Raw genomic sequence first — 143,455 nt, 5'->3', positions numbered from 1 at the left:
GTGAAATGCTGTCTGGCAGGGTTGTATCCAACAGCAGGGGAGGAGCTTCCATTGCCTCTTCATCTTCACCATCACTTGGTGTTACCCGCGTCTTAATTTTTGCTAATAATGGGAGTCAACTGGAAACTCATAGTGAGATTTAATTTGTATTTCCTTAATTGCCAACAAGACGGATCATCTTTTCGTAGGTGCCCCTTATGCTTCATTTGAGAAATGTCTTTTTATGGATTTTGCTCATTTTTCTGTTGAATTTGTGTTTTTTTCTTCCTGCTTCATGGCTGTTTATATGTCCCTGATCCTAATTCCGTGTCTGTCATCTATCTATATGGCAGGTTTCCTCTCCTAATTAGTGATCATCTTTTCAAACCTTTATTTATGGTGGCTTTTGGTGCACAAACATTTTTAATGTTAAGATGGTCGAATTTGTCAATTATTTCCTTCATGGCTTATACTTTTTGTGTTTTGTTGAAGAAAACCTTTCCTACTTCGAAATAATAATGACATTTTCCTATATTTTATTCTAGAAGTTTTAAACTCCCCCCCCCACTTTGAAGCCATGAATCCACCTGGGATTTATTTATATGTTTGGTAGGAGGTGAGGATCTAATTTGATTTTTTCCATTTAGGTTATTGATTCATTGACTAGCCTGTCCCTTTCATACTGATTTGCAATGCCACCTCGGCGAGTATAAAGTGTCCATGTTCGTGCGGGAATATAAATTTTCTGTATATGTTTCTAGGTCAGCCATTCTGTCCCATTGATCTGTGTTTCTGTCCGTGCACCCATACCACACTATCTTAATTGCACTGGCTGTAAATGAAGTCTTAATACCTGCCAGGGCAAACTCTACTAACTTCGAAATTATCTTGGCTCTTCTTGCTCCTCCGTATGTATTTTTAGAATCTATTTGTCAAGTACAGTGAAAAACCTTTTGGAGATTTGGGTTGGAATTGAATTGAACTTAGAAATTAATTTGGGGGAAACTGATAAAGTTGAACCTTACCATTTATGAACATAGCTTTCTCCCCATTACTGCGGCTTTCTCTAATGCTTTTTAATCAAGTCTGACTGGTTGCTACATAAAGATCTTGTAAAGTTTTTGTTAGATTTATTTTTTGTTGACTTATTTTTGTTGCTGTTATAAACGGAATTTTTTTAAAGGACTTTTTCTAGCTCAGTGATGCTAGGACATAGAAATGCATTTTATTTTTGCTTATTGATCTTCTATGCAATAATCGTGGCCAAACTCTTAGTTCTAATAATTTTTCTGTAGCTTCTCTTGGGGTTTTCTATGTAGATAATTTTATTTCTTCCTGTTCAATCTTTATTTCATTTCTTTTTCTTTCATTACTGTGTGGCTAAAACCTCCAACTGAATATTGAATAAAGTTATTCTCTACTGATGCAATTTCTTTTCAGGTTATAGCCATAAAAAGTCTATTTGGATTCTCAATTTCCTTTTTCTTTCTTTGTCTTTTATTTTACACATTTTCTGTAATTGGCATGCATTATGCTCATTTTTCCTTTTATTTTCTTCAGAAAAAAATTCAAGCCTCTAGAAAAGTTAAAAGAACAGAATGGCGAGTACTCATGCACCTTTCACCTAGATTCACCAGCTGTTAACATTTTGTCACATAGGTTCCACCTCTATGAATATAAATACACACACACACACACACACACACACACACACTTCCTCTTTACCAAACCATTCAAAAGTAAGCTGCAAACATCAAGGTATTCACTCCAAACACTTCTGCATGCATATCCCGAGAATAAGACTTTTTCTATACAACCTCATCATTATTACCACACCCAAGAACATCGGTATGAATTTAATAATTTCATCCAACATACAGTTCAGACTCCAAAGTCTCCAATTATCCCCAAAACCTATTATATGATTTTTTAAAACATCTGGAATTCAATCAGATTCCACCCGCCAGATTTGGCTATTATGACTCTTTTGCCTCCCCTAGTCTAGAAGAGTTTTTCCTGTCCTTCTCTTCATTCTTGATTTGGCTTCTTTCAGTGATCAGCATATGAGCTTCACCCATCCTGTTGTATGTAGCAAGAGTTCATTTTTCCTTATTGGCGTGTAATGTTCTATGGTGCATGGGTCCTCCACAATCTATTTACCCATGTTAATGGTGGGCATTTGGGTGGCTTCCAGTATTTTGTTCTTAGTAACAGTATGGTTAATAATATCCTGGTGCATGTTTCTCGGTGAACAGATACATATACCCAGGAAGGGAATTTCTTATTTCTAATATACCTATTCTTTAATTGCCAGGCACTTAGCAGTCTTTTCGTTAGTTGTCTTTGTTGTTGACTGCTAGCTCAATTCTACAGTTAGCAGAGAATGTACTCTGAATGCTTCCAAGCTTTTGAATGCTTTTAGGCTTTTAAAATTGAGCAGCTTATGTGAAACTTTGGTAAATATTCCATGTGCACTTGGAAAGTGTGTGGCTTTGGTCATTGTCAGCTTCAGTATTCTCTATATATTAACTGGATCCAAGTTTGTTAAGGGTATTTTCCAGATCTTCTATATTCTTAAGGTTTTTTATCTAACTGTTCTATCAGCAGCTGAGCAAGGTACAACAGAGCTTCCTGCTATGATTGTGGATTTGTCTCTTTCTTTTGAGTTCTGTCAGTTTGTGCTTTCTACCTTTTAAAGTTATGATAATGGGGACATGCAGATTTAGGACTGTGATATCTTGCTGGTCTGTGTACCCTTTTATCCTATATAATGTCCCTCTCTCTGGTAGCACTTCTTGTAAGGTATATTTTGTCTGACATATAGACTTTGATGAATCAGTTTTCATCTGGTTCCAATTTGCATGTTGTATCATTTTCAATTATTTTCCATTTAAACTCTCTGTGTCCTTATGTTGAAGGTATATTATGGTTCACACACTCCCTTCTGGAGTTTTGGCTCCATGTGGGGTCTCTAATATGACTTCTTTGCTAGATTCCAGGCTGTTTTTGGGCATCTTCTGGCCTCTTAAAACCCAGGCTCTAGCCACCACGGATGAAAAGATATCTTTTTTAAAAATCATTTTAATGGAATTTTTAAGCCGTTTTATTGAGGTGTAATTGACAAACAAAAGTTGTGCATGATTCATGTACTTACAACTTGATGAGTTTGGAAAAAAATATATATCCATGAAAACGTCACCATAGTCTATGCCATAAATAATCCATCACCTCCCCAAGTTTCCTCCCACCCTCTTTATTAACTTTTTTGTGTGTGTGTGTGATAAGAACACAACAAAAGGTCTACTCTCTTGGCCAATTTTTAAATGTATAATACAACATTGTTAACTACAGAAACATGCTGTGTAGGAGATCTCTAAAACTTGCTCATCTTGTATAACTGAAACTTTGTACCGTTTGATTATTCGCACTCCATGTCCCCCTTCCCTAGCCCCTAGCAACCATCATCTACTGCCCGCTTCTATGAGTTTGACTTTTTAAGATTCTTCATATGAGTGGTGTTGTGTAGTTTTTGTCCTTCCGTGGCTTATTTCACTCAGCATAATGTCTTCTAGATTCATCCATATTGTCATAAATGGCAGAACGCCCCTCTTTTTCAGGTCTGAATAATATTCCATTGTATGTATATACCACATTTTCTTTACTTATTCATCTGCCTACAGACACTTTATGTTGATTCCATGCCTTGGCTATTGCGAATAATGCTGCGGGGAATACGGAGTGCAGATAGCTCTCTGAGATCCTGATTTCAGTTCTTATGAGTACCTACCCAGAGTGGCAATGCTGAATCATATGATAGTTCTATTTTTCAGTTTTTGAGGAAACTTTGAGCAAACACTGACTCCAGCATTTGCTTCCCCTCTGGTTAGCATGTTCTGGTAGTTTCTGCCCTCTGGGCGTTTCCCTGACTTTACTGCCAGCTCAATCATGCTTTAAAAAATGTTTTACTTATACTCTCTCAAGCACTTTTAGATCTCTGTGTACCGAGAAAGGGTTTTTTTTGGATACTTGTTCCAGAACATTTCTGAAAATGGAAGTCTCTTCTTCCTCTCGTCCCCAGTGGGTTATTTGTCATCTTCTTAACAATTGGTAGGAAATCTCTACAAATTACTCTTTTATCTAGCATATATATTATAGATTTGTCCTCCCAAGCATTGTCTTTGTCTTTCAACTTTGTTTGTGGTATCAGTATTTATAGAGAAAAATCATATACTTATAAAATTAAATCTGTCTGTCTTTTCCTTATGGTTCCTGGGTATCCATACTTTACCAAATAAGGTATTATCCACACCTACACTTCATTTAATTTTTAAAAATTTTAGATTGTTAAGTTTTTAATCCATGTGGAATTTATTATCGTAGGCAGTGGACAGAAAGGATCTAACTTTATTCAAAACAGGTGCAGAATCAATTAGGTTGGCATCATTTAGTAAATAAACAACTCGGCCCAGTGAGCTGAAATGTCACCTTAATTATGCATTATGTGCTCACATACCCTTGGGTCTATTTTTGGACTCTCAATTTTGAGCCAGTGATATATTTGTGTACTTTGGTGCCAAAATCAGACTTATTTTTGTGGTAGTACCTTTAGACCTAAGTTCTATTATTTCCTAGGGCTAATTCCTCCTTACTATTATTTTTCAAAATTTTTTTTGGCACTCTTGAATATTTATTCTTCCATCTGAATTTTTTTTTTAAAGATTTTATTTATTTGAGAGAGAGAATGAGAGAGAGAGAGAGAGCATGAGAGGGGGAGGGTCAGAGGGAAAAGCAGACTCCCTGCCGAGCAGGGAGCCTGATGCGGGACTCGATTCCGGGACTCCAGGATCATGACCTGAGCCAAAGGCAGTCGCTTAACCAACTGAGCCACCCAGGCGCCCCCCTTCCATCTGAATTTTTAAATTACTTTTCCTGTTCCAAAGAACTATTATATTGTTCTATTTTTGCATTATATTTTTATACTAATTTGAGAGGCATTTTTCTTTCCATGCCTTCCTTTCGACTTTTTTGGTATGCTCATCTCATTCAGTTGCAGAATTTATATGCCCCATCCATGCAACATGCTGACTCTTCTGTACACAGTCCTCATGTAATTCTCTCCATAATCTCCGTGGAGGGATTACCGATATCCCCATTTTAGGTGAAGAGGCAGAAGGACAGAGAAATGAAGCAATGCACCCAAGATCACTAGTTACTCATGCGCAGGGGTTTCAGGCCCCAGATTTTGGATAACGTGCTCACAAGGCCGTGCGGGCATCTGAGAATTTGTCTCCAGTGACTTTGAATTTATTCTCAGGCTCACATTTTCTGGTTCAAAGGCTTGGGTTTTTAAGCAAGTAACTGTCAAAAATCCACTTTGGGGACAATAAAAGATCTGCTTGGCCACAGCTCTTGGGACATAGATTTCATGTCAAAGCCTGGACAGGCTGTCGGCTGGGGCCCAGTGTTCATTTATTTTTTCCCCTCGTTCAGCCAGCAGCTGTGAGGGTGTTGTACCCAGCACCAGCAAGTGTCAGTCTTCATAGGTCACTGTGGCGGGCACTGTGGGAGATCAGAGAAGAGGAACCCGGCTTTGGCTCCAGGAACTTACCATGTGGTTGAGGAGCTACGGACACAAGGGAGAGGCAAAGATTTAAATCACAGACCAAAACGTCCAACCCTGGACCAGCCTCCGCAGTTCCTGCTGAGTCCTCACGTCTAATGCCCGGAAGGTATAACTCCCCCAACCACCCGATTCTGCAAAGCCATCATGATTTTCCATTTGTTTCACGTCTAATTAAGTATTCCCTGTGAATGAAGGAATGAACAAAATCAACGACACAGAAAGCCAAGAGACACAAGCGAAGAAAGCGGTCTAGTTCACACATCGGCATAAAACAGTGCTCGCAGTTGGAAAAAAGAAGCCCAATTAGGAACACGCCCAGCTGAGATCAACTCTGTAAAAGCATCTTTGAAATAAAGAGGGGTCTTTTAGAACAATGTTCTTATGAAATGAAAGGAAGTGACTTTCTAGGGCACTGGGCAGAAACAAAGGCAGTTCTTTCTCTCCTTCCCCCGTCCAGACTCCTGCCTGAGAAGGGGACTTGGGGGGCCGGGATGCCAGGAGCGGACCTGGGACATGTGGGCTGGATTTTGCTCTCCCCCAAGCTGGGTTGAGTGTCTCCTGCCGCCTGCTGGAGGGCTCTGCTCTGGGCTCTGCACCGATGTTTATTCTGGTTTTCAACTGGCCCGTGTATCTTAGAATGACTTCATTTCAAACTGAGATTGTATCTCCTAATTCAGGACTCCTGTTTTTCAAAACTATGATGTTTAAAGTTTAACTGGAATTTAGGGATCATTTCATTCATTGTTTCCCAAAGTAATTTGTCAAAGTTTATATTCCTCAAGATCTTAATTTATGTTCCACAAAAAAAAAAGGAGAGTATTGTTCTGAGGTCAAGAAAGCTTGGAAACACTGGATTAAAGAAACCAAAGCAGTTCCTTTACTGTGGGGCTTTTTTAGGGCTCCTAACACCCTCATGTGTGCTTGAATTGCAAAGAGGGGCCCCCATCAGAATTTCCTTAAGTGACCCTGGACCTTTTTTTCCCTAAGTTGCATCATCTTCTTGGGACATAGTGTTCCACAGACCCCAGTGCAGGAAACTCTGATCTAATCCAATCCTCCCATTTTACAGATGAAAGATCTGAGCCTCAGAGCAGCAGATGACTTGCTCAAAGTTCCCTGTTAACCGGGGGCTGATTCTGGAATCCTGACCCTGAATCTGGAGCTCTTCCAATTAAATAGCCCATTCTTTCTGAGCCAGGGTGGATTGAAAGGCATCCACCATAACATCTGGGTTAGATATGAAATAAATTCTGGCTTTGCAGAAGAGGGCAGTTCAGAGAAGAATGGGGGGATGCGCTAGGCTGGATGGTGCAGGTCAAGGCTGGGGGCTCACCTGGGCTCCATGTCCCCTCCCCCACCCGCAAGAACCCTCTGTGACTGTGATGTGGGCCTGGAACTTACTCTCCACGGCTCATTCTTAGGGCCCACTGCCCAGTGGACCTCGGACGATGGACAACCCTTTCTTTGGTCTTAACAGGCTTAATACCCCGTGGCGGAGCTCAAGCCTGACTTCCTGAAGCAGCATTTCTATCTTCTACTTCTTGTGCAGTGAGGGCTCCTTCTTCTGTTTCCCTACTTACTGCAGAGGGATCACCTTTTATTAACACTGAGGAAGAATGGAGACATAGATCAGGTGGGGAAAAAAAAAAAAAAAGCTGAGGCTCAGTCCCAGCAAAGACTGGGTCTGGTTTTTCTCTCTGTTTTTCTAAGTCAGTTATTTGGTGTAGAGAGATTGGAACTCTGAAATCTAGACCAGCCCTCTTCTAGGGAATGGGCTGCACAGGATAGGGGTCGAACAGAGACTGGGGGCTTCCGCCCATGAGCCTAGCTAGCGGAGAGCGTCGGGCTAAAACCCCAAACAGGATGATTCAGTAGCCACGATTGGATTCTTTAGAGAGTTTGGGACCCATGCATGGAACAAAGTCCCCTGTTCATACATGAACCTTGTTTGTCAGTAGCCTTTGGGTCTCAGGTATCTTTGGATCCAGCTGTTCCTTTGTGTTGGGGCTGATCTGGCAGGCAGTGCTGAGCCTCTGAGAACCTCCCATCAGATGCTCTAGCAAAGCCGCCGAAGGGAGGCTCACTGGGAGAGAATCTTCAGGTTCCAGGTTGGGCCCAGCCCGAGGCTGACGGAACCGTGGCTCTGGAGGTGGGTCTCGCCAGTGGGTGGCGCTGTGAGCCGTCGAGGAAGGTGGACCAGTGAGCTCTCTGCCCTGGCATCCCCCACCCAGCGGTTGTGAGGCTCCCCGGGGATACTGCCCATGCAAGCGTTTTGTAAATGGCACAGCTCCCTACACGAGAGCCTCACGATTACCCGCATTGACCTGTGTACCCTGCATGCTCATTCCTGGGGCTCTCGGGTCCCACAGGAAAGGGACATTCTTCTGGGCCTCCTGTAAGACCCCTTGCTCCAGTTCTTGTTCAGTGTCTGCTTTGGCTTCTAAAAAAATGGCCAAGGTCACAGAGGGGGCTCGCACACCTCCGCTGTCCTGGGTTTCTTCTTTTGCACCTGTTCTACTTCTACATTTTATTTACATGCCTATTTTTAAATGTCCTGTTTTTAAAATGCTTAATTTTTACACAATACAATCGTTGAAAAAAAAAAGACAAAAGAGAAAAGTTATATAAACACGCCCATGGGCTTGTCAAAGTGAGAGAACCCAGGGGACCCAACCCCAAGACTGGCTTACCCAGTTGTCCCTTGAGATACTGAACAGCCTTAGGGGTGGGTAGGGTTGCATAAGAAAAATAGGAAGAACACTTTGTTGATGGTCATAAATTTAGAGTATGCAATACTTCTTGGAATTCAATGTTAGTAATATTGAGTTGACGCAAGAGTTAGCAAATTTACTTAACTTGGCCATAGTTTTAAAACAGATATGCTTTTGTTTCAAAGTCGTATCTTTCCTCTAAAAGACATGAACCAGTTGTGTCAACAGGGATGCATACGATAAAGGAAAATTCTTTTAAGTTCTCAGTTCAGTTATTGGAAAGCTTTTTTTGGATGGTAAAATAAATATAACAACATCTGTCATCTTAGCCATTTTAAAAGTAGACAGTACATTAAGTACATTCACAATGTTGTGCAGCCTTCACAACTACCTAGTTCAGAACTTTCTCTTTTCCCTAAAAGGATATCCCATAACTATTAGGCAGTCACTCCTGCCTCCCATCCTCCTGACCCAGCACCTGATACCCACTAATCTCCTCTCTGTCTCTATGGATTTTCCTACTTCTGGACACTTCATATAAGTGGAATTATAAAATATGTGGCCTTTTGTATTTGCTTCTTTCACTGAGCATCATGTTTTTGGGGTTCATGTTGTAGTATGGATTAGTACTTCATTCCTTTTTATGGCTGAATAATTTTCCTTTGTTTGAATATCCTACATTTTTATTCATTCATCAGCTGATGGCTGTTTGGGTGGTTCCTACTTTTTGTTATTCTAAATAGTGCTGCCATTAAATTTGTGTACAGATTTTGTTCGAACACCTGTTATCAACTCTTCTGGGTATATACCTAGGAGTGGGATGCTGGGTCATATGGTCATTCTATGTTCAACTTTTTGAGGAGTTGTTACACTGCTTTCCACAGGCCACACCATTTTATAATCCAACCAGCCATGTATGAGGGTTCCAATTTCTTCACATCCTCTCTGATACTTATTATTTTCTGTTTTGTTGATTTTAGCCACCCTAGTGGGTCTAAAGTGGTATCTCGTTGTGGTTTTGATTTGCATTTCCTGAATGACAAATGACTCAGCATCTTTTCATGGGCTTGTTGGCCTTTTGCCTATCTTCTTGGCGAAGTGTCTATTCAAGTCTTGTGTTCATTTTTAACTTGGGTTCTTTTTTTAATGAGTTGTAAGAGTTCTTAACATATTCTGGATGCTAGACTCTCTCGTCAGGATTTGTAAAGATTTTCCCATTCAGGGAATCATCTTTTCACTCTCTTGATAGGATCCTTTGATGCACAGAAGTTCTTAATTTTGACAAGGTCCAATTTAGACTTTTTTTCCCCTTTCTTTGCTTGTGATCTGGGTGTCATATCTAAGAAACCATTGTAAAGTCAAAAGTTATGAAGACTTACTCCTATGTTTTCTTCCAAGAGTTTTTATAGTTTTAGCTCTTATACTTAGGTTTGACCTATTTTGAGCTCATTTCTGTATGTGATATGAAGAGTTCAACTTCATTGCATCACATGTGGATATCAGTTGTCCTAACACCATTTGTTGAAGAGATTACTCTTTCCTGCATTGAATTGTCTTGGCATTTTCCTTGGGGAAATCAGCTTACCTTATATAGTTTGTTTCTAGCTCTCACTTCTGTTCCATGAATCTGTATGTATGTCCTATGTCAGTACCACACTGCTTGGGTTATTGTAGCTTTGTAGTAAGTTTTGAAATCAAGAAGCATAAGTCTTTCAACTTGGTTCTTTTTCAAAATTGACTATTTGGGGGCCCTTGCAATTCTGTATGAATTTTAAGATAAGTTTTTCCATTTCTGCCAAAAAGGCACCTGGGATGTTGATAGAGATCGCATTGAATCTGTAGGTCACTTGGGATTATTCCCATCTTAACAATATTAAGTCTTCCAATCCATGAACGCAGGATTTCTTTCCATGTATTTAAATCTCCTTTAATATATTTCAACAATTTTTTTCAGTGTGAAAAATAGAAGACAAGGAAATCTTTCTAACTCATGACCTGAGGCCAATATTATCCTGATAGCAAAGCCAGACAAAGACATCACAAGGAAAGAAACTATAGATCAATATCCCTCATGAGTATAGTTGCAAAAATCCTCAACAAAATAGCAAATCAAATCCAATAGCATATCAAAGGGACTATCCACCATGACCAAATGAGATTTATCCTAACACTTCAAGGATGGTTCAATATACACAAATCAGTGTAATACACTCCATTAATAGACTGAAGGAAAAAGACACATGGGTTAATGTCCAAAAGCATCTGATAAAATCCAACACAACTGTCCTAATAAAAACACTCAACAACTAGGAATGGAATTGCTCAACCTGGGAAAGGGCACTTATGACAAGCCCACAGCTAACATCATACTCAATGGTGAAAGACTGAAAGCTTTTCCCTTAGGATCAGGGATAAGACAGGGATGCCTGCTCTCACCACTGCTATTTAATAATGTACTAAAAATTCTAGCCAGAGCAAGTAGGCAAGAAAACGTAATAAAAGGCATCCAAGTCAGAGAAAGAAGTGAAAGTATCTGTATTCCTTTGGCAGGGGGTTTGTTAATAGCAAGTGTTCTCTTCTAATTTTCTGCTTTTGTACTTGGAAAAAACTCTAGGTTGACAGTCTCTCTGGGCACTATTTTTTTTAAAGATTTATTTATTTATTTTAGAGAGAGAGGGCACGGTGGGGAGGTGCAGAGGGAGAGGGAGAGAGAGAATCTCAAGCGGACTCCACGCCCAGCGCAGAGCCCAATGCGGGGCTTGATCTCACAACCCTGTGACCATGACCAGAGCCGAAATCAAGAGTCAGATGCTTAACCGACTGAGCCAGCCAGGTGCCCCTTTCTGGGCACTTCTAAGATACTATTTTACTGTCTTCTGATTTCTGTCAGGATTGTAGTGAGATTGGATGTCAATCTAATTGTCTTTCTTGTGTAACCATCTTCTTTTCTCCCCAGTTGCTTTAAGAAGTTACCTTTGTGTTGGGTGTTCTGCAAGTTCATTGCCACAGATCTAAGGGTCACTTGTGCTTCTCAACTTTAAAAGGAAATAATTACATTGGGGCAAGTGGGTAGTAAAGAGAACTACACAGGCTTTCTGAACCCATGGCACAATTGGAAAGATTTGCTAAAATTATACTGACTTCTTAACTAAAGATTCTCCCTTCAGTCAGGTGAGCAGCCTCCTTGGAAATCAAGCCCAGATCTGCCGAGGTTGGTCTCAGTAGGAATAGGGTCCCAGAAGCTGGTTGGTCAGGAGAACGGGGTGTGAACTTTCCTCTCTGTTGGTCAGTTTTGTGCAGAGCTGGGGAATAGTGAGTACGTGTGCTCCCACACAGGGTGACTGCCCATTTCCGTCAGCCCAGGGGCAAGGACACCATATTGACAGTGCTACATGCATGGCACTTCTGGCAAGGACCTCAGCCACTAGTGATTTTGGGGGGTTTCTAGGGGTAGAGATAGGGTCACACAACAGTCATGAAATATCACTCTTCTGATGTTACTTCCTGTCCTCAAATTGGTTCTGGGAATGCAGGTGCTTTATGGGCTCAAGAACTAAGCCTCTCTGCTAGCACAGAGGCCTCCCCATAGGCTGTCTGCACTTTGGAGCCAGCCCTTCTGCTTCATTTCCATCCCAGACACAGGCAGGTCTAGCTCAGAGCTCAAGTCTTTCTGCTGTCCTAGAACTGAACCAGTCACCCCCAAAGTGCCTCCACCACCCAGTATTCTTCATTCTGGTAGTGGCGGGAATAACAATAGGCACCCATTAGCACCACCTGTGTATCCACAGAGCACCGAGTCCCTATGGGGTATTTCCTATTATGATACCCATTTGACAGATGAGAACACTGAGGCTCCTGAGCAGTCACATGGCCCTTCAGGGTTAGAACCAGTGTAGCTGTCCTTTCTCCTTGTACTTTACCATGGTAGAGTGAGGATCCCAGATTCACGTCCACTGGCCTTTCCTGGCCTCCCTCAGCCTCCCCAACCTCATCAGGCCCAGGCCATTCTTTTATCTTTTCTTCCTTCAACCAGAGGTACCCCTGATGCTTGTACACACCCCCACCCGGTTCAGCCACAGAACTGACTCTTGGGGGTGAAACCAGTCTCCTTTCTCTTCAGTGAAAAACTACTTTGACCTTTAAACCTGATGCCCATCATTGCCTGATGAGGCCAAATGGCTCTGGTCTGAGACCAAACAAGATGGTGACGCGTCAGGTGGGTCATTTGTTTGCTGGACGTTTCTCTCCCTCCTGCGCAGTGGGTTGTTTTGTAACTTGCTCTCCTCAGCCTCTGACCAGTGGTCACCTCGAGACTGATTTTAGTGAAGCAAACTACAGACTTTGCAATAGTTGGTGGTTTCTGAAAAGAGCTTGTTTAGAACAGAGAGAATTTGGGGAAATCTCAAGGCCCAAACAAGTTTGGTCAGGTTAGAAAATGCAGTGTGGCAAGTCGAGCCACGAGCCCTAGAGGCCTGCGGGGAAAGGGTGACCCGCCTTTCTACACCCAGCTTTCTGCTCTCCTGTTGGACAAGTCTCCACGGTTCAACCCCAGACACAACATTTAGATGCACAACAGTCATAGCTCCTGTCAACTGAGCGTTCACAGTGTCCCTGGCTCTGTGTGGAGCACGTTACGTGCCTTCGTTATTTGGTTGTAGTGGGGTGAACGGTGGCTCCTGAAAGACGTGTCCATGTCCTAGTCTCTGGAACCTGTGAATATGACCGAATTTGGAAGAGGACTTTGCAGATGTAATTAAGCAAAGAATCTCAAGATTGTGCTGGATTATTCAGGTGGCCCCTGTGTCCGATGTCAAGAGTCCTTATAAAAGACACCCAGAGGAGAGATGTGAAGCAGCCCATGTGAAGAGAGGGGCAGAGCCTGGAGTGATGCAGCCACAAGCCAAGGAGCCCCTACAGCCACCAGGGGCTGGAAGAGGCAAGGAAGTCTTCTCTTTTAGAGCCTTCAAATGGAGCATGGCCCTGCTGACACCTTGATTTTGGATTTCTGGCCTCCAGAACGGTGAGAACATTTCTTGTTGTAAGCCACCCAGCTTGAGGCAATTTGTTATAGCAGCCCTGGGAAACTAATGAGCTCCTCGATGGCCCTGGCACGTAGGGACTATATCATTGTCCATTTCATAGATGAGGAAACTGAGGCACAGAGCTCAGGTAACTTGTCCGGGGTCCCAAAGACAGGAAAGAGGCAGCACCAAGATGAAAAACCAGGCAGGATGACCGCGGGGACCAAGCTGCCAGCAGCTGTCGGCACTGCCTCCTGTTCTACTAGAATGTGCTAGAATGTGCCTGCGGTAGATCAGCATTCTACCCCCAATTGGCGGATGGAAAAAATGAGGCAAGCATGGAGGAATTATCGGGGGAACAAAACTTGTACGGCACACTCAAATTCCCAAGCAGCACCGGTGTTCATTATTTTGTTTCGTGGTCACAGCCCGCTGGAGAAGCAGCTGTATGAGGCCCATCCTCCAGATGCAAACACTGAAATGGTAGCTCTTGGAGGGGAGGGACTGTTCGCTATTGCTACCCCGAGTTAGCCCCCAACCTGGCTGAGAGTAGCTCTGGGAGGTGGGCTGGGACCCAAGCCTCGGTTTTCTAAGTCCGAGTGCTGTGTTTCTGTCCTGCAGAACCAAAACGAAGCTCTGGTGTGCAGATCATAAAAGAGAAGGGGTGGAAGGCAGGAGACACGGTGAGCATTGGAGAAGGGGGCAGCTTCGGGACGATGGGGCTGTGCTTTGAAGGCTGGAAGCGCTTAGACAGGTGGAGATGGGGCAGAAGAGATGAACCGGCGCCGGGTGTGGTGTAGCAAGGGCCTGGGGGACAGAAAGGAGGCCCGGAGCCAGGCTGGGGAAGGAGACCCAGCTCTGCTCCACCGCCTCCCTTCTCCCGAAGCCAGCCTCCCCCCCACCCCATTAACAACCTTGCCGACCTGAGCCATCAAAGACATGCCCTGCCTTCTTCATCCATCAAAGGTCAGATGGGAACTCTGCAACGTAGAGCTGTTACTGGGGTGGGCTCATCCTAGTGTGCACAGTTTTATACATTTGCCGGCCATCTGACTTTCTAGGCTTCAAGGTCGCCAGTGTTCACGGGCAGCCTTCCTCTGGTTCTCAGGAGTCTGTTCTTTTTGGTCGGAGAACTCTGTGTTCTTGTGAGCACTGTTTTTGAAAGGGGCCAATTGCTGACATGTTTTGGAAATCCTTTCCTGGACTTTAATAATCTCTTTCTAGAAAAGCTCTTCCTTTCTATTGTTTAACTTCTGCCTTCCTCCCTGCCTCCCTGTGCAGAGCTGACAGTGAAGGGATGCTTTCCTGAGTTGCAGGGGGAGGAGAAGACGGTGGGAACTGCTCCGCCAAGAGACAGGATCTCAGGGGTTCTAGTCTTCGTTCTGTCTCTGTTTGGGATAGTCAGGATGAGACTGGGTGCTGGAGTCAGACAGACCCTGGTTCAAATCCCAGCAAGGCTCCTTCTGGGCTGTGGGGTCTTGGCCAAGTGGCTTAACCTCTCTGAGGCTACAAAATGGGAATAATAACAGTACTCAAGCCATAGATCTGTGGTGGCGATGCAGTGAGACAGTGGACCCGACAGTGTTTGGCACCTAGTGAATGTTCAGTACAAGGTCATTACAGTATCGCTGGCTGGATCCTTACCTCTCCTTCCTTCTCCAGCTTCACCCAGCCACACTGCTGGGCCAGCACCAGTCCAACCCTCTTCCTCTTGTGGGTCCTTATTCCCGGAATTCTTGTCCCTTGGATCCTTCAAAGCCTGGCTGCTTTTCATCTTGGGGGTGGGGTGGGGAGGAAAATGTTACTTCTGCACAGTGCTTGCTCCCGACCCCCTGTCTGTACCCCCCTTCCCCACAGTCGCTGGTAATGTAGTTGGTCCCATCACTTCTCACGGTCCCTGTGCCGCACTGGACTGCAAGCTCCGTGCAGGCAGGGACCATGCCTTTCTGCCCTCAATGCCTCTCCACCGCCCAGGCCTGTGACCGAGGAGTAACAGCTGTGCCAGTGAATATTCAATTATTTGTTGGCTTAACGATGACCGATGTCTGATCCTAGTGAAGGAACCAGACCCCTATGAAATTGTTTTTTTCTATTAGAAAAACGAGGATGTTGGAATAAGAGACTGAAACATATTCTTCCCCAGTTTCCCCTTGGAACCGGGGAGAAAAGGCAGTGAGCTGCTTCAGAAACATGGCCTCTTGCTGCCCTCTAGCGGTCAGGATCGTGAATGTCACCTCATCACTTCCCCTGGTCTGTTTTCCAGTTCCACCCAGAACTGGTAAAAAGCAGCCCACTCTAGCAGAATAAAACTTCAGAAAGGAAAAGAAGTATCCTTGAGTGCTCTGCTAGTCTGTTCTTGCGTGTATCCAACGGCCAAAGAAAAGGGGCCACGTTTTCTTCATCAGGGGACATGCGGTGCTCAGCCCTGGAGCGTGAGAGGAGGTGAGACATGACAGGGAGGGCGGGGTGTGGCACTGGGGCTCCCATCTCCTCTTGGGTGAACCCCAGCATGGTTCGTCCCTCTCAGGCTTAATAACTTCACCTTGCACTTGTAGGATTAAATAATGTAAAGTGCTTGGCTTGTGGTAGGTGCTCAGTAAGAGCTGGTGCCGTCTTGGGCCTTGCTCTATTTTGTGTGAATGAAGTGCACTCACATACGTAAAGGAAAATGTCACGTCCCAGCAGAAAGAGAGCCGTAAGTGGTGTGCAGATGCATAGGAAGTATCCTGGGGACAATCCAGGACTTGTCCCAAAGCTTCAGGATCTAGATTCATTAGCCTTGACACACACTAGCTGTGTCTCACCACTCTGGACCTCAGCTTTGTCATCTGTCAAAAGGAAAGTTGGGTAATAGAATCATCTAGAAGGCACTCAGCTTCCAGTAGCTGAAAACCTACCAAAAATGACTTAGCCCAGCGACTAAACCTGGCTTCCCACCCATTGTTTGTGCAGCCCGTGACCTAAGAATATCTCTACAGTTTAAACAGTTGGAAAAAATCCAAAAAAGAAGTATTTCATGGCATTTGAAAACGATGTGAAATTCAGATTTCAGTTTAATCAAGTTCTATCGAAACCCAGCCATACTCCCTCATTTATGTATTGCTTATATCTGCTTTCATACTACCATGGCAAGTTCAAGTAGTTGGCTTGAAAAGCTGAAAATATTTACTATCTGGCCATTTATAGGAAAAAAAAAATGTCCCACTCCTGGGACGCCTGGGTGGCTCAGTCGGTTAAGTCATTGCCTGCCACTCAGGTCGTGATCCCAGGGTCCTGGGATCGAGTCCCACAACAGGCTCCCTGCTCAGCGGGGAGTCTGCTTCTCCTTCTGCCTGCCGCTCGCCCTGCTTGTGCTCTCTCTCTCTCTGAGACAAGTAAATAAAGAAAAAATCTTTTTAAAAAAATGTCCCACTCGGGGTGCCTGGGTGGCTCAGTCGTTAAGCATCTGCCTTCAGCTCAGGTCATGATCCCAGGGTCCTGGGATCGAGCCCCGCATCGGGCTCCCTGCTCCGCGGGAAGCCTGCTTCTCCCTCTCCTACTCCCCCTGCTTGTGTTTCCTCTCTCGCTGTGTCTCTCTCTGTCAAATAAATAAATAAAATCTTTTAAAAAAAAAAAAATGTCCCACTCCTGTTGTAACCAATAAAGGTATTTAATTATCTCACATAAGGAACTCAAACTGACAGGGCTCCGGGTCTACATCCCTGCAGTTGTCTTGTCCTTTCCTCCTGGTCACCAGATAGCAGCTTCGGGTCCACGAGTTACACTTTACATTCAATACCCAATACCGAAAGGCGTGGGGAGAAAAGGCTTTCTCCCGCTCTGGCGCCTTCAACCGGGAAAACTACACATTCCCTAGAGGCCTGACAGGAGGCTTCCCTGGTCCCATTGGCCAGGGCTCGGTCACATGGCAAGCTCTGGACCAATCACTGGGAAGGATCAAACTGCCTCAGCCCAATGGGGCTGCAAAGGACTCACCTGTCCTGAGAAGTGGGGACCAGGGCCATTTACACAAACAAAGCCAGCGTTCTGGTCGCGGGGAAAAAAAGGGGGCAAAAGGGCATTGTGCCTGCCCAAATCACGAAGACACCTTGCGCTGCTAGCCTCCCCGGTAGATGCACGATCCTTTCTAGAACTTACATGTGAACGCTCTTTGTTGAGTTGAATCCACTCTTGTTTGATCTTTCCTTCCCTTAAGTTTTGCTTGGTTTGAGGCACGGCCATGAATGAGGGTTCTCAACGAAAGTCCTCACTTGAGGCCCCACCTCTGCCTCCTGGTATGAGAAAGCCGAGGAGTAAGCGGGAGGCGGGAGGATTTCCCAGGGCGCTGTCACCGCCGAGCCTGCCCTTGGCCGAATCCGAAACAGATGAAGCGTTCACCAGGATGGTTGGACTGACGTCCCGCCTGGCCTCTGAGAGGAGGGGCAAACTCTTGAGCTGTTTTTATAGAAATGCACCCTCAATGCCCCTACAGTTCTCTAGGGCTGGTAGAAAAGGAAGCAAAGCTTCAAGTATCAAAGGGGAACCATGGGAAGGCGAATCGAGAAGCAATTTCACAAGGATTTCAATCTGAAATCATAGCCTCCTTGTTGTTAGAATGATAAGGAGTCGCAGTTACAGACACAAAGGAAAACATCAAAGAAATGGAAGGGAAGCCAAAAGAACTCACAGGGCAAATAAAAATTGGGTCAGAGGTTTCAAGAGAGGAGCAAAGTCTTAAGGCACATCCTCTATCCGGGAGGCAGATGGTGGCTGAGAGAGAAAATTCAGGAAAGATGGTGAGCTACAATGGTCCTGAGAAGGAGGAATGTCCTTGAACTCTGACCCCTTCTTGATTTGGGGGTGCTTTTTAAACATTCAGTCCCTGGGAACTCTTATGTGCTAAGGGAAAACAATGAAATAATTCAAGGTTTCCTCAAACAGGAGAAGTGGGGCTCCTTCCTAACCATCAGGATTCAAAGAGAATCAAAAGACACAATTCCTCTGCACCTCAGTTCCTTCATCTGGAAAATGGAAATGTTAATGCACACGTGGCTGACTTGGCACCAATCCGATTCCCTTCCGGACTGCCTTCTGTCCTGCGGCAGCTGGAAAGCTGGGAACCCAGTTCCTCAGACTCCTTTGCAGCTGGGATGTAGGCCCGTGGCCTGTTGCCCACCAATCCATTGTGTTCGCGTGGGACTCAGATGTAGAAATGAGTAGGGGAAGAAGGCGGCCACAGGCTGGGAAAGGGAACTTTCTGAAAAGCACAGAGGCAGAGGTGTGGGGTCTTCCCAGAAAATGGAGGAATTTTGCACATTCGGGCTCAAACACCAAGGGTGGTAATTGGCAGGTGTCAGCAGCAGAGGGCTTTCTGTGAAAACAGTGAGTTGGAGCGTTTGGGGGCTCTGTTGACCCGAGGGGTGTCCAGTATTGTTCCGGGTCTGAGTAGCATTCGAGCTTGGCTCTTTGGTCATCTCGGAAGGTCTCTAAGGTACCTAATAAGTAAACTTGAATAGATGCCTTTCGGTGTGAATTTGCTAATGTGGATTCTGTTGCCTCAACTAAGGACCTGGGCCTAAACCACAAGCAAAATGTTAGATCAATGCCTGGCACCTGGCAAATTCTTACCACATGTTAGCTAACATCCTGTACTATTTGAATATTCTATGAAGAGAATGATGTGTCTGCTCTTGTTCAGCAGCACACGTTTTACTTTTATTTTTTTAAAAGATTCTTATTTGTCTATTTGACAGAGAGGGAGAGAGAGAGCACAAGCAGGGGGAACGGCAGGTAGAGGGAGAGGGAGAAGCAGGCTCCCCACTGAGCAGGGAGCCCGATGTGGGGCTCAATCCCAGGACCTTGAGATCATGACCCTAACCGAAATCATACATTTAACCGACTGAGCCACCCAGGCGCCCCATGAATCCTCATTTTATAGATGGGGAAACCAAGGTTCACAAAGGTGAGGTAACATGCCCAAGGTCTCATAGCTGATGGGTGGCAAAGCCAGGATTTGAACTCGGGCCGTCTGATTTCAGAGTCTAGGCATATCACCCACCTATTCCACCTATGGTGAGGGAAAGCAGGGGCAGAGAGCCACCTCGCTTTTCTTCTTTTCAGTGCCTTTAAATGTAAAGGCACTTAGCAAAGTGCTGGCACATAGTAATTGCTCAGTAAGTCCCAATAAATTATTTTTATGGATACCCAGGAACCAGGTGGGCTATGGCCTGCCTGAGCTTCTGTGCTCTGCAGGAGGCAGAAGATGCATGTTTGGGGAAAAAATTGATTTATATCAGATGCCAAGCAGTCAGAAATAACCGGCAAGAGGGGAGAGACCAGACAGAATGTGTAAGTCTCTCTGTTTCTCTTCACTTGTCACACTATTATAGTTAAAGAGGGAAAACTTAGCAAGAAAAAGAGCATACGTCTGCCCACATTTTTCTAGATTTACATTTTTTTCACTTATTGGAAAAGAAAAAAAAAAAGGACCAAATGTTAAAGACATGAAAAAAAATCAAAAGGCAAGAAATATAGAGGGGGGAGGGAATCAGACTGGCAGCTATGTGGAAACTAGAAAATGCAAATGACATGGAGCTGGTTTCAATTATCTGAAACCCCTGTGCTGGAATTGATTATTGCTGTTGGGAGGAGAAACTGGGATGAGAGAAATCTGCAGAGTGTCATCCTCAAAACTTTGTGTGGGGGGTGGGATTTAATGCCCAACACAAAGTGAGCCCGTGGGGCGGGCTGGAAGGTGGACACAACATGGGAACCCCCTTGAGAAGAGAGGCTAGCGAGCCTTGGAGCCTCCAGAGGAGATGTCCCTGCAGTAACATAGATTCACCTCTAGGGGGCGATCGACTCCCCACCCCCACACCTCGAAGTCGCGGCTGCGGTGGGGGGCGGGCAGCATGGAAGATTGAGGGGCACTGGGCTGGACCCCCAGGGGGTAGGCAGAACAGATACGCAAACCCCACAGGCGGGACCGTTCAGGTTGCCCCAGCAGGGTTCTCTCTGCTCAGCAGGGCCTGGAGTGAGACCGGCTGAAGTCAAAACCAAGCCATGAAAGAGTAACAGCACCAAAAGAAAAGTGGCCAGTTGGGCCAGAATTTGACACACTTCGAGTCAGGAACCCCAGAAGGGAGTTTTTGATCAGTAATCGTTGCCCATGAAAATTGCTTTTCTGGAGATGACAGGCCCATTAAGGAGGGAATGGAGATGATGCCCTAAATCAGGGGTCCGTAAAACTTCTCTGGAAAGGGACAACTGGTAAATATTTTAGGCTTTGCAGGCGGTTGGGCTCTGTCGCAACTGCGTTGATAGGGCGTGAAAGTAGCCACAGACAATGGGTAAGCTCATGAGCACGTCTGTGTTCCAGTAAAATTTTATTTATGGACATTAAAATGTAAAGTTCACTGTTAAAAGAATGAAAAGAAAAGCTACCGACTGGGAGAAAATATTGGTAAACTACATCCAGTGAAGGAACTGGTACCCCAAATATATAAAGAGTTCTCAAAACTCAACATTAAGAAAACAAGCAACCCTGTTTAAAAAATGAGAATGAGATCTGGACAAACACCCCACCAAAGAAGAGGTACAGAAGGCAGGTAAGCATATGAAAAGTTGGACAACATCCCAAGCCATTAGGGGATTGCAAATAAAAACAGCAAGGAGATACTATTATGGAACCTGGACTGGATCGTCTGACAGAAAAACCAAGCGGCACCCAGAGATCTTGGAGGATAGGAGGTTTAATACCAGCGGGCTCAGAGGAGAGTGGTCTCCAAAGGTCTGAGCCACGAGCACAAAGGGAGTAATTTATACACTTCTACTTCCACATACTTGGCACTTTTGGCGCGTGCGCGAAGCGGGGCAGGGAGAAGAACCCGGAAGAGGCCCGGGGCAAGGACTGGGACTCTCTCGCTGGCTCGGTCGGCCATCTTAGGACACAGATTTTCCTTATCATTCCCCCCTTCGATGCCCCTTTAAACACCTAGTTTAGAGAGCATCATTTTTATCTTCTAAGGGGCGATAGTGAGTAAGGAGTAACTGGAGTCTGATTTTAGCAATTTGAGTAGTGATAAACCTAGTAAGGGCATTAAGAATACAAGGACCAAATGCTACTATGAGGAGAAGCAATAGGAGGGGGCTGACGAGGGGGGTGAACCAAGGGAACCATTGTGAGAGGGTATCCCACCAAGTTGTCTGCTGGAGTGTTTCCCACGGGCGATGTACTCGTTCCTGTAATTGGGTCAGAGTTTCTTGGACCACCCCCGACTCATTAGCATAGAAACAACATTCCTCCTGTAAGAAGAGGCAGAGCCCCCCCTGCACGGCCATAGGTCAAGCCTGCACCTGTTTTGGAGGACCACTGAGGTCAGTGAATCGAGTTGGTGCTGCAGGGCCAGAGCCAACTGAATGAGGGTGGAAAAGTCCACCATGAGTTGTTGAGTTAACCCCTGGTACTGAACCTGGGACATCCCGACTCCAGTGGCGCCGAGGGCAACACCTGATGCGGCCAGCAGGCTCACGATAGGAGGGATGGCCACGGGGGAGCGTCAAGGGCGGCTAGGACATCTCCATATGAGTGGGGCATCGCTCCCAGGGAGGACTGAAAGATCAGGTAAGAGACTGACAAGTGTGCATGATTGATGACGTGGGGTGATGCTGATGTATACACCTTGATCACAAGCCAGAAAAGAGTTGTTTGGTGCACAGACCCGACTGTGGCCCGTGATGGGAGAGGAAGAGTTGCCATACAGCGGTACCAGAGCCAGGAAGTGATAATCTGAGGTCCCCAGTGCCGAGGTGGGAGGTGACACCGTAGATTGGTTGGGACGACCCCTAGGTTTTGGACAGGACCGGGCTTCATACAGATCCAGCAGTCAGACGCTAGGGGTGGATTTGAGTGGTTAAGCGTTTGGTGGGAGGCATTAATCATACCTAACAGTTACACTATAGATGCTTGCTGCATGTGCATGGGGGACTCAGGGATGCGCCAAGGCGAGTTATTTTCTGTCTGACTCCATGGGTTAACTGAAAGGCTTAGAGTGAACGTGGACTTAATCATAAATTTGGCCATGGGGTCAGTCCCTATAGGGTGATATTGGCCCAGCAGGAGAATGATTCCTGTAGCCCATGATGTGGCATTGGGTTCTAAGACTGAGAGGGTGAGCGGTATACAGTGATTGTTAGGGCAAGAGGTTGGGGCGGCCTTGCACGACAAGGAAATCCGGCTGTCACTGCGCTGTTTGAGGCGCCACCTGGTGGACATCGTTCCATTCCTGGCCAAGTCGCCACCCAGGACTCGCAGCCCCAGGCTTGCGAGCAGAACTGAGGGCAGGTGTTTGGCTGTTGAGGCATGGGGGCCCCCACAGATGTAGATATGTACCAGCTGGTAACCAGAGTGAGGGCCATGGTAGGTTCCCAGGAGGTATCAAGAAGCTGGCATCCGTCAAAATGGAGGTCAGCCTTTGGTGTGTGTCCATCCCAGGTGGAAGAAGTCAGTGGGGGCACTGGTGTGGGATTGAGGGGGATAAACTGCAAAGTCCATTTGCCAGTAATGGTGATACGAGAGTTTGCCCCCCTTGCCTGGCCGGGCAAGCTAGAGGCAGTGAGGAGGAACAGCACACCAGGCAGCAGAAGACCAGGACTGACTGGGGCCAGGAAAGCCATGGTGAAATCCACTCAGGAGCAGACAGCAGAGGGCCAGTGAAAGTGGGGTCTATGACCTTAGGTAGAGGGAGCCATCATGGCTAACCCATCAGCAGATGAAGCCCATGGACAAGTAAGTGCAGGAATACACCCTAGGGACACCCAGTAAGCAATGACAGTAGTAAGCCTCTGGGGGAAAGTCCAGCCAGGACGGGCAACAGTGGAGTCCAACTCCCAAGATGAGGGAAATCACGCCAATGAGAGCCAGGGACCACGGGGAGTAGGTGTCCATCAGTCGGTGAGGTCTCGTCGAAGGTGAAACCGGAGCGGGTTCGTGAGGTCTGGCTGGACTCTCCACTGGCATGGCTTCTCATCCAAATGATGAGCTTTCTTCACTCTGGAGTGGTGGACCCACGGGGGACACCTGAGACCTTGAGGGCAGTAGGGGCGGTTAGAACAACAGTGTAGGGCCCTGTCCACTGCAGTTTGAGGGGGTCTTTCTTCCAATCTTTAACCCAAACTGAGTCCCCTGTCTGGAAGGAGTGTACCTGAGACCCTAAGGAGATTGGGGCCCTCTCAATGGTGTACTTTTGTAATTTATTTAGGGTGGCCCCCAGGGCCTGAAGCTGCTCCTTTATCCCTTTATCTCCAACCTGATGCAAGTTTCCTGGAAGGCTTCCCAAGCACGGGGGAGGCCGTCCATATATTAATTGGAATGGGGGAAACTTGATGTCCTGGGCATGCAGCAAGCACACAGGAGAGCTAGGGGTAGCAGATCCGGCCATGGGAGGTTAGTCTCCTGACAAAACTTTGTTAAGTTTTCCTTGAGGGTGCGATTCATTCACTCTACTTTCCCTGAACTTTGGGGCTGGTAAGCGGTGTGGAGTCTCCAGGTGATGTTGAGAGATTTGGTCAAGACCTATACAATGTCTGCTTAGGCAGAGGGTCCATTGTCACTATGGATTGTTAATGGCAGGCCAAACCGGGGCATGATCTCCCACAAGAGGACTTTAGGGCTACTTCCCGGCTTTGCTCCGTCCTGGTCGGGAAGGCTTCAACCCACCCAGTAATAGTAAGCACCCAGTGCATACTATTACCAGGAGATATCTGAATCCCCTGCTCGGCTGCACATCTGTGAAGTCTACCTCTAGATCTTTGAAGGGGCTTGCTCCCATCCTCTGGACACCTGGGGACGGGGGGGGGGGGGTGGGGTGTGGGGTGCAGACCGAGCATTATTTTTAGCACATGTTATGCATGGTTCACTCGTTGCTCGGCATAGTGCCGGCAGCTGACTGATGTGATAGTGCTTCGTGAGAAGGGCTCTAATGCAGTTTTTCCCAGCTGAGTCAGTTGGCGGTATTCCTTGACTAGATGCCCTCCAGTTGCTGTTGGAACAAAGATGCGCCCATCTGGCATCATCCACCATCCCTTTTCAGTCAGGGTGGCTCCCTCAGCCATGGCCCATTCCTTTTCCTTTTTAGTGTAACTGGGCAGAGAGACTTCTTCCAAGGGTGTTAGGGCCATGGTGAGGGAAGGGGCTCTGTCCATGTCCTCGCTGGCTGCGGTCTTGGCTGCCTTATCAGCCAGATGATTTCCCCACGTTATGGGATCATCTCCTTTCTGGTGTCCCTTACAGTGCAGGATTGCTACTTCCTTTGGAAACCAGACGGCTTCGAGGAGTCTCAGTATCTCCTCCTTGTTCTTGATAGCTTTTCCTGCTGCGGTTAGGAGGCCCCTTTCCTTGTAGAGGGCTCCATATACATGTACAGTAGCGAAGGCATACCGAGAGTCAGTGTAGACGTTGACTTGTTTGCCTTCACCAAGGGTGAGGGCTCAGACTAAGGCATATAACTCAGCCCGTTGAGCTGACCATCCAGCTGGTAATGGCTTAGCTTCTAGGACTTCAGGGGTTGTGGTTACTGCATAACCCGCTTTCCGGGCACCCTCTTGTAGATAACTGCTGCCACCGCTGAACAGCGTGAGCTCTGGATTCTTTATGGCTTGATCCCGCAGATCTGGACGGCTCACGTAGACTTCATCAGTCACCTTGGAGCAGTCATGGTCTGGTTCCCCTTCTTCCGTGAGGAGAAAGTTGCTGGATTTAATGTCCTTACTATTTCGAGGGTGACACGCGGGTTTTCGCAGAGGAGCCCTTGGTATTGTGCTAGCCGAGAGTTGAAAAGGAAGCGGGGTCCCTGTGCATTCATGAGGGACACAACTGCATGAGGGACCTTGACATTAAGTTCTTGCCCCAGGGTAAGTTTGTCCGCCTCATTGGTAGGACTGTGGCTGCCAGCACCCTGAGGCACGGCGGCCATGCCGCTGTTACGGGGTCCAGCTTCTTTGACAGGTAAGCAACTGACCATTGCCAGGGTCCAACAGTCTGGGTGAGTACCCCAAGCACTATTTTTTCCTTTTCATGCACGAAGAGATTGAAGGGTTTTTCTACATCTGGTAGGTCCAGGGCTGGACCCTGCCCCAGGGCGGTCTTTATCTCTGTGAAAGCAGCTTCTGCTTCCTCAATCCAGGCAGGGGGTTCTCAATCTGGTCCCCCTAAGAGATCATAAAGGGGTCTTGCTATTGCCAAGAACCCAGGGATCCAGATGTGGCAGAATCCTGCAGCCCCCAGGAGTTCTCGTAGGCCCCTTTTTGTCTGGGTCTGTGGCAGGGAGATGACGACCCTTTTCCTCTCTGGCCCTAGTTCTCGTTTCCCTTGGGTGAGGAGGAAACCAAGGTATCGGACTCTTGTTGGCAGATTTGTGCCTTCTTCCATGAGACTCGGTATCCTGAGTCTGACAGGAACTGTAGGAGGGCCTTTGTGCCTTTTGTGCAGTCTTCTTGTGTGTCACTGGCGAGAAGGAGGTCATCCACATACTGGAGGAGGGTGCATCATGTGGCCTTTCTTGGGAAGCTGACGAGGTCTGCGGCCAGTGCTTCCCCGAAGAGGGTTGGTGAGTTTTTAAACCCCTGCGGGAGGCGCGTCCAAGTCAGTTGCATCTGGTGCTCTGGATCAGGTTCAGACCATTCAAAGGCAAACAGTGGTGGGCTCTGGGGAGCTAAGCAGAAGCAGAAGAAGTCATCCTTCAAATCTAGGCAAGTGAACCATCTGGCTGATCTTGGGATTTGGCCGAGGAGAATGTATGGATTCAGGACTACTGGCTGCAGAGAGATGGTCACCTTGTTGATGGCCCACAGGTCTTGAACTGGTCAGTATCCCCCTCCTGGCTTCTTGACTGGCAGGAGTGGGGTATTCCGAGCTGACTGGCACTCAACTAGAATACCTGCTTCTTTGAGTTTGGTCAGGTGTTCTCGGATGCCAATCTTAGCTTCTTGTGGAAGGGGGTATTGGCTTTGCGTCTGAGGTTGGGCTCCTGGGATCAGTTCAACAATGATAGGGGCCCGATTCTGGGCTAGTCCAGGTGAGTTGTTTTCAGCCCATACTGAAGGGAAGGCAAGTCTGAACTCTGGCGGGCTGCTCGGTTGGGCCTGGGCACAGAATAGCCTCCATTCTTCTTCCCTTGGCATGGTAATTGCTTGTATTAGGGACCCCATCTCCTCTTGCCTTGGGTTCAACTGGAGGCTAGGGTGTCCAGTGGGCTCAAAGTTGATTTGAGCCCTAAGCTTGGCGAGTATGTCTCGGCCCAGAAGAGGGATGGGGCAATCAGGCAGATAAAGGAATTCATGTTGGACCTTATGGCCCCCGAGTTCGCACTGGTGAGCCTGGCAAAAGGGTTGTTGTATCGCCCGCGTCCCAGTGGCCCCGAGGATGGTCGCAATCCTTTTGCTGAAGGGTGCCACTGGGGAGGTGACAACAGAGTGCTCGGCCCCGGTATCAACCATAAAAATCACTGATTGGCCCCCCACCTTCATTTTGACCATGGGCTCATGGGGGCCAAGGAGGAAAGAGCCCGGTCCCCCTGTCTGAGTCCATTCCCACAAGGCCTATGAGGTCCTCCTCTCGGGGTTCTTCCCTGTAGCGGCTGGGCTTTTGAGCCTTTCCCCGGTTGGGACATTCGTTTTTCCAATGCCCTTTCTCTTTACAGTAGGCACATTGATCCCTTGCCAAGGGGGTTCTGGGCTTCCCCCCTTTCAGTGGTCGGGGTCTCCCCACCTTTGTGTTGTCCTTTTCTTTCAGGGTGGTGGCCAGGAGGATGACTTTCTTTTTCATTTTTTTGTCGGCTTCCCATTTGGCCGTGACCTCCCTGTTCATGTAGACCTTATTGGCAATCTCTATTAGTTGGGTGATGTTCATCCTGGCAAAACCCTCTAGTTTCTGAAGTTTTTTCTGATGTCTGCGGCGGCCTGAGCCACGAAGGAGGTGTTTACCATCTGTTGGCCTTCCTGTGCCTCGGAGTCAAATGGAGTGTGTATCTGTAGGCTTCACGTAGTCTTGCGTAGTAGTCCCTGGGGGAACCCCCTGGTCGTTGAGTGACCGAGGATACCTTAGTCATGTTCATGGGTTTCTTAGCTCCTGCCTGGATTCACCAGAGGAGGGCCTCCTGGTACCAGAGGATGTGGGCCTATCCCTCGGTTGTGGTGAAGTCCCATGCTGGGCGCTCTTTGGGTGCAGCCATATTAGCCCAGGCAGCAGGGTCGATGACTCCCGCTGGCTCGTGCTCTTCCAGGTACTGCTGTGCACCTTTCATTATTCTCCTCCTTTCCTCTGTGTTAAACAGGGTGCGGAGTAACTGTTGGCAGTCTTCCCAGGTGGCTGATGAGTCTGGAAGAGGGATTCTATGAGGTCTACCATGGCCTGTGGTTTCTCAGAGTAGGATGGGGTGTTATGTTTCCAGTTGAGGAGGTTGGTAGCAGAGAAGGGCTGATAATACATCATGGAACGGCCAGGTTGGACCGTCCCGTCTTCATCCTGCCTCTCGGGTTCCCGCGTCTCTTGTACTGGCATTTGAAGGGTGCTTGTGCCCGGACTGGGGCACAGCCTGGCCGCTGGTCCTGGAGAAAGTGGATCTTTTGGACCTGGGGGCGCCAGTGGATCCTCTGGGCCTGGGGGCACCAGTGAAACCAATGGCAGCGGAGTGTCTGGAGCTGAAGGGCCAGGTGTAGATGGTCTTGGGGGTATGTACAGTGGGGGCAGGTTTGGTTCATCCTCGGGATCTCCGACTAGGATCTGTGGAGACTGGTGCTTTTGTTGATTTTCTTTAGGTCACTTGGATGAAGCAATTAAGACCCTGGCCTATCCCTGCCTATCGCAAGCAAATTGTACCCAGAGGGGAAGGGTCTGAGCAATTCCTAGCCAGGAGTCAATGTACGGAAACTGGTCAGGGTGTCCTGGTTCTCCTGTTATGACTCGCCATACTCGACGAATCATTGGGACATCCAGTGTCCCTTCTGAAGGCCACCCGACATCAAAGGTGGGCCATTCCAATTCACATAGGGTTCTCAACTTGCCAGGGTTCATCCTGACTCCATAGTCTCCCGAAAACCCCTTCTTGAAATTTTTGATCGTGGTCTCTAGAACCATAGGTTTACTCTGCCCTGACCCCATGGTGATGTCCCCGTGTGTGGTAGCGCAGAGACAGACAAAGGGGGGTGCCTCCTGAGGTGAGGAGACCAATCAGATGCCTGTCTGGCTGTGTCCCGAAGGAGCTTAGGTGAGGCTTAGCCGTAGCGGTCTCAGCATTGTGACTTACAATCAGAAACTATTCCAATACCACCATAGACTATATGCCGTTCATCACAGCATCGCAGACAGGACCGCTCAGACTCCGTAAGCTTCTGGGGACCTTAAGGGTGCCCGCCTGTGGAGTCACAGAATCAGTCCACTTGAGCAAGCCAGGTCGGACTGCACATTCACTCATGCGTTCACACTCCAGAAGTTATTACATTCCCTCCCTGGGAATCCCTACCTGTGAGACCTCTAAGAGGTCTCTGGGAGTGATCAGGCTCCCCTTCCACCCCAATGGGGGTGAGCCTGTCTGGGTCCGGGGGCCCCAGGCCTTACCGGAATCCGACGTCAGGACCAGGTCCTCACCTGCCAAGTCTCCTCTAGTCCAGCAGGTACAGCGGAGCGGGGCCAGCCTGAGGCGACCGGGGCAGGAGACTGCCCAAAATTAGGCAGGGCGTGCCTTCTCCATTACGATCCCTCATTCCGTCACCGCCCCAAACCGGTGGCAACAATGGGCCAGCGCAGTTGGGTTTCCTGGGCAGGGAACCAAATGTTACAGAACCTGGACTGGATCGCCTGATGGAAGAACCAAGCGGCACCCAGAGATCTTGGAGGATCGGAGGTTTATTTAACGCCGGCAGGCTCAGAGGAGAGTGGTCTCCAAAGGTCTGAGCCCCGAGCACAAACAAAGGGGGCAATTTATACACTTCTACTTCCGCATACTGGGCTCTCTTGGCCCGTGCGCGAAGCGGGGCAGGGAGAAGGACCTGGACTGGTGCGCACGGGAAGCAGAGCAGAGAGAAGAACCTGGAAGAGCCCCAGGGCAAGGACTGGGACTCTCTCGCTGGCTTGGTCGACCATCTTAGGACACAGATTTTCCTTATCAATAGCACCACACACCTATTGGATGGCTAAAATCCAAACCACTGACAACACCACGTGCTGGTGAGGATGTGGAGCCACAGGAACTCTCATTCTTTGCAAAATGAGAGGGGGGTGGGGATGCAAAATGGCACAGCCACTTTGGAAGACGTTTTGGCAGTTTCTAACAAAACCAAACATACTTTTACCGTCCAGTCCAGTAATTGTGCTCCTTGGTATTTACCCAAATGAGTTGAAAATGTATGTCCACATGAAATCTGCGCACAGATGTTTCTAGCAGCCTTATTCATCATTGCCAAAATTTGGAAACAGCCAAGATGTCCTTCAATAGGTGAGTGGATAAATAAGCTGTGGTCCATCCAGACAATAGACTCTTATATAGCTCCAAAAAGAGATGGGCTAACAAGCCATGGAAAGACATGGAGGAAACTTACATGCATATTACTAAGCCAATCTGAAGGGGTTACATACTATCCAATTCCAGCTACATGATATTCTAGGAAAGGCAAAACTATGGAGATAGTAAAAAGATCAGTGGATGCGGGGATTTGAGGGGAAGGAGAGAGAAGTGAATAAGGGGAGGCTATGCTCACATGCAGAGGATTTGTAGGGCAATGAAAATATGCTGTGTGATACGATAATGGTGGATCTATGTCATTATACATTTGTCCAAACCCCTAGAATGTATACCACCAAGAGTGAACCCTAATGATAAACTCTAGTTGATAATAGTGTATCAATATTGACTCATCCATTGTAACAAATGTACCCCATTAACCCAAGCTAATAATAATAGGAAAAACGAGTAGTGGAGGTAAGGAGGTGTGCAGAAATTCTATATGTTTTGTGCAATTTTCCTTTAAACTTAAAATTGATCTAGGGGCGCCTGGGTGGCTCAATTGGTTAAGCATCTACCTTCAGCTCAGGTCATGATCCCAGGACCCTGGGATCGAGCCCTGCATTGAATTGGGCTCCTTGCTCAGGAGAGAACCTGCTTCTCCTGTTCCCTCTTCCTGTCACTCCCCCTGATTGTGCTCTCTCTCTCTCTCTTGCTATCTCTCTCTCTGTCAAATAAATAAATAAAATCTTAGAGAAAAAAAAAACTGATCCAAAGAAGATAGTCTATTTAAAAACAAAGAAAAATTTCATTTCATGTAATGTTCATGTGTCAAAAAATATTCTTTTGATTGTTTTCCAACCATTGAAAAGGTTAAGACTCATTTTTAGCTTGTGGACCATACAGAGATAGGCAGCAGGTGGATTTGGCCCACAGGAGGTATTTTGCCAACCTCTACCCTATGCAATCATATCGGTAAAGATAAATCTCCTCTGAGAACCTGGGGAGAGGTGGAGGGCAAGGGAGGGAGCCGCTCCTTAACAGCCCACTTTATGCATGTTCCCCTCCATAGTCATTCCCAATGCATAGGCTGGGCGTCGGTCCCCTACATGACGGTAGTGCTGACTCAGAGCGACCACAGAGGCCCGCAGTAGACCAGGCATGAGGAGAGATTCTGGAGCCAGTGTGCCTGGGTCTCCTCTCCAGCTCTGCCACTTGCTGGCTCTGTGGCCTCCTGCTGGTGATTTCACCTCTCCGTGTGGTATTTCCACATCCGTAGAACACAGATGACAGTGATAAATCTATTACACAGCATTATTGTGAAGAACAGATAGTCTATGCACTGTCTAGTTAATCTCTAGCCCCTGGCACAGTTCCTGGCACATAATTGCTGCTCAAATATTTTTGGGAGGGAAGGAGAAAGGAAGAGAAGAAATAGTATATGTCAGCTCTTTCTAGGGTGCTGTGTAACAATCAGCCCAAAACTCAGTGATTTAAAATTATAATCCTTTATTCTCATGCTCAAGGTCAGCAGGTCAGTTGCCACCTGCCTGGCTGGGCTGGGCAGAACCCTTGGCTCCAGGCACCAGTTTATCCAGGCTGCGGGTTGGGTTCAGATCTGCTTGATATGTCCCTCAACTTCCTTGGGCCAGTGGCTATTTGGTGCAGGTTGTCTACTCTATGTGTCCTTCCCTGGTGCCCACATTGAAGGAGTGGTGGTGACCTGGTGCATGTCTTTGTAGCAATCCCTGAGCATAAGAAGACAGGGCCAATGTCCAAGCACAGTTCAAGGGCGTAGTCATGTCATGTCTGCTAATTACTGTCATGTCCTATCCGTTGACCACCGCAAGTCAGGTGGCCAGGCCCAATTCATTTTGCCCTGTAGGTAATAGAGAGCCGTGATCTCATATTCTAGAGCTGATATTGTCTGTGTCCCCTGTGGGCTCGGAGTTCCTATGGTTCAGGGACTGTCTTTTACCTGGGGCCCTGCTGTGTGGAGGTTTCCTTAGACCAGGTCCAGGAGGCCAGAGTCAGACACCAAGGTGCTCGACTTCTTGTGGCAGAAGGAAAAACAGACTCAGATTTGGCTGAGCCAGTGTCCAGCTGGCTCTTCTGGAACTTGTACCAAGCAAGAAGGAGGATATGGCTTTCTAAGCCAGAAAAGAAAGCTACGGGCAGGGCAGGAAGGATCAGATGAGGGAGGACAGAGGGCCACAGCAAAACACCACGGGGCAGTGGACACAGCCCCTTGAACACTGAATGTCCACCGAAGTACGTCCTTCTACAGCCTGCTGCCCTGTATGGGCCACAGGCAGACTTTCCAATTTATTTGTCCTTTAGAATAACTTTTCTAGAATGTTCAGATTTCAAAAGCAACACCTATTTTCTGTTTTTTTTTTTTTTTAAAGATTTTATTTATTTATTTGAGAGAGAGAATGAGACAGAGAGAGAGAGCATGAGAGATGGGAGGATCAGAGGGAGAAGCAGACTCCCTGCTGAGCAGGGAGTCCGATGCGGGACTCGATCCCTGGACTACAGGATCATGACCTGAGCCGAAGGCAGTCGCTTAACCAACTGAGCCACCCAGGCGCCCCAGCAACACCTATTTTCTGGAGAAAAGTTAGAAAATGCGGGCAAGCTAAAGCAAAGCAAAGAAAAATTCACCCATGATCCTACCACCCAAAGATAACAGACTCTTTTTACTCGCTCAATATCCATCTGGCCTTTTCCCTGAGAGTACCATATATTCACATATTCATTTGCAAAAATTGAATCATACACTATAGCCCCACTATAACCTTTTCTGTCCTCATGTGGCAATATATAATTAATGTCCTTCCATATCAATAATCTATAATCTCATTCGTAATGGCTATATTGCGCGGACATACCTGTGCCCTAATTTAGCAACATTTACTATTGAACATTTAGGCTGCTTCTCAATTTTCATTATTCTAAACAACTGTGATGAGCGTCCTTTTGGCTAAATATTTACCCACATCTTCATTTACTTACCTGCATTATATGTTTAAAGGTGGAGTTACCTCATTAAAAGATATGCCCATTTTTAAGGCTTTGATGTACATTGTTTAACCAACCCCAAGAAAAGTAGTAGTGGGGCACCTGGGTGGCTCAGCTGGTTAAGCGACTGCCTTTGGCTCAGGTCATGATCCCAGCGTCCTGGGATCGAGCCCCGCATCGGGCTCCCTGCTCTGCAGGAAGCCTGCTTCTCCCTCTCCTACTCCCCCTGCTTGTGTTCCCTCTCTCACTGTGTCTCTCTCTGTCAGATAAGTAAATAAAATCTTTAAAAAAAAAAAAAAAGAAAAGTAGTAGTAAATTATACCTCAGGGATGGATATTTAAGGGTACCCGGCTTATCTTTATACACAGTGTCTGGAACAAAGCTTTGCCCATAGCAGGAGCTTAATTAATATGCATGGATTGTAATTTGAGCATAATAAATCCAGACTCTCCCAAGCACACGATCTGCACTTTTGCTGCTCTCTTGTTAGCTCTCAGAGACAGAGCAAAGATTTACTCATAAGAATGAGAGAAAGGTCAGGGATCACGAAAAGGAAGAGGGACCATATCTCAGGGGAGTGGCCATTTAGTAACAGCAGCTCTTTCACTGAAGTTCAGCTGTTAATGGTCCAGTTCTGAACACATCTATTCCGATATAAATTAGAGTCTAAATTATTTAAAACAGCCCAATGGAACTATGCTGGGCAAAAATCATGTACATAGAAGTACCAGGGCTCAGAGGTTAAATACCATGCAGTAAGGAATTATGGCAATATCCAGACTCAGAATAAACCTGATAGAATTACTACTCAAGAATACATACTCTCTCTTCAGTATCCAATGTAACCAGCTGGTGGAAAGCCCTTCATAGAAGTGTGGGTGCAAAGATAAAGGAGCACTTAGATACAATCTGAGCTCACCCTCTAAGCTTTGATTTCTATTTTTTTTTTTTTACAAATCCTCAGACCAGAGGGCCTGGTTCATTTTGACAGAAAAAGATAATCATAGAAAAACAGAAGGAGGTTTGGTTCAGCCTTATAATGGTTTCTATGTTAAGCCTCACAAATGAAAGTCATATTAAACTGGATTTATACAGCCCTGACATCAAAGACAGGAGAATGAAAGAGGAAAATGTATTAAAACATGCAAAAATAATCTTTCTATAAAGCCTGACATTTATGAACATAACTCAGAAAAATACCTTAAAATTAATCTGTGGATTAAAGCAATCTGAAATGTATGGGAAGAATACAAGGATGAAGGGGGCGGGGAACGAACCAAATGAAATGTATTGACATTCTAAAGTCTCTTTTCATTTGACGACAAATACTTTCAAAGAACACAAGGCTCTCTGTTATTAACAATTCATTTTTCTTTACAAGCTACATTCAAATTTGATCATACACAATAATATGAAAAATCCTCTTCAGGATTACCTGCACAAAATTGCAGAGAAAAAAACATAAGATTGTATGACAATTTCAAAGCCAAATTACAAATGTGTGCACCCAGCAGCAGATAAAAATGAGGGAGAAGAAAGGAATGATTAAGTTTTCAATTTCCCCACAAGGACTTGGTGTTAATTTCAATTCACTTACATGCTGCTTTGAAGAGGATTATTAATGAGAAAAAAATAACCTGATGGTTTGATGATAGGAAGGTTGTGGGAAATTATTTCCCAGAGAGATTGTCACTTAGGAGCTGGGTGAGTTTCCCAGTCACTCAGAGCCTCAGTTTCTCATCTGAAAACTGAGAAATGACCATGACACCTGCCCAGGAGGATTAATGTGAGGATTTCAGTACATGATGAAATGTGAGTGCAGGGCACATTGTAGGGATTCCCCAAAAAACAGCGATTTTTATCGACATGAGCATGGCAAAATTTTATTCTCAAAGTGCCTGTAATAAAGATCGTCAATAAGCCTAACATAATCTACTTTTCTAGACTTTGTCTTTCCTTTTAATCCTTTCACATCTACATGCAACCAGTAATAAGTTCTGCTCAATGTGTTCTGAGACGGAAGGCATCCACAAATAACGAGAATTTTTATGGAGCATTTACTATGCGTCAGGTGCACTATATGATCTTAAACAGTCTCCACAACAATCCTGTTGAGTAGGTACTATTATTCATCTTAGTTTGACAATGAAAAAAAATTGAACCTAGAGGAGTTCAGCAATTTTCCAAATTACTGGAAGTGGCAAGGGGGTTAAGAGTATGGGCTCTGGAGCCGGGCTGCCTCAACTTCCCCACTGAGGGAAATTAGGATGGGTGGTGAGCCATATCCTATATGTGTATATTTATATATGGTGTGTGTGTGTGTGAGAGAGAGAGAAAGAGAGAGAGAGAGAGAGATTTTATTTTAAAGACCTGGCTCATGTGATTGTGGGGGCAAGAAAATGCAAAATTTGCAGGGTTGGCTGGCAGGCTGGAAATTCCAAAAGTAGTCAGTGTTTCAGTGTTGAGTCCAAAGGCAATCTGGAGACAGAATTCCTTCCTCTTTGGGGACCTCAGTCTTTTCTCTTAAGGCATTCATTTGATTAGATAAGACCATCCACCTTATGGAGGGTGATTGTCTTACTCAGTCTGTTGACTTAAATGGTTATCATATCTAAATGGTTATCATATCTAAAAAATATACCTTCACAGCAACATCTAGACTGGTGTTTGACCAAGCACTACAGCTAAGCCAAGTTCGTATAGAAAATGAAAACCACGGGTGGTGAGAATATTACCTCCCTCATAAGATTTTGGAAGGAGTGAATGAGACAGTGTAGGCACAGTACTTGGTATGCCTCAAGTACTCAGTATCTTTAGTTACTCTGGACAGAGCCTGGTATGGAAGAAGCAGTCCATAGTCGTAAGTTATTGTTATTAAGTGATGGAACTATATCGGAACCTAGGTCATTTGCCTCCAGAGCTCATTGCCAACCTCTCAACCTGTTTTGTCCAATATGATAGCCACCAGACAGATAGGGCTACTAACCACTTGTAACGTAGCTAGTGTGACTAAAATTTAAATTAAAAACGAAAGCAGGGAAAGTTTTTAAATATTGAAATGACCTAGATTCCAGGATATGTTGGGTTAAACAAAATATGCCAGCAAAACTAATTTCACCTGTTCCTGTTTACTTTTCTTAAATGCGGCTTCTAGAAAAATTTAAATGACACATGTGGCTTGCATTATATTTTCAATGGACCTGTGCTTTCCCAGCAACACATGGGCCTCTCCCGTGTTCATAAGACCTGCACAGGACAGGGCAAGCAGAACAAACACTACATCAGTGCATCTTAATTTCAGTGAGGCTGCCCAAATTCTTTCTTAAAAAATCTTAACAGTAGCCCCAACCACAAAGGGAAAAAAAAAAATCGGACGTTATTTCAGTTAAGATCTTTTCGTTCATTAAAAGACACTGTTCAGAGAGTAAAAAGGCAAACCACAGATTTGGAAAAGATAGTTGCAATGAATACACCGGACAAAAGAATGTTATTATGTTGTTGTAGTTCCAGGATTTATAACAAATTCCTGCAAATCAATATGAAAAAGTCATAGAACCCAAGAGGAAAATGTGTAAAAGATCTGAACAGGTATTTTAAAAAGCAGATGTCCGGATGAGCAATTAACACATGGAATGCAAATTTGAACATAATGGCTAAAGTGAAAGTGACAGGAAACACCAAATGAGGACAAAGATGTGGCACTGAAATTTTCATGTGCCGCCGCCGAGGGGGGATAAATTAGGACAATCATGTTGGAGAATTTTTTTTTAATCTCTTTTCTAATTTTCCTACTAAGAGCAAGCATGCTTCTCTCTCCCCCATCAGGAAAAAAAAAAAAAAAAGGCAGTAAAATTGATCTTTAACTTAAAAAGTCAGCATTTCAAAATATATAAAATAATGAGACAGAGAGAAGAGGGCCCAGGGCTCTGCCACATTGGAAGGAATTGTCAGCAGTTAATTGAGCCACAGGGAGACTTTTGAGAGCAGGATCATAAACATGGTGAGCTTCAGAAATGACAAAACACAGTGCCTGATCTGTTTAAAGCAGGCCCCGTGGGCTCCCTGCAAACTGCGGGGCATTCTTTGAGGCCAGGAACCAGAGGGGCCCTGCCAGGGGCTTTGGAGAAAGCAGGGGTTTCCTGGGGGCAGGGGGGGTTACTTTCACATCAAATCATGAAATAATTCTCTTTGAAAAAATGTGTAACAAATGCCCCACAGAATTAGATAGATCACTGAAAATTGAAATTTGCAAAGCTTTGCTCAGGCCTTTGATATCATGTTCTACCTTAAATCTCAGAGTTAAGAGTTATTCTTGCCAGGCTTCTGTTTTTGAAGTTCCTCAGCATGTTAAGCAGTGCATGGGACCCCGCTGTAGCTCTTGATCAGGGAAATGGAGAAATGATTGTCGTTAACACAAAACTCAGGGCACTGGGATCAGCTTTCTGTCTGCCTGCAAAGCCAGCTCCTTCCAAGCTCCTCTATCCCGTGGTTCTGCTCTCTGCTGAGGTGCAAGTCCAGGGAGTTTGATCCTAGGGTCCACGGACCCCCTCATGTGTTTGTGGAAGGAATTCAGGGCTTCTGTGAACTTGGATGGAGAAAAACGTATTTATGTTCACCAACCTCTAATCAAAATTTTAGCACTTCATTTTGAAAAGTAGCAACAAACCACAGTAATATTACCAGTCCCTATTGTCATTGATAGAGGTCAGGTATTTTCCTATCATAGTTGTTGCAGATATGTTGAAATAAAGTCTATGCTCGTGCTCATTCAAAATTGGTTCTTAAACCCACTGCTAGAACTTGTTTTATAAAGCCTTAATAAAGAAGCATACATATTACTATATTATAATTTAAAAAGTATTTTGATAATAGTATTTCAATATAACTGTAATCTTATGTATCACAAGCATTTACAAATATTATTCTGAGGTGCCCATAGGCTTCACGAGAATGCCAAAGGGGTCCCCAGCACGACAGCGATTAAGAACCCCCAGCAGGACAAGAAGAGGTGGGATTGCTTAGGGCAGGGGGAACCAAGTCGAAGGAACAACACAGGACAAAGGGGCTGGGCTTTGATTCTGGCATAGGCATAGTTGGATATGGCAAGGAGGGGCCCAGCCTGAGTGCCAGGCAAACCAGAGAGGTCCAGAATAGCCTAGTAGGGCGCCCACTCTTGGCAGTACTAGAAAGCACAATCAAGGGATTGTGCCCCACCCTTTAGAGAACCTGGGGTCACTCTTTGAAGCTCTGACTTGGATTTTGGTCAGATCCAAAAACCATTTGGTTTAATCCTGCCTCCATCACTCACTTTGGACAACTTACCTAATCATGAACCTCGGTGTCTCCACCTGTAAAATAGTGATAATGTTTGCCCAAACATTTTGTTAAATAATTTACTTGTAAATATAATGTTGAACAAAGAAAGCAAGTTACAGGATGATAGATATTCCATTTATGAAAAATGTTGTGATGCAAAACAATGTTATATGATGTTTATAGGTAAAGACTTATGTAGTCAAGTAGAAAATCATGCATGAGAATGATAAATACCAAATTCAATTTCCTAGTGCTTACATCTGGGGAACGGAGGGAAATAGGTTTGGGAGGTGTACAGGTGAGGGGGAAAAAAAATCAGAAACAAATAAAAGATTTGATGAAGCTCAGTAGTGGGTTCTTTTTAAAGCTTTATTTAAGTGACCTATAATAAGCTGAACATATAAAAATACACAACTTGGTAAGTTTTCATATATGTGTATACGCATGAAACCATCACAATTAAGATAACGATCATATCTGCCACCCCCAAGTTCCACATACCCTTGTGTGATCTCTTCATCCTGCCTTTCCCTATCCCCTACTCTGAGATGATCATTGATCTGTCACTATTGATTACCTTGAGTTCTCTAGAATTTTATATAATTGGAATCATACAGTATACTTTTTCTTTCTCATTTGGGTTCTTTCACTCAGCATAATTATTTTGAGATCCATTCATGTTGGCAGATATATTCATATTTCATTCCTTTTTATTACTGAGTATATCCCATCATATGGATACTCTAAAATTGGTATATCCATTCCCTTATTATTTATCATTTAGGTCACTTCCAGTTTGGGGCTATTAAAATAAACCTGCTGTGAACATTTGTGTGCAAGTCTTTGGGTGGACATACACTTTCATTTTTCTTGGGGGAATGGAAAGGCTAGCTGTATGTTTGCTTTTCAAGAAACTGCCAAAATATGTCCCATTTTGTACCATTCCCATCAGCAATGAGAGTTCTAATTATTCCACATGCTTTCCAGCACTTGGTATGGTCAGTCTTCTTAATTTTAGCCATTCGAGTCGGTGTGTGGTCCTAGCTCACTGTGGTTTTAATTTACATTTTCCTAATGAATCAAGATATTGAGCATCTTTTCATGCACTTATTTGTCATCCATGTATCTTCTTTGGTGAAGTAGCTGTTCAAATATTTGCCCATTTTTTATTCACTTACTAGTGAGTTGCAAACTTTTAAAAATCTATTTTAGATAGAAGTCTTCTGTCAGATACATGTTCTGCAACCATTGTCTCCCAGTCAGTGGCTTGATTTCTCATTTTCTGAATGGGGCTTTCCGAAGAGCAAAAAATATAAATGAATTCCAATTTATTGATTTTTTCCCATTTTTCATAGTTTTTCTGAACTACTTACCAAACTCAAACATACTAAAATCTTCTTTTGTGCTTTCTTCTATAAGTTTTATAGTTTAAGCCCTTCTATTTAGGTTTATGATTCATTTTGAATTGTTTTGTATATGGTTGAGGTAAGGGTCAATGTTCTTTTCTCTTTCTTTTTTGCACATGGTTGTCTAATTATTCCAGCATCTTTTGTTAAACATTATACCCTCTCCCTTTGAAATGCTTTGTAATATTTATCAATTTACTAAATATATGTGGGTCTATTTCTAGATTCACTATTCTTTCCATTCATATGTTTGCATATATTTATGAAAATACTGTGCTGTCTTGATTAGTAAAGCTCTATAATGTGCCCAACAAGGCCATAGTCTTATGCTTGTTTTATATATAATGTCCAGGGTTTTTAGTTGTACTTTGTGGGAGAACAAAGGGAAAGTATATCTACTCCATCTTCTTGGAAGCAGAAGTCCTGATGCATTTTTAAAAGCTGGCCACTGGTTCCACTTTCACAAAAAAAGTTTTCCTGTGAAATAAGGGCAGCTTCCCAATGTCCTTCAAAAGAAATGGAAAACACGTTTGCAGGAGGAGACAAGAGGATCAGCAAAGTTTAGACCATCCCAGTCCACCTGCTGAGACATTATACCAGGGGCCAAAAGCTACTGCTAGAAATGCAAGATAGCAGGATGAGAATACTGGTGATTTCATCCCCTGCTGATATAGACCTAACTGTCTGGGGTCTAAATGGCTAAAATCTGCTCGTTCTTCTCTGCCTTCCCCTCAACTCCAACAACCATGCACATCTCCACTGTCCACAAACCTTTCAGACTCGATTCTCTTCTTTCAATGATTTCACCTCCTTTTCCCAGGCAGAATACATATAATGAACGTAGGTACCTCAACTTCCAGCACCAAACTTCCACTACCAACAGCTGCTGTGGCCATTTTGTGTGAATAAGAAAGAAGCACCCTTTCCTCAAAGCTCTTTACTATCATCTGCCCCCAAACAGTCATGGTTACTATTCAAAACTAGGATGACACTGCAGTCAATAGTGCTCCCTGGATTTGTGAAATGCACAACCTACTCAACATCAGAGATCCTAATGACTCTACCTGTGCCCCCCCCCCCCATGCTGTGTTCTTCCTCTTCATAAACTATTCTTGGGCATGGGTCCATATGGTCATGAGCTGATCAACATTAAAAATCCCTGCTCCTTCTCGTCAATATCTAAACAAACTTATGTTTCTCCAGTCTTTAAAAAAATAGTAATAACGTCTTCCTTCCAGTAGCCTTCTCATTTCCTCACAGGCAATTTCTTGGAAGATTTGTCTATGCTCATTTGTCTCCATTTTCTCACCACCACCCTCCCCTGCTCCTCAACTCACTCCAAGCTGGCCTCCTCCTACCATTCAATGAACCTGCTCTAGCTGATGGCAATGCCTGTTTGGCCTGGCATTTGTCTTCGCCTCCCTAATTTCTCAAGAAAACTGATCCAGTTTACAACCCGAAGTGCTCTTCCCTTGCCTTCTGCAATGCTATATTCTCCTGGTTTTTCTCCTAAGGCTACCTGCTCCTCCTCCCCCTCTGCAAGTAGAGGAGCTCTTGGGGTCCGTCCTGGGCCTCTTTCCCAAATGGTATTCTCTCCACCAGGCAATATCCTCCATGCTCCTCTCCATTCTCATCCCCATCCACGAATCCAAGGCACAGACTTTCATTCGAGATCCAAACAGGCACATCCCACGGCCTGCTAAGCTTCTCCATTCGAGGGTCCCGCAGGCTCAACATGTCTAAACCCACACTATTTCGCCAAATCTGCTTCTCCTGTGTTCCCTTCCATTATGTGGTTCCCTACCACTCACCCTGCTGTCAGCCTAGAAGCCTGGGGGTCACCCAACTCTGCATATTTCACACACCCAATCCACCACCGCCTGCTTCCCAACTCTCTCTCCATCCCTCCCTCCTCCATGCACCATGCCGAGGCCCTAACCCAAGTAACCAAAGTCGAACAAGCCTCCGAAGATGCCCGAGACCAGCTGCGCCCACGTACTAAGTGCTTCGTGCTCCGGAGGCCTCCTGCTTCCGTGTCCATCGCTAGGTTTGAACACTCAGGAGGGAAAGCGCCAGGTCGGTCCTGTTCACTGACTTCTGGCGCACCCTCAGTGCCAGGCACCAGTTAGATCGGTAAATACTCGTTAGAACGACAGAACGACAGAAGGACAGTGAAAGACCGGGTTCACCCTCTCTGCTGGGCGGCTGGAGCTCGGAGCCCTGGGGGCCGCACTCCCCATCCGCCACACACAACATGGCGGCGACTTAGACCTACGTCCCACTTCCGTTTCCTGTACGTCACTTCCTCTCCGGTTGCCCCGGAGCCCTTTGGAAGCTAAGAATACGGGGAGCCTCTGTTCTTTTCCCTTCCAAATTCTTGCTTCTGCTGCAGCACAGTCTGACCGAACAGTTTCGAGGCTCTGCCGCCAGCGGCTTGTTGGTGACAGGGGGACCGCAGGGAGGGCCTTCTGGGGTGTGTGCGGGGGGTGGGGTCTGGGGGAGCGAGAGACGGAGTGGGGGGAGGGGGCTGGGAGGTAGGTCAAGAAAGTTTACGTTGCAAACCCACCCCCAAACCGGTTATTATTGGAAGTGGCGATGGAGTGGACAGAGACGATGCTTAACAGCTAGGACTTCATCGCCATAAAATGTGTGCGCGGAGGGCCTCAGCAGCCAGAAAACCATTCCTTCTCCTTTAAGATTTCTGTATTAAGTGGGCCCAGTCACCACCTACACCTGCTGTTTGGTAACCTTTCCTCCTGTGTCTGGGGTCATGTCCAGCATGAGAAAGAAACTTGTTGGTTTTCATTAGTGGCAGGCACCATTCTTCACATTTCTCACCCTTTATTGAAAGGGCAGTGAAAACCCAAGTGCAGGAAGCACTTTTTTTTTTTTTTAAAGATTTTATTTATTTATTTGACAGAGAGAGAGACAGCGAGAGAGGGAACACAAGCAGGGGGAGTGGGAGAGGGAGAAGCAGGCTTCCCGTGGAGCAGGGAGCCCGATGCCGGGCTCGATCCCAGGACCCCGGGACCACGACCTGAGCTGAAGGGAGACACTTAACGACTGAACCACCCAGGCGCCCCAGCAGGAAGCACTTTTAAAGGTCTGAAAAGGTTACAGGAGACCAGAGCCATTGACTTTTATCTATTTATTTATTTATTTATTTATTTATTTATTTTTGAGAAGGAGAGAGAATCTCAAGCAGGCTCCACACCCAGTGCAGAGCCTGACAAGGGGTTCCATCTCAGGAACCCAAGATCATGACCTGAGCCTAAATCAAGTCAAATGTTTAACCGACTGAGCCACCCAGATGCCCTGACTTTTATTTTTTAAACAAAGATCTCTTTTATTTGAAGAAACTTAAGGATTTTGGCATCCTAGGATGTGCTGTGAGATTGAAAGCAGTAGAATTTTTGCCATAGAGGGCGCCTGGGTGGCTCAGTCGGTTAAGCGACTGCCTTCGGCTCAGGTCATGATCCCAGGGTCCTGGGATCGAGTCCCACATCGGGCTCCCTGCTCTGCGGGGAGCCTGCTTCTCCCTCTCCCACTCCCCCTGCTTGTGTTCCCTCTCTCGCTGTGTCTCTCTCTGTCAAATAAATAAATAAAATCTTTAAAAAAAAAAAAAAAGAATTTTTGCCATAGATCAGAAGAGAGATGGTCACCAAATGAGTGTCCCCTGACATGCCGACAAAGTGAGCACAGTCAAGATCTTCTTCAGCAACCACCTTGGCTTTGCAACAAGCTTCAGAGTTCACCTTTCTTCAACCCAGTCCTCACATCTCCACATTCAGTTTTGCTTAGTTGTTCATGTTTCTGGCCTGATCAGTTTTTGTTTTTGTTTCTGGCAGGTGCCGTGGAAGCCCCCAGGTAGCTGAGAAGTTGATGGAATCTTCTTACTGGTCCAACTTTCACTATTGCTTGTGTTGGAGTGTGAGGTAAAAATGTCTACTCACATTTCTCAAGTGCACTGTTTACTTAACAGCACGCTGCAACTTGACTTCTGAAAGTCAAGAGAAACAGGTTTGCACAATTGTTGTGTATGACATAGAAAGGATATGTCATCTGATAACAGGAACATAGCTTTTATGCTAATAAAATGCTTTTAAAATTAGTGTGCGGTTTTTGGTAATTAGCATATAATTTTAGTTATCAGTTGGTTCATGACAGACTAATTAGGTGCCCCCCCCCCCGAGTCATTTATCTAAATGACTGCTCTGCTAAATTGTATTTGTGGGCATTGATCAGAGCTAATGGGAAAAAGAGATTAAGATGAAAATCATGGGATTAAATTTTTAATTAGTTTGCCCCCTGAACAGTTGTTTGGTGTGACACAGTGATTGATTGGCTACTTATGCCCACCCACCCTACTACCAAACTTCTGAACAGAAGAGTGTTTTACAAAAGACTGAATATTTTATTCAGTTATCTTTCTCTTTATTTCTGCTTAACAAGGAGTTGAAAAGGAAGGCAATGTGTGGGGATCTCATAGTCCTTTGTCTGGTGGTACATATAAAGTATGAGATGAGGGCTTCGGTCAGTTCATTAATAAATATCTCAGACTTAAAAAAATAAATAAATAAATAAATAAATAAATATCTCAGACTTAATATGTCTAAAATAAAGCTATTTCCCAGCCCCAACCCCTTCTGCTCCCAGGGTTCTTATCTTGACCAGTGGCACCACCACGTATCCACGTGTTCAAGGCGCAAACCCAGGAGCAGTCTTGATTCCCTCTTTCTCTCATTCCCTACAGCTTGTCCATCAACAATTTCTATCAACTTTTCTTCCAAAACATATCCAGAATCCACCCACCATTCTCATCTCCACCACCTTAACCCAAACACCATCGTCCTTTACCTGGTGAACTGCAGCACCCTCTGATTCTGGTCTCCCTGTTTCTAATCTCATGACCCATTTCTACCCACGCCCCCCACACACACCATCCAGTCCATTCTCCACATGACAGCCAAAATGGTTGCTTAAAACATAGGTTAGATTCTATCACTTCTCTCTCTGGAACCACCCAGCATCTTTTCACACTAGTTACCATGCCCTAGAAGCCCCTGCATGATCTCGATTCATCTGGGACCACTCCCTACCCCTCCACTCGCTATGACCCAGCACAGTGTCTCTCTCTTCATCTGCCAAGTTTGGACCTGTCTATGGGCCCTTGCACTAGTTCTCTCCCCTTTGCCTGGAACTCTCTTCCTCCAGGTGTTTGTAGGGCTGGATCTCTCTTGTGTAGACCTAAGCTTAAAGGTGACCTCCTCTAATAGGCCCTTTCTTTACCACTTAAGCAACAGTGGCCTCCTATTACTCCTATTACACCATCCTAATTTGCTTTCACCACGACACTCCTCATTATTGCTGATTTCTTGTGTCTTTGTTTACTGATTATCTCCCCCTACTCCTGTATGAACTCCATGAAAGCAAAGCTCTTGTCTTGTGTGTAACTGTATCTTCAGAGCCCCATGAGTCTCCAATGCATGAATGAATGAATACACGAATGAATGGATTTCGTTGGCACCAAGATGATTACCATCTCATCTCAGGTACACTGAAGGAAGGCTGAGAAGGGTCAGGGGACCAAACAGCACGTAGAATGGACCTTAAAACATGAGACTTGGGCAAGGATGCAGAATGGAGAGAGGCAGGAGAAATGTTTGGGGTGGGAGGCGAAGGGACAGTGAAGGTAAATGGAAATGATATCGTGCAACTCTATAGATACATCCTAGAAATCCTAACCCTTGGGGGGCCTGGGTAGCTCAGTCGGTGGCACGAGCCAAGCTACTCATGCTGTTTGACAAGGTCCAAGTATGGGGGACGATCCTGAAAACAGGAGACTCCACAGCTGGCTCCCGCTATTCTCTCTCATTTTGTTTATGGCAATCTTTATAATTGTGGGAATACTTCTGGGCTGGCTCCTGTTATTCTTTTTCATTTTATTTATGGCAATCTTTATAATTGTGGGAATATTTCTGGGGTCTCATGATAAAGTGACTACTCATCTTAGTTACGCCTATCTAAGCAATCATAATGAAATTAATTCCACGAAGAATTAGTTTCTATAGAACAAAATAACAAGACGGTCACGCTCTGCCTAGCACCTTTCTCTTTGCGTACTGTTTTTTAGTTTTAGCGAAAGCCAATAAGCAGAAACCAATAAAGGTCATGTTAATCATTACAAAGGAAAAATGAAAGAAGGCTATGGCTGTAATCCAGAAAATGATCTAAGTTTTGGAAAAACAAAAATATCCTAACATATAAGTAAAGTTCCTCCAAGGCTGTCAGGAGGAGATGCTTGCACCCTGACCCTGTGTCTGTGTCTCCTCATTCGCCGACGCCGTCCTTTCCTACGAGAGACCCACCCTGGCTGGAGCTGGACTCCAGCAAGTCGGTTAAGTTTCCAGCTCTTGGTTTCAGCTCAGGTTGTGATTTCAGGGTCGTGAGATCGAGCCCTGCGTTGGGCTCTGTGCTGAACGTGGAGTCTACTTGAAATTCTCTCTCCCTTTTCTTCTGCCCCTCCTGCTTGTATGCTCTCTCTCTCTCTCTCTCAAATAAATAAATAAATAAATAAATCTTTAAAAAGAAAAAGAAATCCTAATGCTTGCACAAGTATACACCAGCATCCACATACACACAGTCTGGCTGAAGAACAGTGGCTCTCTATGTTTGCTCTGTCCCTGAGTCTTACAGAACACATTTCCCGGGTAGACATGCTTGGGCTTCAGTGTCAGAAGAGTGTGATTCAGAAGTCTAGGTGGGGCCCACGTGTCTGCTGCTGGGTAATCCTTGTAGGCTGGTCTCATTCTTGGTCAGGACCATAAGGCTGGGTAAATACTAGCAGCTTGGAGAAGACAGCATGGCATCCTGCAGTGGTTCTGTTAAATCACCCAGTGGGGTGAGCCTGAACCCCAGTTTCCTTCAAATATAAAGTGAAAGCCTTACTTGGACTCCTGTGTAACTTTAAGACTCAAACTTAACTGAGACTGGGTATGTGGGATCCCCTCCTCCCTGAGGAGCAAGGGGCCTATTTTTTACCTTGAACCTTGAACCTAAGGCCTACATCCCAATTTGGCAATTCCGCTTAAATGCCACATTTTGTCTAAAAAGCACTTTACCATATTATGCCACCCAATATTTATGTTGCTAGCCAGTGAAAATGTCAGGAGCACATTCTGCTGTGAAACTGTGCTGAGCGGGCTCAGACCTATTCTCTCACTCTAGGTTAAATTTCAGGGGCTGGGGTTGAAGGAGAAAAAGTGACTGTACCATTGGTGCCCAAGCTTAAAAAGATGGGGGGAAATGGAGCTTAGACTTTAATCCTCTCATAAATCTTCCTCACCCCCAATTGGTCAGTAAAATTCCTGGGATCGGCCTCCTCTTTTCCATGTACCCCTCGGCTGGCGCTTTTGTTAATCCTTTTCCCCCTTTGAGGCTGCCTTTGACTTTTTAATTTTTTTTATTTTTTATTTTTTTTATTTTTTAAAGATTTTATTTATTTGACAGAGAGAGACACAGCGAGAGAGGGAACACAAGCAGGGGAGTGGGAGAGGGAGAAGCAGGCTTCCTGCTGAGCAGGGAGCCCGATGTGGGGCTCGATCCCAGGACCCTGGGACCATGACCTGAGCCGAAGGCAGACGCTTAACAAGTGAGCCACCCAGGCGCCCCGCCTTTGACTTTTTTAAAAACTGAAACGCAGGCTTTGTTGAGATCCATGCAGGGCCCCATGTTGCACATAGATTTCATGGCCCCTAGTCTCCTCCAATCTGTGATAGCTCCTCATTATTTCCTTGTCCTTCACGACCTTGTCACTTTTAAAGAGGTCTGGTCAGCTATTTTGTAGACTGTCCTTTGATTTGGATTAGTCTGCTGTGTCCTCATGATTAGACTAAGGTTTTGAGGTTTCCACAAGGAAATCACACAAGTGATGCGTCCTCTTCAGGGTACTGTATCAGATACCCTAGGGAATGCTGGTATGTTTTGTTTCTGGTGGTGTTAATCCTCACCACCTGGTCACGGTGGTGACTGTCAGGCTTTTCACTGTAAAATGGAGAATTCCAGTTGTAATTCCTATATATTTGGGGGGAGATGTTGGGCGATTCCCTTGGCATTACTTGTAACGAGATGTTCCTTCTAGGTGTACGTTGGGATGGAGGTGAGGGCAGGCGGTGCGTTTTGTTGAGCGTGTGTGCCAAGTCTAGATCGGAACTTGCCATGATTATGCTGCATGAAGTCAGAGCTAAAGAAGCCTGTGCCCCTGTGCAAAAGAGCTGTGGCTGCATCTCAATACACAGAAAGGAAAATGCGGTATGACCTGTTCCTATTGTGTTTGGGGGCGGTGTATGTTGTTAATTAAACAGAGTCCTTTTCATCCATGGGTTCGTTCAGCAAATGTTTAGTATAGTTAGTAATAGTTAGTAATTAGTAAATATTAAATTAGTAAAGAGTGATTTAGTATAGTTAGTAATAAAGGCTAACGTTTTTCAAGTGTCTGCAATTTTCCAGGCACTGTACTAGGCTCTGCCTTTCTTATCTCGGTTCAAACTCGCAACTCTTTAGAGTAGGTGGTATTGCCAGCTTTATAGGTAAGGATCCAGAGGTTTGAGGAAGCAACTTGCTCGAAGGCTACTGGGCCTTGAACCCAGGGCTGTCTAACTCAAAATTGTGTGCTCTTTCCCTGGCACCAAGCTTGCTGCCTTCCAACGTGCCAAGCGCTGTGATCAGTGCTGAGGATACAGAGTGTAAGATCCACGTTGGGGAAGAGCTCGTACTGTCTAGCACAGGAGGCCCCTGGGAGAGGCACGGAAGGCCTGGGGAAGAACCTTCACTCAGGGTGGGAGGGTGTCACCCTTTTGTTCCGCGTGGCAGTTCCTCAGCCTTGAGGACCACCAAGCTGGCTTTTCTCAGGGCTTTACTGAGTCAGGGTGGATTTGCCAGGTGGCCTTCAGCTACAGATAGTTAACCAGAGAAAGGAGTTAATGCGGCTGGCTTGCTTGCTCTGCTTTTCGTTGGCCATTATTCGTCTCAGCCAGCCTATGAAGTGGTTATATTATGTCCACGTAGCTCGTGAGGAAACCAAGGCTCAACAGGGCTAAAGAAGACGCCCCATGTCTCCAGCCAATAAGTGGCTGAACTGGAGTCTGATCCCAGATCCGACTGATTCCACAGTGTATTCCTGGTCTTCAGTACCCTTTGCTATCCCAGGGAGTACAGATTCCAGCATCCTCACCACTCATGGGACTATGTACCTGTTGTCTTCTTATTTGTACAAAGGATGATCATGTTTATGTCATGCCTGATGGACGCTGACGGCAGTTCGTTTGTCGCAAGTGTTGTGAGTTTTTTTTTTTCCCCTCAAACCAAAAGATCTTTGTGCAGCTTTTGCTTTTTTTAACCACCTCCTCCCACAGTCAATCCATGTCAACAGAAGGAAACTGGAAAGTGATGATTCTGAATCATTTGCGACATATAAAATGCTCCCGTATAAATAAGCATGCTTCCCTAAGAGAGATGGCATATGGCAAGTCAAGTCTCTCTGTTCCCTGGCTTTTGATGAGAGAGTTCAGTGCCTCCTGGAGTCAGGGCTTCACAAATAGCATCTGATGCTGCTGCTAATAGTCTGTGGCCTTCGTGTCACAGGGCATTTGCCGAACTGTCCAGCGAAGGAGGGGACGGAAAAGGTCTGTCATTCCCCTGCTTCTTCCATTTTGGCATCTCCCCAGCTCTACATCATTGTTCTTTCTATTGCTTGTTGGTTTTGAAAATGTAAAGACAAAGCAACGCTGTATTCAGTGCTTAAAAAGGAAAAGGCAAACTGATAATTAGCAGGCCTGGGGAGTAGGACGGGGAGACCACCTGGCAGTCCGGTTTAGTAAAGTTACTCCATTTTGTCCCTGCCATATATGACTGAGGTTCATTGATGACCTTGATTTTGCTACTGTTGTTCAGAGGCAGTGAGAACGACCAAAAAGTGGGATTAGCAGTGGCTGTGAAGAAGAGTGGGCATAAGGAATTGGAAGATGTGCTTGTTTGTCCTATCATAGTTTGGACTATGCCAGACCCTGAGGCAAGGACTCATGTGGGAGTTACAGGAACCAATGATCGGGAATTAGGGAGAATGAACTGGAAAGGGGAAAAAGCCAACAAAGGATGTGTTAATGAAGCTAGATGCTACTGTAGGGACTGGAGCTTAATAATCCAACTGGTGAAGCCTGGGGAAACAATGCTGTAGAGCACATGTCAGAATTATCCAGCGTTCCCCCATTCCACTCAGGGGAGAGAGCTGGGGTATTTACACACCAGCTTCTCAGGGCCAGTGATTGAGGGCTGCCCCCATGAGGTGTGCCGGGCACACTGGTGGTTTCTGTAGCTTGGGAGGCTGTTCTCAGGCAAAGAGATGCAAATGGTGGCCATTGGAAGTCATCCAGTGTGCACTGATGTAGTAAGACCAGGCTGGTACAGACAGCATCTGTCATGTGCCCTTAAAACAAAACAAAATACCCACTCCTCCTCTGGGGTCCCCCATATCATTAAATAGCACCACCACTTACTCGGTTTCTCATGCCCAAGACCTTGGAATTTTCCTTGACACTTCTTCTTTTTCTTTTTGCTCCTGCCTCACATTCAGGCTATCTCCAAATCCTGTGAACCCCATTTTCAAAATATGTCTTTAATCTCACTACTTCTCATCATCTTCACCATCATCTTTCAGTGAATTTCTGCAGTAGCATCCTAGCCCAAATTCTACCACAGGGTAGACAGAGTCATGTTTTTAAACCTCAGTCAGGTCATCTTACTCCCCATCTCAAAACCATCCAGTGGCCCCTTATTCTTAGAATAAACTCCGAAGTCCTTACCATGTCCTAACAGGCCCTGGGTGATCTGGCTGCTGTCCACGTCCCTGACTTCAGTTTCCATCCAATCTCCTTGTTCACAAGGGCTCCAGCCGCATTGGTTTTCTTGTTGCCCTCCTGCCTCAGGGCCTTTGCACTTGTTCTTTCAACATAGAACACTACTGTAGATACCCACGTCACTTAGTCCATTAGATATCCATGTCACTGAGTCAGCAAAAACAGTCGGGTTTTTGCTCAAATAATCACCTCTTTAGGGAGGACTTCTTGTAATACTCTATCTAGAAAAGAGCCTTTTGTCACTCTCTTTCCTTAGTCTGTTCTATTTCCTTTTTCCACAGCAGGGATCATGACCTGGCAGATTGTAGTTTGTGTTTCTATTTGTTGCCTCTTCCTGCACTAGAATGTAAGTACCCTCAGTGGGAGGACTTTGATTCGCTGTATGACCCCTAACTTCTAGAATAGCACTGACACATAGTAGGTGTTCAATAAATATCTGTTGACTGAATGGATTAGTAACTGTTTGCTGGTCCTGCCGAGCGCAGCCATCAGTCAAGAACTTTCAGGACAGACAGCAGAAATTGCAGACTTCAGTTCGACAACCGCGTGGCTGAATCTCTTCCCAGAGCTGCCTCTCATGAGGAACACATGCTCTTAGTAGAATCATTGAAGGTCCTGGGCTCCTTCCAATATGTTCTTTCTTGACGTCCGTTGCAAATTGCAACTTGTTCGTTTTTCTTTTTGTTGGCCTTTCTGAGAACAGTAGCGGGGACATCAAGGTAAGCAGTGTGCTACAAGTCATATATGATGATGGGGATAAAGTGTAGTATCATTTTTTAATAAACTGGAATGTGAAGTCAGTCATCTCCCCTAGTGCCTGGCGCATAGTAGGTGCACACTGCGTGTTGAGCAAACTGACAGTGTCATCTTTTTGATGTTATTAGCTTTGTGTGTGAGTTGTCCTGCCAAAGGTATTGCATTCTGTGGCCCACACTCTTAAAGACACCAAAGAGTGAGGAGAGTTTCTCCATTACTCTCCCTTCCCCACCAACCCGGACAACCCTTAGCCTTATCCACACCTGTCCCTTCTCATACGTACCATCCCATCGTCCTAAAAATAGTCAGGAGAGTCAGCTCTCTCTTCTGTGTGTGGTTTAAGACGATTTAATTTACTCCATTATAAAAGTTACATATATATAAAGTAATGCAGGCTGATTTTTTTTTAATTTTTTTATTGTTATGTTAATCCCCATACATTACATCATTAGTTTTGGATATAGTGTTCCATGATTCATTGTTTGTGCATAACACCCAGTGCTCCATGCAGAACGTGCCCTCCTCAATACCCATCACCAGGCTAACCCATCCTCCCAACCCCCTCCCCTCTAGAACCCTCAGTTTGTTTTTCAGAGTCCATCGTCTCTCATGGTTCGTCTACCCCTCTGATTTCCCCCTCTTCATTCTTCCCCTCCTGCTACATTCTTCTTCTTCTTTTTTTCTTTCTTAACATATATTGCATTATTTGTTTCAGAGGTACAGATCTGAGATTCAACAGTCTTGCACAATTCACAGTGCTTACCAGAGCACATACCCTCCCCGGTGTACATCACCCAGTCACCCCATCCCTCCCACCCCACCCCCCACTCCAGCAACCCTCAGTTTGTTTCCTGAGATTAAGAATTCCTCATATCAGTGAGGTCATATGATACATGTCTTTCTCTGTTTGACTTATTTCGCTCAGCATAATACCCTCCAGTTCCATCCACGTCGTTGCAAATGGCAAGATCTCATTCCTTTTGATGGCTGCATAATATTCCATTGTGTATATATACCACATCTTCTTTATCCATTCATCTGTTGATGGACATCTTGGCTCTTTCCACAGTTTGGCTATTGTGGACATTGCAATGCAGGCTGATTTTAGCAAACGTATAAACTACAGAAAAGTAAGAAAGATAAAGAAGGAAAAAAACCACATGACTCTACCACCTGGAGAGAGCACTGTTAATATGTTGGTGTATTTATTTCCAGTGTTTTCTATGTGTATTTTTACATAATTTAATAGACAATTTTAAGTCTCTTTTTACTTAACATCATAAGTAAATATTCTTAAGTTAGTGTTCTTAATATCCAACACTTTGTAAATATCTTCTTTAGTAGTTGTGTGCTAGTCCATTTCCCTGTTGTAGAACACTTAGCTTGTTTTCTTTTTTTTTTTAAAGATTTTATTTATTTATTTGACAGAGAGAGAGAGAGACAGCGAGAGAGGGAACACAAGTAGGGGGAGTGGGAGAGGGAGAAGCAGGCTTCCTGCGGAGCAGGGAGCCCGATGCGGGGCTCGATCCCAGGACCCTGGGATCATGACCTGAGCCGAAGGCAGACGCTTAACGACTGAGCCACCCAGGCGCCCCCACTTAGCTTGTTTCCTGTTTCCCAAAACTATAAGTAATGCCAGGATAAATATCCTTTACCTGTATCTCTACTGACATCACTAGATTTCTTTAGAATAGAGTCCCAGAAATGGAATGACTAGTTCTAAAAGATACAAACTCTTAATACACTTTGTGAGATTTCATTTTGATTTCTAAAACTGTTGGGATGTGACTTCCATAAAGGAGCCCTAGAAAAGCTGATTGCCTCGAAGAATTTACTTCCAGTTTTGAAATGTTTCAGACCCAGAGAGTTTTAGCATTCAGCTTAAATGAGCACAGACATCTTTTGTAGCCTGTCTCCACTTTAGGCCTCCTCCCTCCCTAATAAAATGCGGCAATGGCATTATAAAAATCCTTCTTTGGTAAACAACGTATGTTTGTGTTCTCGAGGATTAAGTTGTTCCGGCAGGTATTGGGTTTATGCCTAGGATTATACGTAGTACTTTTCATGCCTATTTATGACGCCTTAAGGGTTTAGTGATGCTTTCTGGTTTTTTTGTTGCCAAAAGGAAGTCCAGATTTCATGGCAGTGACCTGCATTTACAAATCCGAGTCCTGCCTGAAAGGCCAGAACTGGACCTTCACCGGCACTGCTCCTTGGGCACATTATATGGATAAGGAGTTCTCTTTCCAAGACTGGGCCAGCCTGGAAACGGCCTAGTCAAATTTAGACAGTTTATAAATGGAGGGAAACCATGACACTCATCATAGAAATGAGCGGTCAGGCATAATATATTATCAGAACATCCAGGAGATAAAATATCCAGGAGAGTCAAGGTTGTAGGATGGTTTGGAAACTTATGGCACACTCATACTACATAATCTCATGTACGCAATGTTATTAAAAAGAATGAGTCTGACACCTCTGTATTGACATGAAAACATGCCCATGCTATTTTGTTAATTCTAAGTAGCAAGTATGGTTTGATCCCACATTTGTAAAAAAAAAGGCAAAAATTGGGTTCAGGGGAATCTTTAATATCTACCAAAAGAAATATATGTAAGGACACACATCAGGCTGTCGGTAACTGTGACACTCAGGAGTGTGGAACTGAGTTAGAGAGGAATGAGGAAGACTTGGCTTTATATAATTCTATAGAGCCCCATGCTACAATGAGCATGTGTTACTTTTATAACTTAAACAAGGAGGAAAACTAGTAAAGAAGAGTACCGGAGACAGGACTAGAATGAGGAATGAGGCCAAGGAACTCCTTTATGGGTAGGCCCCATGCAGGCTGGGGTCTCCGTCTTGGCAAGGCTGGTGCATGCTCCACAGGAAGGCCCAACTTTCTAGAAGAGGGGGGCCGAGCTGGCATGTCCCTTCCCTGGCAGCAGTTAGAAAAATCTCATGTGTTAGTGTTCACCTCAGTGTCACCCTAGGAAAAGCTTCTGGAAAAAAATAATTGGAATGATCCGGACAGAGTCAGGAGTTGCTATCCTTCCTCTGAGGGCTTGAGAGAGGGTGACCAAGAGGGGAGAGAAGAACATCCTTTAAAAGCCCCAGAATGGAAGAGATTGATTGGGCCTCGAACCAGAGTGCACTTCCTGGCCATCTGTGAGGCCGGCAGGCCAGGCCTGGAGCTGGGCTCTTACTGCCCTTCTTCCCCAGGGAGTGAGCGCTGAGGTGCGTGTCTTTGAAGAGTGATGGCTCCGAAGCTCCCTGGCTCCCAAACATGATTTATTTTACATCCTATTTGTGAATTAGGGTGTGTTTACCGTGAAAGGGTGATTTAGACGGTGACGGGTCTGCTGGATATATAAAGGGATAATTGAATCTCAGAGTCTATTAAAGACTGTTGTCTTACATCTTGTGGGATGACATTTTATTACAAGGGCCCACTTGGCTCTCGCATCCAGTTTCTTCTCTTCCCTTCCTCCCTTTCTTCATTATCTTTCAAAAATTAGATTTTCTCCTTGCCCCATCAGAAGTCACAAAAACGCCCCCGAGGAGAGTCAGGCTGTCTGAGAGGAGTCCCCGGGGGACGTGGCAGTTCAGTGGGGGCTCTGGAGTCGGCCACTGACCTTGAATCTAAGCCTCAATTTCCTTACCTGTCAAATGCGACAGCGGTTTCTTAGTTGTCACGAGGACACCAGGGGTCGCTTAGCCCAGTGCCCGGCACTTGAGGGGAGTGCCCGTCAGCTGTTCTAGTGAGAACTTTTGTCACCCCCGCTTCTGCCAGAGACTTGCTCCGTTTCCTCAGGCAGACCAGTTCATTTCCTGCCCCCCCCCCCCCCAGCCCGTTCCTCCTCTGGCCGTGGAACGCCTGACAGTTAACAGCTCCAGCAAAGCCCACAAAAAGCAACAAAAGCAGCTGAACGGCAGTAAAAATAATCAAAGTCACCCACCCCAGTTCCTCAGTAGAAGCATCACGTGATCTCATGGGGGCCACTCTCCCCCAGGAAGTGGGGCTTTTCTCTCCAAAGAGCTTGGCATCTGCGCCTCGGGGCCGCTCGAACTGGCCTCGTTCTGCGGTCCCATGTGCCAGCGACCTGTGCCCACGCTCTTCTGAAGCTGGCTGGGGGCCCTGGCACAGCCCCGCCACACGGCCCGCCAACTCGAAAGGTCCTTTCTTTGGAACAAATATCATCGTACGCGTTGCCATCAAAAAATGAAAGCCTTCACAGTGGCACGGCATCCAGCTTCCGTCTGGGGCCTTTCGGAACAATTTCGTGACCAGAGAATGGCAGGAGACAAAAGGTTTTTCTATCTGATCTGCTCCCCAGGCTGGCGTCGGGATGTGGGGGCCTGTTTTCCTTTTGCCCTAGTACCACTCAGATTGTTATCACCGTGTTGTCTCTCTCTTTGAGCAGGACAAGGCAGGCAGGCAGGCAGAGGGATATATTTCAACTGCCCTCGACTCTGTTTATAATCACAAACATGAAAGGAAGGGAAAGAGATTGAGTTTATAGGGCCGGTTCTTTGTGTAGTCTAATTTATCTCTCCCAGGCAGCAGTGGGCTGAGCGGGTTTCCTTTTTGTTTCCGATGGGGGAAACTGAAATATGAATCTATGTTGATGACAGAATAAAGGAATTGAAAGAGGCATAAATCTTATCTTCTTCGCAACCCTGGAAGATCAGCTTCTTGTGAAGAAGGGGATTATACTTCTGTAATTAACTGCTTTGCAGCTCCTGGTGGTGGCTCCGAGCTGAATAATAGCACCCAGCAAAGTTGGAAGAAAGGCAGGCAGGCGGGAGCAGCGGCTGATTGTGAACCACGGTCCCAGGGCCCAGCTCTCAGAGAGTCATGCCAGGAGACATTTGTCCCCGTCCATCAACATTCGCTGCAGAGAGAATAGGATTCCGGAACAAACAGCTCACGGAGACCTGTTCCTCTGTGGGCCAGTAGCTGCCAGATGCCTTTAAGGCCCAAGCCGGGTCTTACACTCCTTTGTGGTCCAGCCCCAGGCTTGCTACCCGTTAGATGCTTGTTGGAGGTGACTGCCACTTACCAGCCATGCCTGGAAAAGTTGCCTAATTTCTCTGATCTTCACTGTGACCATCCACAAAATGGGCAGGGTGGGGACTCTTGTAGAATTCTTGCAAGGAAGAAATTAGATCATGAATATAGACAAATGACTTATCATAGTGCCTGGCACATGGCAGGTGATCAATAAATGATAGCTATTATTATTACATTGTGGAATACAAATCGATTGCAAATTCGGACATTGTAAAAGTCAGCACTTATGAGGCTCACCACTCACAGGTACGTACATACACACGAGTACATCCATGTCCAAGCGTCCCATAGGCAGTCTTCTTCCCCCCGTTTCATGGGTGACAAAACAGTCTCAGAGTGGAACAGCGACCTGCTCCAAGTAAGGGGCAGACATGCAGACTGGAGGCCAGGTCTTCTTTTCTTGCCCCTCCCCCCCATCCCTGGCCTCTCAGAGCCAGGCTCACCCCTGCTCATCCTGCTTCTCTCCTGCGGTCCCTCACCCGCCAGACCTCACCGCCCCAGGGTCAAACCTCCAGGCCACCTTTGCTTGCTCTTCTCCTCTCTGCCGCTTGCTGGCATCACTGAGTCCCAGAGATTCTTCTCAGATGTTCCTAGAATGTCTCCCTTCTCAATCCCGCTGCCACTCACACTGGCCCAGACAAGCAGGCTTCCAACAGCAAGGGGCTCTCACGCGGTGTCTCCATCGCTCCACCCCAGGGCCAGATGAGCCGTCCCAGTCCCCCCCTTGCCTGTCCTTCCCCGCTGGGGAGCAGGCCACACCCCGCTGTGCGTCAGATCAGCCACATGTGCCCTCCCCGGCATTTCTTCAGCTGATCCGCCAGAACTTGTCTCTTCCTACTCCTGGTCAGAACCCCCTCCTCCAGCTGAGCCTGCCTCAGTGTCCCTCAAGCACCACCCTGTAGCCACTCTGAGGGCTCAGTGTGTTCAATCCTTCATAAAGACACAGATGTCTGACGTAGGCTGCCCCATCCATGCACAAGCTTGGCAGAGCCGTGGGGCAGAGGGATCATCTATGCATCCGCCCACCCATTCCACAGATGGAGCAACCTGCAGCTCGGAGAAGTTTCAGAACCAAGTCTCACACTTAACTCTTCTGATTTAGGATTCAGTGCTCCTCCGTCAGACCCATAGGCCCCACCACCCTCAGTGATGACTAGTGGCCCTGGCCAGGGGACGGGGGGCAGGCAGTGTGGTTAGTACTCGGCCTGCACGTGGGCCCCGGACTAACTCACCAGAGGGTCAGCCTGAAGCCCTGTTGAGGGCAAACGCCTGAGTTAGACACTGGGGGCAGACGTGTGGTGGGCAGAGGCTGGGTTTCGGGGAAAGCTGGAGATTGAGATTTAGGGGATCATCATGGAAATCAGCACCCGTACGGCAGGTGAAAATGGGACTAGATACCAGTCCAAGCAATGTGCTGTGGAAACATAGCAATTAACTGATAAGAGATGGGATCCGGGAGGGCTTCAGGGAGGAAGTGGCCAGCGCCCTGGGTTGAAGCACCACAAGATGGCACTCAGGGGCAAGGCATTCTAGGTGGAGGGAGCAGCATGGACAGGAGCAGGGAGGCCAGACGACCTGGGGTGGGCATGGAGAACAGCACAGCTAGCAGCAAAGGAACCTTCCACAAGCAGAGACCTGGATTCAAGTTCTGACTCTGCCTCCGTTCTGACTCAGGATTTGGGCAACTCACCACCTTTCTGGATCTTAGTATTCTTTTAAGTGAAATGGGCATAAGGACATTACATGTTTCCTGGGGTTATTGTAAGGATAAACCAAAATACTCACCAAAAACAAGGCCTGGCGCATGGTAGGTGCTCAGCGAAAGGTCCAGTATGGCTGGAACTTAGGTACTGTTGAACCACAGGGACCAGCAGAGGCTTGGGTGAGGCTGTGCGTTTTCTTTTGCCTTCCAGTGGGCTCTTTCTCCTCCTTGCAGGACCTCACCAGCTGGCCTGGGAGGGCTGCTTGCCCATTCGTGGTTGCCAGGATGCTGGCCGTTCCCCGGTCCAGAACGATCCTCTGGTGCTGTCATCATCCTTGAGCCCTTTCCAGCCTGAACACCTCTGGCGCGAGTGTGCCAGGTCTGGTAAGGTTCGCTGGCAGCGTTTGGGAGCCAGATCTGTATTTAGGTAGAAGCAGACACCGACAACAGTTGCTGGCTTCTCTGCCTTGGTAAACACGCAGCGAGCCTGGTGCTTTGGGCTTCGGGAGGGAGCAGGGAACACAAGATAGGCGCTGCTCACTGCAGCTTGGGGGGTGAGGGCAGGCTCTTTGTTCCGGGCATGTGCCAGCCTGCTCAGGCTGCGGGCATGAGGGATGGACAGAGTTAGAGGCCCTCCTCTTCCTCTGGGCTTCTCGGTCTTTGAGGACTCTAGGTACTTTTGCCATGTAGTGTGTGGGACTTTGGGTCAAGTTTTCAACCTCTCTGGCCAGCGGTCAACAAAGGCAATTCCTGGCATGTCCCTGGATGCCATTCCTCCTTCGTGAGTGCTTGACAAAGTTACCCATGCATCAGAGTCACTTGGGTGGGGGCTAATTAAAAATTCAGATTCCCAGGCCCGGCCCCAGACTCACTGAGGCAGAGCCCAGGAATCTGCACTTTAACAAACGGCCCAGGTGATTCTGGTACGGGTATCCCAGGAACCACATCTAGAAAACCACTATCCGCTTTCCAGTGGGTTCCCTGGGAAACCAGAGAAAGAGGTGGTCAGAATGAGGGGGTTGATGGATGAGGCCAGCATGCTTCTCCTCTTCACATGCACATCTGCATTTATGCTTTTTGACTTTGGCTTGGAAATATGTTCTTAGATGTATGTCTCCTTAGATGCCATCCCTGTTCAATGACATTGAATGCCATCCCTGTTCTACGCCATCCCCTAGAGTTAGCTCATTTGCCATCCATCCACCCATCATCCGTCCATCCATCATCCATCCACTTACCCATCCATCCATCCATCCACCTACCCATCCATCTATCCATCCATCTACTCATCATTCATCCACTCATCTATTCACCATCCACTCATCCATCCATCTGTCCGCCCTCGTTTTCTATGTACCTACTGTGGCTGGTCTTTGGAGACACAAGGAGGAATGAGGGCTGGTTTTCCTGGCCAGAATTCCCCATCTGGACAAGGAGACAGTCAAGTCATCGTAATATAGGAGGATTCAGTGATTGATATCTCAAGTAGATACAGTGATGGCACAAGGTAAAAATGATAGACTGTACTGGCATGGAGAGAAAGTCAAAGAAGTCCTCATAAGACAGCAATTTGTGAGTGGGTCATGAAGGGGGAGTAGGAGTTTGCCTGATGGAGAGGGTGAGTGTGAGGGTATATAGGAAGGTAGGTGAGTCCTGTGATGAAATCCCTTCCCATCCACTGTGAGAAGTCTCTCCTCAGTCCCCACGGAGCCCCTGTTGTGATGCTGATCTGCAGCCGTAACCTCTAAACTGGGCCCCATATCCTGGCATTTCTGGGTGAACAGGAGCCCCTCTCTAGTGTGTGTGTTGCAGGCTCATGATGGTTGTCTCTTACACAGTAAAGTTATTATGGAACTGACAGGTGAACAGCCATCCAGATCGAGAGACACGGGATGCTTCAAGAGCCTGGGGTCAGGTAATCGTTCTGCCTGCAAGTCACTCTGTAACTGTGGACAGGTCTCTGACCCTCCGTGTTCCCATCCCCAAGATGGAAGATTGGCTTCTAGCTCCGCCAGCTTCCTGTCTGGAGCACGGTCCTGGCTGCCATACACGTGTTATCGACGACTTTTCTCTCCACCCCAAGCCCATCTGTTGGAGCACATGAGCAGCACAACATCTCAGAGGTTCGGTGGATTTGCTTTGAGCCCCCAGCATACCACCTGCAGCCCAAAGCGGCGTTTTGCAGGGAAAAAGCAAGGTGGACGCGAGCCTGAAGGTGGCGCTGTGGCTCCAGTCGTGGCTCTGTTCTCCAGAGCAGGACGGTTCTCCGAGGATCCGCGGAAACCGGGCAGGGCTGATGGCAGGTTTTGCTCCATCTTGGGGCCCTCACAGTTCAGCAAGCCCTGCTTATTTGCAGAAAGCAGCCAGGCCTTACCACTAGGGCCTCCCCGCCTCCTGGGCCCCTTCACACATCTTCAGAGCTGTGTCCCTTTGGGTCTTCCCTGGGCGAGAGGAGGAGGAAGCCAGCCTGTTGTGAGTGGCACGTAGGTGGAGCAGGGCTCTGTGCCTGGGTTTCCCGGGAGCCTGGTTTTCTGGTGCTCATTGCAGGCAGAGGGCCCTTGGCCTGGAGCTGCCAGTTGAGTCTGGGCCATGATGTGCCGCGATGATGTGTTGGGTCACAGCCTGCTTGACCCCCTCACCGTGGACCCCATACTTGGGTGATTGACTTGATATTTTGAAAATACTCCATACTCATCCTGCTGCCTTCTCTCCATTTCTTTGGGTTCAGTCCTTAGCTGAGCCATCTAATAAAGAACCCCGGGGGAGAGAATGATAGGGGGCAAGAAGAAGGAAAGAGGAAAGTGCTGACATTTATTAAGTGCCTACTGGGTACCAAGCATTTCCACAAGAACTAGAACAGGAATTTGTACCCTTTCTTTCCACGGCATACCCCGTTCCTTCCCCCAGAATCACAGAGGAACCCAGCCATGGAAACCAAACACCTGGGCAGCTGCTGTGAGGGGGTTGGGGTGGGGCGCCGGGGCGCCTGAGTCTTCCCGTTCCGCCCCCTTCCCTCCCCCTCCAGCAGCCCCTTTGCGGCCATCACAAAACCTGGATCGAAAGCACTGTTTCATTCATCTGTATATACCTCTTAGAGGAAATATTATTTCCACTTTTCGGATGTAAAAGCTGAAGGCCAGTGAGGTGAGGTGGCTTGCCAGGATCACATGATTAAGAAATGGCTGAGAGCCAGGCTGCGGACGCAGGAGTGTCCGACCCCAAAGCCCCCAACTCCATCTGGGAGACCGTGGGTGCTCTGCTTCCTAAGGAGGGGCAGGAAGGGGCCGTGGCTCCTGGGAGGGCCAGGCCAGTTACACGTGAACACAGTTGGTACTTGGATGTCTGGTAAACTGCCTGCAACGAAGGAACCTGGATAGGACAGGAGAACCATGGAAGATGGGAAACACATGGGGTGTAGGTTCAGTGCCACCAGGGAAATGATCCTTCAGCCCCCCGGGCAGGCTCCAGCTTGGCTGACTTCAGAAGACACCAGCCAGCCATGTGCTAGAGATTCAGCAAGCTTTCCAGGCCCTGATTAGGCTTCTTTTTGTTCCAGGGTCTGAGTCTGGAATATCTGAACTGGGTCTCAGTTCCTGCTCTGCTGGTGGAGGAAAAACTGTGTAAGAGCAGCTCCTGAAAGGCAAGATGCTTTAAAAAGAAAAAAAAAAAAAAAAAGGAAGCCATGTATTTGCTTGGAATTTGTTTTTGCTTGCTCAGGATCTTGTAGCAAGAATAGATTGGGAGTCAGAAATCCTTGGGTCCAAAGGTCACATCTACTGGTTCAACCTGACTACTTTGAGTCTCAGTTGCCTCTTTGTAAAATGGCATCACAAACAGGCCCTATGTCACCAGGCTGCTGTAAGGATTAAATGAGCTCTTGTGTGAAGCACCAAGCTTGGGGTGTGCAAAGCAAACAGTGATTCTCTCCCTGCTCTCTTTGAATTTATGGTATGTGCTAAATGGATGTGCTTCCAAGGGGCACTTAAGGGATGGGTTATCACTTCTCATTGCAGTCAACTGGCTGAAACACTCACTTTTTCATCTTGATATGTGAGATGTGACATTCTGATCCTCTGAATTGTAAACTTAGAATCTCAGAGAGCTCAGGATGGCTGAATCCAACTCCATCATTTTAGAGATGGGGACAGTGACTTGCCCAAGGTCACACATTGGGCCGGTGGCAGAGCTGGGGCGAGAACCCAGGTCTGCTGACTCCCAGCCCACTGCTTTGTCATCCCAGGTGAGAAGGAGCCATGGGAAGGAAAGACCACAGGGACACTGCCTTGATCCAACCTCGCCATGATTCCAACATCTGAGAGGAGGATAGAGTGAAGGTTTCGCCCAAGGAGGCCCACTCTGCTCCGTGAACCCCATCCTGTGGGGGTCACATGTTGGGGGTGGATGGGGCCTCCGTGACAGGACTGAGATCTCAGGAGCTGGGACCAGTCCTGCCATTGCCGAGTCAGAGGAGGAGCCCGGTCCTACTGCAGGGATCAAGGGGTAAGGCGATAGCCCAGCTTGGCGTTGGTTGCTGCTTCTTACCAGCTGTGTGACCCGAGCAGGGAATGGCGCTCCCTGAACCTGTTACCTTATCTGAGAACCAAGAAGAATCTAAGTGTGTACCTCATAGGTTATGGTAAAGATTAAATAAGTTAATATAATCATAATAATAATGGCCAACATTAACCCACATGTACCATGTGCCAGCTTGGGTTGTAAACTCTTTATATGTATTTGCTCATTAATCTTCATACCCCTTGTATTTTGCTGCTGGGGAAACAGAGGCTCAGAATGGTGACGCAGAAGCCGGGACACAAAATCAGAGAGGACAGTGCCAGGTTTGAACCGAGTAGACTGGCTTTGGTATCCTGTGCCGACCACTCTGCCCTTGGGCCTCTCAATTTAGGCAAAACTCGGTGCTCTAAAAATGCCCAGCCCCCTACCCCTTTCCCTTACCTTCCTCACCTATGCCCTTTTGTCCCAAAGTGTGCATTCCAGAAACTGTGTGCTGTCATTTCCCGGATACCGGAAGTCCACACAAAGAGTTTACAACCCAGCCTGGCACATAGGTTCACATAGATTCACCTTAAATTATTTTTCTTCTCAGTTTTGTTGTCTTTGTTTTTTATTTTATTTTATTTTATTTTATTTTATTTTATTTTATTTTGTTGTTGTTCCTTAATCAAAAGTACAACTGAGGGCGCCTGGGTGGCTCAGTTGGTTAAGCAACTGCCTTCAGCTCAGGTCATGGTCCCGGAGTCCCGGGATCGAGTCCCGCATCGGGCTCCCGGCGCAGCGGGGAGCCTGCTTCTCCCTCTGACCCTCTCCCCTCTCAAGCTGTTTCTCTCTCACTCTCTCAAATAAATAAATAAATAAAATCTTTAAAAAAAAAAAAAAGTACAACTGAATTGCCAGCAAGGCAGAGGTCTCGATTCCCGGGCTCACGGGCACCAGGCAGCCCTGCACACACAGTGAAGCCCCCGGTGCCAGTGAACGAAGGGCCCCAGTTGCCGGCTTCTCATCGTCCGTGTGTGCGCGTTAAGCCCCCAGCCCACGGGCCAGCTTCCTGAATACAACTGACCAATTTGGGAGAAAATACGCCGCCTTGTTTCTGGGTTTCTGGCAACATTCATTCAAGTTCCTGGTTACTATAGAGACCTTGTCAACACGTCCAAATATGCTTCTTGGTACAGAAACTTGTCTTCTCACCGGTTTTCACAGAGTCCCAAAGAACAGAGGGTCTCAGGAAGCAGCAGGAAAGGCTCACCCGCTGCGTCTTCCTGAGCCCCGACTGGCCCCCCAAGGCTCTGGGCCCACAGAGGGAAAAAGAGGGAGCAGAGAAGGTGACTGAGCAGGACCGCGCCGCACAACAAATCAAGGTGCATCAGCACGATGGAAAATCCAGCCACAGTGTTCAAATGTCCAAACTTATTTCTCCTTCTAGGGGCCTGAAGGAAAGGCTGTCTGCCCTTGGGGTGTGGATGCCCTCCTGTTATGGCTGGAAGGGCAAGGTCAGGTTCAGCGGACGCGCTGCTGAGGTCGGGTCTCAGGCCCTGCTTCGGAGACTCCAGGGCGGTGTCTGCAGTATGTTTCCACGGACGCTCGGCAGAGCCCCCAAGCTGCCCCTTGTCCTCCCCATCTCTGCCCGCGGACACCCTGCCCAGGCCTTAGGAGCCCTCTGCAATGCCACCATTTCCGGAGAGACTTAGAACCAAGTCCCCCTCCCTCCCTCGTCCCTCTTGTTATCATCTCATTTCTTACCCGCTTCCACCCGGCATTATGGCTGCTTACACACCGGCCTTCATTCCAGAGATACTCATCGAGCTCTAATTATGTAGCAGGCCCAGAGCGAGTCACCAGCAATGAGAAAGATACAATCCTTGTTCTCACATAAAGAGCTCACACGCTCACAGTCTAACAGAGACGGACGAGTCAACACATAATTAAAACAGTGCGGAGGAATGTACAGACTGCCTGGGTGCTGAGGGGCTAGGGGTCGGGGGGCATCCGGGAAGACTTGCCAGAGGTAATAATGTTTGGCTTGTATCTTAAAGGGTGAGTTCCCCAGAAGCGCATGGGGATGGGGAAGAGGGAGCAGTCTAGGGTGGTGGAATAGCATGGGCACGTCCAGCGACATTTGAAAAAAGTCACCAGATAGACACCCCTACTGAAGGTGTTTGAACTGGATCGCAGTGTGCCACGTCTCCCTGGGGTGTTTGTGCTTCAAGGAGAAATCCAGGAGAAGGACACAAAAGGTGGGATTCCGGGGTTGTCGGAGAGATTTGGCAAGAGGCTGTCTCCGGGCCCTGAGAACACGCTTGCTGGGGGTGGTGGGCAAGCCGGCTGGGGCTTCTCCTCTGGTGTCCTTTCCTGTTTGCGCTGAACCAGCTCTGCAGCCTTCAGTGGTGGACCCTGCACCCAGTCCCACCCACCCCACCCCTACAAACACTCCCATGTTGAGTCCATACCACCTGCCACCAGACCCCAGACCCCGGAAAGTTCTTTGTCCTTCTTAGGCTACTTCCTTGTTCATAAAATGGGAGGATTATACTCTCTTTCCCCTCCACCCACTATTCTTCTTCCTTCCTTGGTGGTTAAGAACAAGGACTTTGGAATCAGGCTGATCTGGGTAGGAATTTCAGTTTTGCCACTTTCCACCTGTACCAGGGACTCCACCAAGTACCTTAATTTCCTCATTGGTAGGGTAGGCATAGTAGTTGTGCCCACTGCATATTGTTATTGTCCATGTTCAGTGGGATGATGCATGGCAAGCTCCTAACTCAATGCCTGGCACGCAGTAGGTTCTCCAAAGCTGCTCAGGTCGAGGGCATTATGTCATCAAGATTCCCCCCTCCCTCTCTCCCTCCTCCCCTCCCCACTTCCCTCCCTGAGGATCACTCTTGCCTGGGCTGCCAGCTCTTCAGTCCGGAGGCAGAGGACTGGACAGGATGACCCCTAGGGTCTTTGGTTCGGGAATCTGGGATCTCAAAGGCTGGGAACATCCCCCATGAGCTTTCCTCACCTCAGTTCTCGTGCTGATTGCGGAGCTGACCTCTGCGGGTCTCTGCCTCTATGTCATTTTTTCAAGTTCTCTGGAGGCTCCCTCCCTCTACGCCCCCCCCCCCACTTTTTGCATCCCCTCTGTGTCCAGACAGGTTATGGCATGTGCTCTCAATCAGCTGTCACAGGCTACCTGCTGGCTCCCCAATTACTGAGTTCCCGGCTGGGCTTCGCTCTGCATTTCCCGCCGAGGTTCTGAGGAACTTCACGTACATCTCCCCGCCTGCCAGAGCTCTGAGTTTCTGAAGCCGACTTCAGAGCAGAGGGAAATGGCTTTGGCAGAATGAGCTTTCATATTCTCTGTGCCACCTGCATGCCAGGCAGTTCCTGGTAACCTGGTGCTCGGCTTCGTGCAATTCCTCTGTTGATCGCCTTGGTCCGTCTCCCTGTGTATTAGTCATGGTTCTCCGGAGAAACCGAACCGATAGGGTGTGTGTGTATGCGTGCTGTGTGTGTTTAAAGAGATTTATTTTAAGGAATTGACTCGCACAATTATAGAGGCTGGTAAGTCCAAAATCTATAGGGTGGGCCAGCTTTAGCTGAAATCCAAGGCTTCTGCTACAGAAGGGGAAGGTTAGTCTTTTGTTCTATTCAGGCTGTCACCCCATTGGATTAGACCCGCCCACATGATGGAGAGCATTCTGCTTTATCAGAAGTCCACAGATTTCACTGTTAATATCCTCCGAAATACCTTCACAGCACATATCTGGGCACCCTGTGGCCCAGCTGAGTGGACACATAAATTAACTGTCATTCCCTGTTTTTGGCAAACATGCCGGAGAAATACCCCAGGCCTTAGGGATGCCTCTCCCTGACCCTGTCATCCAGGCCAGATGATATCAAGACTTGGTTCCCGCTTCCCCAGAGGAGCATGTTGGAAAGGGTCCCCAGAGCATACACATGTCCTGAGTGTATTGCCACAGAAAATCTCAGCCAGTCCAGACCTCTGGGTCTGCAGCAGTTCAGGCCTGGGCCTGGGCCTGAACATGAGGTGCTGAGTGGGAGGCAGCGAGCATCTCTGCAGTGGGGGTGGGAGGATGTGTTCAAGGATGTTGTCGCCCCCGTGATTTTCCAACCTGGTTGTATAGCAGAATCATCTAAATGCAGATTCCCAGGCCCGACTATGGGGGAGAAATGCCCCCTTCAGAAGAGCGGGGCAGCTGAGCTCTCAGCACATAGTTGATGCACGGCCACAGGGGATTTCGGAATCCAAGTGAGGCTGGGAGTGTCTTCGAGGCCAGGCACCCGGCCCAGCCCAGCGCTTCATGCCGAATCTCCTTCTTACCGTCTCACTCTAATGACTCCTTGATGGAGGCCTGACTCCCTTTGAGGGAACCCCTTATGTTCTAAGAAGAGAGACGTGAAGTCTGTCTTCCTGCACCTTCCAGCTACTGGTCCTTGCTTCGGCTCTTAGAACCAGAAGGAATCTAATTGCCCCTCCACTGGAGAGCCCTTGAGGTATTGATGACAGTTTTCATTTGCTGCTGTGTCTTCTCTGGGCTCAGAGTCCCCAGCCCCCTCACCAGGCAATGTCTCTCTCAGTGGGAGAGGAGTGGACCCCGCCCAGACTGTGGTTCGGCCCATGCAAGGTCTGGCAGAGGCATCCCCTCCCTCCTTCTGGACATGCCAGCCCCATTAATGTGGCCTTTGGCCCCGTGTGTTAGCCCCATCGCACCGTGGATGGGATCCTCCTAGTCTGAGCCCCCAGCCTGATGCTTAATTTCCTCCCTCTTGACTTCACTGTTCCACGGAGGAGGAAGAGCGCCTTCCAGGGCCTGGGGACCCCAGAGCTTTCTTTACCATTTTGAAAAACACAGATGACAGGATGTTTCTCCGGGCACCTGAGAAAACACAGGGTTTGCTGCCCTTTGGGACTGGCCACCTCTGAGGCCACGACCTGCCCCAGACTCTGGTGCCCGTTCTGGGAGAGGGGGGCACAACAGTGTAGTGAAAAGCTTATCGCCTCTGGGCCTGGCAGGGGCTTGGGTTCACATGCCAGCTCTAGCAGCCGTGGGGCCTGGGGCAACTGAGCCTCAGGTCCTCCATCGTCAATAGTACCTACCTCCTAGGCTGTGCTGGGAAATGTCAAAGCAGCCGGCCCAGGGCCTGGTACGTAGTAGGTACACCGTAAGTCTAAATCCTCGTCTCCTCTGGAAGAACTCTGTTGTCTTCTCCCTCCTCCTTTCCTCACCAAATGCCTCAGTCCCAGCCCCTAATGCTGAAGAGCCTTGTTAAGTAAACAGCCTGGAGGCTCTAGTCACATCTTGGGGCTTGGGGAGGAATGTGCCCACGGGTGGCTCATGGGCCCTGGGATAAGCCTTTCCTTCGGTCTTGGGTCCCTCATCTCAGACCTGAGAAGTGCAGACCAGGAAGCCACTGGAAAGCCCCTCGACAGCCCTGCCCAGCAGGCCTCCCCGCAAGCCTCTGGGACCCTGGGCCCTGGAAGGGAGGCAGGCAGATGTGAAAAGCCTCTGACAAGCTCCCTAAGACAAGGGTGGGCCCCTCGGCCTGGGTTCCTCCCTCATTCATCCCTCAGAGCCCACCGGCCCCTCCTCTGCTAGGAGGGAGTGGGGACAAGGTGAGAAATAACCAGTCTCAAGATGCCGGCAGCCCAGCAGGGAGGACAGACAGGTCAACACATAAGTGGAAGCCAGGTTGATAGGAGCTGTCCCTGAGACGGAAAACACAGAAAGTACGGGGGAGCACAGAGTGGGAAACACACCATGCCCCCAGGAAAAGGCTGGGCGGCCGTTCCAGAAAGCTGGTGAGAAACAGGGTTTGGAGTTCAGGCTCCAAGGACAGGGGGAGTTCGCCTGGTGGACAGGGAGGACGGGGCGCTCCAGGCCAAGCAAAAAGGTTGGAAAGTCCAACCTTTTGCTTTGAAATGACCTAAGCATTCAGCAAAGTGTGAGGCAGCGGCTGGAAGACCAGAGTGGAGGCCGAGAGGCCAGCGGGGAGTCTGCTGGGGTGATCCGGACTGGAGGCCATGGGGACGCGAGCTGGGACAGCAGTCTGCACGAGGCAACGTGGGGCCACAAAGACCAGCCAGAGGTGGGTCCTTCTCTCTGGGGACTGCCCAGCCCTTCCTCTCATCAACAAATATTTCTTGAGGGACGCCTGGGTGGCCCAGTCGGTTAAGTGTCAGCCTTCAGCCCAGGCCGTGATCCCAGGGTTCTGGGATCGATCCCTGCGTCGGGCTCCCTGCTCAGTGAGGAGCCTGCTTCTCCCTCTCCCCCTGCCTCTCCCCCTGCTTGTGCTCTCTACCTCTCTGTCAAATAAATAAATAAAATCTTTAAAAAAAAATAAAAATAAAATCCTTAAAAAAAAATAAAAATAAATATTTATCGAGCACCTAGACTGTGCCAGATACTTTCATGAGCAAGGAACTTTCTCCAGGAGAGAGAAAAGGCCTGCACCCCAGTGGATTAGTTTCCTGGGACCTGCTGTAAGAAGGAGCCATGAACTGAGTGGACTAAAACAACAGAGACTTACTCTTTCACAGTTCTGGAGGCTGGAGTCTAAAATCAAGGTGTCAGCAGGGCCGCAGTCCCTCTGAGACTCTGGGTAGGATCCTCCCTGGCCTCTTCCTTGCCTCTGCTGGTAGCCGGTAACCCTTGGCTTGCAGCCGCACTCCACTGCGTCACATCGTGTTCTCCACGTGTGTCCATTTCTATGTCTCTGCTGTTCTTATGAAGACCCCAGTCTTACTGCATTAGGGCCCGCCCTGAGAATGACCACCTCTTAACGAATTACATCTGCAAAGACCCACTTTCCAAGTGAGGTCACATTCACAGGAAGCGGGGGTTGGATTTCACTATATCTTTTTGAGAAGGGACACAATTCAACCCACAACACCAAGTAACCACAACGCACTGTGGCAACTGCCTTTCAGGAACCGAGGACAGGATGTGGGAATTCAGATTAAGGAGAGCTCTTGCCAAGCAGGGGAATCCAGGGAGGCTTGCTGGGGGAGGTGGCCTTTCAGCCATACATTGATAGGATTTGGATGTGCAGCTCTGGAGAAGGCAAGGCATTCTGGGCAGAGGGTGGTACGTGAGGGAAAGCAGGGAGGAGGGAACAGCAGGGTGGTAATTGTGTCCCAGTTAGAACCAGTTATAACCAGTACTTGGAACGCTCTCTCTCTACCCTCTGCCTTCCCCCCACATCTTGTGCTGCCCAGACTCACTCCAGCTCCATCCCTTCTGCTCTTGGTTCTGGTGGGGTTTAGAGGAAGACTGCTGCCCAGGATCATCAGGACATCCCTACTCATGTCCAAACCTGGATTTGTTTTTCCTGAGCTGCAGTTAAGAAAAACAATAATAAAGTCTGTATTTATCAAGCAGCCAACCAGTAGGAAATTATAACCTTTTAAAATAAATATGTATCTAATTATAGGAAAGCAAGTTTACTTTTGCAAGCACCGTCAGGATTTCCCTCCCAAGCAGAGTCTGCAGATCGTGCCCCCACCCCCAGCCTACCCCCAAATCTCACGGCCTCAACCTCAAAACTACCATGTCTGCTGGTCTCTGAGCAAACAGTGAGCTGGGCTGTGCTGAATGCCCCAGCAGGCTTGCGAGGAACATGGGTCCCTGGGTTTTCCTTTTAGAACCAAAGGCCCGGCCCCTTGATTAGCTCCCATGCACCAAGCCGCAACCCCCACCTCCTCCTAGACTGTCTGGCTTGCCCGAAGGTCTTTGCCCAGCGCAAATTTCTGTGGTTGGCAGTTTTCTCCCTTCCAGAAAAGTCCGAAGTCCCAGAGAGAGCAGAATGGAGCCGTCGTCGGGGAGGAGCTCAGCCCCGCTGCTCCTGGCAGACCAGGCTCCAGGCGGTCCTCCCCATACCTGCCTTCCAGTGTGGTGCAGAATGTCTCGTCCACACCACACCGTGAGCGAGGAAGCAACTGTGACCGTGTTTGGGCTAACACGTGGTAACCATTGTTACTTATGAACAGCGTGCAATCCCCACCTGCCTGGGGAGTCCTCGAATGAGTTCATTCTCTCAGCAAGTGTTTCGTAAGCATCTCTTATGCGCCAGGTACTGCGAGTCGACTGGTTCACTTCCTCAGCTCTTCAAGTCTTTGCTAGAATGTCCCCTTCTCACGGAGGCCCGCCCTGCCTGCCCTGTTTAGTACCTATCCTGCTCCTACCCCACTCCTGGCTTGCCCACCCTCCCTCACTCTGCTCAGCGTTTTCCCTACCACTTGTCACCTTCTAGGATTCTCAGTGACTCATCTTTTGTCCATTGTTTTTGTCTGTTCCCCCACAGAGAAGGAGAGCTCTGATGGTGGGGTAGATTTGGGTTTTGTTTACTCCTGTAGATCCACTAGGTCAAGGCGGGGCACAAAGTAGGTGCTCAATTAGTATTTGCTGAATTGCTTTGGACTGAAGTCATTTTTTTTTTGGAGACAGACAAATCAGATTAAATTCCCCCTCCTTCTAGCTGTGTGAGGTTGGGCTGTGACGTAATCCCCGCTGAGCCTCACTCTCCACTTCCAGAAAGTGGAGCATCCATGGGGATCCCAGGAGGTGGAAGAGGCACCTAGCACAAAGATACATCCTAACAACTGACAGGGAGGCTTCTCAGCGTCAGGTTTGGGTGGGAATTCCAAGGGTCACAGAGGCCTCAAGGGTCAGGCAGGCTGGGTTTGAATTCTGACGCCTCTCCTTCCTAGCTCTGTGACCTGAAGTAAATCACTCAACTTCTCTGCGCCTCAGCTTCCTGTTTGTAAAATGGGGCTCAAGCAGCACTCCCCCTGTCTCAGAGATGGTATGAAGTTGTGTCCATGAAGGAAGGCACAGTGCCTGGCAGGTCATGGGCATCCGGGGCTGATTGGTTCCTGTTTTCCCTCCTTCCAGAGAACCTGGCGGGGGGGGGGGGGGGGGGGGGGGGGACTGAGGAACAGGAGCCTACAAAGGTGCAGAGGCCAGGGCAGGGGGTGGGGGCAGGGACAGGTACACTCTGTCAGTTAGAAGAGCCACCAACCCTTCTTCCCCCGGCCATCCATCCCCTCCCCCTCCCCCTCCAATTACCCAGCCTGAGCCCGCAGGATGCGCTCGCTCCCAAGGATATTCCTATCTCCCCAAGTCCAGCCCGGCCCCTTTGCTCCCCCAAGTAACTCTCTGCTCACTTTGGCACTAATGGGGTCCTACAGTCTCCCAAATAAGATGATGGCTCCCCCCAGCTGGGGCCTATAGCAAATGCTGAGGAAGCTCCCAAATAAGATGATGGCTCCCCCCCAGAGGGGTCCCCTGGGACATGGAGGGCTCCCCCAGGGTCGGGAGGAGGGTGCTGCCTTCCAGGGTCCTGCGGATGGCTTTGTACGTTTGCACAGAGGAGGGTAGGGCGGGACTGAGGCTGCTCTGCAGCTGCCAGTCAAGAGCAGGGTGGGCTGGGACAGGGTGGGAAGCAGAACGGGGAGGTAGCCATGGCAACCTTGCCTGACACTCCAAACTAGGAGATGCCCCTCTGCCTTCTGTGTCTGGATGAGGCCCAGAGAGGGCCAGCCACCGCCCCAGCCTGACCTGATGGGGCTGCCTCTTTGGACGACTGTCCTGGCCCCCCCATCACCGGCACAGAGTTGGGGTGAGGCCTGATGCCTGCACATGAAGCCCCTCAGCAGAGATGGGGAGTGGGGCGGGGGGAGGCATGGCACACGCTGTGTGTGAGCCGGAAACTTACTTATCGTCCTAAAGGGGGCACTTCCACCCAAGGCAGAGACATGCCAGTTGCCAAACGGACCTATTCCGGCTTCCCCATTGCAGCTGCTTGGCAGGCACTGCCTCGACAGGGTCCTGGAGCCTCCCCGCTCTGGACACGACGTGTTCCAGAGTTCCAGGGCCCGCCTAGTCTGGGCAATGGCAGGAAACAACGGAGGCCAGGACAGTGGGCGCACAGGAGACAGCAAACGTGGGACAGAGAGGAGATGCGCACAGGACAGAAGATCGAGTGTCCTGGGCTATTCGGAGTCTGGTGGGGGAGACGTGGGCTTCCCATCAGCCTGTCACACTGGGTAGCCTGGGCTGGATGCCGAAGCATCAGGTTCATTCTGGGGGTTTCTATAGGTTACCGCATATTGAGCTCCTCTGGGGGCGCTCTGTTAGGCACTTTGCATGCGGTATCCCATCCAAGACTTTGAGGAAGGTACTCCATTCCCCAGCCAGTCAACTGAGGCTTCGTGATGTCGGGACACTTTCCAAGAGCACCCACAAGCAGCAGAGCAGGTTTTAAAGCCAGGTCCACCAGCCTGATGAAGAAACCAAGGCCAGGAGAGGATAAAGCTCCCCCAGCGAGTAAATATCAGGGCTGTCAGGCTCTGCGGCCAGGATCCTCGACTTAGGGTCTGTGAACTTGGGTGGGAAAGGAATACCCCTGACCGTCCCCTCACCGCTCATTGAAATGTAGCATGTCCTTCAAGGGTGAACGTCAGCCGCACCCCACAGTTATACGAGTGGCACCTGTGACTTTGTCTTCAATCTAGATCACAGATATGTCCGTGCCATGCTTCCACTGTGGCAGAGATCTAGAAATTCCATTTGTGCACATCACTGGTGTGACATCACAGTAGTTATCAGACCGGCTGTTAGGGGTTTTTATTTAATGCATTAGAAGCACACACCACCGTTGCAATGACTCAATTTAAAAAATTTTTGGTAACTGTTTTTTTTTGTCATATATATAATTGGCTTGTTTTGTAATCAGGTGTATTTTAGGCAATTAAAAAAATTGTTCTGAAAAGACACAATGGTCTTTAGCAAACAGTCATGGCACGGAAAGGATTAAGACACCCCCCACCCCCACCCTGCTCCAAGGCTGTGCCCCTCACCCCGACTCACCTGCCTCCCAGGTACTCAGCCCTGCATGCCACCTTCCCCTCGCCTGAGGGAAGCTGAGTAACAAGCTGGGGGGTTGGCACATCTGGGGGGGATGTGCCCCTGATCCCTATCTGACTCGCCCCCCCCCACCAAGCCCTCGGCCACATAGGAGTTAAAATGCCAAATTCTCTGGAGAACCCACTCTTCCTTTTTACAACCAAGTCAGGTTTGTGCTGATTTCCAGGCACCAATTATGGGCCAGCTCTCTTGGACCAATTAAAATGTGCAGGTGCAATAATGTCGACATCGACAGTCTGGGGTTATCTCGGCAGATATTTTTCATGAAATATTTATAAGAGACTCTGGGAATTTTAACCCCTTCCGTGGCTACGCTTCCCCTCTGTGGCAGGCTCCTCGCTGGCGGTGTGAGAGCTAGCGAAGTGTTGAGGGCCAAGAGGCGTGCAGAATCTTGCAGAGGTGGGGGGTGGAGGGCAGGGCAAGCTCAGGAGAGGGTCCGGGGGAACAGGACTTCTTTGAAGGTCTTTTAAAAAAAAGAATGTGTAGAATCAGACTAATGATGTGACTGGTGTTCTGGAAAGAGCCCATGTGGGTTTCAGAAGTCCCAGGTTTTAGCCCAGACTGTGCTGTGCCCTGGGTGTGTGACCCCGGGCAAGCGAGTTGGTCCGCCTCTCTGGGCCTCAGTGTCCTAATTTGTAAATGGGAGGAAATGCCCTCTCCCTGTCCACCTGCCGTGGCCACGGTGGGAATTAAATGGCAGAGTGACTGGGAGAGGCTTTGGAAAGGGGTCCTGCCCGTAGGGAAGTTCTGAGGTTTTGCAAGGGGGTCTGGCTGCAGAAACAGAGGACTTAGGCTCTCAGGCTACCAGAACGGGGTGGGGATCAGCCTGAGAGCCCCAGCGTCTGGCACCGAGTGAGCACTGATGAAGTGTTTGTGGAATGAATGCGTGAGCAGACCTGAGCACTTTCTTGCGTTGTGACTGGCTGTTAATGTCCGTCGGTTTCAGGCTCTTCACCCACAGCAGGGGCTCCGGGTCTCAGCCTTGCAGATGCTGGACAGAGCTCTGGAGTCCCTGGGTGAGGGGCAACACCCTCCCCTTCCAGAGTCCTGAAGGTACCTCTGCTCGAATATGATTGTATTCCCTCTCTCCGGCTCTCCCCTTCGAGAATCTTGCCCTCACTCCCGGCTCACTGGCTGCATGCTGGAGGTGGGGGCGTTCTCGCCACTTTATGTATTTATTCACTCATTTGCCTGAAGCTCTTTATTGAAACCCAACTCTGCGCCCTTGTCACCTCTTCTTTCCAAAAAATCACTTTCAGAGTTTGCAAAGGAGGCTGGAAGCGTGTTAAGGCTTCAGGAAGGTCCAGTGCGTCGGTAATATTAACACCGTGGGAAAGAACTGCCCATAAAGCAGCTGTTATGTGGACCGATTCCCTTCCACGGGTGGGCAAACCATGAAATGGGTGGAGGCAGAATGAATACACCATTTTTCTGTCTGCTCTGTTCCCTCACTGTCCGACCCTAAGCATTTTTCCCTCTTGTTGCGGCACATTAAATTATGGTGAATCCACCAGTTGAATTTGAGACAGTCACGAAAAAGTGATGGTTAAAAAGACCAGATTGTTTCTTGGAATGCAGGGATGAGACAGCACCCTTTCTCATTCTGTGGCCTGTAAAAATTGCCCACCAGCTCCCGGGCCCCAGATGGTCCCTGGAGCTCTCTAAGGACAGAGGAAGGTACCCACGGTCTCGAACTGGGCTGGGCCAGGTGATTTGGGTGCTAATGTGTGCCCTTTCTCTCACTAACCAGAGCCCACACTCCCAGACCCTTAGGACTCAGGAGGCAGGAAGCTCAGTTCCCGGGACTCTGCCTTCGCTCTCCTATAGTGTGGTTTGCATGAAAGATGGGGACAGTGGTGCAGTGATGTTAGAAGGAGGAGCCAGTGTCGGGTGAAGCATTTGGAGACCGTCACCCTGGAGTGAGGATCCCAGCTCCCTCATGGACCAGCTTGCTTTCATGCTCTTGACCTTGACTTGCACATACATCATCACATTTGATCTCCATAATTGCCTTGAGACGGTGGAATCCTCCTCCTCATCCCCCAGGTTTGAAGTCAAAGAAACTGAGGCACATGTTTAGTAGCTGCTTTAAAAACGACATAGAGGGCGCCTGGGTGGCTCAGTTGGTTAAGCGACTGCCTTCGGCTCAGGTCATGATCCTGGAGTCCCTGGATCGAGTCCCGCATCGGGCTCCCTGCTCGGGGGGGAGTCTGCTTCTCCCTCTGACCCTCCCCCCTCTCATGTGCTCTCTCTCTCATTCTCTCTCTCTCAAATAAATAAATAAAATCTTAAAAAAAAAATCAAAAACGACATAGAGAATGAGAACTAGAGAAGCCGGATTCTGACCCCGACCTCTACCGCCTACTGTCTGACCTCGGTAGGTCTCTGCGCTTCCCCGTCCTCACAGAAGCAGGGTCTCGCAAATGCTTCGTAAACTCCAACCGTGTGTCCCTTCCCACATGCCGGGAGAAATCCGTGCTCAGCGAGGGAGCTGCGCAGACTCTGGGCGGGAGTAGCTTGGCCCGAGTCACTTGGGAGCAACTTATCTGAGGCGGACCCACCACGGGGTCGGGGGGCTGTCAGGGTGGGCCTCTGAGGGTTCGCCCTCATCCTCCGTTTCCTTCTGCCGTTCTCACCATGGCTGTGAAGAGCAAGCCTTTTGCTCTGCTCTGGCTACCGGCCTCCCAGCCTCAGCAGAACCCCCCTACATCCTCATCCCCCTCAAAACAGTCTGTCTGCTGACAGCCAGACTGGAGGCAGGGAGGCCACTGAGGAGGCCTTGACAGGAAGTTCTCCAGGAGAGGGGGATGGGGACAGGAGAGGGGGATGGAGCCAGGAGAGGGTGACGGGGGTGGGAGAGGGGGATGGCCGTGTGATGGAGATGAGGGGCAGATTGAAGGTGGGGAATAGACAGAATCCAGGGCTCTGCAGCAGATTGGAGACAGGAATGAGGGTGGAGAGGAGCGTATGAGGACCCCCAAAGGTCCGTGTTGGCCCCTGGAGGACCAGGTTTGGGTGGAGACGTTGAGTTTGACTTCTTCTGCAGGAGAGGCAGGCGAGGATCTGATTTCCAGAGCCTCCTCTGCCAAGGGAAGCGGGGAACCTGGGGGGTGGGGAGAAGACAGGCTGGGTCTGGGGAGCCCCGTTGGATCCTCTGTTCTCTCCTTTAACCCCTCGCATAGGGCTCGCACGGATGGGCAGCAGGATGCTTAATGACCATCCAGTCAAGGCCCCTGGCCTCACAGCCTCCTTTGGCCAGAGATCTCCTCAGCCTGTTTACCCATCCTGACCTTCAAACTCATCAAAGGCAGATTTCATTTTCGGAAACTGTCCATTTGCTTTTCTGCTTGCTGAGGCAGCCGTCGCTTTAAGAGGCCTGTCCAGATGTGGGCTCAAACAACCCACCCCCAAGTCAGGGCTGAGTGTGTCAGGGGGAGGCAGCAGCTCCGAGGGCCTAAGCCCCAGGCCCATGGGCCAGGCCTGTTTCTCCTGATAGGACATGCGAGGCAGGAATCTTGGGGACTCTCAGCCCCTCTGGCTGACCTGGGGTTGGCAGCATCGGCCCCAGGAATGTGACTTTCCTTCAAGCAAGAAGAAGGAGCTTACTGTTAGGGGCAGGGGGTCGAGAGGAGCAGAAGAGTCCTGGAAAAGTACTCACCTGATCTAAGAGCTCTGAGCTGCTCTGTGTTTCTTCTTGACCCTCTCTCCCCGAACCTTCCCGGCATCTGTTTGCTGCTCTGCAAAATTCATCCCACAAATATTTTTTACATGACAGGTGTACCTTAGGGGTTGGGCACGTGGCAGGTGAGAGAATCCTGCCCTCTTGGAACGTATGTTCCAATGAATTAAAAGCAGGCATAATACTGCTTGCCCTGCTTACCCAGAAGCCCCTGAGATCTCGTCCAATTGCCTCATTTTACAGAGAGGCAAATCCAGAGGGGGAAGGGACTTGCCGAGGGTCACACAGCAAGTCCCCTCAACCCAGGTATCTGGGGTGCTACCCCGCGGGGCTCCCAGTACCCCAGGCTGCTCATAGGAGTTAAAGTAGGTCACTGTGTGTCACGGTTGCTAATGTTGTAATTGGAGGAAAGAGCTAGGTTTGGAGACCCAGCCATCGCTGCTGGCTGCCTCCTTCAGCCAAGAGCCTGGCAAGGGGCTGTTGGCCCCGGAGTCTGGGGTACCTGCCCACCTTCCCTCACTGACAATGGGGCCCAGGTAGGGCCTGGAGGTGATGGAAAACATGAGAATGGGGACACTGCCTTTGAGCTTTACACACTCTACCAGGAGGCCGGGACTGGGCCTTAAAGAGAGGCCCAGATGTCCGGAGCCGCCTCTCTGGGCTGAGGCTGAGCCTGGGGCTCTATCAGGCCCTGGTGGGAACATCACAGTCCGGTTCCTGGGAAGCCTCTGCGACAACCCGGAGAGCTGATCTCGGAGGCTCGGTTATTAGCAGAGCCCATTAGCAGCATTTTTTTCCTGCTATTGCATTTTTACAGCCCATAGCTCCTCTGGATAGCATTTTCCCTGTTAAATCAGATGTTTTGAGAAAAAAAAATAAGAAGCACAAAAAGAGGGAAAAAAATGAATCATAATCATAACCATAAATCATAAGTCACGTTACTGTGAGCGGATGGCTTCCTGGGATCTATGAATCGAAGGCAGTGTGTGGGAAAGCTCGCCGTAATGAGGCAGCAGGGGAGGCCGGGTCTTCCCAGGGGGTGTCCTCCACCAGCCTGATATTTCACACAGCCTTGCTTCCAGATGACTTCAACCTCCGGGAGGGGTGGCCCATTTATCAGGAGGCTGGGGGTGGGCGAGGGAGGGAGCCAACAGGGAAACGTGAATCTCCAGCAGAGAATGACGGTGGCCCCAAACCCTGGCTGATGATTCTAGAAGAGGTGAAGCACCGTCCAGGACCCCCCCCACCTTTCCTGCCCTGCCCAGGTTTCAGAAGGTTCAGAGTCCTTGTCCAGGATGCGGCTGAGGGCCCCAGAAGGCGTGCGTTCCCGTGGCCCACACTCTGGCTTAAGAGCCAGAATCCTTTATGGATGAGACGACTCACATGGGCAGGCGGTGGGGGCTCCCAGTCCCAGCCGGCAGCACCTCTGTGATCCAGCCAGCTCTCCTCTGAGCATACATAAATCAACTGCAAGAGGACTTGGGGAAACTCAAAGAGGAGAATTTAAAAGAAGGCTCTGGATAAACATAAGATATAAAGCACGCTAGCACTTGGGAGAGGCTCGGGCTCTGAGGGAGGGGGGAACAGGATAGTTCAATGTTTATGAGCAAGTGGCAGATCTTTCTACTCAGACTTCAGGAAGAGGAAATGAGCACAGAGAGGTTCAGGGACTCACCCCAGGCCACACAGCGACTGCTCCTCATTCAGGCTCAGGATCATTCATCCTCATGGCTCAGTCAGCAAGAAGTACTGAGCACTGCTAGGGCCAGGCCCTGACTGGGGGACACAGAGAGTGAAGCTACACCCCGACCGTCCGAAGTTCCTGACACGGCGAGGGAAAAAGGCACTAGAGTGAGTTCCATGGTTCATTCCCTGAGGGATTTGAGGCAACAGCCAAAAATGCTGTATCAGAGGCAGGAACAAAGATTCGGGGGGCGACAGTGGGAGAGATGGTCTCTGTGCGTGCTGGGGGCAAGGAAGTTGTGCTAGAGGGAGAACGAAGGAGACCCTCTCCTTAATCATGCTTCAGCCTGATCTTGAAAAATGGGAGTTTACCTGGAACCGAGGACTCAGAAGTACGCTCCAGGTAGAGGAAAAAGTCTATGCAAAGGCCCAGAGGTAGGGAAGAGCGGGGTGCGTGCCTCACTGCGAACACTCCAGGGGCTGCCACGCAGAGGTAGGGAGGAGGCCAGCTGGGGGAGGGCAGCAGAGGCCAGGCTGGGAAGGGTTTTGGGGCCATGGAGTCTGGACTTTGTCCCATAGGCAATGAGGGGGCACAGACAGATCCTAGGAGGGAGAAGTGTCAAAGTGAGGTGGGCATTCTAGAAAGATCCTTTCCACTGCGGTGAGGCTGATGAAGGCAGGAGGCCAGCCAGGGTGCTGGAAATGAGGAAGTATCTGGGAGGGAACTGGCAGTGGGGAGAGAGGATGGAGGGAAGTTTTGATAGAGATATTTCTATGGAAGAGACTGAGAAGGGCTTTTTGGGGGTGAGGAAGGCAGGTTTCCTGGCTGCCGCTGAGGTTCCAGCTTCGGGAGAACTCAGATGGGGGGTGATAGCGTTAATTTTTGAGCATCCTGACCCCCGGCCTCATCTGTTCTCTCTTGTTAAGAAACCCAAGTAATGTAAAGAAGCCAGGTTTAGAAGTCTGGCAGATGCAGGTTCTAATCCCAACTCTTCTATCATCTGCTGTGCAACCTCGGAGAAGTCACTTCCCCTCTCTGAGCTTCTAGGCTCCAGTTTCCTTATCTGGAAATGGGATAACTTGGAGGCAGGGCTGGCTTGAAGATTACAAAATATGTATTTCAGGTGAGTCCCAGCAGGCAACAGACCGCTCACTCAAATGGGATCACTTGAGGAGAGTTGAATAAAAGGACAGTTTATGGAGATCCAGGTGGGAAGCAGGGAAATCTCTAGGACGGCGCTGTGCCCCAGGTGACAGCGGTCCCAGCTACCACCCCCAGGCCCGAGTGGGGAGGGCTGCCTGGTGGGAGCTTGTGACCTTCAGTCTCAGGACGCAGTCGCCGCCCCTTCGTTCCCATCCTGAGCCCCTGGTCTCAGGCAGTCTGTGCCCCGGGGACCGAGTATATGTCTCCTCTCGAGTGTGAGAGAAGCAGTGGGAGGCCCCAGCCAACCATCAGCCTATGCAAAGGTCAACATGGATCCACACCCTTGACCCCAGCCACATTGATCCTGACCAAATTGGATGGTGAGGCCAAGGCAAGCTATGATACAAAATCAAATTTATCCACAGCTCTCACCACCAGGACCTCAAATTATCTTTTTCCCTGTCTGTGCCCCATCCCTCTGTACCCCCTTCTTTTCTTCCCTCCATCTCTTTACCTCCCTCCCCCTTTCTCCTCTCCCTCCTCCTTCCTCCAATCTTCTCTCTGCCCTCTCCCCGTACCTTCCCCAACAGCCAACACTCAAAGAGCCGCTCTCCAGCCGGAAGTGCCCTCCATTTTGATTTAACATTTCTAGCGAGAGAGGGAGGTGTGGGGTTAATTGTTTAGGCGTTGGGGTCCCAGCCACCCTGGGACTGTGTCTAACACACAGGGGCTTTCAGGGGCTCCGGGGGTGGAGAGACTTAGCCTTCCGTTAGTGCTCAGAGTTCCCGACCCTCCGGAGAGAGTGGCCCGCATCAGGGTCTGCCTGCCCGACGGCCTGGACCATCCATCCAGTGGGGTGGAGGTCAGTCCCGGGGACGCAGCAGGTGCTCTGTGTGTGTGCTGGGGGTGGGGGGACTCAGCCAGCACACTGGCACTATTTCAGGTGACCAGCGAAGGACAAGGAAAGACAGGAACCACCTAGAGGGAACCTAGTGCGTGCCCGGCACTGGGCAAGGGCTTTCATATACTCTACTTTTGACATTGGCTATCCATGGTACTCACCATATTATAGATGAGAAAAGCAATATCGGGGGCCAGCTAAGGGCTCCTGTGTGTGATGGGTCCTGCGAGGAGCAGGGAGCAAGAAGGGTACAGGGCAACAACCTTATCAGTCGGGCGTCTACCATGTGCCAAGCACAGGGCTGTTACGAGGACGACTGTTTTCGTCTCCTACAATTCCAGAAGGGAGTGGATGCAGCCGGTGCTCAAAACCCTGGGATGTCAGGGCTGGATGTTGGCGGGCATCTTCTAGAAGCCCAACTCCTCCATTGAACCAATGGGCAACTGAGTCCCAGAGGGAAGAAGTGGCTTCCCCAAGCCACATGGCAAGTCTTCTCGTTCTACCTTGCACCGTCGCTTCTCGAAAATATTTGTTCTGCTTCTAGGCTTCCCTGTTTTGAAGTTGATTCTTATTCCCCTACTTAAACAATTAAGCTTTAATACACCAAAAACAGATCATTATCCTCCTAAGGTTTAAAAAGCAAGATCGCTATTTGTAACACAGCAATTAGCGACCTTCTGGTGCTTCCTCACTTCCTTCTTCTCCAAAGGGCTGAGATCGGGAAGTTGCAGAGGACCCAGCAACTGGGGGGCTCGCCACAGCCACCCTGGAGCAGGCAATGGGGGTGCTGGGATCTTGGGAGCCGGATATGCTCCAGAAAGGGAGGGAAGGGTCGGGCAGACATGGAGAGTTCTCTTTGGGGGTGCTGGCTTGGTTCTGACAGCACTGGAACTTTCCTTTCTCCACAGCTCCCCAAGGCACATCACTGCACTGGTGGAATAAAGATGCCGCCCACCTCTGGGGATGATGAGCGTGAGAATCAACTGTAGCAGCAGGTGTAAGTTCTTCCCATAGAGGGTCTCTAAGGGGCCCATGAGCCTTGGCAATGGAATGGAACGTTCGGATGTTTTTTAATTGTTCTGGAAGCAGGATCCATAGATTTCATTAGATTTTTTTTGTAATGGCAAAAAGAAGATTGATTTATTTTCATATCCCTTTTCTTATGTAATATACACAAAGAAGAGTATGTAAGGTGTATGTGTATAACGTAAAGAATAAGGAATCAGAGGTCGTGCACCCATCATCCAGATTGAGAAATAGGACACCGTCACCATCTCAGACACACCCAGCAGGCCCCTCCCAGATTGTATCTCCCTCCTGCCCACCGAAATGACTGCTTTCCTGAGTTTTTAAAGAATTATCATCCCCTCGCTCTCTTTATAGTTTTCCTGCCTATGTACTTATTCCTAAATCGCATGTTGTTTAGTTATGCCCGTTTTTGAACTGTTAATGGATTTATACTATAAACAGTCAGACTTGGTTTTCGAGTGCCACATGACATTGCTTTTGGGCTCTATCCCTGTCGACGTGTGGACCTGAGGTTTGCTCCTTTTCTCTGCTCTCCTGTCCTGCTTTCTCTCACTCAGCCATGGCCCACCAGGTCCTGGATGTTTCGGGGTATTTCCAGGATCTGACATTTATGGACAATGTTCTGTGGACGTTCTCTTATACGCATGCAAGCATTTCTCTAGGGAAAATAACTGGCAAGAGGATTGTTGGGTCATGGCTATGTGCGTATTCAGACAGTGCCGAACTGTCTCCAGAGTGTTTCTACCAATTTACACGTCCATCAGCTGTGGAGGAGAGTTCCAGTTCCCCCCACACCCACCCCACCAGTGCCGATACTGTCATTTTCCATGTTGTCAATCTGGGGTGTGTTTGGGGTGAGGGGCTTGGTCATGTTACTTAATTTGCATGGCTTCGGTGTTTAGTAAGACTGAGAACTTCGTATACATCTGTTGGCCATGGGTTTCCTCCTTGTAAAATACAGTTCAGGTCTATTACCCACTTTTCTGTAGAGTTGTGTGTTTTGTTATTGATTGATTCAGATAGGGTTTTGGGGTTGTTTTGGTTTTTATATTCTAGACATCAATCCTTTGCAGTTATAAGAGTTGCAAATATCTTCTCACACCATGGCTTGCCTTTTGATTTGCATTGCCATGTTTCCAAAGGTAAGATTGAGAACCACTTACCTTAGGGTTCTATAAGCAGGAGGAGCGTGAGCTGGAAAACCCCAAACTTTTGTTAAGCTCAATGGTATTACACACATTGAACTGGAAATTAAGAAGTCCAGATTTGTAGCTTCTTTTGAAATTCCAGAGGATCCGGGCCTGCAGCTCCTGTGTAGTGGGGGCTGTGAGTAGACAGAGGGCAGGTGTTGTCCTTCACCCCAGTTCCTATTGCTTCCCAGACACCGAGGGTCTGTCGCTGCTTATCATCCTTAGGCGGCCCTGGAGGTTCCCTTCCATTGGCCTTTTTCAGCTGTGTATGTCCTTTGTGGGCCTTCGTGTGTGGTTAGCACCCTGCCCCTTGGCACCCGTCACACCACACAGAGCTGCACCTGGTCCTGTGGTTGTCATCGTTTCTACTGTCACGTGGCTGTGTCCAGTAGGACCATGACTTAGAGCCGATCTCCATCCTGAGTCCTGAGCAAGAGGAAATCTCACTTTCTCTTCTGAGCTGGTTTGATCAAAGCCTTCCCCTAAGGACCTGGCTCCTTCAGGAGCACGGAGAGGGAAGAAGGGTCCCAGAAGCAGGTGCCATCATCTGTTTGGGAGAACTGGTGGTGACCGACGTGAGCATAGAATCATCTTCAGAGAGAGCCCATCCCCTTGAGGCCCGGAAGGAGGAGAAGAGACAGCTAGAGCTGAGTTAGTTGGTTTCCTGTTTATCTGAGGACAGCTTGGTTCCCACCTCATTTACATCCATTAGTGTGCGGAGTCTTGAAGGTCCAAACTCTGGGTGTCTGAGATAAAACAGAATTATACAACCCACTACAGCTGGTTCTACACCCAATACGGGAGGGTTGACAGGCCCGAAGCCAAGGGGGCTCTTTAGTGCAGCTCATTTCTTGCACACTTATTCTGTACTGCTGCTGTGCTAGGAGCTCCTACCTACAGTGTCTTATTTTTGCATTAACACAATTACGCGTGGTGTAGAAACTCAGTCCTCATGTTCAGACTCAGAAATGGAAACTTGTCAGGGGACCCAGTGTAACAGAACAGCACGGTGGTTCCCCACTTGGGCGTTGGAGTTAGACCCGTCTGGATTCCCAGCTCTGGAGTTAGACCTGTTGTCTGGGTGTTTCTAGACAAACGACTGTTTTGGAGCCTCGGCTTCCCCACCAATAAAATGGGAATAACAGCGTACTTATGGCTCGAGGTTTGTGTGAGGATGCAGTGAGCCAGGTCGTGAAGCATTTGGCACAGGGCTCCCACAGAACCAGGATGAGAAGGAGCTGGGCAAAAAGCCGAATTCTCGCATCTCTGGGGTTCACCATACCTCCCACTAAAGCACTCGCTCTCTGTGAGCCACAGACACAAAATGCCCATTTCCTGCCGAGACCTGCCAGGTACCAACCCCTCCTCCTCACCCCTCTTCAGAGTCCCGTTGTCCTGGCAAGGATGCATACACAGCTGTGGGCTGGGCATGCTCTGTGTCCATTCTGTGGGGATGCCAGCTGGGAGAGGTTCTGGGGGGGGTGGATTTTACATCGCCCCCCCGCCCCAGTGTTAGTCACTGCCCATCCTCACTGGGGAAAACCTGGGGCAGGGCATAAACATTCACATTTCGCTTGGCATTCCCCATCATTGTTTTCCTTCTTTCTCTGAGCAGCTCTCCCATCAGCCCGAGGCCATCAATGAAGATGGGGATGCCCATGTTCCCATAAACAGTCAGAGTATAGAGGACCTACGCTACAGGCCTGCAGAATGATGTGGAACTTTCTGCTTTGTTCTGGACAGATCTAGAAATGGGTCAGAGGAGAGCCCTTTCTGGCCTCTCCCCTTCTGCTCCAGAGTCTGACCAGCCCCCTGCAGTTAGCTGGGTTCATTTCAGCCCCCTGAGCCTACCTCTCAAGGTGGACCTTCTATAGAAGGCCTCCCCGCCTCTCCAGGAGAGTGTGGAGATGAGAGTGGGCTTTGGGGTGGCTGCCTGGGCTTGAATCCTAGTGCTGCCACTCACTAGCTGTTTGTCCTTGGGAAAGTTACTGAACTTCTCTGTGCTTATGTCCTTATGTGTAAAAAGGGGATAATAATACATAGCAGGTGGTTGTGCGCATTCAACAAATGGGGGTGGGGTGGGGGTGGATAAGGCTTAGAACAGGGCCCTGCTCAGAGTGAGCACTCCGTGTTGGCTCTCACTCTCGTCCGAGTCAGGCTTGTGCAAGAAGCATGGGCTTTAGCTGGGTCCCTCCGCTAAGTTGCCCTGTGACCGTAGCTGTCTCTTTTGATCTCATTGAGCCTGATCTGGGTTGCCCACCCCTGAAGGGTGGTTGCAGAACCAGTGTGTCACACAGGCCCTGTGCTCAGAAGGGCCCTACGCTTGGTTGTGCTCTGCTGTTGCCATCTTGAAATGCCTATTAACTTTGAAGCATTTAACACCGAGTCCTGCAAATCATAGCTTACGTTTCTCTCTCCTGTCTTGTGCCTCACCCTGGCTGGGCTGGCCAGCAGCGCCCATGACTGGTCCCTTAGGGGCCACCCAGGCACAGAATTCAGGGCCTCCTGCTGGCTGTCCCTCCCCAGGAGTGGCTGGGTCCTGCCAGGGGTCACCAGGCTCTGCTCCTCTGAGGGCACAAGGGGGACTGTTCCCCACCAGGTGACACAGGAGCTGTTTTCAGTGGAAACTTTTCAGCAGGGGATTCTGACCTCGGAGTGGGTTGATTTAGGCTATTTGCTGCCGTGGAACTGACCATATATTTTCTGTATATTAGGTGATTTCAAGAAAAAAAAATCAATTTTAATAGCAGCAATCAAAACTGTAGAAACCTCCAGCCGGTATCATAGTGCTGCTTTATGTCTGGGTTGATAGGACAGGAAGGCAAAAAGCCAGAGGTCCCCCAGCTCCCTGCTGCCTCCCCAGCCCCAGGGGTCAGGGTAGAGGGAGGGAAAGGGTGAGGGGATCACATCAGAGCAGACGGAAGCCTCCCCGACAGCAGCTCTTCAGATCTAACATGTCATGTTACAGCTGGTTAATCTTTGAGCCAGAATATATTCTCTATTTGATGATAATTATTAATTGTTTAATAGTCAATTCAGGGGCACCTGGGTGGCTCAGTCGTTAAGCGTCTGCCTTCGGCTCAGGTCATGGTCCCAGGGTCCTGGGATCGAGCCCCACATCGGGCTCCCTGCTCAGCGGGAAGCCTGCTTCTCTCTCTCCCACTCCCCCTGATTGTGTTCCCTCTCTCGCTGTGTCTCTATCAAATAAATAAATAAAATCTTTAAAAAAAAAAAATAGTCAATTCATACTCATGATTGAAAATCCAAAAGGCATAAAAGGATAGAGAGAGAAGAGTCTCCCTCCCGTCCTCCTTCCTGGAGGCAACCAGTGTTCTCTGTCTCTTGTGTGCTTCCAAGAGATAGTTTATTTATATTCAAGAAAAAAAAAATTATACTATATATTCATACTCCTCTGTTTCGTCCCTTGTAATACAAATGGTCGCATACCATGTCCGCTGTCTGCACCTTGCTTTCTCATGATGTATCTCAGAGACAGTTCGTTATTCATCCATATTGAGTTTCTTTGTTCTTTTATATGGCTGCATAGTGGTCTGTTGAAAGAGAGAACCCGAATTTATTTAACCAGTCCCCCACTGATGGATGGTAGGTTGTTTCCATTCTTTAGAAGTGTGAGTCTTTAACAAATTCTGTTCTCCCTCATCCCACTATTGACAGGACTTGTTTAAAGCAGCAAATAGGGCCGTTCCCTTCTGAGTCATTCAGCCTTCCTTATACAGCATCTGTATGTGCTTCCAGATGCCCAACTGGAAGACACAGGCCTCTTCCCTTCCTTGTCCTTCTCTCCTACCCTTCCTTCCCCTCCTCCATCTCCCTCACCTCCCACCTCTCAGACATCCCTGCCTACCTCTCTCCTTCCCTACAGTCACCTCCTGAGACCAAGGCTCCACCACGTTGGGCTTGGACTATTGCAGTACCCTCCCCTCCTGTGGATGGAGACCACAACAGGTCACTCTTCCACCTAAAGCCCTTCCATGGACTGATGCCCAGGAGATGAAAGCCCCAAATCCTCACCACCACCCTACCCCATCTCTTGCCATCATCCCCCACTCATTACCCCAAAGCCACATACCAAACTCTTTCCTGTCTCTGAGCAAATGTACATACTGTGCCTTCTGCCTGCAACACCATCCCCACTTCGGTACCTTCCTTTACCTTCCTAACGCCCACTCGCTTGAAGTCTCAGCTTAGAGGGCATTCTTCCCCCAGAGACCTGCCCTGACATCCCACCTAAAAGCAGCCGTCCACCCAAAGTGTCCAGCCCCGCCTTCTTCATTCCCTTACTTCATCCGCCACTGTGTGTAGTTATATATTTGCTATGTGTGTGTGTGATGAATGACTGTTTTCCCCACTATAATATAAGCCGTCTGCGGGCAAAGACGTGTATCCTATCCACTACTATGTCTCTTGTCCTGAGTGTGGGGCCTCATCAATGTTTGTCAGACGAATGAACATTTTTGAGCACTTGTTCATTGCCGGCCTCGCACTCAGCACGGGACATCCCCAGTTTCCCAGCACCCACTGAAGTAGAAGCACCCACCCAAGTAGAAACCAGAGGGAAGTGCACCTTCCTGGTCACACGACCCGATGAGGAAGGGCTAACGCTACCACAGATGAGGTCTGGAAGGCTAAGGACCATTCCATGGGTGAGGAAGAAGGGAAAGGAACTTTTGGCAGAGGGGACAGCCTGAGCAAAGGAACAGAGACATTAATGCTCACAGCCTGTTGGGGGAGGAGCGTGTCATCCCAGGACAGCTGGCACGCTGGTGTGCGGCGAGAGGGGACAAGGTCAGCTGGGAAATGTCACTGAGGTCCTGCCGTGGTGGGTCAAGGAATTTGAATATCTTTGTTTTTTCTATTTGTTTGTATCCCTAGCCCTTCTCTTGGTGCTGGACATTCAGTGCAAGTTCAACAAAAAATACCGGATGCAAACTGCTGTTACCTCTGTTTGACAGAAAGGGAAACCAGTGGCCCCAGGTTCCAAAGTGACTTGCCTTGCACTTTCTTACTCTCCTCTGTCGTGTTTATTGGAAGTTCCTCGTATTTGTTAGGGGAAGCTAAGCTGCTGTGACAAAGACACTGTCATCCCCACCCCACCCCCGCCCCGCCCAAATCCAGTAGCATAAAGCACAAAGATGTGACCTTCTCTTTTTTGTACCAGCTTTGGGTATGCAGATGCCGTCACTCAGTCATCTGGTGACTCGGGTTCTTTCCATCTCAGTTCTCCACCATCCCCTAGGGTGCTGTAAACATCTACGGGGTAAAGCTGGGTCTCAGCCACGTCCTGGCTGCAGCAGAAGGGAGGTGAAAGAAATCAAGGAGGAAGTGTGCCCGTTGTCTTAGAGGCTCTGTCGCAGCCGGGGCACACGCCACTTTTGCCGACAAAAGAAGGTACAAGGCAAGAACTTGGCCGCGGGCGCGCCTGGGTGGCTCAGTCGTTGAGCGTCTGCCTTCGGCTCAGGTCATGATCCCAGGGTCCTGGGCATGCAGGTCCTCCGCATCGGGCTCCCTGCTCGGCGGGAAGCCTGCTTCTCCCTCTCCCACTCCCCCTGCTTGTGTTCCCTCTCTCACTGTCTCTCTCTCTCTGTCAAATAAATAAATAAAATCTTAAAAAAAAAAAAAAAAAGAGCTTGGCCTAACTGCAAAGAAGGCCAGGGAGTGTAGTCTAGCTGGGCAGCGAGGTGCCCACCGCAATCCCACCACCCAGGAGGAAGGCAAGAACGGACCTGGTGGACAACCAGTGAGAAACGTGCTGTAGCAGAGCCCAGGTCACGACGAGCAGGTGGCTGGAGGCTCAGCAGGTGGGCGGCTCCAGGTCCCTGGTACTTTCATCGCCAGGGACTGCAGCCATGAGCCTTCTGCTGCCAGGACGAGGATCTTGGGCTTCCCCTGGCTGGGCCTGCCCATTTCTCTGCACGACGCTCTCAGTGGTCACACCTGTCCTCAGCCCCTCTACTTACCTTTCGTTCCTGGCTGGTGATGACTCCGAGCCAAACCTGGGCCTCGGCCTTGCTACTCAGTAAAGAGACGTGGTCAGCGAGTTAAGCATCAGGATCCACAATCTAGAGGCTCATAGGAACTCTGTGGCAGAACAAACTCTTTTAAGCACTTGAGAAGTAAATTTTGAGATACAGAAACAAGCCGAGAATTACAAACCTTTATTCTCCGGTGATTAACATGGGCCCCAGCTATGGACTGGAATATTTGTGTCCCCCACCAAATATTGAATCTTAAGATACATGATGATCCTGGGGCGCCTGGGTGGCTCAGTCGTTAAGCGTCTGCCTTCGGCTCAGGTCATGATCCCAGGGTCCTGGGATCGAGTCCTGCATCGGGCTCCCTGCTCAGTGGGAAGCCTGCTTCTCCCTCTCCCACTCCCCCTGCTTGTGTTCCCTCTCTCGCTGTGTCTGTCTCTGTCAAATAAATAAATAAAACCTTTAAAAAAAAAAAAAGATACATGGTGATCCTATTAGGACGTGGGGTCTTTGGGAAGTGATCAGGTCATTAGGGGGAGCCCTTGTAAATGAGACTAGTGCCCCTATTATAAAAGAGGCGGGAGAGATCCCTTGCCCAATCCCCTGTGTGTGCTTGAAGCCAGAAAGCGCTGTCTGTGAACCAGAGGCAGACCCTCACCAGACACCCAATCTGCTGGCGCCTTGAGCCTGGACCTCCCAGCCTCCAGAACTGTGAGAAATACATTTCTGTTATTTATAAGCCCCTCAGCCTACGGTGTACTGTTCCAGCAGCCCGAACGAACTAAGACAGCCCCCGAAGACTCTTCCTGCTGATATGGCAGTAGCCAAGTAGGCGTCACGATACGTACCGAAAGGAATAAAACTGCATTTAAAAGTTCTGTAATATAAATCAAATTGGACTTGCATTACAAAGAGTATAAAAACCTCATTAATATTAAAATTAATAATAGCTAGTATTTATTGAGCACTTCCTGTGTCACGTGCTGTCTGACACCTTATGCGATGCGATCTCTCACTCCCTCCTTCCCACTCCACAATGGGATACGATTCTTCACCCCGTTTTCAGCCGGGGAGGCTGGGCTTAGAGAGGTCAGGTGACTTGGCCAACGGACGCAGAGTTAGCATGGAGCAGAGCCAGGGTTTGATTCCGGCTCAGCTCCAGAACCTTCGTTCATAAGAAGCTGCTAGCCCAGGTATCGTGGAAATAACTCTCCCTGAATACCACCCACAAGGCTCTGCACGGCTTCTTCATGCCTGTGGCGCTCCTGGTCTGTCTCTATCCCCATTTTGGCTGGAGAACTGGAGACACAGGGGATCAAGTACGCAGGGTTAGGGAGTCCTTCTTGTTGGCCTGACTCTCCTGCAGAGAACAAGGCCATCTGTGCCCTCGGGGGTGGGGCACGGCTCTCCTACATGGGTGGGCAGCCCCTGCAGGCCCTTGGGATGCACCCCATTTCTGCGAAGGGAACGCTGGGCTGCTCTCCCCCCTGAGAAAAGCCAGCAGGCCCTGCCGCCCCACGGAGACACCAGCAAAGGCTTCTCCCCTCCGGCTCCTCTCCATGTCCACAACCCTCTGCCTTGTCGTTCTCACCTCCTCTTGCGGGTCCAGGGCTAAGGTTTTCTTCCCCATCCTCTCCCCTCCCACCCCTCCTCTCGTCTTCCACTCCATCCTCTTCAAGCAGCCCCTGATCTTTCTAAAATGTTAGCAAAACCAGATAACGTGACCTTCTGCCTCGAAACCTTTCACGTTCCTGTTGCCTGCGGAGTAAAACTTGGGCCTGGCGCCTGAGGCTCTGCACGACCCGGCGGTGCCTCCTCTCCAGGCTCTCGCCCATCACCTCCTCTGCCGCCCCTCCTCCCCAGCCCAACGGGTGCTCCCCCAGCTGCAGATAAGTAGGGAAGGGGTGGGGGGAGGGCCTGTGAACAAATAAACTTGGAAAATTCTGTATTCTCTATGCTTTCTTGGAAATTAGCCCAGTCTTCCCCAGATTTATTTGACCGTGGAAGAAATACTGTCCTGCAGATCAGCTCCTTTGAGCCTGCTGCTGTAGCTGGATGGGCCCCACTCCCCACCCTGTCCTTGCTCACCTCCACACTTTTGCTCCTGCTCCCCTCCCCCCCCCACCACCCCCCTGGCCAGAACACCTTCTCTGACCCCCTCTCCCTTAAAAGCCACATTCCCCACGAACCTTCCTGATTTCATTCCAATTGCAGGCCTTCCTCAACCCGTAGCATTAGCCTGGGCCTCTCTCTCTCCCTGACCTTGAACTATAAAGCCAGCCAGGATGTATAGTCACATGTGGTCCGTTTTTGTCTCCTCCCTGCACCATGGGTTTTTTAAGGCAGGGGACTGAAGCTCACTCTCCTTTCATCTCTCACACAGGGCCTGGCACATTATGGGTGCTCTGCAAACATTCCTTGAACAGAACTGAGAAAGGAGATACAAGCTCTGAAGAGCAAAGACGCTGCCCCAGCCCCAGCTCCGGTTCCCATGGCAACCACCAGGGAGGGCTGGCCTGGCTCTGAAGACCCGGGGTTGCCTGGCCCGACTCTCTGAGCATGACAGACAGGCCGAGAGGCTTCCCTGGAAGTGCAGGAGCAGGTGATGGGGGCCCCCATTTGCCACCATGACGAGCTCTCCATGGCCAGTCTGCGTGTCCTTGGAGAAGCACGTCATCTGTCATTTGCAGACCGGCCGCAACTGAGGGACCCAGGATCAGACTTCCTGACTTACAGCAGCTTGCGTTCATCCTTCCCGAGTCCAGAAATGGCAGAGTTTTTGTCAAGGACCAGAAGGAGCCTATTATGGGGGCCACAGGCGTGTGCCAGAAACAGGTCCCAAGCCCCGGGCTTGTGTGGCGGGAGGGCAGTGGGAATGAGAGAAGAAGTAGGCAGGGCGGAGTTTGGGGTCCGCTGGGAGAGCCCGGCCGTGCCTGGAGGGGGCGCCCTGCTCCGTGCCGGCCCATGAAGCCAACAGGGACTAGGCACCCGGGAAAGCCAGACCTTCTGATTTGTATGTGAATCTCCGGATTTGAAAAAAAAAAAAAAAAAGGCTCGAAAACTTTTAATGTGGGTGAGAGCCCCATATCAGTCCTGCGTGAAACAAACAGCGTTGAATGCGGGGAGCACGGATCCGAGCTTTGCTCTAACAAGCGTGTCAGAATTGCGTGCGGGCTGCTCGTGTTGGAAGTGCGTGTGCGGCCCTGTCAGCCCGTGTTCCACCTGAGTGGCTGTGGATCCGCGACACGAATATCTCAGAGTCCTGTGTCCGCTCCCACGTCGGGGGCAGGAGCCTGGCTCCAGGCCCTCCCTCCGGCTCCTCGGGGGCAGGGACGGCCCCCCGCACTCTCTCTCTGCGCCTGCCGGCACCAGGCGGAGCCACGGAGCCCCTCACCTGCCCTCTGCAGCCAACAGGTCGCGGGCCCAAGCGGGCCTAGCCCAGGGTGGACAGGTGTCCCGCTCTAAGTCGGGGTCCGTGGCAGCCTCTCTCTGGGTCCCGGCCCACACTCAGCCGCCCCCTGCATCCTGCAGCCCCCCTCCCTGGGGAAGACTCCAGAGAGGCAGACTGCTCCTCCCGCCGGCAGAGGAGGGGCCGGGACAGGCTTGCTGCTATTACAAATGGCACTTCACCAGGCGGCCAGGGGTGCTGGGAAGGAGGCGGCTGTGTGGGCCCCCTCTGTCATTTGTCTCCTCCTCTCCTGGTGGCAGGCACAGCCCCCAACCAACTGGAGCTGAGTGGATTGGGTGACGTGTCCCCTCACCCTGACCACCCCGCCCTCCGCTCCGTGCTTGGGGAGAGAGAGAGAGGAGAGAGAGACAGATGGACACAGAGAGAGAGCCTGGGGCCGTGGAAGATAGAGGGAGGGAGGGCCCTCGGCCCTGCCACTTGCTAGCTGTGTGATCAGGAGCAAATTGCTTAACGTCTCTGGGCCTCTGTCTCCTTCTCTACCAAATGAGGATGGGGGAGGGCGGTTGGGAGGGTGAGAAGAGCTCACATCTGTGAGCACACCTAGGCGGGCGTGGGGCAGGCTCAGTGAGTGTCCTCTCCTGCCCTGGCTGGCCGCCATTCCAGAGAGCATTCCAGAGGCCAGGCCGGCATTCCAGGGAGCGGAGGGAGGGAGGCTAGAGTGTGGAAAAGACCAGTCTCCTCTCTCTCTCATCCCTCTCTCTGTCTTTCCCTCCTCCCTCTCATCATTCCTCAGGGCAACAGAATGTTTCCTTTTCTCAGAATGGACACGGGCACAAGGAGCCCCACTCCTGACCTGTCCCTACAAGGTGACCTCTGGAGGGCTGGTCTCCAACAGGACACCACTCTCCTGCACCATTCTGCCTCCTCTTCCTTCCCTCGCTCCCTCCCTCCCTCCCTCCACCTTCCCCACCTTTAGGCTCAGACTAGCTGCATCGCTGTCCCCTGATCGCCTTCACCCTGAACCTACCAAGGACCAAGTTTCCATCCACGACAATAAATACACCTGGGAATAAATACAGCAACAAGTCAGCCCTGCCCTGCCCCTGCCCCTGCCCCTCCCAGCCGGGTGTGTAGGACACATTCCGTGGCCTGTCTGAGCCTCATGCGTCTTTCAGCCGAGAATCGTACCCCTCAGAGGGCTGGTAGAGGATGAAATGCCGTCCCTAGTGCCCCTCGTTCGGGGGTCTTCCTTCTGTCCCTGTTCTTCACCCCCATAAATGTTTCTTCCCGCTTCCTGCAAAGGCAGAGGGCCCCGGCTGGTTGTCAGCCAGCCTCTTCAGAGCCCTTGACTTCACTGAGCATCAGATCTGCTTCTTCCTGCGGGGGTGGTGGCTTCCCTGGTGGTCCAGCCCTGGCTGGAGCCTGTCTGGCCCTTCGGGAATATTCTCGCCCTTCCCGCTGCTCTAGCCACTGTTACCAAGCCCAGGAGTGACAGGGTTTCATTGATTTTCTCACCCACACCCCACCCCCTCCCTGCCCTTCCTCTCTGCGGGGAACCCACTGTGTCGCAGAGAGAGAGAGAGAGAGGGCGCGCGAGCGCATGAGCACACCAGATGTTAAAGCCATGTTCCCTTCTTACACAGTCAGCCCTTTGGGGTGTTTGATCTCTGGCTTAACAAGTTCGGCCATCTTTCTTAAGAGAATAAAAGAGATTCAGACAGAGGAAAGAGGGAAGGAGACAACGAATGAGCAAGACAATGAGATGAAAGGAGCCAGACTCAAAGGAAGACAGAGGAAGACAAAGCAAGGCAAAGCCAGAGCCGAGAGGGAGAGACAGACAGACAGACAGACAAGACAGAACAGGGAACACCTTCTCTTAGAAGCCACCTCTGGCCTCTCTGGGGGCTCTCTCGCCCCATCTCAGCCCTTCCTCCCCGGCCCCAGCTGATCCGGACGCAGCCTCAAAGCCACCTTATCAACTCTACGTGATCACGCCCTCCCTGGGGAGGTGACAGCCTCCCGCTCTGCGTGACGGGGCATCTGCTTAAGACTCAGGAGCCTTTGACAGGAGATGGGATGAGCAGCCTGGTGGTGCAGAGGGCTGGCTGGCAGGGGACAAATGGGCCGCCGGCGGGGAGCCCGGAACCCCTGCCTCCCTCACTCCTGGGTCTGAGCAGCCTAACGGAGGCGCCCAGGGAGCCAGCCACCAACACCCTCCCTGAGCATTAACTCTGCATTTATTTCCCGCTCTGCCTCTCCCTCCCCCCTCCCCTCCCCCCTCCTTTGTCTCTGGGTCTTCGATTTCCTATTTGAGAACAGTTCCAGCTGGTGCCCCTGCCTTAATCTCAGCCTCTGTCACCAGCAAAGGCTGTTTCGAGCCTGTGAGTCAGAGACCAGCGCTGGTTTTTATTAAAGGCAGAAGGAAAACAATCTGATTTTATAAAAGCAAAGTACCTCCTTCCGAGCCATGGGTTCCCTGGGACATCGAACTGCCTGTGATATTTTAAAACATGCATGTACACATAATAGCCCCCAGCCCCTTCCCAGCCTCTGGTGGGAGCATCATACCTGCGTGGGTTTTAATGTTTTTTTCTGGCTAAGTGTTTTTAGGTCACTTCCAGTCCTCCCCCACTGAGAGCGTCCGTGCAGGAAATGCTGAGAATTCCATTCCAGCCCCTGAGCCTCCACAATTAATGGGATCACTGGAAATGAGCTAGGAAGGATGCTGGGGACCTGGGGCTCTTATGTCCCTGGTGTCCAGGCAGAGAAGCTTCTAGCCAGAGGAGAAGCTGAGCCCGTCCAGGCCCTGGGGTCCTTCTGCTGTGGACACTGATCCCGGCTCCCCAGGAGCCCACCTGGGGCTAGCAGTCCTGGAGCCTCTTTCTTCTCTGCCCCACCACCCTCTGGAGCTGTCTCTTTCCATAATTCTCTTCTGTCGAGTCTATTAGCCTTCTCTGGCAGGCTCTGCCAGGTTCAGCTGCATCTCCTTGTCTCATTTATATTAGAAGAGAAAGCTCTACCGTGTTTTCCCCTCACCTGAGGAAAGAGATGCTTCTCTTTTTCAAGACACTCATAGCCTTTGATGAAGCCCAAGAAAGACTTGAACCATAATGAAATTCAGTCTTTCAGAGATGAGATCGCCCAAGAGCACTTCTAGCTGCCTTATGAAAACGGCTGGGCTTTCCAGCCATCAGCAGCTGGGCACAGGGGCCTGCCCTGGATGCCTTTCTCTGGCCTGTCGGCAGCCTGACTCCTGCCTCTTCTCTCTTTCCCTGCACGGGTTATGACAGTAGCTAGCCAGGGAAGTAGCCTCCTGACAGGTCGTCTTCCCTCCCCTGCTCTGACCCTTCCTGCGCTGACCACATCCCTCTCTGCCTGCAAGGCCTTCGGTGGATCCAAACTCCCAGTCCCAGTGCCCCCCCCTTCCCAAACCTTCCCAAGCCTTCCAGATGGGATGGACTGTCCATCTATCTGACCTCCACACCACCATGTCTGTAGCCCGGTTAAAACAAAACAAAACAAAACAAAACAAAAAACCATTTTGCCCTGGGACTATCATTATTGATAGAAGAGAAATAAAACAGCCCCTGTGAATAAAGGCACAGCAGGGTCAGGGACAGATAGAAAGCTACCTTGGAGTCACATGTACATAGGTTCAAACCCACGCTCGGCCACTCACCCACCGAGTGCCCAAAGGCAAGTTCACTCTTTGAATGTGCTTCGCCATCCGTAGGATGGGACTCAGGATTCCTACCTCCGAGGACCGCCCTGGAGGGGACAGAGGCATCGAGGGCTGGGCACAGAGTCACTGCTTTGTTTCTTATTCCTCATGGGACAGGTACTATTAGTCTGGGTTTATGGATGATGAGGTGGTTCTTAACCTTGGCTGTGTTTCAAAAGCAGCCAGGGGAACTTTTAAAACTACAGATGCTGGGCCCTGCCCCGGACCATTCCTGGGGTTTAGCCCAGGTGTGTGTTTGGTCAAAGGCCCCCTTCTGGGCAGGATGGGAGCTCCTGCACAAGGGATGAAAGAAGGGAGGCCATGGAGGGACTTGGGTGCCTTGGAAGAAGAGCCCAGGAGAGGGCAGTGGTAGGGTGGTGGGGGGCTGGGGAAGGCCGGGAGCCCAGGAGTGAGCCCAGCACAGCACCTGGCTGTGCCGACCACCCATCAGCAGGAGGGGGTCGGGCAGGGTGGGGCACCACCTTGTCTTTGTTCCTGGGCACACCCAGCACAAGGACTGCCTGTGGGGTCTGAGAGGGTGGGGAGGCTTCGGGAGAAGCCAGGCTGCTCACAAGCCCAGAATCAGGGTGGCCTCCCCAGCACCAGCCTTCTAGTCCAGGGGTGGGTGCGGGGAGCTAATGAGAAGCAGGAGCTACTTGAGATGGTCAGGAACAAAAGTTTGCTCTGCACCGCTGAGAACAGAAGGGAGAAACACCCCGAGTTAATTAACTTCCTGCAATATGGCTGGTGCCACAGGTCTTAGCTGCCCAGGGTCCGCTCTGTCTTCCAAGAGAAGATAATGGTGGCCAAAAGGAAACCGCTCTTGGACAGCCAGGGACTTCTTCCGTTCGCTGGTCACATCTTCATTCATTCATTCGGTCATCAACAAACGTGTATTAAGTGCCAGGTTCCATGCTGGGGGATAGACACATAGCACAGGGGTGACCAAAATAGAAGGCCCCCTGCCCTTGTGGAGCTCAAAATCCTTCACTCATTTCCCTTTACCACAAAACACCTGTAAAAGTTGTCTCTGTGGGAGACTCCAGTTTCCCTCCACCCACTTCCTTTCATTCCATGCCATCCCACCACTCCACTGAAACCGCCCTCACCAAAGACACCACGGACCTCCAGGACACCGAGGGTCACTCTGCGCTCATCTGACCAGACCCAGCTGCAGCATTGTGCATAATTGGTCACTGCCTCTTATTTATTTATTTATTTATTTATTTATTTATTTATTTATTTATCTTTTTATTTAAACTAGGCTCCACACCCAGCGTGGAGCCCAGCTCAGGGCTTGAACTCACGACCCTGAGATCAAGACCTGAGCTGAGATCAACAGTTGGAATGCTTAACTGATGGAGCCACCCAGGCGCCCCTCTGCCTCCTTTTGAAATCACCATTTGGTTTCCAAGGCGCCACATTTCTGCTGGTTTTCTTCCCACCTCACAGGTCACGACACCTGTCAGTCTCCTTTGTGGTTTCCCTCTTCAACCTCGTAATATTGGGGTGTCCTTGGTAAAGTCATTCTTCGGAGCTCTTCTCTGCATTGCCTCCCATCATGACCTCATCCGTTCTTTCGATTTTAAATAGTGTCTCCATGCTGACAACTCCCACCTTTTTATCTCCAGCTCAGCCCTTGCCCCAAACCCCAGAATCAAACACCCAACTGCCCAATCAGTATTTCTTCTTAATTGACATCTCATGCTCCATGTGTCCAAAATGTAATTCCTAAGCTTTCCCATGATTCTGCTCCACACGCCGCCTTCGCCGACATGGTTAGGGAGGCAAGTCCGCCCTTCCATTGCTCCAACCATAACACGCAGCTGTTATCCAGGACTTCTCCCTTTTTCTCACATTCCGCACCCAGCAGAAATCTTCCTGACCTTGCCTTCAAAATGCACCCAGAATCCCACCAGTGCTCCATCTCTGCTGCCACCATCCTGGTCCAAGCCCGCATCTCCTGTCTGGATCTTGCAGTTACCTCCTCGCTGGTCCGCACATGGCAGCCGACGATCCTCTCTTCTATCAACCTCTGCTCGAAACCCTCTGGTGGCTCCCGTCTTGCTCAGAGGAACCATGCTCTGCAAGAGCCTCGCTGATCTGGGCCCCACCACTGCTTGGAGTCCCTTCCTCCTTCGCTTCCCCATGCTTGTTTCTTTCCAGGCATGCTCCCTCTTTGAGCTTCTTGAACTTGCTATCCTCTCTCCCTGGAACACTGCGCAGATACCTACATGGCTTTTTCTGTCGCCGCCTTCACATCTTTGCTCAAATGTTACCTTCACGGTGACACCTTCCCGAAGCATCCCACTTAGAACTGCTGTGCCCACCTCCACATATTCCATCTTCCTTCCCTCCCTTTCTCTGCCTCTGGCATTGCTCTTGTTACCATCTAACATGCAATATATCTATCTGTTCTTCATTTTCTTTCACTAGAATGTGGGTCAGTGTAGGGGGTTGAATTGGGTCCCCCCCCCAGAGATGTGTCCAAGTCCTGAGCTGCTGTCGCTGTGATTTGACCTTACCTGGAATTAGTCTTTGCAGATAAAATCAAGTTAGGGATCTAGAGATGAGATCATCCTGGATTTAGGGTAGACCCTAAAGCCAATGGCTGGTGCCCTGTATGAGAAGAGAGAGAGATTTGAGACACAGAGACACAGAGGAGAAGGCCACGGGAAGATGGGGACAGACAGCCAATGACGGTGACACAAATCAAGGATTGCTGGGATCCACCAGAAGCTGCAAGAGGCAAGGAAAGAGTCTCCTCTAGAGCCTTCAGTGGTAGCAAGGCCCTACCAACACCTTGATTTAGGATTGCCGCCCTCCCGATCTGGGAGAGAACGCATCTCCCGGGGTTGTGAGAATGTGTTGTAGCAGTGCTAGGAAACTAAGGCAGGATCTTGGTTTTGTTTTCTGCTGCAGCCCAAGTTCCAGCACAGCGCCAGGCAGTGAGGGCACGCGGCATCCACGTGTTGAACAATTGGATGAGTGTCCTTCCGCACAGCACGGTGCAGCACTCCACGGGAGACAAAGGGGGAGACAGGCACGGTTTGGGAGCAGCACAGAGCCAAGACCCTGGAGACCCTGAGCAACTGGCACCTGCACCCCCTGCCCCATTCCCTCATTTGCAAAGTAAAGGGGAAAGTTCTGCATCCCATCATGGTGGGGGGATGAATGGTATGCTTAGTAGGTGTTGTATGCACGTAGCTTCCTCCACCCTACCCCCACGCCCACCCCTCACCGTCCTCCTCTCTCTACAATCCGGGAAACAACCAATTTCGTCTGCCTTGGAGAACCACTCTCTATCTTTTTGTTTTGTTTTGTTTTGTTTTGTTTTTGTGTGTGTGTTTTTTTTGTTTTTTGTTTTTTTATCAAACACCACTTAATGATGTGGGAAATATCCATGCTATATTGTTAAGTGGGGAAAAGCTGGTTACAAAATCATTAGCTCTGCTTGTAACAAGTGGGCATGAAAGCCCAGCCCATTACCAGAAAGAAAATCGGACTCAAGTGCCAAGAGCCCAGAATCCAAATTGTTCTTTGTTTTTCCATTGAATTTTTGTTCAGTCCATGCAGAGCCCACCCGGCATGGGCATCGGGGAGCCCCTCTCACCAGCCTCTGCCCCCTCCTCCACATTTCCCATTGTGCCTTCTATTTCCCCAATTCTTCTTTTATTTCCTTCTGTGATGCTTTCGAAGTTTCTCCATAAAAGTCAGGCACGTCTTTTGCTCGGTTTATTCCTAAGTACCTTTCAGATTGTCTTGTTGTTTTGAAGTGAGTCTTTTTTAGCCTGTACAGTTTTTGTTTGTTTATTTGAGTGGCGCCTTCTTCCGGACACAGCTTCCATGTCAGCCCCTCCTTAGAGCAGTCTATGACCCCCCCACTCCCGGCACCCTGGATGTCTCCTTTACTGTTCTCCTAGTTTTTATTTTTGTTCACGTAATTTCTTTATTTGAGTGTATTTTACTAATGCAAATTATTCATTCGTGGCCGTCTTCTCTACAGAACTGTGAGGGTTAAGAGAGCAGGAATAGGGTCTGTCTTAATCACAACCACAGCCCCAGGGCTTAGTGTAGTGTCTGGCACCCAAAGGGTGCACATGGGTGTGCACTGAATGAGTTGCATGCACACACCCGTGAATGTGGATAGGTGGGTGTATAATCCAGGCTCAGCTGCTCCTGCTCCTAGTTGTAGGGACTTGGATCCATCCCTTCACTATTTTGTGCTTTAGCTTCTCTGGTGACAAAGGACATGGCTTCTAACTTCCCTTAGAATGCTAAAATCCTTTGGTTCCATGAGGAGAGGGCTAGAAAGGGCCAGAAGCAAGTTGTGTCCCAGAAGGCAGGCTCCACATGTAAGCAAAAACTGAAGGAGGGTTTCTAAGTTGCCAGTTGGCAGTTATGTTAAAAAGATATGCCATGATAAAAAAAAAACATGTGGTAGCTATCTATCTATCATCTATCTATCTATCTATCTATCCATCTAACTATCTAATGGAATATTACTCAGCCATGAAAAAAGAATGCATTCTTGCTATTTGCAACAACATGGATGGACCTAGAGGGTATAATGCTAAGTGAAAGAAGTCAGTCAGAGAAAGACAACTACCATACGATTTCACTCATATATGGAATTTAAGAAACAAAACAAGGATACAAAGAAAAAAAGAAACAAACAAAACAGTAGACTCAAATACAGAGAACAAACTGGTGGTTGCCAGAGGGGAGGTGGATGAGGACATGGGTGAAATAGATAAAGTGGATTAAGAGTACATTGATCTTGATGAGCACTGAGAAATGTATAGAACTGTTGAATCATATTGTACACCTGAAACTAATATAACACTATGTGAAATATACTTCCAAAAGAGAGAGAGAGAGAGAGACATGTCATGTCTTTGTCTGATTGACTGACTTCAGATGCCCTCACACCTTCTGCAAGGTTAGAGCCCTCCACTAGGAATGGATATTCCTGGCCAAAACCCAAATGGAAGTTCAGCATTCCACAACAGCTGAACAGACATTTCCCAGGAAGGGTACCAGGGAGAAAGAGTAATGGCAATTGCATCCACACTAGACCTGGTCTTCAGCGGAAGCATCTTCTCTTTTTTTGTATTTGGGGCTCTATTCTCCAACCTCCAAGTCCCCCACACTATTAAGAGTTTTGATTGATTACTAAGAATGAATGGGGACATAGCTGCTATCTAGATATTGAACTTGTATTAGGCAATTATAGTGAACTCTCTTACTTGTTCTAGAAGATTGTAGATTTTTTGGGAATTTCTATATAGAAACAGAAATGAAGACAGTTTTGTTTCTTTCCAATTCTTACACAATTTGCTTATTTCTTCTTTCCTGATTGTGTTGATTAGGGTTTCCAGGTCAATGCTGAACAGAGTCAGTGACAGAGGGCATCCCTGTCTTGTTCCTGACTTAAAGGAACTATGCCTAAAGCTTCATCATTGAGTAAAATATTTGCCTAAATTTTTTTATAGACACACGTTATCAGAGTAGGAATGTTCCCTTTCTCCCTACTTCACCACACGTTTCTGTTTTAATCATGAATATGTGTTGAATTATATTGTGTTATATTATTTTCTGCATCTTTTGAGAAGATACTCTGATTTTTCTCCTGTAGTCTGTTAGTGTGCTGTATTATATAATAAATGTTCTGATATCGAGCTAACCCTACATTCCTAGGTTAAACTTCACTTGATCATGATGTACTTTAAAATATGAATTGCTGAATTCCATTAGCTAATATTTTATTTAGAATTTTCTGTCCAATTTTGTAAGCGAGATTGGTCTGTAATTTCTTTTTTCTTGTACAGGGGCTATTTTGAGGATCGAATGACATGGTACTTTGAACAGCATGTAGCACTCCAAAATTTTAGATATTTAGCAATCACCTCAAAAAACATCTAGTCTGGCTCAGGGAAGAGAATCTGCCTGCAAGGAGTTGTGTCAGACTGCCTACATGGGACAATATGAGAGGCTCCTGGGTGACACCTGGAATCCCACAAGTCAGGATTCATCCATGATTCTTGAAGGCTTCTGGTTCTCAAGAGTCCCACTTAAGACCCAAGGAGCCCTGAGAGTGGATCACAAGCTGATTTCAGGACTAGCTGCCAACCCAAGGTGGGGCAGAGAAGGGTTGTTTCACCTACTTAACTAGTACCAGGACCATTCCCACTGGGGAGATATCACATCAGATAGTGGTATCCTTGGTGGCCAAAGGAGTGTATGTTTATGTTCTTCACAATCATATGGAGTAAGGTTGGGGGGTGGCGGGCAATGGTCCAACTCTTTGAACCGATAAACAGATCTTCTTCTAGCCAAGTTGTTCTCACATAAAATCAATAAGAGATATAATTTTATCCCTAGAAGGCATTTTTGGGGGTCCAGAATCCTGGCATAATCCCAGTTTTGTCCCCAACCAGCAGTTTGCCTGCCCCCTGTCCTCTTCTGAGGACCCCAAGAATGTTGAGGTTGTAAAAAGAGCCTTGGCATTTGGAAGAGGAGACTGGGTTCCAATCTTAACTCCACTTGTTCTCTGTGATGCTGAGCCCTTGACTTCATGTATAAAACAGAGATAATTACACTCTACCTTCTAGTTTGTAATGCTGATTAAATACGATAATAAGTGCTAAGGGCCTGGTACATAGTAAATGCTCAGTCAATTCTCTCGGTTTCCTGGAAGGCTGAGGGTAATTACATGACATAAAAGGAGTCATAGAGGCAAAGCTGAGTCCTGCTGCCTCAGGTGGAGCATTGGAAGCCCAAGTGCAGACTTGAAATCCCAGCAGACTCAGCACAGGCCCAAGGGTGTCAGCATCTGGGAGGAGAGTTCACCTGGGTTGTGGTCATGGCTCTGCGAAAGGAGGACGGGGACTGAGTTACCAGTTGGTCAGTTCCACGAGAACCCTCAGAAAACAGCTTGGCTGGTGAACTGTCAAAAGCCATAGCAGGAGCAGGCCTAGGTATTTGGAAGGGGGGAATCCGATAGGATTTCCCATTGGGAACCATAACACCTGGATGTATGGAGAGTGTGGCAGGCAAACGTCTCTGACACCTTGGGGGTGAGTTCAGAGGAGGGTTCCCTGCAATATTTCCATCTGCTACCCTTGGCATAGAGCATCCATTCTTGTATCCAACCCTCCTTCTGTTCCCTTCCTCTTCACCACCCATCCATCCACTCATCTGTGTATGCATTAACTTGTCCATCCATTCATTCCCTTGCCAAGTCTCCAACCATCCGTCTGTCCACCCACCTAACCATCTATACATCTATCCATCCTTCCATGCCCTCCAAACACTGCCCAACACCATCCATCCAACCTCCCATCTGTCTTTTTAGCCATCCTCCCATCCATTACCCACTGACCCGCTAAACTCCATGTATCTCCCCACTTATCCTCTACCCTCTTATCTATCTTCATTCTCCACCAGTTTCTCCATTTCCCCACCTGTTCTATCATGCATCACAAATCCACCCATCCACTCCCCTACTCTTTTTTGCCCTACCTACCTATACATTCATCCAACAACAATTTACTAAGTACGTTCTGTGCTAGTGCTGATGTTTAGAGATGTTTAGTCTCTGACCTCAAAGGGTTCACTCTTTTGTGAGGGAACTAAGATAAATCAATGGGGTAACCCAATGGTGTGAGTGCTAAGGAAGAAGCAAGCCCAGGATGCTATGGTGTCCAGGGAAAGGGCCTTTGACCTAGAGATCCAGGAAGAATCCCTGAGGTTCTGGAGGCTGACTTAGATTGATCCCAATGAACCAGGTGGAAGAGATGAGAAATGGCCATCCAGGCAGAAGGCTCCTTCTTTGCAAAGGGTGATAGTCATTTTCTCTCCGGTGGATCATGGGGACAGCACTTGTCAAACCAGGGGCAGCCCCCTCTGAGTTTCTCAGTGGGGATGGGGACAGGTCTAGCCAGGGCTGGCTAGAACGGGGCTGTTGGCCAGCATCTGAGCCGGGACTCGGGGCAGCTCTCTGGAAGAGATATCCCAAGTCCAGGATTCCTTTAAGACCCACTCGCTGTTTGGTTTCCCCCAGAGCCATCCTGCATTTGCTATTCTGTGCACTTTCTGTGTATTTGCAAGTTCTGATTGAACAAACACTGGCTGGGACACAGTGAACCCAAATAATTGTGTGCCTGTCAATGGTACATGTTAATTGGAGAGTTGTAGAGTCCACGGGACGGGTCACAAGGGAGAAGCCAATTACTCCGTGTACCTGTTTGAAAGGCTCCCACTGCTGGAATCCTGACTGGCATTAGAACGCTCTGTATTGGTCCGTGTTATTGATTTTCCTCCCGCCTCAGTTGATGGGCTCGTTAATTGACAATTACCTTTTTCCCTGTGTTGGGAGAATTGACAACAAGGACCTGAAGTGTTCAAGTTTCATTTGAGCTGAGCTAAGCCTGTACCTGTTTAACCTATAACAAGTCCCAACAGGCAACTCTGGGGAGCTGGAGCCTCTAAGGAGGAACCAGGGGTGTTGGGCGGTGAACCAGACTCCAGCATGGAGCCTGCTGGGGCCTCAGCAACAAGGGCTAAAGGAGTGAGGGTGGACTGGGTGGGATTGGGCAGAACTGGCCGAGATTGGGGCTGATATGCAAAGCTCCCAATGGGACCGATTCCCATTTGGCTCCGGTGGGCAGTGAAGGGGGGAAGGATTGTTTGCTGAGCACCTACTATGTTCCAGGCACTTTTTTTCTAACTGGACTCCCTCCCCCTTAAACTTTTAATACTACATATATGCTATATGTCTGCTTATATATTGTATGGGTGCTTTATACATTAAAAAGTACGATTTTTTGCACACCTCCCCCCAGAATCAATTGTTGCTCCCAAAGTGGGGGAGGGGGGCATTGTCCCCACTGAGTATGAATGCTGTGGAGAAACTAAGGCAGGAGCCCTTGGTGGGGGTGGGGTCCCACCACTCCAGACACACTGGGTCTGGACAATGGAGCTTGGTCAAGAGTGAAGGCTCGGGCATCAGACCTACTCTGCCACTTACTGTCTGACTCAACCTCTCTGAACCTCAGTCTCCTCATCTGTTAAATGGAGCTAGAAACAGGACTTAACTTACACTGAGTGGTAGGTGGTAATAATTCACTGAGGTAATGCATGTAGAGTAAGTTCTCATTACACTGTAGTGTCTATTGTAGTCGTTGTTTCCAGAACCCACTGGCTAGCAGGACAGAGATTCCTGGCACGTCCCCTGCTCTTCAGGGATATGGACCATGTCTTATTGGTCACAGTGACCCCAGCCCTGGCCCTTCCTGCTGTGGGAACTGTCGACTCTCAAGCAGGTTCACTCTGGCTCTGAACGGGGCCAAGCGGCAGGAAGAGGGTCAGGGAAGACGGCGGCTGCCCAGGAGCACCTGGGGGCCACGTGTTCCTCCGGGAACACCATGTCCCGCCACCAAGAGGAAATTGCTGTTTTAGCTTCTGCAGATGTCTGAGCGACTTCAGAGACTTCCTTAAACTTCTGCCTGTCTTAAGTTGCCCTGCCAGATCGCCTGTCCGGGGGTGACCTGAGGTGCCCAAGTCTGACGTGTTTTGCTTGGATGAGGGAAAAACCTCTCAGTCCGGCCCAGAGGTCAGAGGTCAGGATCGGGATCATGGGATCAGGAGCGGACCTGCCTGCACGGCCCTCAGACTGGGCCCAAATCTTACAGGACCTTCCCTGGAGTTTTGCCCTGGGAGGTTGCCACGTGGGTCTTGCCCACATAAGGCCTCTCTTGCTCATTTCCTCATAATAGCAGTAGATTTTAAACTCTGATTCAGCGAAGAGGAACTGCCCCCCCCCAACACTGGCACCTCTGCGGCTGCTCGGACTCTTCCAGATTTGTGAGTTTCCTTGTGTCACCGTGGCACGCATCGAAAACCACCTGATCACAAGCCAACCTGGTAGGCACAAGAAGCCACAGATTGGACTTGGCTTGGTGCACTGGTTTCCAATTATTTTTAAGCCGTTTATCCCTTTCTTCAAAAGAAGTCAACGTGGAAGCCCAACTGATATACGTAAGAGGGACAAGTACCTCTAACATGTAACAGGAGCAAAAAATTAACCCGTGTGTGAATTTCCTCAATCTCCTCCCGTGCCATGCTTCTTGCTTTCTAGACAGTCCTTCGAGGGCTCCGCTCTGTGCCTGCAATCGCTGTAGCTGGTGAGAGACACAAGAGTGGAAAAAGTCGGAAATGTGCTCAATCTTCCCCACCCCCACCACTCCCTCCCCACCCCGCCCCAGAACCCCAGAAACCCCAGGACGCAATGAGGAATACCAGTTGGTGGTGAGAGGGTGCAAGCCCCAGCCCAGCACTCACCAGCTGGGTGACCAGGGGCGAGTGTCTTGACCTCTCTGAGCCTCCATTTAGTCATCTATAGAACAAGGAAAAGAAGCCTGTTCGCCCACCTCTCTGCATTGCCAGGAGAACAGGATGGATTTGTGAACATAAAAACGAACCTGAAGGGCTGTCCTGGGAATTGGAAAAATACCTTGAGGAGTTTTCTTTTTTTTTTTCTTTTTCTTTTTTTTTAAGGTTATTAGTAGCAGAAGCAGACCCTCCATTAAGCGTTAAGGAAGGCAAGCACTGGACAATCCAAACTCCTTATGTTTTACTTGGGGGGACAAAAACAGACTAGTGCTTTCCTTCCCCGCTCCAGGGAGCAGACCTTGCTCGTGCTCTGTTCTGAACGTTTCGTTCTCTGGGCCTAAAATCACTCCGAGTTTTCAGATTGTTCCCGTTCTGGTTTTGTCTGCGAAACCTGATTCTGCAGAGGACCACTTTCAGCCACTGTTGCCAGGCCGGGGGCTAGGCTCCTTCTAAATGGCAGCTCGTTGTATCCTCCAATGCTTCTGGAAGGCAGGCACCCTTGTCCCCTCCTATAGATGGGGGAGCTGAGGCATGGAGGAGTTAAGTGACTCACCTAAGACCACTCCTCCTCCCCGCCCCAGCTAATGACTGCGATGGAGGCAGGATGGCCAGAAGCACAGAGGAGCCTATTGTTCAAGGAGGTGGTAGGGGGAGGGCACGGGGAAAGAGACTTCATGGAAGCTGTGCTGGGTCTCAGAATTCATGTACCCCAAGGGTCAAGGTGATGTGCACCAGCTGGCTCAGGTGCCTACCAGGGGGCACCATCCATGCAGCCAGCCCTGGCACATTGAGGTCTCGCTGGGTGCATGCTGGGGGATGGCGGAGCAAAGGCAGAGACGAGAAAGAGCGGACCCCGTCTTCAAGCAGAGCACAGTCTGAAGGACCGCGCATAAGCATAAGCATAAGCATAAAGCACAGTGGACACTGTCATGATAAAGAGGCGTGGGAAGGGCTGTGGGCCGGAGGAACGGCACCAGGCGTGTCAGATGAGGCCGCTGGAGCCCGGCCATGAGAAACGAGGGGAGGAGTGCTGCTTTGCTGTAGCAGAGCCCCGGCCCACGGAATTGCGGGCCCCATGGTATGTTGTTGCTCGTGTTTCATGCCAGCCCTGCTAGATGGAAGGTTTCCAGCTGGTTCTCTCTTCTTTCAGTCTGACCTCAGCCGGGGTGTGGTCTCCCCCTTCTTCATGCCACCACCATCGCTCTAGATGCCCAGGGTCCTGCCTTCTGGTTGGGAGAAAGTTCACAAGTGTCCTAGACTCTTGGGCTCAGAGTTACCCACCCATTCAGGTAGGTTGGAGGAGGGCTGGGCAGTGTCCAGGCACCAGAGTGTCACTGGATGCTTAATCAGGGACCTCTGAGCCTGTCCCTGATGGTCCACACAGACAGTGATAGGAAAGGACAGTCGGTGCTCGCATGGCCTCCCTGAGGCCCCCTAATGCTGATGACAGCCTCCCTGCTCCAGCTAAGGCTCACAGTGTCTCTACTACCCAGTCTCCTTGGTCCTTCCTCTCTCCCTCCTGTTTATTCTCATCTCACTCTGCAAGGATGTATCCCAAAGCGGTGAAGAGCCAGGACTCTGGAGCCAGCCTGCTGGGCTCGAGCCCCAGCTCTGAACCAGCTATTTGATTTGAGGCAAGTGACTTAACCTCTGCCTCGGTTTCTCATCTATAGAGTGGGGCTACTAATAGAACTTACCTCATTGGCTTGCTGGGAGGATCAGTGCCAAAGCACCTGCTTTTTCTGAGACTCCACACTGGCCTCCAGGAGACACAATGTCACACATACGCTCGGGGGGATGCTCAGTGTAGGTGGGAGTTATGGTGGGATTCAGGCAGACGGTGGTCGCTGCAAAGTAGGGGCGCGGGACACAGATGAGGTGAATGGTCAGAGGAGAGAGCAGTCCTTGGAGAGTTCAAACCTAAATTCTAGAATGGAAAAGAAGCACAGAGAAAAAAGTGGTAGGGTCTAGCACCTAACCCAGGATCAGGGCGAATAACGTAGGAATGGACAGGAAGTGACGGACCAAGAGGAAAGGCACTCCAGGGGGGTCGGACGTGGTTGGGCAAAAGCATGGAGGCAGGGAAGCGCAGGGTGATGCATGGGGTGACGCGCGGGGTGACGCGCGGGGTGATGCGCAGGACAGCACGTACACAGGAGATGTTGAGAAAGGGTCTAGGAAGGCACATCCATAAAGCCACGTATGTGGCTGAGTGTGCCAGACATCACGGTGGGGGCCTGCAGAGATGGTCTCAGGCACTCCTTACACTAACCCTGTGAGTCCTATCATTATCTGTGTCTCACAGATGAAGAAACCGAGCAAGCTCAGAGAGGGGAACTCCTGGCCCAAGATCACTCATTAAGTGGTGGTTCATCCGTCCTTCTGCAGAGTTGGGAACCTTCCCGATGTCCCACGCTGCTGCCCAGGCAACGGAGAGGGTTCATGGAGAATGATGGGGAAGCCAGGGGGAGGACTGGGAAAGCTCCAGATGGAGGGTTTCAGCTTCACTCTTCTTAGGGAAGGCCGGCCACCCACAGGGGCCTCACACATCCGGAGAGTCCATGAAAACCTAGATTCTCAGCCATGGGTTTTATACTCCTGGTTTTAGGCTCCGAGACTTCGTCAGGGGCTGAATTCTATGTGGTTGTTCTAGTCGGCTCCCCATTCCTGCCTGCCAGGAGGAAAATCTTCCGTGGGCCCCTTTCCTCATCTGCACATCTCCCAGCATGGCAACATCATCCTGGTGCTTCTAGCATAATCAAGCCTTGACTGTGTTCCAGACATCCTTCCACTTGCTCTTCCTCGGTGGGCCCACAGTCTTTCAGAGTAGCGGTTCCCAAGCCTGGGTGCCAGTGAAAATTACCTGGGAGCTTTCAAAGATACCAATGCCCTGGACTTGCGGTATGTAGGAGGGCCCAGGGGTGAGGCATTTTCAAAGCTCCACAAGATGGAGAAGCACTGCTTTAGAGAAATCTGCTGGAATAGTCTGCAGACCCTCTAAGCAAGGCCGGGGGCTGGTTGGGGCGGGGTTGCTCCTTCCCACTTGCATCAGCATAATCCACCCTGTGAAAGCCCACGAAACACAAATCAAAAGCTTCCTGCTGGCCAAAGAATGGGTCTTTGGAAAACGGGGCTGAGCTTGCGGACTTGTGTCCTGGGGGGAGAGGGGGGGGTTTCTAACTGTGTCCGGGGCCAATTCAGCCATTGTGACTTTAAAGCCACTCTCTGCCTGCGGACTTCACCGCCATTTTGCCCAGGCGAGCCAAAGTCCCACTGCGATTTTTATTGTCCATTTTATATTGTCGAACAGGAGCCTTAGATGCTTGTGGTCATAATTTTGAAATATTAAATTACACTGAGCATTAAGGGCTATGTTTTCTGTTAGAAGACAGGTTAATTGCTGCTCTTCATCTTTAATTTTGAGATTTAAGCCGGTTTCCCATTTAGCTCTAATTGGTAGTGTTCTGACAGCCCTCCCTGACCCCAGAAGCCTTTGATATGGTTTAGAAATCCTTTTATGGAAGCCCCTTTTTCTTTTGCCCTGCACATTTAATAGATTTGTATTTCCTCCGTCATCTTTCCTTGTGTGGAGATATTTCAAGATCGCACCATGTGTCTGTAGGGGATAAATGCCTCCTCTCCGGCAAATATTTTTTTACAGTGATCGGCAAAAGAGGATTAATTGCCCCCATTCACACACACCTCTTACTCGCTGTGTTCCATTTTCATATGGAGGTGTTTAATCCTTTCTTCCGCAGCCTGGCTGGCTTTGTCGGTAAATGCTCATGCTCTTCAAGTGATGTTTCTGGAATAGACCTTAAGAGAGCATCTACTTCAATCACTCTATTTTACAGATAATACTATCACCATAATAATGCTTTATGTGTCAGGGGAGAGCACTCATTGTGAGGAGAGGGACGAGGGTGGTAATGAGTCCTTCGTCCCTGGAGGTGTTCAAACACAGTTTAGAAGCAGCTTGTCAGGCATATTTTAGACGCAAATATAGCAGGCGAACTGAGAGGTTTTAGAATCTTCTGACTTGGGTTTAAATCCCTGCCTCTTGCTGGTCCTGTGGCCTTGGGTGGCTTATGAGCCATTTTGAGCCTCTATTTACTACTCTATAAAATGGAGTTAATAATAATACTTAGCGCCTAAAGTTACAGTGGAACAGAGTGAAATAATTCCAGGTCCTTACTAAGTGCTTCATAACTGTAGGTGACTATTATTAAATATTATAGACGGCAGCCAGGGTTCAAAAGTTAGGGCAGCGGTGGAAATAGGGAAGAAATCATCACAGAGACCTTTCCATGATCCTCAGTCCCCAGAACTCAGTAGCCCACTAGAGTTTCCAAAGTGCTGTCACATCTATAACCTCAGTTTATCCTCAGAGTGGTCCTATATCCAGACTAAATAATAGTGTGGAGACATAGAGGCTCAGAAAGGTAAAGTGACTTGCCTGAAGTCACATAGCATATGGATAGAGCCACTAGAATCCACATTCATACATACCCTTCTCTTTCTGCTGCTTCCAGGAGCTCAAGGCTGTTGTCTATCTGTCCCATTATCCTTCTGCTTTATCATGAGGATATATCTTAATAACCTAGGACCTTCCTTAGCTAGGTGGACATGCTTCCGGTCTGTCCAGATTCTCATTCAGAGGGTGATGCTTGCCAATTCAAATGCAAGGCTTGGAACTGTTTCTTTTACTCCCAAGTATGTAGGGCAATCAAGCAGTCCAATAATAATAATACATAATGTTGGATACTCATAATGCACTTGTTTCATGTGGCAGTCTTAGAATTTTAATTTGATACAAGGAACATTATTACTTCATATTCATTAAATCGCATGTAAACCTCTTTTAAAAACCCTTTTTCCAGCAATAATAGAAGACAATTTTACATGAGAAAAGTCATTTGGAGAAGAAGATCTGTTCAATAGGTTTTCCCGAGCATCGTTACAGCCTGGGCTGACCCCGCCACCTTCTCCCACATGGTTCCAGTCTCCCCTGCCACGGTTTAACAACATGAAGTACTAGAGGGGGGCTCCTGGAGCCGTCTGTAGGAGGGGGCTTCCACCTGCTCGGCTCACTGGCTGCTCCCAAGAGCATCCCCTGGCAGAGGCCCTGGGTAATCAGCCTTTTGCACGAATGTTACGCTCTCAGGAATCTTCAGGGCTCATCATCACACGAGTTACAATCAGAGGAAAGAAGGGAAGAGCTCAGGGTTGGGGTGGGGGGTAGAGGACGCGTGGGGGAGATCCCGACTCTCCTTAAAGACTTAGACACTCAAAGGGCGCCTGGGTGGCTCAGTCGTTAAGCGTCTGCCTTCGGCTCAGGTCATGATCCCAGGGTCCTGGGATCGAGCTCCGCATCGGGCTTCCTGCTCGGCGGGAAGCCTGCTTCTCCCTCTTCCGCTCCCCCTGCTTGTGTTCCTGCTCTCACTATCTCTCTCTCTGTCAAATAAATAAATAAAATCTTTAAAAAAAAAAAAAAAACGTAGACACTCAAAGCATTGGGCTGGAGAAATTTGAACAGAAGATGAAACCGGGTTACCTTCAGGAGGTTCCTGGTCTAAAGGCACTGAGATCCGCCTCCTACCATGCACGCACACCTTCCATTTTATCTCCTCCTGCTGAACAAGACGGGTCTGCAGGTCTAATCCGGCTCTTTCTCTCTCGTGCTGAGCTCCAGCTAAACCAGCTTTTCCAGCTGACTTCAAGCAGTGCCCCAAGAGCTCCTCGGGGTGAGGGGTCCCACCCTGTCGCTACACTGGGCAGCCCCCCAGTTTTGTTTTTCAAATTGATTCTGCACAGACTTTTATATGAAGGAAACTCTGAGCCTGTGCATCCTGAGCCTGTCTCCCCACCCCTCCCCCCCGCCCATTTTGCAGATCAGGAAACCGAGGGTCCCCGGAAGGACAGGGTTTTATTCCGGACGTGGGGCTGAGTTGGAATGAGAACGTGATTGTAGCTCTGCTGCAGTACGCGATCTCCACTGCATTTGCCCTGTGATGACACAAACACCGTAACATCCTTCTGCTGATCTTGGGGGACCGATACTGTGGACTGCGTCCTTACAGCATTCCAGAAACTTGTTCTAGACAGCATGCATCCCCTCCTGTAATCCTGGCAGCAATTTCAAATGGTAGCTATGCCTGTCCCCATTCTATGGGTGAGGTCACTGGGCTGACTGCGAGGTCAGCCAGGGAGTGGCTGAGCTGGGCTTGAACCCAGGCCACCGCTGGACTCCCTGCCTCTGCCCTTCACCCCCATGCTTGACTGCCTGGAACCGATCGCCTGGAGCCTCCATTGACTTCTCTGTGAAACTAAGGTACCTCATTCCTGTCCAGACTAATTTACACGCGAGGTTCAAATCAAAGGGATGTAAAAATTCTTGGCAATGTCAAAAGTGCTATAAAAATGCACGATTCTCTACTAATGCCATTATAAAATGTGGACATATTATTTGGTTTGGGGCCTTTTCATTAATGCAGTAAAGATTCTGGCAGGAAAATGGGGTCTTTGCTCAACAATGTATGACGCATTATGGTTCAGAAACACATTCATTCAAAAACTTTTATTTAGAATCTTTTCTGGGCTCAGCGTTGGGTCAGGCACTAGGGATAACCAGTCCCATCCCTCAAGATGCTCAGGGTCCTTCGGAGTTTGCCAAGAGATAAAGCAGCGATTGCCTTCCAGTGAAGAATGAGCTGGAAGCCTCTGCGGCCACGAGGGGGTTCTGACCAAGTGTGCTGGCCAAGAGGGCAGGCTGTGGTCTAGGTTGCCTTGAATTCATATCCTTGCTCTTCACTTATTAACTAGTGTGTCCTTGGGCAGTGTTCTTGTCCTCTCTGTGCCTGAGCTATATCTTCTGTAAAATGGGAATTATGAGAGACGATAACAGAGTCCTACCTCAAAGAATTGCTCTAAATATTGCATGAGCCAGGGGCTCTTTGGAAGTCTGATACAGACGATGGACTCCTGGGAATATTGTTTTTCAATGCATCCAATAAAAATATATAGGATTAGAAAGTGTACTAAGTACATTAAAAATAGTATCAAAATATTAAAAACACAATTTTGTAATGTAGCAATACACGTACTTCTTTATCAAAACATTCAATAATAAGATCCCACGGCAGGTCTAATAAGCACCGTAATGTCGAAGTGGTGATAGGCATAAGTGGTATTTCAAGGCATCCGCAATTCTATAGTGTGAGAGGAATTTATCTGTGTTTTCTATAAGTGACCTACAACTAAAAGAAATGCTCAATTTCAGTTGAGATCAGTGAACGAAGAGATGTGATTTTTCCCTTCCAAGTTCTCTGACCCCCTGAATTCTCTCCAAATGACCCTCTGGAGGCCCGTGGACCCAGGCGGCTAAGTCCTGCCCCCGGAAGACCCTCTGGTGAAGGGAAGGAGGGCATGATGCTGAGGGATCCAGCAGGAGCAGCTGTGGGGGTTGGGGGTGGGGCTCAGGAAGGAGACCTGCCCTCGCGGAGTCGCTGGCTGGGTGGGGAACCGTGAGGTCGATTCAGCTGCCCTGCACAGCATCTTGGAACGGAGTCACGCCAGGTGAATAACATGCCAGGACAAAGCTTGGGCAGTTTCGGATACTCATGCACCCGCACCATCCTCCTCTTGTAATAACTGCACAATGATTGAAGGTGGGCCCTGCCAAAATTCGGATCTCAACTCCACCATCCATCCTGTGTCACCTTGGAAGAGATCCTGGTTCACTGCATCTCCGTTTCTTCATCTGTAAGATGGAAATAACAGTCCTGGCCTCCGACGGGCATTGTAACAATTCAGAGACGCCCCGGGCGAGGTGCATTCACATGGTGAAGGGTTCTGCAAGCATTGGGTACTCTTGTCATTGTCATTTGCCACAGGACAGTTAGCACTGTAAATGCCATCAGGTAGGTAAACCAGAATGAGCCACTCCGAGGCAGGATAGCCTCAAGGGAGCGAGACCACTTGAGTCTGAGTCCCAGCGCTGCCACTTAACCGGTGGTATAACTGTGGATGGTGCTCAACCCTCCCTGGGTCTCGGTTTCTTCCTCTATAGAAGTAGAAAAAGAATAGCATCAACCTCACAGCGTGGTTAGCAAGACTGAAGGAATGTATGTAAAATGCTTAGGACGGTCCCTGGCTCACGTTACGTACTCATCTGTGAGCTCTAGTGCTCAGTGAGTGACTCTTGTCGCCTCCCAGCACCCACACTTTGTAATTTCCCCAAATCCAATAAACTTCGTTAAGGGCCTAGGAAGGCCCTTATCAAGTTCAGTTACTTATTTTATGGAATAATTTATCTGGGCCAGAGCAACGGTCGCAGATCAGAGAATCTGAGAAGGTGTTTGGAGCGGTGGAAAAACCGGGTATTCTGTGCCCATTACATGCCACCTATGTTACCCTATTTAATCCTCACAGTGGCCCTTCCAGAGAGTTAGCATTATCCCCATTTTATGGATGAAAAAATGGAGGGTTCAGAGAGGAGAGATTAGCCCAGGTTTGAACCACTGAGTAACGAAGCTAGAATTTGAACCCAGTTCTGTCCCACCCATGGAAGTCTCAGCTGCAAGGAGTATTTCCTGCTGAGCCAGGAGGGCGGGGCCTGCCCATCTGAAGCCATCCTCCTTGGTCCCCAGGCTGTGGTCCAACCAGGCTGACAGCAGCTGGGATGTCTGCTCTGTGCAAAGGAGGAATGCATGTCTATCTCATGGGTACTGAGCGAGCCTTCCTGCTCGATGCCTTAATTTGTAATGCATCATGACCCTGCTGGAAGAGTGTGCTCCCGTTCCTCCCGAGTTAGGGATGGCAGGCGGGGTTGCAGCATGCCCCTGGATCACGTGTCCAAAGGCCACATCCCTGGCACAAAAGCCTGATGCCTATTTTTCTTCTACTCCTCCTTTGCGGCGATGGGGTGTGAAAGAAATGGATCCTAGGCAAACGAGGATGTCCCTAAGTTCTGGGAACCCAGACATCCACTCGTTCATTCTCCAAATGCACACACAGAGCACCCACCACATTTTGGGCCCTGAAGATAAAAGGATGTTGAGATGTGACTCCTAGACGCAAGAACTGCCTCTCCAGGAGACACATGCATGTACATGTCACCGTGGGCTGGGACAGAACTGGGGTGTGGCAGGGGACCTTGGGAGCTGAAGGGAGTGACCAGTTCTCCTTGGGTGAGGGTTGGAAGGATCCAGGGGAGACTTTCAAAGGATGTGCCATAGAAAAACACGTAGGTGGTCAGCAGGCAGAGAAGTGCTCCACAATGGTGGCAGAAATGAAGCTCAGAGATGCCAAGAGACTTGCCTAAGGTCACACAGCTGGGAGTGAGGGGTGGAGCCAGGGGGGCCTGATTCCAGGCCGACTCCAGGGCTTGTGTTCTTGTTCACATTGAGCCCGGCCAAAGGAAACCAATGGTAAAGGCCCGGAGGAGGGAAAGGGTCCGAAGCACTCAGAGAAGGAAGCTGGAGCACAGAGGTTCACCAGGAGGATGAAAGAGGATTGGAACCAGAGGACCAGGGCCTCAAATGTCAAATCCTAGAGAATGTCCTGTGTTGCTGTGGTAGATTGTTGTAACAATGGCCTCTGATGACCCGCTTCCCCTTGTACCCACACCCTTTGCAGTGTGGATTTTTTTAAAGAGATGAAGTCTATTTCGCCACTCCTTGAATCTGGGTTGACCTGTGACTACTTTGGCTGATGGAATATGGTGGGAATGACCTTGTGGGAGTCCCTGAACCCTCAAGGGGTGTGCAGCTTCCCAGCCTCCTGCTGCCCCAAGACTCCCCTCGAGGAAGCCGGGATTGGGCTCCTTGAGAACGAGAGGCCACGTGGAGAGAGACGTCCCTCCCCCTGCCAACTCAGCCATCTCAACCGGAGCCCCTCGAGGCACCAGACACGTCCAAGAGCCCATCTTGGATCTTTGTCCCAAACTGCCAGAGGAATGCAGGCACACAAGAAGGACTCCAGATGACCTTTTGTGGAGCCCCCGTGCCCAGTCCAGATTGCAGAATCACGAGCAAAGAGATGGCTAGCTATGCCTGAATTTAGCACCACCACCTGCACTCCTCCCAGCCCAGCTATTTTGGAAACATCTAGGTTGAGGGCGAGCATGCGAAAGCCAGACCAGCCTCCAGGGACTCATCACATCTCAACCACAGGGACAGCTGGGTTCTCCGTTGGAAGCTGGAACCAAACAGCCTCCCCTTCTTGGTTGATCCATTTGTTTTACTACCATTTCTCCCTCTATACTGTTGGTGGAGGCAGCTGCCAGAGTAAACTAGGGCCGGTCTCACGGCCAGAGAACACCAACTGCCTGGATGGCTTTGCTGGTCTGTTTGCTCCTCTCTGGGTAGCATACTTTTCTTTTGATTCGTGTAGAATCTTCCCTTGGGGACTCAGGGTCACTGGGCAGGGTAATCTGTCTCAAAGACAGGAGCTGAGCCCTCAATACACAGCAGACACTTTCTGTATATTATTATGATTACGTAGCTACTATTATTTATGGATTCTTCCTATGCGCCTCAAACACTTACATACTGTCCCTTAATCCTCACGACGTTGCCGCAGGGCTGGTGCTGTCACCTTGTTTCGCTCAGGGGGATTCTGAGAGCCAGAGGGGCTAGGTGACTTGCGAGGAGGTGGCAACGCTGGACTTGGGACCCACATTGTCCAGCTCCAGAGCTACATGGGGTTTCCTTTCCAAGAAAGGCAATGTCTGGCCACCAAGTGTCCAAGTGATGGGAGTCTCAGGTTTGCCTGAGCACGACTAAGCAAGAAATGGACTGCATATTGCAAAAGATGGCTCTCTTTTCACTGAATTGATAACTAAAGGGTCCCAAAGTATACCCTGGGTGTTCCGCGGTGACAGAGACTTCGTGGAGGCCGGGTTCCCCCACTTTTCTCACCACCAGCCCCCACTCCCACACAGGAAGAGCTCCTGACACCGCACTGCCCTTGAGTACTACCCGTGACAAGAAGGACCTGGAAAGAGTGTGTCTGAGGGGCTTCCCATACCTGAGCAGAAACCCCGCTTCCCAGGTTAGGGAGAGGAACCCAGAGCTCTCTAAACAGCTGTGGCTTCGGGTACCACCTGTCATGGCAAGGTACTGGGGTTCAGGCCCTCCACCTGGGTATGACACTGCCGGAGGATGAACCACCCAGGAGACAGAGCACGTTTGGGCCATGAGCACCAGCAAAGGAGGAGGATACCTACAACATGCTTTTTACATTAAAAAATAGATGAAATAGACCCCAAGGGGGGACATCAGCATGTTAACTTTTCTATACCTGCTTTATAGCCCATTTTATACTGTTATTCGGAATCATTATGAGGAAGGGGGCCCTTGAAAGGTATCGATTTCACCTAAGTGCCCCTTTCTGGACCTCAGTTTCCCCATCCACATAACAAAACAGTTGTTCCCATTTGTGTTCCCGAAACTGACTGGATAACAGAGCCACCTGGGATGTTGGGGGTCCCAATTTGGGGCTGCTGCCTGGTGATTCTGAATGAGGAGGTGGGCCCGGAGATCTGGATCTTAACAAACATCCCATGGTGATTCTTCTAACAAGGGAAGGTCTGTAAAACCTGGATGTGAGAACCTGGGGTACCACCCATCTTGGCTGGCTCTGGACTGAGAGGTTTCCCAAGATGTGGGACTTTCGGGGCTAAAACCAGGAATGTTCCAGATAAACTGGGACAACTCGGTAATCTCAACTGTACCATTGACCACTTGGGGACTTCTGGCTTGAACTTGCTAGGAATCCTCAGTGATAATCATCTGCAATTTCCCCTAAAAGTGGCTGAAGTTCGATGTCTTGTTTCTAAGGCATCTAGAGAGGAGAAGCCATCTTAATTCAAGGTGGAGTGAGGCCTCTTGACTCGAGCCCTCCTGAAAGCCACAGTGTGAAATCCTCAGGGTGGGAAATCTTCAATTCTCACACACCACCCTCCACTGGGCTCTGCCTCAGAGTTTTCACGGATAGCTCCGTGTGCACGGGGTACGGGGACAGGAAGCAAATTTGTGGGCCCCCTTCACTCTGTTTGATTTTTAATGTTATCTTTTCAGAAAACAGGAGAGTATGCTATCCCATTTAATCCTCACAATGACCCTGCTGGTAGGATTTATTTTTTATCTTATAAATAACAAATCTAAGATAAGACCCAGATTCCTGCAGTAGGGAGTCACAAAGTAGGGCGGGATCCACAGCTTCTTGGAACACAACAAACTTCCTACTTGCCAAACCCCAGTAAGGGGTGATGGTTGTAAGGATGCACATGGAATAAGAGGAAGGTTTTAGAATCCAAAGATGGGAACTAGAAGCTGATGGGGCCTCACAGAACCACTTGATATTATTTGATCCCTCTATGTCAGCGCTATCCAGAAGAAATACAATGCATGCCACCTATGTCATTTTACATTTTCTTTTGGCCATATCAAAAAAGTAAAAACAAATATGTGAAATTGATTTGATGATATTTTATTTAACCTGATACATCCAAAATATGATCATTTCAGCAAACAATCCATATGAAAATTGTTAATGAGATATTTCACATTCTTTTTTTTTTTTTTAACAGTTTCTGGAATCTGGCATTTATATCTCATTCTTACAGCATATCTTAACTTGCTACATTTGAAGTGCTCAAAAGTCACATATGGTGAGTGGCTACCAAAACAAGACAGTTTTTTGATCTACTGGATCTGTCCAATTCTGAAAAGCGTGGGCTAAAAATCTTCCACTTGAATTGTCTATTTTAGGGCCAATTCTCATTTCATCTCTAATACTTTTTGCCCTTGTATTTAGTTGCTGTGTTGTTGGCTACATACATGTTTATGACTATAATATCTTCTTTGTAAAATATGCCCTGCATCATATGATGTATCTCTTTGTACTCGTGTGTGCTTTTAATCTCCAATTCTACTTTGCCTACTATTAACATTGCCCCACCTTCTTGCTTGCACATTTGCTTTTCCTTGATCTCGCATGTGCCTGGTATCACATACCTTCCTTCTGAGGCTTTTCTCCACTCAACTGAGTCAGCTACTCTTAGTCTCTGCTTCTTTTTATGGGCCTGTTTCTCCTTTCACAAACTGGTGTTTTCACCTTCAGCTCTTTTTCCTACCTCGAGGTATTTGCTTATTTATGGGCTCTGCCATCTTACAACTTTGGTTCCTCCTGACCTCTCAGAACCCAGGCAACCTCCCTGCTCTGCCTGTGCATCATTTACATCATATACTGAACTCCCCACACCTGCCTGGAGCAAATGTTAAAGATACTGATTCTCTGGCACCCTTACTTGGAGAGTCTATTCTCAAGGGCAGAGCTTAACAATCCATATTTTAGCAATCACCCCACCTGATTCTTGTGACCCAGTGAGTGGGGGGGTTGTGCCTGTCCCTGAGTCACTTCCCTTACACCATATGGAATAGTCTCCCTGGCATCAAATCAGACTGGCAGAAGACCTGAGTAACACCAAAGAGCAAAGAAGGGTGATCCCCCTGTGTTCGGCTGTTTCAATTAGCTCCACTGCTCAGTGACTTAGAGCAGAAGGTCACAGATGTGTTTTTCCTGATACAATCACTATATGTACAAATGTCCTTTCACCCACAGCCCGCCTATCTCTGCTTAAGAGTTGTTTTGTTTTGTTTTAAATTGTAATATTGGCTTCTTTGCTTTTTTGGGTGGGAGGCAATAAGGCTCTGTTTGCTAAAGAAATGGAGGGAAGTGTTTCCAGTTCTCTTTAATTGAAATGATCTCATATGCAAACAACAAAAAATTAAGCCTCAGATGCGCCTCTGCAGAATTGAGGGGTAATGACCCCAGCTTAAGAGAGAAGGCGATGATCCGTTTCATTGTCTAAAGCCGTAAGCATCTGTCATGTGTGGAAGGTTCACTGCAGGAGCCGCCAGAGCGGGGAGAGGGGCTTTCTTCCTCCTTCCTGCATTCTGCCTGTACTCCATTGCCTCTCACTTGTTAGGGAGGAAAGAGGCCAAACGTGGGTGGCGAGGAGACAGTCGGGTAGGTCCTGAGGACGGCCCAGCGCCAGTATGTTTGCACCACCCCATTTGTTTGGATTTTAAGACATCCTTGTGACCCCAGGCCCTCCCGTCCTACTCCTGTGGGCATGGCCCACTCAGCAGCTCCTCTTCTAGGACGGCTGTGTACGAGTGGCATGACATCACCTCGATCACGCCCACAGAGGAGGGCACTGTGGCTCCTCACGTCTGGTGGGGTTGCTCAGAATATAGAGAGCTTGGCGCCAGCAGGAGAGAGCAAAGGGAGACGGTGTGGGCTGAAGAGACACGTGGTCACCTTCTCAAGGATTTGCTCCTATCAGGATCTACTTGCCCATCCGCATCAGCAAGCCCTCTCTCATCTTGTGTAAATAAAGTTTTATTAGAACACAGCATGCCCATTCGTTTATGCACTGCCTACGGGCTAGTCAGGGTCATCTGCATGTCAGGCATTTGAGCACCTATATTTTAAGCTCTTGTGCACTTTGGAAAGCAGACAAAGAGTCCTGTAGGGGGAGATTTTTCTTCAGGCAGGATTTCTACCTCCAGTGTGTGGACACAAGCTGAATCCTTGTTGACTATTACATTTATGTTGCGGGAAGGATTCGCTAAGATGATATGTATGCCTCAAACACAGTAGTCACTCACTGTGATTTCTTACCCTCAGCGTCAGGTCTGCAGCGAGTTCCACACTGGGCAAGACGCTGGTTAGCTGTGTGACCCTGGACAAGTCAGTTAACCTCTCTGCACCTCCGCTCTGGCTCTGCAAGATGGAACCAGTTCCTGTTTGTAACTCCTCATCACAGTTAATTTGCTATGTGACCTTGGGTAAGTCACTCACCCTCTCTGGGTCTTAGTTTTCTTTTCTCTAGAAGGGAGATTATAATACTTGCCCATTGTGATGGATAATTTTATGTGCCCACTTGGCTGGGCCAGAGTGTCCAGATATTCAGTAAAACGATATTCTGGATGTTTCTGTGAGGGTGTTTTTGGATGAGATTAACATTTCAATCAGTGGACTTTGATAGAAGCAGATTGCTCCCCATAACGTGGATGGGCCTCATTCAATCAGTTGAAGGTTTGAACAGAACAAAGGGCTGACCTCCCCCTGAGCAAGAGGGAATTCTAGCAGATGATACTCGGACTTGAATCGCAATATCAGCTCTTTCCTGGGTCTCCCATCTGTCTGTCCATCCTGCAGATTTTGGACTTGTCATCCTCCTAATCAAATGAGCCAATTCCTTAAAATAAATCTGTCTCCCTATATCTGTATCTATATAATATGCATATGTTATATAGATATATATGTTATATATAGATACATATGTTACTAGATACTTCCATATACTGACTGATCCAAATGTCCAAGCAGAGCCATTATATGGGTCCCTGTGTCTCAGGGTCCGGGGAATCTAAAGAGCATTAAGTTCTCTCCAGCCTCAGGCAAAGGGGTACCACAGAGAGGGCTCAGTTGAGCTTTTCTTCAGGCCTCCTGGAGCCTGGCGGGGTCTGCAGCACCACCAAGAGAAAGAAGTGTGGGTCTACCACGGGACCGAGTGCTGACGCCCCCCCCAGTCCTTCGGTATTCCTCTTGTATACGTTTCCAAGGGCTGCCTCGACAAATAACACAGACTGGATGCCCTTAAATAATAGGAACTTATTCTTCCATAGTTCTGGAGGTCCGAAGTCCAAAATGCAGGTGCTGTCAGGGTGGGTTCCTTCTGGAGTCTGAGGCAGAATCGATCCCACGGCTCTCTCTTAGCTTCTGGTATGTGTTGGTGATCCCGGACATTCCTTGGCTTGTAGACACATCACTCCAGCTGCCTGCATCCTCACGTCCTTCTCCCTGTATGTGTCTCTTCTTCATTTCTTATGAGGACACCAGCGATATTGGATGTAGAGCCCACACTAAACCCGCATGACTTCATTGTAACTAACTACATCTGTGAAGACCCTATTACCCCCAAAAAAGTCATATTCTGAGGTTCTGGGCTGACATCAATTTTGGGGTGAAGGGACACATTCAACCTGATACACCTATGTGGGGAGTTTGGGGGCAATGTAGCCCCAGGGCAAATGGAGAGCAATCCTTCACCTTGTTAAAAAAGAAAACCACAGAACCAAAATGGCGTCACTTAGGTTAAGACCCCAAGTCAGTAAACTGAGACTTAATACCTAAACTAACTGCAGTTTCAACCCCCAGAAATGTCACCTTTAATCAGTTCCACACAGGAATTTCCTGATCGGCACAAGGAAGTTTATTTTAGAGCCCTTCTGTTCCCTCTAGGAGGGAACCTGGCCTCAAACAATGGATTCTTTGAGAACAATTTCCTTCTCTCTGCGCCTTCTCTACCTTTGAAAACCTTTCCTCTTCTGTAGCCCTTTGGCGCTCCCCTCTACCTGCTGGATGGGCTGCTGCCTGATTCATGAATCGATTAATAAAGCCAATTAGATCTTTACAATTTACTCGGCTGAATTTTTGTTCTATAACAAGCTTCAACAGCTCCATTTATCCTGCTCTATTCCAGGCTGGCCTGGGAACCCGTGTTAAAATGCAACCCTTGCTGCCATGGGCCCAACAGGACTGAACATCAGAGCACATGTATCTGCGATACTCCCTTTTCTGATGTGTGTGAGATTTTGGGGGGAGGGCAAAATTACATTAGTAATGCAGCCCATCTGCGAACAACGATCATTCAAAAAAAGAGAAAAAAGCAGCAACGGGGGAGAGCCGAGGTAGCCCTAGGTCCTAGATGTCTAAGGTAGAATCACCCAGCATCGAGGTCCTCAGGGCGAACCCACCTGTCCATCTGCCCATTGATCTTGGGCCGTCCACAAGGAGGGAGTGGGACAAATGGATCCTGTTACCTTTTACCCTGTTTATGGGGGTGAGGGGAACTGGAAGGGGGGGCTGGGCTTCAGGGTGCTTTCCCTGCCAATGACCAGTGCCTGCCTCTCTTTGCTGGATGACCGCCCTGCCCTCCAACTCTGCCCCTTTGCTGCAAGGGCAGGGAGCAGAAGTGCCAGGGAATTTACATCGTCCAGCCCCTCCCCGGGCTGCCCTTCACCAGTGACTCATGGGCTCGGCATATGAAGGCTCCAGCATCCTTACTTACGTCAGGGCATAACTTACACCCTAGAGTCTCTGCGCTGCCTGCTGAAGCTGCCCCCTCCCCCAAGATGTGGCCTGAGATCACATCCTTGTGCGCCTTCCTCAGCTTCCCTTCCTGTTATCCCAACTGCCTTGAGGCTTCCTCGGGAGAGCACTTTCTTGATCAATCACTTGCATCAGACCGCTTCTGGGGGCTCTGGCCCAAGATGCCCCACCTCTGAAATGTCACTTGAACCCCACATGCAAGGCAGACCTTTTGTATGCATGACACTGGCAGCCGCCTCTGGAGGGTGATTCCAAGGACCAAGGGCCCCATGATCTCCTCCATATTGCCTCTCCCTTGTCTGAAATCCTACCCTTTGAGATTCATTTCCTTGGAATGTGTCCCTCACTCCCCTTAAAATGGAGCGGCTTCTGGGAGATCAGCTTTATCACTGGCATTAATACTGCTCCTTGGAGTGGGGCTCCCCGGTAAATCAGAGCCTTTGCTGCACGGCTGTGACTAGGGACCCGGTGGGCTGGTTCCTTCTGCTGGAGTCGGGCTTGGACAAAATGGTGAAGGCAGACAGAAAACTGGGTCTTTGCTGTGGCCGGCCTCACACCGCGGCGCCCTACTCCCCACCCCGGGCTGCTTCCCCCGCCCCATCCTGAGGGCCTGTCCTGCCCACCCCGCGGCATGAAGGCTGATCCACTCAAGATTTGAAACAGTGGTGACAATGATAATGACAATGATGATGATACGGCGTCATTATTTTTAGGGTGTTATTGTTCCGGAGGATGTTTCACTTTAAATAGGATTTTTGGACCATCAAAAATGACCATGGGACCCAAGAGGAAGCTTAAATGGTGGAATTCAGGCGCTGTGGCCTCCAGATGAGAGTAGTTTGGAATCCTGCCCTGTACGTTTCCATTTACAGCCAGGGCATACTGGGCTGTACCACACAGCCCCTTGGCACAAATTAGGAAAAGATGCCCCTGCTGGCTAGATGAATTAGAAAGTGGAACCTCCTGGGGACACAGCCTGGGGGTGATGAGTACAGGCTGCATTTCAGCCCCACTTACTCCTGCTAAGTACTTTTGTGCAGTGCACAAACTGCCCAGCCATACAAGGCAGACCCAAGAACCCTGACTAGTGTGAAACAGAAAACCACAAGCACAACATGGAGTCACTTATGTTAGGCCAAGTTGCCAAGCCCAGGCTTAAGACCTAACCTGACTGCAGTTTCAACCTCCCTCAGAAATGTAGTCTTTACCAATCAGTCAGGAAATTTCTGGTCAGTGCCAATGAGGTCATCTGTTACAAGGGCCCTCTCTATCCCCCCACCCCCTCCACCTCCTCCAAGGAAGATGAGGTCATCTGCATGATAAGATCGCCTCTGCTCTTCCCCCTAACAGAAAGTGACCTTGCCTGAAACAATCCTTTCTTTCCTTGCCCCACCGACCTTCCTATAAAGACCATCCGTTCTGTACCTCCTCGGATGTCCCCTCTACTTGCTAGGTGGGATGCCGCCTGATTCATGAATCGCTTAATTACGCCCATTACGTCTTATCACTGAAGCATTTGATTTTTTGTTCTTTGACACTAGTCATAGTAATGGCCAACATTTAGTTTACTCTGTGCCACCACTTTGCTCAGGATGTTGCTTGTACTATCGGATTTACCATATTGATCTTGTGAGGTAGATAACCATTTGCAGCATCCGCATTTTACAGATGGGGAAGCTGAGGCTCAAAGAAGTTGTAAATCACCCAAAGTCACATAGAAAACAAATGAAAGGTCCAGGGCTTGAGCTCCCATCATTGGGTGCCACGGGAAATGCTTCCCACTCGGGGTATTTCAGAAGGGAGAAGGCTGGCAGAGAGCAATTTAACATTGCCAGCAAATCAAATTAGCGGAGAGGAGGAAGCATCTTGGCTGGGGGACTGTGGAATGAGGCAGGGTGGGCCAGTGGGTAGAGTATTGGCCTGGGGGTCAAGAGGTCCAAATTAGACTTTCAAGTCTGCCTTGTATCAGCTGTGTGTCCCTGGACAAGTCACTCAACTCTTCCGGGCCTCGACATCCTCATCTGGGAAAATGAGAGTGGGGGAGGCAGGCGTCCAAGGATCCTTTTAGGCTCTCTCAGCTTGCCACGCCTACTGCAACCCCCAGAGCAGCTGCAGAGGGGCGATGAGTGGGCAGCCCTGTCCCCAGTGCACTGGATCCGAGGGGGCAGGGACCCTGCATCCCTCACCCAGGCTGGAATCCAAGCTTCCAACCTTCCTCGTAGCCGTTTCCATCTCAACTCAGGTCTACAGCTGCCGTCCCGAAGAGATCTAGCAGAGCCATTTATCAAACACACACAATTAAGGCCAGTGTTGGCCAAGATCTATTCCAGGAGCAGCGCAGCTCAGAGCCTGGGCGGGGGAGTGGGGGGGCGGCGGTGAGGAGGGGAGAGGAGGCCATCTGGGGAGGGGGTGAGCTCTGAGCTGTGTGGGTCAGGAGGGGCTGGAGGAGCACCGCAGCATGAAGCTCATGGAGCACTGCCCGCACCAGGTGGTTCCGTTCATCTTAGCGGAGCAGACCCTGTGAGCGCGTCACTCCATTTTACAGGTAGATGCACAGAGAGGCCAAGCAGTCTGACCGAGGCCCCACAGTGAGGGCAGACCTAACATTTGCACCTAGGTGGTCAAATGCAGGGGATGTGCTCCAAACTGTGCTGGTGCAACAGGGTGTTAAAATAGAGATTTGGACTGAGCCTTGGCCGGGGAGACATCGAGACCGTAGGTTCTCGACAGCAGCCGGAATGAGACCAGTCGCCATGGGAAGATTTTACAAAAGAAAATTTTGAGGACTGCTTCCGTGACTCCCCGGGCTCCACAGCCAGATCAAAGTTATAAAAAAAATGGAGTGGAGAGAGAGCAGTTCGTGGAGATTTCTTCAGAGAGCTGATGGAACTGAAGAAGGCACCTTGCACTCATCCTGGGCCACCCCGATCTCTCCTTCGTTCCCGCCCCGAGCGGTGGACCACCCCTTCCCATCACTGGTGGGGAAGGCAGCCTTCCCAGCAAGGCCCCTCTGCCTCCTCCCCTCCTGGGAGGGCTAGTCCCGGGAGCAGATGTGCCCGGGGCTGGAGATGAGACACCCAGCCAGGGTTGTGTGTGCAAGCGTGTGTCCCCTGGTGTGTCATGGACACTGTGATGCTGCCCAGATCTAGGCCCACCAATTGTCCTGGCTACCAGCCAGTCCATCTCTGGGGAGCCCCCTCCTCCATCTCTGGGGAGAGAGCCGCCTCCTCCAAGCAGTACCCGCTCCCTGTACTCAGTGACTGGTCCATGCAGGGACAGGAAGGCCCAGCCCCTTCACTTCAATTCTGGACTTCTCTGAATGGCCCTCCCAGCTTCAGAGCTCCCCAAGGATGGCCGGAGCGGGGGGCAGTTCTGATGCACTGGGGCTCAACTCCTCCGTCTGCTTTGTCCTGCTTCCCTCACTCCTTTGCAGGGGTCGCTCCTGCGCACACACAGGGGAGGGTGAGCCAGTGTGCAGACAGATGAGTATTAGCTGAGAACACATGTGATTGTGTATGAACGCAGGTGTGTGAACATTTTCGTGAAGGCAGACGTTTGAACACATGTGAGCGGGATTGTGCTTATGCACACGTGAGTGTGCGCACATATCTGAAGAGTGTGTTCCCTGCAGCCCCGCGGGAACCCTGCAGGAGATGATGTTGGGGCTGCCCAGTCCCCCGGCTTCTCCCTCCCTCTCGCTGACTGGCCTGTGTGATAGGCACCTGCGGGAAGTGATGTTGTCTGCTCCGTGAGTGTGAGGGTCCATGCAGCCCTGCAGGGGGGCCCAGGCAGATTCTGCCCATCTCTCTGCCCCTCTCTCTTCGGCTCATCCTCCCCCAGACCTGACCAAGGAGCATCTCCCACCATGAGGAGACCCCCATGGCAACTAAAGCTGAGTCTGGACAGGAGGGGAGGGAGTCTGGACTCCTGTGGTCCAGTCTCCCGCGTGGACCAGACTGTGGGCCACCTGGTCTCTACTCGCCCACCCCAGTAATGGAAGCCCTAGCTGCGGCTGCAGCCCAACCACCACAGAGGAACCCACCTGTCAGAACACCCCTCCTCCGAGCAACCCCAGACCCACCACCCTGTCCCTTCTACCCATTAGTCTTGGCTCCTCTCTCCTCTCCAGGCCCATCCCCAGAGGCTCCAAGGTGTCCCTGCTCAGCTTACTCTCCTGTCCCACGCTGCTTCCCCTGAGGTTCCTGCCATCATTCCTCGCACTAGGACATTAGGTCCTACTGCCCCCTCCTGGGCCTCCCCTCTGGACGCTATGCCTCCAAAGATTTGAACCCACAGCACCACAGAAGGGAACTCGCCCCACTCCCAGGCTCCCCATTAAGCTAGGAAGGGTCCACTCTTTTAGCAGCCACATCATGTTGTTTGTGCTTACACTGACTTAAGGGGTCAAATAAGAATGACCAGATCATTTCCAGCGGAATTCTGCCAAGCCGGCCCCATCCACCCATCCTGGGCTCGTTCCTGGGACCATTGATTTTTTTTGATCTGGAAGTGCCTGATTTTACATTGATTACTGTTAAATTTCTTGTTGATTTTGGCCCAGCATCCCGCCTGGGAAGAGCTTTGGATCATAAATCAGCTCTATCAGAATAACTTGTGCTTTCGAGGTTTGGATGAATGCATCTTTTGTGTCTTCATCCAAGTCTCTGGCAAAATTACTAGACAGGTTAGAGCTGAGGCAACATGCGCACTCCCTGTCCCCCCTCCCAATCTGTCCCCCTCTGCACAGATTCACAGGGTGAGGGCTCTTCAAACCACCATGAACCTGCTCTGTATCCTCTGATTTACCATCCAGTCATCCATGAAAGGGGGGCAATGTTTAATTAGGGGAAACCTGACTTTGATGAAGCCAGTCTAGCCCTTGGACCATGCCGCGTTCTTTTCCAGATGCTCTGCACTCTCTGGCTAGTCAAGCGGTCTAACCCTTTTTTGTTGTGATCAGAATCCACTCTTCCAGCTTCCCTCTTTTTTGGCAAACCAAGGCAACTTGGCCACTCTTTAACCTCCATGCAATGCTTCTGTTCTCCCTGATTCTCGGACACCCCACAGGATCTTGGAAGTCTTTCCTATGCAGAGTAACTGTATAATTTTCAGCCAAAGGAGATAACTTTGAGAGTGTATTAGTTATCAAATGATGTGTAACAAAGTACCCTAAAACTTAAAACAATAAATAAGTATCTCAAAGTTTCTGTATGTGAGGCATTTGGGAGTGGCTTAGCTGGGAGGTTCTGGATTAAGGTGTCCTCTGAAATTTTATCCAAGATGTTGACCAGGCTGCTGTCATCTGAGGGCTTGCCGGGGCTAGAAGATGCATTTCCAAAATGGCTGACAAAGCCATTGGCAGGAGGTCTCTGTTTCTTACCCCATAGGCCTCTGTAGGACTTCTCGACTTTCCTTATGACGTGGCAGCAGGCTTTCATCAGTGTGAGTGATCCAAGGAAGAGCAAGGAGGAGGCCACAGTATCTTTTATGACATAGTCCTAAAAGCGACATATTGCCCCTTCTGCCATATTTTATTCATTAGAAGCCAGTCACTAAGTCCTGCCCACACTCAAAGAGAAGAGAATTAGACCCCACATTTTGAAGGAAAAAGTATCGAAAAAAGCATGGACATATTTTTAAATCATCACATGAGTGAAGGGAGTTGTTATATAATTACACCAGAATGATGGATTTGAACCAGGACTGTCCTGCGCAAAACGTATTTGGTCATCCAATCCCTTCATAGTCTCTCAAATGTTTGGACCATGAGCTACAGTTAAAAGTCAATTGTGACTTTTCTCACATACACATAACTGAAACAAAAGCTCACAGAAAAGCATTTAACCTTACCATCTACATTTGCAGGGGAGGAAAAAGTTTTCCTTGACCCTCTTAGGGTCCCTGCGTGGGTCTGTAAATTAAATTGACAAAGATAGATTAACAGGAGAAGAACATACAAAGTTATTTAATATAAATTTTATGTGACACAGGAGCATCCACAAGGAAATGAAGACCCAGACGAATGGACCTGTGTATGTTTACCCAAGGTTTGATGAAGAGTAGACAGCTATGGAGGCACATGATAGTGTGAGGTAAGCATTGTAAAGGGCAGTCATCTACCAAGGCCTGCTTGTTAGTGCTCTTCTGGGTGATTCCCTGGTCTTCAGACATAAGGAGGCTCCTTTCCTTCAGGTATAGAGAGGGTATCACTCACGTGAGGGTCATAAGGGTTTTATGATCTGTTTCAGGAAAAAAGAATGAGGAGGGAAGGGGCTCAGACTTACCCTTCCACACCTGCCATTCTCTCAAACTCCTGCTGCTTAAAATACTCAATACGCCAAGGTGCCATATTTTGGGGTAGTGTGTCTTGAATCCCACCACAGTGAAATCTAAAATATTCCATTCAATTTCTATTTTATTCTGCTCCACTCTGTATATTCTTCAAATATTGGTTGTAGCCAAATAAATTTTCTCCACAACCCACTGACAGCAACTCAGTCTGAAAAAACAAACCACTATCCTAGAGTGTGCTTTCTGTGGGCACTGAAACTGTGACCCCTCTCCATCTACTTTGGAGATCTCCGTGGGTCTGACCCAAGTTTCTTAGCCTACTTATCTTTTCTACCCGTCCTCCCTCGACACACGCATACTCTTAATCTTTCGCTCTTTGGAGTCATAGAATCGTGAAATGTCAGAGTATGAAAGATACTCTGGACCAGAAACAGCACACATCTTCTTGACAATGTCCAAGAGAGACATTACTAATCAATCATGGGAATGTCCCATTAAGCTCAGTGTGTATCTCAGAGTCCTTCCCAACCCAGCATTCCAGGTATCCAATTTTTTTTTGTGAGACAGAGTCTATTTTACAAATACTAGACTAGACACTTTATTTGAAGCTTTAAAAGTAAACTCTGAATCCCAGAGAGATGAAGTGGCTTTTCCAAGGTCCCATGGCCAGTTGGTGACTAGAGGGAAATTGGCAACAGGCTCCCCTAGCTAGGCCATTGCTCTCTCTACTGAGCCCGGGCTTTCCTAGACTTTGCCCATTTATTCCCTGTCTTCTTAGACCTCGTTCTCCTCACCAGGATCCAGCCATCTCTCACCATCTCACTCTTCATCCACCACCCACGGACTCCCAGGTGGTTAACAAGACCCCAGACCCTTTCCAGGGAGAATCTTATAGAGTAGCTGATCCACACAGCGCCACAGCTAAGAGAAACAGCTTTGTTTGGGATGCGATCCGCATCGAGAAAGAGCCCACTCATGCTATGGTCCAGATCCATCCCTAACAGCTGGAATCAAGAGCCTGGAGTCCCCTTGGCCACCCATTACCACCAAGAGGGCCCAGGCTGGGGCCCATGTTATCTTATATGAGCAGTTCTGTGTCACTCGCGGACCGCTCCCCTTCCGGTGCCAGCCCAGGCATCAGCTCAGCAAGGAAGCGACGAACAAGTCTCCAGATGATCACAGGTAAACTTCCAGTTTATCACACTGCCTGGAGGGTGCAATTACTGGGGAGTCCACGGTGCTTCAGGAGCTCTGAGGGGTGACATGGAACCCCGAGGAGGGGGCACCTCATAAGCCTGGTGAAGGTTTTGAAGGACAGAAGGCTTACTCTGTAGTAAGGGAACAGCAGCGGCAAAGGCACGGAGGCATAAGGGAGCGGTGAGTTGAGTGGAAATACTAGACATTTCGTATGGTTGGAGGTGCGCCGGGAGGCCGGGGTGGATGGCAGGCGATGGAGCTGCTTCCGCAAGTTGCTGATGTTCTGTGAGTGGAGAGAGATAAAAAGACAACAGAGAGACAAACAAAATACATACAGAATATGTATAGAATATGGGCAGGCAGAGAAGGCCTCTCTGAGGAAAGGACATTTGAGCAGCCCCTGAGGTGTGCAAGAGTTGTCCCCCATCTGATCTCAACTGGTCCTCGTGACCACATGAAGGGAAGGCCACAGACAAGGACACCACAGCCCCAGGGGTTCCGTGGCTAGTCCCGAGCTGTGGAGGGAGCCCGCAGCAGAGCAAGGCCCAGAATCCAGGGCTCCAGACGCCCCCAGTCCAGGGATCTTTTCAGCTCAGAGCAGCCTCCTCTACCCGTTGTGGGCCTGGGCCCAGCAGAGCTCAAACCAGGACCACTCCCCAGCCTTGCCAGGGGCAGGCCTGTTGGCTCCTCGAGACAAGCTGGAAGGTCCCACGCACTTGGTTCTGACGCCTCCCCTCCTCTGGCCCAAACTAGTCTGTTTCAAGAGGCCCCCATCAGAGGCTGGAGGGTCAACGGGATTGAGGACTGTTAGGCCAGGCGAGAACTGTGCCTGGTGTCCCGAAGCTGTTCGGACCTGAGTGGTTCTCTCGGTTGGGGGGGTTACCAATGGGCGACAGCCCAGTACAGCATTGCTCAGGTGTGTGTGTCCTTGGCCTGGAGAGTTCATGGTGGAATTCTTTTTCTCCTTCCTTTTCTTGCTTGCTTCTTTTAAAATATCAGGACTGGGGTGGGGTGGGGTGGGGTAGGTGGGATCAGATGATGGTTTCTGGGGGCCAGGAGAGCTGGCCCCCTGGCATCCTGCCAAGCCAAATGCCACCGACAGCTTTCGTCCCCCACAACCATACCGAGTGGCAAGACGGAGAAGAGATTAAGACTCCGGCTCTGATGTCAGACAGACATGGGTCTAATTCCATCCCTCATATTAGCTGCTTGATCTTGAGCAAGGAAGCCTCAGTGTTTCCACCTGGGAAAGGGGGGCAATCCAGCATCTTTCTCATGGATTACTGGATAGTTCAAGCAAAGCCCTCAGTATGGTGCCTGGCCCGTGCAGCCGGGGCCTACGGAACACGAGTTATTGCCGATTTTGGTGCACAGGGCCCCCCACTTACCCAAACCATCTGAGTGATGATCCCATGGCCGCTGCCCTCAGCCAGGCCAGGGTGGGCTTGGCTTACCGAGACTTAGGTCGGGCTGTCGTGGGTGTTGGTGGTGTCCCACCCAGTTCCCTTTCTTGGGCCCGTGCACCATTCCTCATTTACTGTGGGGATCGGCTGCTAATGGTTCACAGATGTCCCCTTGCCTGGAGAATCGCCCTTGACCCGGCACGAGCCAGTGGCTGAGGGCCACATGAATCCAAGAATTTCCTCAAGGTGGGATCATCCGTTCCTTTCGATGCCCTGTCACATGTAACGGCACCCTCCCACGCCTTCCCTTTTGTTTGCTCAATGCTTCCTGCATCTTCTTTCAAACGTGTTCATTTTGCTCCCTAATATGCATCACTGACAGACGTTAGATTTACTTCCTTGTTCGCTTATTGGCTTGTCTCCCCTGACAGGATTTAGACTCCCAGATGACAGAGATTTGGGGCGCTGTGTGCACGCTGCGTGTCTGGCGCCTAGCACATGACTGACTCACAGTAGGCTCTGGAAAAACATCGGCTGAATGAGTGAAAGAATAAATTGGGCAAATGCCCAGTGGATGTCCGGAGCCACAAGCTGTCTCTCCAGGAGCCTGTGTTGTTTTCTTCCAGGGCAAGGCTGCAGAAAGTCGAGGGTTTGGTCCATTTCCTTACCCATCCTGACCTTGGCTTGAAAGCACTCTGCCATGGGGCTTTCTCCCTTGGCGCGGGGCCTCCTTCCATGCACCTGTGCTCTGTCCAGGCCAGTGCGGAGGGGGCCCTATCTTCGTTCCTAGATCTCAGGCCAGGCCCATAAGGAGGTAGTAGAAGAGGAAGATGGATAAGCCTCTCAGGCCTCTGGGGACCCAGACGGGGCCACGTCCACACCTGTCACCCCTCCGCGTGGCCCTGCTCCCCGCTCCAGCCCCACCTCAGTCTCTTTCTGGAAATTGGTACTGGAGTCAGAATCCCGAGGGGTTTGAGCTCCTGGGTGTCACGTGCAGTGATGATGATTCTGCCAGCGCATGGGGCCCCACCCGCGGGGGCACGGGTGCGGGTGCCGGAGGTGGGGAGAGTGGGAGATGGGCGAATATGGGCAGGTGTGACTCAGCCTAGGGCCCCCAGCAGAAACAGCAGCTGTCTCTGTGACTCAGCAAAGAGCAGGGTGGGCGTGCTGAGGGCTGGTGTGGGCTGGGACTGGAGCTAAGAGAAGTCCGGGGGGGTGGCTGGGGACACATGTCCCCCTGCATGCAGGCCAGCAGCCACATGGGCTCCGCTTGGAGGAAAAACATCAAGGGACCACACATCTGGTGGGCTCCAGCCACAGCACCGCCCACCCCCCCATACTGCCCATTCCCCCCCACCCCCATGTGTTGCCTGCTCCAAAACGGAACCCAGCCTCATTCAGAGTCCTCCAGGATGACCCCATCCTCCTCCAGTCTCCCGCTTCCTCCCAATTCTGCTCCAGCCATATGGAGCCATTTGAATGACCGGAAAGCTTCATCCCTTCCCTAGCCTGCCAAGCCTTTGCCTGGGCCGTGCCCTTCACTTAGAAGGCCCTTTACCTCCCCCACTCAGCTGCAGACACTAGAGACCAGGTCCTAGCTTCGTGCCCTGCCCCCACATCACCGTGGGCCTGCCTTCACCCTCACGGCCTGTTGTAAAATGCAGGTTTTATCATTATCCAGGTACGGTGAGGCCAGCAGATCAGGACATAGTTCGCTGCTCACAGATCCTAAGAGGAGGGGGCACCCGCATCATGGGGAGCCAGACAGGGAAGCACCAGGGTGGGTCAGGAGACACAGCAGGGAAGAAAACGTAGACCAGAGCCTCTATCGTGGTTTCTGCAGGGAGGAATGGGTGGGCAGGTAAGCAGAAGACTAGTTTGGAATAAAAAATTTCAGTAGGCTCTGAGGCCTAAGGCCTGTCCCTAGTTGTCCGGTACCTGGCCTTGGGGTGATCAGGACATGTGGACGGTGGCCCAGAGCACGAGAACCCATAGAGGGATAAAAGAGGTGGTTGTAGCAGGTCTCTGGTTGGTTCATGCCTAGAAGGAGCACTCATAGGCAAGTTGTTCGTTCTCTCAAGAAATTGGCTAGCCCGGGGAGGGGCAGTCTTTCCAGGGTCACCGAGGCCCCTAGATGTCAGAGCATCAGAAACACATGGTTAATACACATGCCCCTACCCCATTTGCCAGACTTTCCTGAGGGCAGCCCTCAGGCCATGGTTGAGCCCCAGCATAGATCTGACAACTGGGGGGCTCTTGGCAAATGGAGGGTGGATGAGGGGCCACTATGGACCAGGCACGGTGCCAGGCACTGGAGGACAGAACAGTGAAACAGAAGGCAAGATCCCACCCCTCCTCTTAAGGGGTTTATGTCCCAAAGGCATGGTGGACAGCATACCAACCAACAGACGGGCAAACAAGAGAGCCTCAGTTACTGGGAATGGAAGAGAGAGAGTATTGGGTAGCATCAGGGACGGAGGGGAGGACGGGGACTCCACCAGAAAGGGTGAGGAGGTGGCCTTTGGGCTGAGACCTGAATCTGGAGAAGGAGCAGGCCATGCAAAGGTTTCAAGGCAGAATATTCCAGCAGGTGAAGAAATGAATGAACGAATACACGGAGGACCAAATCAACCTTCGGTCTGGATTTCCCACCCCTTCATAGCTGGTGGTGGTTTGAGGCTTGAACGACATCAATACCAGAACCTCACATATCAAAATCATTTATATCACAGTCTCCGTCATTAACAGAAATATTCCACAGGGTGACCGGGGCCCCGCGAGCAGGCACTTCCCGACCTCGGGGCAAGACACCATTTTTAACCGTCTTGGCTCTTTGACTCTTCATCCTATTCATGCACAGCCAGCAACCTTCTTGCCAGACTTGTCCCTGATGGGAATTAAAGTCGTTGATTTATGGCCCAGGTCGACGGTGCCCCTTGCAGGGGAGGGTAAAGGGCAGTCTTGCTCAATTACTGATGTGCTGTCCACCCAGTGGACACCCCGACCAGGTCCCGGCCCCAGATGCTCCAGGAAGAGCCCCAGTCGCTGCTCAGCCCCTTCTGGCAAGGTTTTTCAGCAAAGCCAGCCTTCAGGGAGCAGTAGTGGTGGGTCCTTTTGGGGTTCTTTGTAAAGCCCCAGTCTTTCCAGGGAGAGCCAGGCCGTCCAGCCAAGCCACCAGGAGCCACTCTTTGAGGCTCTTGGGGGGGGTTGCAAATGTAGTTGATGAATAAGAGTCAAAGGGGGGAGGCACCACGATGAGGCTGTCAGTGAGCAGGCAGGCGGGCGGAGAGTAGTTTGTTGTAAGAGGCACCTCTCCCGTGCTGGGTGTTGGAAGAGACTCTGGAGATGCTCATCATCCTGGCTCCCAGGGCTGTCGCAGCAGCTGCCTGTCCTCCCTGCAGGCTGGGGGCCACGTGGGTCTTTGCTTCCCCACTGGAAAGGCCCCTGCTGCCAGTCTGGGTTCCAGAGGGGGATTCACCAACAGGCGCAGGAGAATGGATCGTGTCCAAAGATGGGGCATGAGGGGAGGTTGTGAAGGGCAGGAGAGAAACATTCCCTGAGTGCCTACTTTCTGCTCAGAGAAATAAGTAACTTCTCCAAGGTCATAAGTGTTGGACTTGAACCCAAGTCTTTCTCGCTTCTGACCCCCAAGGCATGTTGCTGTTGTCATCTTTTCATTCATTCGTCCGCTGGTCCAGTTTCCAAATATTTCTTGAATCCCCTGGAGAGTGGGAAAAACACAGATTTCAGAGCCCAAAGCCTAGAACCCAGACACCCCAGGGTCCAGAACCTGTTCCTCCACTGCCTAGGAAAGGGGCCTAAGGCAGATTGCTTTGCTTCAGTTTCCTTATTAGTAAAAAAAGGATAATGGCACCCATGCCTAATGAGGCTGGCTTAAGGGTCACAGTCAGGTCACCCTGGTACACAGGGGGCCCTCACCCACGTCTGGCACTGGCTTAGGAATTACAGACAGCCAGACATGGATGCCACGGCCTTGTCCTCAAAACGCTCAAAGAGGGACACCTGGGTGGCTCAGTCAGTTAAGCGTCTGCCTTTGGCTCAGGTCTTGATCCCAGGGTCCTGGGATCGAGCCCCACATGGGGCTCCTTGCTCAGCGGGGAGTCTGCTTCTCCCTCTGCCTGCCGCTCCCCCTGCTTGTTCTCTCTCTCTGACAAATAAATAAATAAAATCTTAAAAAAACAAAAAAACAAAAAAACGCTCAAAGACCATTGAGGGACAGACTTGTCACAACTGCTCCTACTAGTAGGCAAGGTGGAGTGGGCACTACACGGAAGCCCGAGGGGCGTGCTGTGGGCAGTTACACTTGGGCGCAGTGAGGGGGGGTTTCAGGGAAGATGCGGCATCTGAGTCTCCCTGGAGCAAGACAAGAAGACACATCATCCAGGCGGAGAGGACAGTATTGGCAAGGCTTGGAGACCTGAAGGCTGTTTGGGGACAGTGGGAACAGAGTAGATCCACGTCGCTTGATCAAGGGGACCAAGGGAGGGATAGGCTGGGTCTGGGTGGGGGATCAAGCTGACTGGCTTTGGCTGTTACATGAACAAACTTGAACTTCATTCTGTGGGCGCAGGGGGAGGCCATGACATAACCTGGCAGGGTCTTAGGGAGAGCATTCCTGGGGCCACGTGGAGGATGAACTAGCAGGGCTGCGACTGGGAGCAGAAGGCAGCTCCGAGGTCCCGCAAATCCAGCCATGAGGTGAAGAGCAGACAGATCTGCATAAAATCCAATTTATTGAGCACCTACTATGTTTCAGTCATATCCTGTACAATTTTTCATTCGCTTCTCAATAACGCTTTGAGTTGGGTGCTCTTGCTCCCACTTTACGGGTGAGGAAATTGAGGTGAAAGGAGGTTAAGTAACTTGCTCAAGGTCACATAGCCGGTGACGCGTAGCATAGGGATTCCGATTCTGGTCCATCTGAATCCAAAGCCCTGATAATTCCCAGACACTGATGCCCACAGGGAGAGACAGATGCCCAATGGTGGAGCACTAGACGAGGCAGCAGGTTAGCCATTTAGCAGATCCTGGCATCTCAGCATCCCTGCGCTGGGCATCTTCCATTTGCTCCTCCAGACCCACATCCCACCCGCTTCTTTCTCCCCCTACTCTGTGTCCTGGGAGACTGACTGCACAGGCTCCCTGGTCCTCGCCCATTAGCTTCTGGCTGGGTTCCCTCAGTGGGGCAGGAGAGCAGAGGGAAGGAGAGTGAGTGGGGTCACCGACTCCCCCTCAGGCGGGTGCTGTTCCCCCTACTGACGCCACAGGTCCTTCAGGCGGGCCTCTCTCCCTCCCCTCCCCTACACAGCACTTTGCGGGTTCTGGCAGCTGCTTTCTCTCCTGCCCTTTCAAGCCTGGGGGTGGAGAGAGCCACCCCTGTTTTTCATATGAGTCCATCTGCGAGTTCGGCCCTCAGGAGCCAGGGCAGCCGGCTGGTACCCAACGTCATGGCGGTGACCGAGTAGCCCAGGGTGCGCGCAGAGGATGACGCTCAGGGACCGAGCTCAGGGAGATGCTGACATTTATCCCCAGAGGGTGGGAGCCAACCAGCAACCAGACAGCAGGGGCTAGATGGGGCTGGAGCCTCTCTTTCTCACACCCCCGGCTGGCAATGGTTAGCACGATCTCCTCCCCCTTTGTCAGAGGGACGGGGGTCTATGCCAGCAGGTCTGTCCTCGGGGACACAGCTCTGGCCCCCTCTGCGGGGGACCCCACCCGCAGTTCGGCCCTGTGCCCCCGCCTCCTGGGCTTTCTCCAGCTCAGCTCTTGGCAGCCGGCTTGGTGTTCTCAGAGGGCTCATGACAGCATGTAGAGGTACCTTCAGGCTTAACAGGGGAGGCTCTGTCTGGGAACGGAGTGACCTTCTGTTTTGAAAAGCCTGTTCATCCCCAGGGCCCTGCTGGGCTGAGCCCCCTGGAGCCAGTCCCTGTGAGGGGGGCTTTTCCAAGAATCAGGGCCCCAGCCTAGCACTCCTAGCCGCCGGCCGCCTCCCCACGGCTCTCACCTACCAGACTCCACAGCCCAGGACCAGGAATAATTGTTTCTCATGAGTCAGCATCCGTGTGCCCGCCACGGGTCCTGATCCAGATTTCTACCCCACCTTTGTCCCCTCCTCCATGGTGGAATCAGCTGACTGCCCCACGGCGGGGGCTGCCCGGGTGCCAGACGACTGTTTTTTCACAGGGCAGAGATTAGATCTGCTTCTCAGGGAGAAGTGTTGTGAGCCGAAATGCCAGCCAGTTGGGTGTGGCGGGGCCTCCTCTGTCTGTGCTCCGCAGAAGCCAGCCGCAGGTGGGGAGGGATGGGGAGGAAAGGCCCCCGCCTGGCAGGGCCCTGGGAAGGGGCCAGGGAGAATGTGCAAGTGCAGAACAGAGGCATCAAGAGGTCAAGGGCTCACCCAGCGTCATGCAGTGAAAACAACACCCCGTACTTAGACCAGCAACCCCCCCCCTTGCCCAGCACGGGCTTATCTCTTCACTCCACACTTGAACCCTAGAGGGCAAAAGGATCCAAGCCAGCAGTGGCCAAAAGGGGCCTCTCCCTATTTGTACATTCAAGTTGGGGGTCTTCCAGCCATGACAGGTTGGGTTATTAGTAAATGTTGATTATGCTCCTCTCCCACTGTGCACTGGGTATACCCCCTGCCTGTGGAAGTCAGGCTTGGTTGGTCACATGACTGGCCTTGACCGGGAATATTAGCGGACATGGCAGAGCAGAGGCGTGAAGCGTGCTTCTGTGGGTTGAACTGCTTCTTGCACTCCGGAGGTGCCTGTCAGAGGTGGGTCCCGGGGGCGGCTGCAGCGACTTCAGCTGGGCTCCGAGAATGGACTCATGTGGAGTGACTTGCGCCCGACCTGCAGTCTGAGACAGGAGGACGGCGGTCAACCTGCAGGCCCACGAATGTGAGAGTTCCTGCTCGTTGCTGGAAGCCCCTGAGTTTGGGGATGGTTGGTTTCGTAGCATTATTCCGGTAATAGCTGACTGATGCCCAGGCCCAGAGCTGTAGCCAGAGAAGGGGCCAAGGGCTGGGACTTGGAAGATCTAGGCTTCCAAGTGGAACATGGATCTTCCCCTGCCACAGCCCCACGAGAGGGGTCGATAGAGAGGATGCTCTGGATACTCTGAGTTCACTCGAAGAGACCACACAAATGCAGGGAGGGCCCAGGCCCTCTGTTGGTACTTCCTACACCTCTGTGAGGAAACTGAGGCTCCTCGGGGAGAGCTTCCCAAGGCTCCAGAGCTAGCAAATGGCAGAGCAGAGACCAGAAGCAGGTCTCCTGGCTCATTTCCAATCTACCAGGCAGCCCAGCCTTGAGCCAATTGAGCAGTGAGACCCATGAGGATTGGAACCAGGGGCCTGGCCGGCCACAAGCGGAAGAGGGACAGCAAAGTCACCACCTGCCTGGGTGCAGTGCTCTCGAGGCTCAGGGGTATCTCCCACTGCTCGAGAAGATGAGGCCAGGTTCAAACGCTGCTTGCCCTTGGGCAACTTTCTTAACCTCTCCGTGCTCAGTTTGCTCATCTGTAAACAGGGGATGACTAGAACAGTTCCTACTTACCTCAGGGGGAATCGTGAGGAATAAATGAGCTCCTGTTTGTACAGGGCCCACATCCCATAAATGCTCCATGAATGTTTGTTAAACAAACGCTCAGTAGGTCCACCCGCCTCAGCCTTCTAAGACACGGCTGCAAACAGCTAATTGTTACTTAGGGAGAACTCACTCTGAATCAGACACTGTCCCAAATGTTTTTTGTGTATGTTGAGTTAATCCTCACAGTAGTCTTCGAAGAGATGTAGGGGCTATGCTTGTCACTCCCATGTTACAGATGGAGAAACTGAGGCACAGCCCTGGTACATCATGATCACGTCCTAGTGCTCCGGCTGCGGGGAAGGCAAAGGTGCAGAAATCTCTGGTCCCAGGCCTGCTTGCTCTGACCAGCTGTGTGGTTTGGGGCAAAGGCATTCATCTCTGTTTCCTCAACTGGGAGCCACCACCCCACAGGGCTGTCGTCGGGATTAAATGAGGTCACGTGGGCGGCTTGCCTAGTGTGGTTGCTGACCTAGGACAGGGCTCAGGAAGTGGGAAAAGTTATTTAAAAATGGGAGAAGGGGCCGGGCAGATGTCCTAGCCCCAGGACAGCTCCCGGGCAGCCAGGACCCTGACAGCCTCTCTCAGCGCCGCTGCAAGAATTTAGGGGGAAAAAACCCCTCTGCCTTCCCACCCCTGCTCAGAGCTCTGGGGACCAGTCACAGGGGTGAAGATGGAGGAGGGTGGGTGTCCTGGGAGTCAGCCAGCCCCGGGTCCCTCTCCTGCTCCACTTATAAGCTCTCCATCCTTGGGCAATCCCTCCCGTCTCCAGGCTCAGTTTTCTCGTCTGTGTAAGGGGGCAGCAACCTCCACTCCGCAGTGTGGCGAGGAGGGGATGAGTGCACTTAGCTCAGGGTTAGCAAGGTCCTTGCCAAGTGCCAGCCACTCTTGTATGCATGTTACATTCCTCTACAGAGTAGGTACTGTCCTTATCCGCACTTTATAGACACACAAACGGAGGCTCACATAAGTCAGGGAAACTGAGTCAGGCAGATGAGAGCTGTCGGCCCAGCAGGGCTACAGAGCCCTTAGCTTGTGGCTTTGGTAACTTGCTCCTCGTGGCCCCTCTCCGGCTCCCTGGATTTAAAGGTTGGGAACCATGGTTGTGTCCTGACTTCATGGCCTGAGCTCAGAGGTGTCTGGCTGTTTGTGAAACGTGCCTAAACAGACCTGTGGTTCCAGGCAGGCTGACACGATTCCCTGCCCAGGCCCACCGCATGGTCATCCCAGGCCCCAGGTCCCACGCAGAGCAGCCAAGCCTTCCTGCCTCAGCTTTCTTCCTGGCTTGGAGGTGACTATGACCTCCCCTCAGCCCGTTCCTTTTCCTCAGAGCATCTTGGTGTTGCTTCAGTTGTGACCCCTTGGGCCCAGGACAAATGGCTCCCTTCACTCCAGGCCACTGCAGGAAACCGTTTGGCCCCCAAGTGGCTCCCTGTCCATGGTCCTGTGGCTCCAGGGGAAGGCCGGCCCGGACTAAAGTCACCGATCCTGGCCCGAAGGACCGTGGGGATCAGCTGGTCCCCCACCCCCTTGTCAAAGACCAGGAAACGGAAAAACAGACACTGGTGGGGCTCTGTCCAGATACACCAGAGTTTAGAGCAGGGTCGGGGGCAACCTTGAACACAGCCATCGAAGAGTGTCGGGACACGCGAAGAGCAGTACCAATGGCTTGCCTTTCACCCAGTGCTCCGTCCAGCCCTGCAAGGTGGGTGCTATTGTTACCACTTTCCAGAGGAGGGAACGGAGGCCCAGAGAGGTTAAGTGGTTTACCTAAAACCACACACACAGAAAGCGACGTGCTAGGGATTTAAGCCACGGTCTGTCCTGACTCTGGAACCAGTGCTCCTTTCTCTCTGTCGCCCCCTGTCAACTGCACATGTAGTGTGTGGGGCCAGGACCACCTACTGAACTGGCTGGGGATCCTCTCGACACTGCCACCGCTCAGAAAACCCGGCCGGGGTAGGAGTAGTCTCTGCTTAACCCGTCAGTCTGGAGGAGTCTCTGCTTAACCCGTCAATCTGGGCTTTTTCTCCAGCATGCCATCACTTACCCTATCTTCTTCCGGAAGGATACACAACCATTTCAAGGTGCCAGTGATACAGAAAGAAAGGCGCCCTCCCCCTCCCCAGTCTCCTCCCTGTCTCCCCCCTCTCCTTCCTTGTTCTTCTTGTACTGGGGTCACACTGGTCCCTCACCATCCACCCCTCCAGATGCTTCCTCTCCCCATCTCCACCTGTCAGAATCCTGCCTACTTGCAGGTAGATGGAAATTCAAATCCCTCCGCACCTTATATGAGCTACGTGACCTTGAACAAGTCACTTACGCTTACTGAGCCTCGGGTTCCCTTGGAGGGATATTGGAAGATTGCACATCAAACAGTCCAAGGATGACTTATGTAGTATTGGTGGCAAGGGGTGGAGGTGAGTACTCACAAGACCAAGGGCCGCTTGGGGCCTGGGCGGGGCAGACTCAGGAGGGTGTGGCTTGGATGTCAGAGAGCAGACTCCCAGGCGTGACCAGACCCTGTCTAAGCGAGACCAAGCAGTGGGGCATTCCAGCCAGCGGGCAGCTGGCGCCCCAGAAGAAGTGGCCAAGTGTGCCACCGGGTGGATAGGGCCCAGCCTGGGGCAGCCGGCAGGTGCTCAGCGGGCACCACGCCAGGCCTGGTTACCAGGCTGAGGTTTGGGGGAAGGATTCACAACAGGCCTCTGAGCATGTGTCCCTACTTTACAGATATAGAAAGCAAGGCACTGAAAGGGTAAGTAACTTTCCCAAGATCACCATCCAGAAAGCGGCAAATCCAGAATTAGAACCCAAGCAGTCTGTTAACCAAACACTCTCCACGCCAGCCCACCATGGGTTGGAAATGAAGTCATACCAGGCCATAATTTGCTCTGTCCTGAACCTCGGATGAGCCAGGATGTGGACACATTCCCAAGGGAAGCAGGAAAACCAGGCTGATGGCCAGCCAGCCCCCTTCTACCCAGGGCAGCCAAATTCTTCCTCCCTCTGACCCGCCCTGGGGCGATCAGAAAGAGAACAGGCTCCAAAGACAATTTCTAACAATTAAAAACTAAAGAGAGGAAACAATTAAATGAGCAGGAGGAGCCCTGGGCCCTTGAACTTGTGGAGGTGGGCTGGCAGCAAGCCCTAGTCCCCCCACGCTCAAGCTTC

The 143,455-nt window shown here is 49.6% G+C and overlaps 1 long non-coding RNA gene across 5 annotated transcripts; it reads left to right on the top strand.

Annotated features, from left to right (window-relative positions):
• The first annotated feature begins 41,851 nt into the window (after window positions 1-41,851).
• On the top strand, window positions 41,852-92,107 carry LOC144379420 (uncharacterized). Of its 5 annotated transcripts, none has more exons than XR_013442359.1 (5): window positions 41,852-41,992; window positions 43,401-43,480; window positions 47,680-47,862; window positions 81,765-81,853; window positions 91,452-92,107. It is a non-coding gene; the product is annotated as an uncharacterized LOC144379420 (long non-coding RNA). The 5 variants fall into 5 exon arrangements; XR_013442357.1 differs by lacking the exons at window positions 81,765-81,853; window positions 91,452-92,107 and adding exons at window positions 61,557-61,620; window positions 62,241-63,681; XR_013442358.1 differs by lacking the exons at window positions 81,765-81,853; window positions 91,452-92,107 and adding exons at window positions 61,557-61,640; window positions 62,241-63,681.
• Window positions 92,108-143,455: the final 51,348 nt, after the last annotated feature.

Source organism: Halichoerus grypus, chromosome 11, assembly GCF_964656455.1.
Source record: "Halichoerus grypus chromosome 11, mHalGry1.hap1.1, whole genome shotgun sequence".
Lineage (NCBI taxonomy): Eukaryota > Metazoa > Chordata > Mammalia > Carnivora > Phocidae > Halichoerus > Halichoerus grypus.
Note: the sequence above shows the minus strand (reverse complement) of the source record. Positions and strands in the feature narration are given on the sequence as shown.